Genomic DNA, 135,393 nt, shown 5'->3' on the forward strand with positions numbered 1-135,393 from the left:
AACAACGCGTACGGCGCGGCGCACAGTTCATTCATAAATTTCCTCTCAGCAACAACATATCGCCTTAGCAGCCAATCAGAGACAAGTGCGTGTAACGCAGTAAATACGTGATGTATCCTTACAATCGCTCGTCAAAGGTTTACTGCATTTTAGTATAGGGTAGCATCACCCAATGCATGCACCACTTGAACTTGAAGTTGAAGTAGCGAGATCAGCGCATACGATGATTTACGCATTTGTATCTGTTGTGTGAAACTTAGTGAAAACAACTCACCATTTCTCATCCTTTCAAAACTCCAAATACAATAGGAAATTATTTTTACAGAGTTTAAAGATGGAATTTTCCGATTATGTAAAGTTTTCCACAAAAAAAGAACATTAAGCATGTTTTTTAATGTCATGAACTTGTTGAAGTTCAGGAGTTACGACCGTAGCGACTCGATCGACGGGACGCCATTTTTTCGTCTGCTTGAAATTCACGAAATCTCGATTTGGATTTATCCACGAGACTCCACGAGACTTACCTGGATGATGTCATCATTTTATAGGGAATTTTGTGACCTTTGCACTCATACCAAACACGACGGGTTTGTTTTGGGAAAGCCCTAATTTTTCAGTTTTCTGAAGTCTATTTTTAGGTAAGATTTTCATGGTTTTGGCGTAAAAGTTGTTGAAATGGAGCAAAAGGAGGTCATTACACCTATATTACACCCATATAATATGAAATTTTAGAGTATTTTAAAGATGTTTGTGGTCATTCTGCTGCAGAAATCCATCGCGCATAGATGCGCAAAGGGAATTACTGTGATGACCCGTATTTGCAATTGTCCGTGAAAATACGACAACACGGGAGAAGTGGTGAGGTGGCGGTGCACGTGCTGTTCCTGATCGGGCTGGCCTTGGGTGGGAGATGTAAGCGATATCGGGTCATGTCGTATGTGGTAAAATGCAAAATGCACACTTAATTAAAGTGATATTATTTTTGTTACTACTTTTAATCAACTCTATGATACTTTAAGAATTTATATAATTTTTTTTCAATTTTTTTTCACTTCCTTTGTATTTTTTTTTTCAATACTAAAGTTGAGTAGTGCAGTGTCAGATGAGGTTGACAAGTAAACTAATGGCACTGGCAGAACATGTTCACATGTGTTGCATGGGTCATAATTAGATTTATGATTACATATATTCATTTGTTTATTTTTTTTTTATTTATTCCTTTATTCATTCATTCCTAAATTTACTTGTTTATTTACTTACAATATTTATTTATTTATTTCTTGGAGGCAATATCATCGTCTCTAAAATAATGCTGTATTTATAGTACGCAAAAAATGATTCACAAAAAAACCCAGTAAACTTCACATGACTTTAAATAGGCCATATTTTAAGTTATAGAGCTGATTCTGGCACCATTGTCTTTCTTTTTTAATGCCCTTTACATTGATACCAGATTTGTAAGTGTTACTTGTAAAAATATTCAAGTGCTAGACAAATAAATCCAGGGTACCATAAACAAAAAATGACAGACAAATTCCGCTACCCTACCCTGTGTAAAGATAGTCACTTGTGCTGAGCATGAAATTGGTCACTTATCGCTCACTGTTCAAAATGTGACATCTACACCAATTACAGTCCCCGAAACTGTCTACTTTTTAGCCGACCTCAATTCCGAAACATTTAGTGATAGTTAAAAATGCGATCCCCAACCCTTTGGTTACCTTTGGACGAATTTTTGAAATCTCCGCTGAGTCTCCGTGTCTGAAATTCCCGGTACAAACATCGAAAATGTCGCAATTCTCAGTTCTCGGTGATGATACTATATCCGCATCGCTGTTTTCATACATGAATATGCATATCTCTGACCCTGTAAGGTCAAAAGCGTGGCGTTGATTTCAACCAATCCGATCCACCGTTTAATAAGCAGCTTGATACTGACGTCATATCTGAGGTGACCAGGAGGCAGGAGCTACCATTTTGGTAAACTGAACTCGACTAAATGCGTTCTTTTGGTTCACATAAATCGAACAAAATTTTCAATAACGGGTAATAGTATGATTTCAATTTTTTATTAATGAAGTTACTTGTAGTTTTGAGGAATGACAAAGTTGTTTTTGGAAACTTAGATGTTTGTTTCAACTGATGATGTAGGATCGCAAGGTGAGTGAATTCGTGAAGAGATTTGCTTGTTTGAGTGATAGTAGGATACGGGATGTAGGCTAGTCCTCTGTGTTTGACCGGCTCCGACGTCTCAATTCACAACGTCTCAATTCGTACCTGCTTACCAGACTTGCTGTATGGAACCAGATATACCGCTACCCTTCACAACTTCAAATAGGTATAACTCCCCCATACTTTGAGCTATAGAGCTGTTTTTGGTACCATTGTCTAAGTTTCTTAATTCTCTTTACAGTGATACCAAATTTGTAGATGTTCCTAGAATAAACCTAAAAAGTGTTGCTCGCTAGTTGAAGTCTTGCTGGCAAGACTAAAATATAGCATGATTATTTTACCTTCCTTCTGCTAGATTCAGTGGATCCAGATATCCCATAGGCCTTTCTTATGTTCTCCAGCGCATCATTTGACGAAGCCATAGTTTTTATAGCCTCAAAAATAAAGAAAAAAGTGTTTAAAACGTTAAGCTGTCATCCCTGTTACATGGTCTGGCTGCGAAACAATTAATACACAGAGCGCATGTGACCGTAGTTATGTAGACTAAATTTCCAGTCGTTCTGGTAGTAATTGTCTCTCCCGACAATGGCAGTGAATGCATTTCCAACTTGTAAACGACTGCGACAAGTCTAACCATTTCCATTTAGAGATGTTAGCCTTGTGTTTTAAAATGGTAAATAGCCAAACCGAGACAAGATCTACGAAAAATATGCATCAAATCATTTTAAACTTTGTATGATTAGCTGTTAAATAAGCCAGACGGCCTATTGGCTGTCGGAACTAATTCAAAAGGTAAAGTAGCAACTTGGATGTAAATAAAATTGTTCCCAAGTGCACAGGCTGAGTATTTTAAATCACTCTTTTGTGACAAATGCAGAATTCGGCAGCTTTACCTTTACCATTACGTTGCACAGAGTATCATCCACAGAGGAGTAAGATAGACAGAGCGCGTACCACCAGTCAAAGTTCCCGTGTATTGTATGCTACCAGTTCTCGCATATTCATGAGGGCCGATTGTTCGATCGTGCGGTGTCTAACAATCACGCCAGCGCCGCGCTATGCGTGCCGCCAGATATCGCGATAGAGCGTTAGCCGTTCGTGCGTTTTCGCGACACGCAATAGACCATGAAAATACGCTGTAATTGCGTAGCAGTCTCGCCTGTCGCATTTCATGGAACAATCGGCCCTCATTATCGGATGAGGCGGAGACTTTGACTGGTGGTACGCGCTCTGTCTATCTTACTCCTCTGTGGTATCATCATGTTCATATAATAAATTTCCTTTGACAGCGTAACCATCGCGTGTACGTGCGCGACGTCGAGCGTGTGCAATGTGCAGTGGACCTTGTGCGAGATAATAAGCACTGGACGGCTAGCAGTATCAGTACGCTTTTAAATTTGTAAAACTTTAAGGAAATCTGAATATTTATATTACTTTATTTATAAATTATGCGGATTACGCGCTATACATGATTACATGTAATATGAATATAGCTAGTCCGAGGTGCTCTGATGATAACACTCCGATCGCCATGCAATCTATGTTTACATGGTGTAGAACTAGGCCAGGGACAACGGAACCACTACGTGAACGAGCTAGTATAAATAGCATGTGTGATTGGCCGATAGCTGGGCATGCCATAAACAACATTTTTGGTCATAAACAAGTCATGCTAGAACCAATGGAGTATGGACGCTCGTGAGTAGGATATGCACATATTCTTGCAAGTTATTTACGCAAACAAGCACTAATAAACTAATGATCATGATATACGCGATCGATGTGCACGCACATCCAGACACGGCGGACTAAGCAAGTAAACGTTTTCTAACAATTAGCGATGGAAAAACTTTAAAAAAGGATGAAGGTAGTTTTTAGTCTAAAATCAGACATAGGCCTTAAGTTGTTCGAAAAGTTCTAACTTTAGTATGAACAACCGATGGCTTGTGATACGAAAGTTAGAACATGGATGTATCTCATAATACGTCACATACTTGTTTGCGCACATGTACAAATACAATGATGTACTCAGTTGCCATGCAGGGCACAGTCAATGTCATGCATATGAATAAAAACTTCTTTCTGAAGTTTCTTATTGTCTCAAAAATATGAGGATATTGTTCTTGACATACTGTGCTATACTCCAAATCAGTTCATCATTATTTTACTTACTAAAAACATCATTTTGTGTACATTTTTCTGGAGTAATTGTCAGACATCAATATCATGAGGCAGCCGCCATATTGTAATTAAATACATACTTGCAACACTGCCAAATTGATGATGTGCAACCAAATTGTGCTATCAATAATGTTTCACTATCTTTTACATGTTTTCTTGGGTAATTGATTGTAAATATTAAAATAAAATAGCATGGGTATTTTCCAATTGATTGATTTTACAAAAAGTTATTTTATTATTATAAGTTTTTTCTGTAAAAAAAAACGGACAGGGTTAATTCACCAGTCCTTCAACTGCTACGCATGGTCATTTTGTTCCGCCATGTTAATTTTTTTGAGATCGGGCCGAGCTGTTCAATAATTAAGCAGGTGACGTATGGTACCTTGCAAGCTTGAGGCTCCATGAAGCAAGCGAGAACAAAGTCCAGGGTGACCGGTGATGGAGTCAGTCATCAAGACAACTTTGATCAAGCAAGATCACAGAATTACAGGACCTATATTGTTTTTTAAATGGTCAGAATTTGTAAACGAAAAGAAATATAATGCCCTAATTTCTTGAGGATATGCCACATGTGATTATCTTCAAACTGGCATGAAATTTCCTATGAAAAGAGTGCGTGCGTGTTTTATGCAAAGCGACCTCACATCCTTATTTGGATGTAAAACAGCCATTTTAAGAAAACGACAACTCCAATTTTTATGCAACTTTCAAAAATGTAATTCTAGACATCAATTACATACAAATCAACACCAACAGAATCAGGCATATATGATTGTTGATGAAAATATTGATTTTCAGACACCTCCTCCCCCAGACCCCTGTCCAAATACTTGTTTTGGTCACCACCTTCTCATTTTTTGGCCAATTTAGATGAAAATGGTGTCAAAATGCTCAGGAGATCATACTGCATCAAATAAGCTGGTTCCCTAAGAAATATGAAACAATGATCACCCTAATTTATAGGCTGTTTTTAACCTACCGGTACCCCTAAGTACATACCGGGGGTACCTGATGTAACAGTTGGATTTATCAGATATACTTGTATACTTAAGGGTACTACACCCCTGGCCAATTTTGTGCCTATTTTTGCATTTTTCTCAAAAATTATAGCGCATTGGCCATTGGGGTCAAGTAAGATATGTATAGTATAGGGGCAAGGACTACAACTACTGCACTGGAAATTTTATTTCAGCACATACAATAGTTGTGGAGTTACAGTCAAAAATGAGGGAAAACCAATATTTGATCAATAAATTAATAACTACTTGCTTTGAGTTGCTGAATTTTGAGTACAGTAGTTGTAGTCCTTGCCCTATAATATACATATCTTACTTGTCACCAATGTGCTATAATTTTTGAGAAAAATGCAAAATAGGCAAAAAAATTGGCCAGGGGTGTAGTACCCCTTAAAATTATAATACTTTAGGCCAACAATTTAGCTGTAGTGAGGTCCAAAAGTTTCTATAATTCCAGGATAGATATTTCATTTTCAATGAAAATAATTTCAATATCCTACTCTAAAGGTTTGTGATCATCCCTAAAATGGCCATGACCGATCTTTCTCTTCAAGGGATCCACAGATTCCGCTGGATTAACCAAGGGTTGCTACATTCATCAAGGTTGGCTACCCAGGCGAATCCACAGGGTACAGTGGGCAGAACACATTAATGCATGAATAGAGCGGCTTTATGCCTAGATACTTATCTAAAATATCACCTTTGCAAAAAATATATTAGACACAAAGATATTGGTGAAGTTTATCAAATCTGGGTCGAAACTTTTGATTTGCAATGTCATTAATGATCAAGAAGGCATCTCATTTTGTGGGCTATCGTAATATTCTTGCTTCTTGAGTTTAATAGGTTTTATTTGTAGGTATTCTGCTACTTAATTTTAATGTATGTAAATATTTCATTATGTTAATTACATTTGTAGATGGCTACTTTTGAAGATATGGCCCAGAGGATAAAGCACATGAGTCCAGAAGAAATTGCTGTTGTGTTCAGCCAGCTTCAACGTGGCCAGTTGGTTTTGCAAGATGGAAACTCACAAGAGCAGGATGAAAGGATGGCAGATGGTCCACCAAGGGATGGAAGAGAAGTGGACAGGTACCATCGAGAACAAGATCCTCGACCACATATGCCGCAACAAGAATTTCCAGACCAACCTGCTCAAATGCAGCAAGACTTCATGGACGATCATCTGCAGTTAGCTCAATCGGTAAGGCGCTAGATTTTGGAGAGTGAGTGCTTGATGGTACAAGTTCAGGTCTCCCACAGTGTCTATTTCTGTTCTCATACAAAAACTGAGGTAGCTTGGGTTTGCACCAGTAGAGCTGCATCCCTGCTAGGAGTGAAATTGTACAAAATAATGCACGTGTACTGAGATTTTGATGCGTCTAATGCACAAGCCCTGCTGAGTGACCTACTTTACATGTCTTCATGTCCTGTGTTGGTTTGATGGGTGAGCATGGGGTGTTGCAGGTTGGGTTATAGCTGGTGAGGGGAGATCAATTCACATGTCTGACTGGTAGAGGTCACTGAGTAGATTTTCATCTTATATTCAGGGACGGATTTAAGCAGTGGCCCGGTGGCCCGGGGCCAGTGGATTTTGCTGGAAGTTTACTGGCCCGGCGGGCCACTATATTTTTGAGCCTGATATGACACTTACGAGACAAGATATCAGTGATGGTCATATTTACAGTTGTCTGCTCTTCCTGTCACTTGAAAATTATATCTTTATTCAATTGGTTTTTTTTTGTATAATATTTATATTCTTATTCTTGCGTTGCTAGCAAGTTGGAAATATACGGCCGCTTTTTACGATGATAGTAGGCCTATGTACTACTTAGCTCTTCTATGCGCTACATAATTATATCTGATGATGATAGCGATACCGCAAATACCGCCTAGTTTGAAACTTTCGGAACTAATAAAGGCAGGACTAAGTACTACTGACTGAACTTGTGTTAGTGACTATACTCTCTACATTGAGTATATTCAGTACAAAATAAATTAAAATGTTAAGGTTTGCTTGACTTTAAGGGCTCGGACAGTGATGTTTCCACATATTTTTTGTGGGACCTGAGAGCGCATCAGACATATCGAATTGCATTTTGAAAATGAGGAATATCAAATAATTTTGATTTTTTGATATTTGCGATATGATACACATTGTATGATGACAAATGATTATAAATTGATATAGATTTTTCCCCAAAAGCACCAACAAAGGTTGGGTGGGTTTTTTTTGCAGTAACATATTGAAAAAGCTGGGCCAGTAAATTTATTGCAGGGCCACTAGATTTGCCATTTCACTGAAAACTGAAACCTAAGTCTGTCCCTGCTTACATTGTTTTTAAATATCTAGATTGCGTATATAATTGCATATATTAAGATATAATACTATTACAGTGGGAATTCTAATTGAATGAACACAGCTTTCAACAGCTGTATTCGATCCAACCGCGATCATATTTTGCATTTTTCAAACTACAACCGTACAACGTGAACGCACAACCTTGGATACAATACTAACCAATCATGAGTGCGTTGGCAAGGTTGGATTCATTTCAGCGTTACCTACACACAGTCGCGCGCTGGCGTACATCATGCAGTGTACACAAAAAAAAGTTGTCACGCTATGTCAGGCTGTGTTCATTCAATTGGAATTTTCACTGTAGTATATCTTTATATGTATGCAATATGCAAATCTATATGTAATGGGTTGGAGGAGTCACGCCTCTTGGTGACAGGGTCTTGATGCTTCTGTCTCTTCCAGGCTAACCACTGGGTCTCTTTTCTTGTTTTCTTTTGTATGTATTTGGTAATTTTACTTTGCTGTATGATGTATTTTAGTCAAATTTGTAAAATTGAATAAATTAAAGTAAACATCTTTATGACTGCACTATAAATCTGTGGCTTTTGTTGCTGATTTTGCAGGGAGAGCATGATCTGATGGCCAGTCATGACTTACAGATAGAGCAAGAGCTTCTGCTGAGACGATTGCAAATGCAGAGAGAAATTGAATTACAAGTGCAGCAAGAGATGGTGATGCGTGGTGTGAGTGGAGATCTGTTGAGGGAGAGATTATTGCAGTCACGTCTAAGTAAAGCATTAGAGTCTTCCACCTCAGATGAACAGGCAAACATATTTGCTGCAAGAATGATGGGAGCATCTGGAGACAGGATGATGGGATCTCCTAGAGACAGGATGATGGGGTCCCCTGGAGACAGGATGATGGCTGGTCCTAGTGGTAAGTCATGCCCTTTCAAGTCAAACACAGTATCTGCAGTAAATAAGGCAAAAAAATAAATTGTTGTGTTGCCCTCAAGTGGGAAAAATGGGAAAGTTTGGTAGATTTTCTTTCTTTCTTTTTTTTTTTTTTTTAAATCCCCACTAATATTAAATAATGCTTCTTCCATTAGGGGCATGGTCAATTTTTAAATATATCTGTAAAAATCGTCATTCAAAAAAACAATTTTCAGGATTTAGGGTAAGTCGCTGAGGGCAACACAACAATTTTTTTTGGGGGGGGGCCTAATAGTGATACTGTATTTTACTTCATAGTCAAGTAATATTGAATCAGTTGCCACCCAAAGTAAAAAAAAACCAATACGAACATCAAGTTCTTCATATTGACATTGAATGTTAATTTCAATCACAGTAATAATGGGTACACCCACAAACATTTTTATATGAAACAAAAAAATGTATGTCCTTTTGTTTAGAAAACAATTGCTTCAAAGATTTCTATTTTAAATATTCACTTAATTACTAATCATTCAAGGGACTCTTTTTTCAATTACAGATCCAACTGACATGGAACAATTACCTCACATTCCTTTAGAACCAGTAATACCACCGCACCTGCTGGAAGATGTATCTGTGATCAAACAAAAACTACAACAAGGAGATACTCAAATGAATGCCAAAGCCCTGGATGTCTTAGCACAGCTTGGAAGACAGCTTAGGGAGCAGCAACAAAATAGGGAATTCCCCAGCCAACCTGAACGTCAGCTGTATGATACGGATCAGGCAGTGTCTGTTACAATGCCATTGGTTTCTGAAGGTCAACTCTATGAAACTGCACAAATACCTGCTCCAGTAACATTGCCTCTGGTATCTGAGGGTCATATGGTAAGCATGAGTGAGCATGGTGTACCAGAAACTTCTGTTGGACTTGTGAACATTTCCGACAATATAACACCTTCATCAGAGTTGTCTAAATGCCTTGTACCAGAATCCAGCATGACCTCATCATCCTTATCAATGATGCCAATGCCGCAAACTGTGTTCTCTGATCAGGGAGACCACCAACCTGCAGTCCTGCAAGCTGATGGTGCCCTTTCACACCTGGATAGACATGTTGGTCCAGATGTAAATTTGATACAGCCGATGATACCAAATGAGCAAGGATTTCCCATGATGGGAAGAGTAGGCAGTGAGGCAATGGGCCAAGAAAGTGATGTAAGTTGTAGTTTCAATCATCTGGGAATCGTAAATGAAAGAATGAATAAAATCTAGTCAACCAGATTATTCCACATACCTTGGGAGAAAGCCTAGGCTCATACACCTATTCCGAATCATATGCCATAGGCTTTGTGTTGTGATCATTTCGATCAGTGGTTCATAATAAAGAAAGCATGATCCAGTTGACATAGCAATGGTCATATTTTAACATAAGCGAATAAGACATGGCCTTAATCACCAAGAGGGAGTAGATATCAAATCAAATTGACATTTACATGGACGATTAAGGTCAATTTGATGGACAGCAGAAGAAGTATTGCACTGCTTTGTTCTCATATGTTTTATATCACTAAAACATGGAGAAAGTTTAATGAATTTGTTTGTGATCCATATAGTTATCCAATCTATTGTGCAAAGTACTAGCATGAGCATTCATTCTAGTTTATATGAATCATAGTGAGAATCATAGTGAAATGCATATTCCCCAGTCCACCTGTCATTTGGTTTAATGGTTGAAATGTTATTTGTAATAATTAATTTTATTCATTCTTTTTTCAGGATCTGGTCCCGCACACCTATGGTTTCCATCTTCAAGACACTGCTGGTCTAACTGAGAGACACATTTTTGACTACTTCAGTCAGTTTGGACTTATATTGAATATAGTAGATAAAATCCGCTATGCATTCATTGAAATAGATAAGCTTACAGCTCCGCAGGCACAGAGACTAGTTGGTTTCCACATGATTGAAGGAATCAGGATATGTGTCCAGTCACCGGTCAGGTCTAGTACGGAGGTAAACATTGAAATAAAGCGTAAATCTTCATGATCATTTGTGTGTAAAATTATTGTTCTCAGAAGGATACACACATTCCAATTCTCACGATCGGAAGGTCGCAGGTTCGAATCCCGGCCAGGCCATACCAAAGGCTTTAAAAATGGTGCCTACTGCCTTCTTGCCAGGCGTTCGGCATTGAAAGAATGGAGTAGGGAAAGTTAAACACATGGCTACCAGTGGACTAACCCCCTGCTGTAGCTTTGCTGCTTGCAGACATGTGGCCTAGGGTTATGAAACGGAGATAGGCCCGACCAATGGGCCGAAAGGCTTGGGAAGGATTTAACTTTTTAAACTTTTAAATGAATGATAATATTATGACATGCATGCTACCATATTTCTATTGACAAATTCAGACATAATTTACCGATCCTTGCTATGTCAGTAAAAAAGTTGAGAAAAAGATATATTTTACACACAGCAAATAGGCATTCTGGTATTAGGGATGGGTGGTAATTGATTGATTACATACAGCAGTAGTGGGCAAGGGCAACCACTTTTCAATTTTTGACTATGACAAACATAGACAACACCCTTTGTCATGAGTATGACTGACCAAATAGATTTCTTGATTTGTTTCAATACTGTGCCGGTATATGACGTACCCATAGTGGAACCTATAACCAACAACTGCATTGTTCATCAAAACTTACTTAATGCTTATTGTTAATTGTTTTATTTGTGTACATGTAGGATGAAGAAAGTGCATCACAAGAGGAAGAAAGTGCCACACAAATAGCACATATGCCTGCAAGACCACAGTCCCCACCTCCAAATGAACAATCTGAATGTCTTCTCACAGACCTTCACAGAGATTCGCCACAAAAAAGGAAAAGCTCCAGATCTCCACAGAGAAGATCTCGGTCCCCAAGGTCCCATTCTCCAAACAGAAGGTCAAAATCTCCAAGGAGAAGAAGGGCACTATCCCCTCGGAAACGATCTCGATCCTCAAGAAGACGATCTCGATCCCCAAGAAGAAGATCTAGGTCACCTAGAAGAAGATCCAGATCTCCAAGCAGGAAGTCCAAATCTCCACATAGATCACATTGTTCAAAAAGGAGACGAAGTCGCACACCTGCTGATAGAAAGACTAATGAACAGGAAAAGGCAAATTTAACTGAAGACAAAAATAAGACAGAATCAGTTGAAACCAAAGCAAACCAGAGTGCAGCGTTCAAGGCTCTCACATCACGGCCAATCATACAGCCTAAAGAGAAGCCTAAACAGATTCCAATAAACATCCAAGTAACTTCAGATGACCTTGATCCAAATAAATGGAAATGTCATGTATGTAATATAGTGTGTAAAGCTCAGTGGAGCTGGGATCTGCATTTAAAAGGAAGCCAGCATAAGGAGAAAGTAAAGGCTGATTCTCTCAAGCAGAAAGATGGAAGCCAAACAGGGTAAGTTGGTTAACCCTTGGGCATTACTACCCAAATCATCTACAAAGAGGGCTATAGCATGTATTGAGCCAATCAGAGATATGTTAAGAATAGTCAGCAGAGCAGAAGGGGATTAAGCTTGAAATTGTTCAGAGATCTAAAAGCTCTATGGGGTTTAAAATGCTTACTAGTTGCAAAATTTAATATTTTGAATAAGTGATAGCTAGCTCCAATATTTTCCAAAATGATTTTTAGGCACTATGAGTGATTTGCTAATTGGAAAATCTAAAAAAAGGCATCAAAAATTAGATTTGTGCATTTTACATTTCTGCAAGTGATAAAGCTAAATTTACACAAGATTGCCGAGTGATTGTGATGCATCAGTTCTGAAAAGTGATGGGCATCACTCATCACTTTTGCATTTTATACTAATCATGGCCATTGTGATTGAAATATTTGAAATAGAACAAAATACATTTTAGAAGTAGGACATTAAATTGATGTTGATGATTCATCAACTCAAATTTCTCGGCCATACACTGCGTCTTGAAGACGACGAGCCTGTGAAAAAATATGCCCTTTATATTCCACCACATGGGAAGAGGAAACCGGGACGGCCACGCACACTGTACTTACAGTATGTCCAGCACCTCCTGGGAGGTACTGAGGGGATGCTGCAGCCAAACAAAATTGTTTCACTTGCCCAAGATCGCAATAGTAGGAGAAAGTTTGTAGTCGCCTGCTCCACAGCCAACTGATGATGATGATGATGATTATTGTTTTGAAAGTTGATGATCAAGAAGACTAAATTAATGAACAAAATAACAGATTGAGTTTGTAGGTAATGATTGGGTGATATATTCATGTGACAAACAACATCCACAAGCAAGTCACAAATTTGATGTCGTTTTTGCAAAAGTGATGGGTATCGATTGATTGGCTTGACGCTCTGAAAAGGAAAGTAAACACAGAGCATGAGTGTGATTCACTTTCAGCATAATAAAAAATGATAGAGTATAAATGCAGCTGGAGACCAAAAGCAACCTAATAAGCAATCAAATTTGCAATTTTTGTCAACATTAGAAGTTCCTGTCTGTACAGACACCAACACGTATGGAGCTTTACATCTTTTTAGCACTGCTGTTTTCTTCCTTATTGTAATTATTTTCATGAATATACATGCTGAGGTAATGTCAAATGATGATAGTTGGTCACATGTGTCATACTGGGAAGTATGGTTTATTTGACCATAATCCTCAGTATGGATAATTACTGTAGGGGCGTGGTGGCGCAGCTGTCTAAGACATAAGACTCGCAACTGCAAGATATCTCGGAAGTCGCTGGTTCAAATCCCTATGGAGCTAACCTGTTGAGCACTTAAGCAAGGCTCTTTGCCCATATTGCTTCTCCCCACCCAGGTGTACAAATGGGTACCTGCTTTATTCAATGCCGAAAAGGTAACAGACTTGCTGTGGAGGAGGTGTAGAATCCCCCTCGCAGCAGCTTACATGGAATAGTCTGGTCCAGTTGCTTCAAAAGAGAGATGGGCACTCTGGCCTGTGAATACAGGTTCTCCCTTTTTTAGTTACTACTACCTGTTTCAGCTAAAATGTTTGCAAAATAGGACTGATTTGTTTAAGGAGTAGTAGAATTGATTGATTTGCAGATGCACATTAACATTCTAACCTTACTCTTTCAGATCTGAAGATAAGCAGTACTGTGATGACTGTATGCGTATCTTCAGTGGGGAATTACACCAGTGCTCCAATAAACCCAAGGTGAGTGTTCTGATGCAAGAAATCATCCATTTGAAAGAAGTGTGCGAATAAAGAATTGTTCACCTCACCTCACTTAGCCTACTGTAGAGTTCTTCAAGAAACTTGGCCACTTTTCCTGCCACATGCTTTTGTTGTCCATATGTTGTTCCATCATGTCATATTTTGTGTTCCTCTGCATTTTCCAGTTCTTAGATGCCAATTCGCTGTCGTAGTGCACGTTAGTAACCATTGGTTACTGCTCCAAGCCTGGGCTCATACACCTGTTCTAAATTTGGATATGCCATAGGCTTTGTGTTGTGATCATTTCGATCAGTGATTTGTAACAAATTAAGCGTGATCCAGTTGACCTAGCAATGGTCATAGCAAGTTATTTTTTTCTGTTTGTCCACCTGTTGTTTTATCTTCTTGCCACCTGACCAGCCCACCTCCATTTTGCCTCACAGGTCTTTCTTTTACTTCAGTTTTGTCAATTATGTCACTGTCATGTAATTGGGCTAGTCTAGTTGAAATTCATATATGCCCTCTATCAATGTATTTTGGGCCAATAGCCTGTAATAAAATACTCTTTTGAGGAATGAAATTGAAGATATGACCTTAATTTCCCACACAGGGGGTGTTGATTTAAAATGGAGTCACCCATTAAGGTAACATCTTTCAACTTCAACTTTATTTTCCACAATCAAACAAACAGACAAATACTTATTAGATGCATTATTACAAAGAGACATTAAACGGAATGATTATGGAGGGAATGAACGAAAGGCTAGAATTTTAAGACAGAAAAAAGAAAAGCAAAATGAGAGACTATCACACACAAAAACACATAAATCTTAAAGCTTGCTCCAAGAATTTAATGTATGATGAGAAAAGAAGCAATTTGTATTTTTTTCGGAAGTTTTTCATTGATTTAGCTTTTTTGACATTTTCATTTAGGGAGTTCCACAGGATTGGGCCTGTGGTTCTGAGTGCTTGATTTGTTGCATTTTAAATTCACACTCCCTGTGTGGAAGATTAAGGTCATTTTCTCCATTGGGTATATGGTTATCAACTGTAATACCCCATTATCATGGTATAAAATTACATCTTTCTCTCTATCTTAGGTTTCTACTCCCACCCCCAAGAAATGGCATTGTGAAGCATGTGATATCACCTGCAAAGATCAGAAGAGTTACAATGCCCATCTGAAAACCATGGAGCATGAAGTCAGTGTTAAGTATAATGAAGTGGTAGCTGAGCGGCAGGCAAAGGAAGCAGCGAAACAGGTGAGGTCATCTTATTTTCAGGTTTGGTTGAAGATAGGTAGGTTTTCTGGAAACTTGTTTTACATTGATAGTAATGTTGATAGCAAATAAAAGCAGCTAAACAGGTGGGATCAATAGAAAACATCTTATTTTCAGGTTTGGTTGAAGATCGGTAGGTTTCTGGAAACTTGTTTTACATCGATGTTAATGTTGACAGCAAAGGAAGCAGCTAAACAGGTGGGATCAATAGAAAACATCTTATTTTCAGGTTTGGTTGAAGATAGGTAGGTTTCTGGAAGCTTGTTTTACATCGATGTTAATGTTGATGTGGTTGTTTACTGGCAGGCAAGGCGTCCGGAGCTGATGAACGGGTGAGATATGATTTCGGGATTCAATCAAGTTGTTGAAGGGTATTGCATATTTTATGCTATTAAAATAATTAAAATTATTTTAATAGCATTACAAAATGTGGAAGAAGAGTAAGTAAGTACTGTATAGATAAGCAAATGTTAACAAGGTTTATCATCAGCAGTGTATATTTACACATTTTCAAATCATATTTTTACTAAGCCTATTGAATCCTGATCAGCCTCATATGTGTATTACATATATAATTAAGCAATGAGAAATACCTTTGTCCTAGAATAACTTGTTGAGAATCTTATGGTGTATGATACTATTGTGCTGGAATATCAGGTACATCCAAGGAAGCACTTCTTTTAAAATAATATACTGCTTGGATAAAACATGCTTATCTCTACACATTAGTAATATACCAATGGAAACTCTCCACAAGTTCACAAGATACTGACTTGACCCATGATCCTAAACTGGGTCTTTGAAGCACACTTCTTAAATATGTATGTAGCTGAGGCTCACATTTCACTGTAAATATTGCCCAATATTTATCTTCCCCGATATGTTCTATAGAACAATAACATAATGGGAAAAGTAAACCTCCCAAGATATCATCCGGCATTGCCCATTATTATGTTTTGATGAATCCAAGTGTGTGAAAATATTGGATCCAAAACATAACAATGATAAAATTGGAAGCTTTACGCCCAATATTTATTGGTCTCGCTATGAGTTTTAAAATATGGGCTCAGTTGATCCATTTTTATATCAAACTTAGTACAAAATTGTACTTTTTCAGTTTGATGGAAAATAATGCTAAAATGAATAAATATGTGATACATGTATTTTCTCAAGTGTTTCATATATTGGACAAACATTGGAGACAAGCTTCAATATGACATTTGGTTTGTTCTGATTGAGTGGCAAAAACAGCTTATAGGTACTTTGAAACCCCAGGTATTTTCTACTGATTTCTGCAATGTGTAGTCCCTTATAGAGTAGGCAGATAGTGACAGCTCCTGAAGGTGAAGCTGTAAGCTCTATGAGCAAAATTGCAAAATAATTACTCAACACTTGACCTGAAGTTGTGGACTTAAGCTGTAGCTTTAAAACCCAGTACATATGAAGGTCATTACAAGTATTATGAGGATTCAAGAACTAAGCTGACACATTGCCACCGCCGGGAATTGGAACTGGGTATCTCAAAGCAATCCAAGTATTGCACCACACTCTTCTCTTCTTTAAGTTCAGAGTAATGGTGCAGTATGGGATGCCAACTGTGAGTCATCAAAAGAATCATAGTGCATTTCACTTCTCCGTGATGTAATTTGAATATCAATTCTTAGAGGAAAGAGTTACTCTACAACATCATCCCCACATGACAAAGGTAGGCACTAACAATTGGACCAGTGCATAGTTGTTTCTCATTATTCTATGGCACTTGGCAAGACTTATCACTCGGTTCCAATCAGGGTAATAAGCCTGATTATTGGCAACACTTACCTATCCTGTTGAGAGCAGCGTGGCACACTGGTTAAGGTCTTTGCATTTTGATGTGTGAGGTCGGGTTCAATTCCTTGCAGGGCCCCCAAAAAACATTTTATCCGCTCTCCCTGTGGCTCATCTGGTAAAGGCGGGGCAGATGACCCATGATAAAAGACCTCGTTACAGTTGGTTCCGATCAGGGTAACATGCCCGATTGTTGGCTACACTTGACTGTCCCGTAAAAATTGCCTCGACCAGCTATCTACGGCAACCTCCTTCATTCACCAGGTCACTTGTGCCTGGCCGAAGATTCATCAGCATTATCTCCTAGATTTCAGCTGTTAATGCCTAGATATGCTTGACATAAAAAAAAATGGCCCAACCAGCTATATATGGCGACCCCTTCACCTGGTCATGTGTGCCTGGCTGAAGTTTTGTCAGCGATATCTCCTAGATTTTAATTGTTAATGCCTGACATGATATGCTTGACATTAAAAAAAAAAGATGAGCATTCAAACATGAACAAGGTAGCACTAGCCTCTGCCAAATGGGGGGGTTTGAGAAAGGACCCACAGACTTTACTAAATGAGAAGATAATTTGGAAGGTCTAAGTGGTGAAACCTGTTGTCTTGGACCCTCAAATGCAGTTTAATGCTAGCCCTGGACACATATAACATTTATAGCTCCTTTCTTCAGAGTTCTTGCAGTGATATTGTTTAGTGCAGACATTGAAATTGTTCAAATCCATGAGCACTAAAGCCATTGATGCAGATATATTTACTCACCTTTCGAATAAAAAAGTGTATACATATACAGCGCCTTTCATGTGTGTTTAAGCACTTTTCATTTCTTCAATTGCCGTTAGAATATGCCAGCTACTATACAATGCCCAAGGCATGCTCATACCTCTGGGATGTGCTCAATGGACAATATTCATACCAACTTCCCGTTTCATACCTGGCTAGAGAGAGGCAAGTGAGGTAAAGTGTGTTGCCCAAGGGCACAGCCTGCATGGCACCGCTGTGACTCAAACTTGCAATCCTCCGATTGCGAGGCAGAGCCCTGCCCTGCTGTGCCACCGTGCAAATATCATTGGAATATATTGGGCCATGGTAATCCTATTCATATTTCAGCTGATCTTGAGGAACTGGTACAATTATAATGAAACAATTAGACGAGACTTACCTGTAAGTCGATGTTTGATTGTGATTCTATACTGCTCCTCTGGAGTTGATATTAGGATTCCTAATATCAACTCCAGAGGAGCAGTATAGAATCACAATCAAACATCGACTTACAGGTAAGTCTCGTCTAATTGTTTTATTCTATACTGCCCTCTGGGAGTTGATACGGAATTCCATGGGACTTTAAAGCAACTGGTACTGGACCATGATCAGTGTTCAAGACAATCAATGCTAATTTATCTGTCGCTCAATGCAAATTTGCTCCTTCTTTTCTTGTCTTGAGCACTGTTATGACCAATCACATCTCCACACCTACCATTTTTCTATACTCAAGAAACATTGCAAAAATTGAAACATATGTACATAATCAATGATTTTCAAACAATTCATTTCTTAAACTTTCAAACACTCTACATCATAGCGCACTAATGCAAATCTTGTACAGTGTGCAGTTCACTGTAATCCAAAGTAACTGTTCAAATTACAGCATCATTAAAAGATGCAAAAGTTTCTTCAGTCAAACAACTCTACATGAGTTTAGCAAAGGGAACTGTAAACAAGCTCATGTAGTTCTTGAACATATTCATAGTCTGGAAATTGACTATCTAACACAGTCACTTAAAACAGTATAACTCTTTCACCACCCGAATTCATGCCGTTGAAGGTAATCAAAATTTTAGTCACTTGTGCGTGTCAAGCACTTTTTCACCCATAGTAGGTTTGCATGAAATCTTCTTGCGATAGAATCTGGCAAATGTGCCAGCATTAGTCCATCCTGCTGTCTGTAAAATTTGCTGTAGTGGTACTCCTGCCGTAGAAGCAGCATTTGATACAGATGCTGATCTAATGCTGTGTGGCTTGTAAACAGTGGTGTCTATCCCTGCTTTTGCCATTGTTGTCTTTACCCAGTGACCTACTGTGGCTGACCCTACTTTCTTGTGAGGTTTCATATAGCTTATGAGCAACTGTGATTCATCTCCCCTCAATGGCTCTGTTCTGTTGAGATATTCTTTTAATGCTGTACAAACACAGAGAGCCCTATTAACGGGGTAAGCTGCTAATTCTACAGGACTGGGTGTATATCCTGGCCGACTCTGTTTGAGATCAGAGGACCCAAGTTGGAAAACTATCCTTGACTTGGTCTTTGACATTCGAGAAATATTCAGACATACAAGGGTCTGAGCTCTGGCGGCTGTCAATATACCTATCAATGTAACAACTTTCAAAGTAAGCATCTTGAGTGATAGCTTCCTCACAGGGGATAGAGTGTTAAGCAACTTTAACACCACAGAGACATCCCATGTGTCCTGATATCTAGGTGTTGGAGGCCTTAGGTTAAATACTCCCTTGAGGAACCTGATCACATATGGGTGAGAACCAATAGTGCAGTGACCTTTGTAGATAATGAATTGAGACAAAGCACTGCGTGCAGTATTGATAGCACTATAGCTGAGACCCTTGTCATAGTATAACATTGCCAAAAAATCCACCACAGCATCTATAGGTGGTTTAACACAATTGACTTGCCTCTGACTACAAAAAGAATGCAATTGTCGGATATACACCGAGTACTGCTTGTGGGTATTTGGCTTCCACGAGCTAAGCATGATTTTTGTAGCTCGCTCTGAAAGTTTTGCTTTTCTGTAAGCTTTCCCGAGCACAGTCCGGCTATCAGGCGAAGTTTCTTCCGTAACGGATGCAGATTGTCCTTGTTGTGAGCTAATGTCAAGAGATTGTCCTTCAGCGGCAGGAGGACAGGGTGTTTTATCAACATGTCTAGAAACACTGGAAACCACGGTTGTGTTTTCCACATTGGTACTACTACAATGGCTCTCCCCTCGTCTTGCTGAAGCTTCTTCAGCACTGCTCCAATCAGGCTGAAAGGAGGAAAGACATAAGCGTAAATATTAGTCCAAGATAGTGAGAAAGCATCTATAAATTCTGCATGGGGGTCCCTTTGCCATGCAACATACCTGACACATTTCTTGTTCAGTCGAGATGCGAAAAGGTCAATCTCTGGAGAGCCGAAAATACTAGTTATCTTGAGGAAAACCTTGTCATTCAAAGACCATTCTGATCTATCATTGAAATGTCTACTCTCATAATCAGCGGCAGTATTCTTAATACCTGGAATATGCGTTGCTGTTACGCTTATATTCACAGATAAACACCACTGCCATACTTGTTGAGCTAATTTGTTTAACTCTGGTTGCTTGCCGCCCATATGCCTAATGTAAGAGATGGCTGTGGTGTTATCCATCAATAGACACACATGATTGTCAGTCAAATGCTCTTTGAATGATTGCATGACTAAAAGGCACCAAGCAACTCGAGGTAATTTATGTGCAAGTTTTGTTCTGATTCATCCCATCTACCTGACACTCGCCTGTCACCTAAGGTGCCCCCCCAGCCTTCAAGCGAGGCATCTGTGGTAACTGAAACAGTGGGAGTATGCTGCTTGATAGATTTGCTTTGAGATCGAACATTATCTATCCACCAAGTCAACTCAGATTTCATTGCTTCTGAAATTGCCATCTTTGCATCAAAATTACCTTGCTTTTGTCTAAGTGCGGTATCTTTTGCATACTCTAATTCCCTGTAGTGTAAAGGGCCCTCAAAAACGGCTGGGAAACAAGCTACACACGTACCAATTACCTTGGCTACACTGCGAATTGTGTCATATGATCTTCCTCTCATTTCTGAGCATAACTTTACAATGTTATCCACCTTGTCTTGTGGCAAAGTGACTAGCATCGAGTCTGAGTCAATTTGAAACCCAAGATGCTGTATTGTTTTTGAGGGAGTGAGCACTGATTTGTCCCAGTTTATGACAAAGCCAAGTCCTATCAAAAGACTGACAGTGGCTTTCAAAGACACCTTTAATTCCTCCGGTGTGTCAGCTAACAGCAGGGCGTCATCCAAAAACCCAGTAATTTTGTGACCAGCTTGCCTGAGTGTGGCATATACTGGTTTCATGAGTTTGGTGTACTTGCGCGGTGCACAAGCAAGTCCATTGGGCAAGCAAGTAAATTGGTACAAAGTACCATGCCACATGAATCTTAAATATTTGCGATAGTGCTCCAATACTGATACACCATAATAAGCATCTTTTAAATCTATCGATGCCATGTAACAACCTTCCGTTACCAAATTTTTGGCAGTCTCAAAAGTCTCCATTTTGAAATGGTGATATTTCACATGAAAATTGAATTTCTTGAGATTCAAGATGAGTCTTGATTTACCATTCTTCTTTGGAACTACAAAAATAGGAGACACAAACTCCCCTTCTTCATGTTGAGCTCTTTCAATAACGTTTTTGTCCAGTAAATCTGCTACAGCAGTATCAATCATCACTGTTTTTTCACGATTGAACGAAGGTGCCGGTAGGCCTGTGTTAGAATTTGGAGCACCATCATCATCAAACTCTATTGTACATCCTGCAACTGACTGTAAAATTTCAGGATCTGAGGTTATCTCTTGCCACTTTTGGAAATATTCCCTTAACCTGCCAGCTGTAAAATTTGACTCAGAATCAATACAGTCACTGTTTACCTCAAGATCTAATAATAGTAAACTTAAGCTTACCTCACCTTTGGTGATGGTAGATGGTGCCGTCTTCGGCTTGCCTCTCATACTCATGCCTCTAGCATGGGACTGGTAACCATAATTTCTTGTCATAGCATAGCCACCACCTGCACCTTGACCACCACGTCGATACGGATGCATTCTATGGTTTCTCATCATGCCACCACGGTGACGCATGGCGAAACCCCGCTGTGGATACGGAATAGCTTTCTTCATCTTCAATGCATTGCTCGTGCCTATGTCCTTTATAAGTTTCTCAACATGCGAATCTCCGCCATATAACCACTGGTTATGCGGCACGTCTGGCGAGAAAAGAGGGGCGTATTTCCAAGCAACATCTGCTTTTTGCAGCTCCCTTCTTCGTAGGCAAAGATTGTGAAAACCATGCCCTAGTAGGGCTAAGCTTCCCATTCCAAGGCTCATCAGCTGCTCGCGAAACTGACGAAAGTTTTCTGTTTCATCATCATCGTTCGCGGTAGTGTCCTCCCTTTTTTGCAGGAGATCAACCATCTTCACGATGTTACATGAGGCCTTTGCCATCGCCGTTTGCACTACCTGTACACGCTTGTCGAAAGCCTTGGTGTTAGGTTTTAAGAGTCTCCAAACAATGTTGTCAACATCCACTGTTGTGAGTGCTTGACAGTTCTCTGGCCGATGGATCGAGGCCGCCTTCTGCTTAAATTTATCATACTCGAGGCCTTTAGTGAACAAACTGTTCACCCCTTTCGCTAACTTGTCCGGTATCGCATCACATATGTCATGCTTTTCGGCATCATACTCGGCCAAATACTTGTCATACACTGCCAATTCTTCTTCTTGCAGTGCTTCGTGAATAGACACTTCCGTGTTATCAACTTGTTTTGATGACGATGCAGTGTCAGTCATGCCGGAGTAAACAACATCCGGGCTATCGTTGCATGCTGAATGGGGCGCATCACCGAAATAATCGTCATCATCATATCCCTCCGCGGGACCGTAATCTGCCCATTCCGGGCCTTCCTCACCGAAATAGTTCGGGTAAAATGCTGGTTGTTGCGGCATTTGTTTCATGATTTTTATTTCTTCCGTAAGCTTCATCATATTAGAAGCCAGAACATTCACACTTTGTTCAAGATTGGGCGGGTTTCTACCCGAAAGTGCGGCCGAAGCACGCTGCACGGTCGACGTGCTTGGCTGGCTGACCTTGGCATTGCCAGTGGCCTTACGCTGTGTAGTATCGCCATTGGCGCTAGGACTCAGATTTTTCTTTCTAGCCTTCGAATTTTCGTCGGCTTTTTTCTCATTTTTATTGTTCTGTTTCCGGGTCTCATCGAGACCCTTAGGTTCCTGGTCTCCTTTTGCCATTCTGGCTCAAGGGATTACACCCGGCTCAATCTGAAAACCGGTTAATTTTGCAAATCTTGCAAATTTTTTCTCCCGATTTTCACGGGTTGTCTGATCAATAAATTGACGGAACGCTTCTGATCTGCGCATGCGCGGAATCGCATCCCATGGAATTCCGTATCAACTCCCAGAGGGCAGTATAGAATTGCCTGTACACTGGGTCCTTGGCTGACAATCAGGTATCCATAAGCATCCTTGATCTTTTTAGGATATTGAACCAGTCATGGCTTGTGTGTAGCATCCCACCAAGATCCATAAAGGCACTGAATATACTGCAAGAACTGTGTGTGCTCTTGTCCAGGCTAAATCTTCCCATTTGGTGGATCAAGAAGTGCATATTTCTTCACAGGCTCTAAGAAATGAATAGCACATCATATATGGACCTACTCTTTGCACAACTAGACATTCTTGGTAGGAGACCATGGTTTACCAATCTCATTGTAGATCCAGTCTCTAATTTGATCTTTTGTATGCAAGAAAGTGTGTTTATGCAGAAGTATAATCAGGTGTGACCACCAATTAGAGATGTCAATTTGCAGCAAATTTCCTGATTTCAGCAACTTTTGCTTAATGTATCCTGTACAAAATTATAGGAAAAATAAAATTTCAGGAAATTTGTAGCCATGCTAGGATTTGTGGCAACACTGACAGGTAGAATGCTGTTTTTGGCATTCAAGCTAACACATGGCATGCCTTTCTCCATCCAGGTGTCAATTGGATCATACACTACATGTAGCTAGTTATTGAGTCATGCCAAGGAAGATTCCTGTTGGAATGATGTGTTATCTAGCCAATCCATTTCACCTGTTGCAGTTGATTCTTGAGACTTATTGTGTAGAGTTTACATATAAAAACTATGGAGAAGCTGAGGTCTGTTTACACTCATGGAATCATATGAGTGTGTGACGATAGAGGTACAGATAATGTTGACAGGAGAGAGAGAGCACTGTCTTATTTGTACAGCTAGTCTACAGTACTTGGCTAAACTACTCTGTGTTTGCTTTTGAGTCAAGACTATCTAGTTACACATGTACCTGTGGTAAACTTGTTCCTATGAGTCATAAAGTGCCTTCATGACACTAGTAAAAGATGGCTCCCCAAAAGCACAGTTATAGGAACTCTAGTTACAATACATATACTGTGCATTTGAAGTAACTGCAATCATCAAGAAAGACTTTACTGAGCTGTGACCTGTCTGGTCATTTGAGGAGGAAGATTAGCAACATCTGGAAGTTCTCTCATGATTGGCAGCAGATGCAGAGAGCAGTTGACAGACAATAAGATTTTACATGTTTGCTGCATTACATGAAGAATTGTCAAGCTTTGTCATGTGGTTCCTATTTCAACAGGTCTGAAGTGGGAATTCAGAAGCAGAAGTATATGAACTTGTGACTGCCAAGCACTACTGTCTCCTGATTTGCTGACAGATATGTGTTGTGATTGGATGTTGAAGCATGTGATGCAGTTGGCTGAATGTGCAAACCTCAAAGTAGTATCATGCGCACCTCATGGCAGTGATGCACACTATGGGTATGAAAAGGGAAACTTGTACATCCCTGGTGTCTACCTGCTTTTCACCCACTGGTATCATCTGAACTGCCACAGGGGTCTATTTAGCCACTGGCCCTGGCCAGTAGTTTTCTTGTCGGGCCAGAAGATTTTCGGTCTGGATGGCCCAGTGAGCCAATTGGGAGTTCGGCATTTTTATAACATGTTACAATATTAGAAACACAATGAAGTAGAATCTGGGCCAGTAGATTTGCCCTTGGGCCAGCCTCAAACCTTCCCAGCTGGCCTTCAGGCCAGCAGATATTGCTCCTTATGTCTACCCCTGCTGCCATGTGTTGTATGTGAGTTTTATGCCATGGATACTCCAGATATACACGGTGGAGATCATAGACATTACATGTGTATACCTAAGGTATTGTGAAATAGTAAGTTCCTTACCATTTAGTAAGCAATACAAAGTAGTATCCGTGTAATTCTCCGTGGCAGAGGAGTAGCATAGGTACGCACAAAATGCATATCAATTATACAGGATGCTTAACACCTCTGTTAAGTAATTGCGTATGATATGAATGTGTTGTCACATTTTTTAACAACCCAATGTAGGCTACACTGCTGATTGCTCAGCCATCTCATGATAAAGGTTTTTTAATCTTGTGATGCTTAACACCTGTTAAGTAATTGCGTATGATATGAATGTGTTGTCACATTTTTAACAACCCAATGTAGGCTACACTGCTGATTGCTCAGCCATCTCATGATAAAGGTTTTTAATCTTGTGATGCTTAACACCTGTTAAGTAATTGCGTATGATATGAATGTGTTGTCACATTTTTTAACAACCCAATGTAGGCTACACTGCTGATTGCTCAGCCATCTCATGATAAAGGTTTTTTAATCTTGTGATGCTTAACACCTGTTAAGTAATTGCGTATGATATGAATGTGTTGTCACATTTTTTAACAACCCAATGTAGGCTACACTGCTGATTGCTCAGCCATCTCATGATAAAGGTTTTTTAATCTTGTGATGCTTAACACCTGTTAAGAAATTGCGTATGATATGAATGTGTTGTCACATTTTTTAACAACCCAATGTAGGCTACACTGCTGATTGCTCAGCCATCTCATGATAAAGGTTTTTTAATCTTGTGATGCTTAACACCTGTTAAGTAATTATGTATGATATGAATGTGTTGTCACATTTTTTAACAACCCAATGTAGGCTACACTGCTGATTGCTCAGCCATCTCATGATAAAGGTTTTTTAATCTTGTGATGCTTAACACCTGTTAAGTAATTGCGTATGATATGAATGTGTTGTCACATTTTTTAACAACCCCATGTAGGCTACACTGCTGATTGCTCAGCCATCTCATGATAAAGGTTTTTTAATCTTGTGATGTCATGCATGAACACCAAGCTTGGAGTATCAGCCTTTGCTCCTTAGAGTCATAATGACAAGATATCTATGATCTCTGAAGAATGAAACCCATTATATAGTAGCAAGCTAATTGAAGTCACATGATGTGTACTTCATGGCATGACATTGGTTTCCATGGAGGCACAATGTACTTTCAACTTGGAGGTACCAGATGAAGTATGTGCATGTTTGTTCTTCATCCAAATGTGGTTGCCATGGCCCATGAATTTGTTGTTCATGTGGCACATCAATTTTCTGTCCCACCTTTGGTGTTCGATGCAGGAATTTGGAAATGAGCCACAAAATCTGCACATTTGCATTTCATGCTTGTATAAATTGCAAGAAGTACCTTCATTACTTCATATCTTCCTAGTGATAAGCCAGTATTGCATGTGTATTGGTCCCCAAATGGGTAGTGGAGAGGGTCTTGACATTTTACTTTAAAGTGATAAAAGTGAGCAGATTTAATATATTTTGCAGCCCTGCAGTTGATGATACTAGTTAATTATAGATAAGATCAATTCTGCTAGTTTGTGGGTTTTTGTTTGCTTCAATGATGGAAACAAAATTTATATCAGAAAGGATAATACATGAGTTACATGCATGTGATTTTATCTATGCTATTAACTAGTTTCTTAGCAGAATTGGCATTGTAAGAATTTTTTTAGAAAAATTTTACTGCAAAACATGTTCATGACTTGGACCCCTTCAAATATCTTTCTTGTAGGATTGGATCCATGAGCCCTTGTTGGAGATCAACAATACTCTGATTACAGTGCAACTCTTATTACTGCAAAATAGAGATTCGGTAAACTAAATAAAATGATTTGGAAACCTTTTTGGACAAACCTGCATCACTCACTAGGCACCTTCAAACTGTCACCCCATGTACACAGAATCTTTATTTCATTTTGTGTATAAACAGCTTCTAATGATTACCTTGGTCAACTTGTTTTTTCAAAATCTACTTCTAATCACAATTTCACTGTGTAAATAAACTCTTTTGTTTATCCAATAAGAAAATCACAAATTTGCAATTTCGAGTCATCCAGTCTTTGCTAAATTTGTAACATCTCAAGTCCAAATTTTTAATTCTTTAATGTTTTACTTTTTTACCATTTGACAAAGAACTGTAAATCATTCTCTTTGCCCACAAAAATACTTCCAAAGCCTCTCCACATAGGCACTACCAACTGAATTATTGGCATCTAAGAATTATTTTGATTGGTTACAAGTGGAGCTATATCATGTATTGAGCCAATCAGAGATATGGTAAAAATTTTCAGTTGGGCTAACTTGGATTAAGCTTCAAATTGCTAAGATATCTAAAAACTCTATTTTGATTGGTTATTCAGATGATTATAGCATGTAATAAACCAATCAGAGTCACTGTAAGAACAGCAATAATCCCCATTTGGTTATTAGGGTGCTGTATACTTCCCTGCTTAAGTGAATGATGAGTGTTTTCTCCCTGTGAGTTCAAACCTATTTGCTGTGTAGCAAGGTAGGCACTAACCCCCGTTTTGGGGTCAAGCACTACCAATTTTAATCATTTGGACCCAAAATATTTCACTTCACATGCAGTAATGAGTCAGTGGAAGTCTTCCTGGACTCCCAGGGGTGTATTGCACTTAGCTTTAATCCCTTTGTAACTCAAGTAACTGTTTGTAAGCTACGAAAACCCTTTTACTAGACATAACTTTACCAATCGTCCCTGTAGTAAATCCCTATTACTTATGAAGGGTACCGATTGTAAGTCATTTGAGTGAAATGGATTTTATGATGCATCATAAGTTACGATGGATTTACAAAGCTTTTAAAGTTCAGTAAATGGCCCCCAGGGCTCGGAGGCTAATTCTACTCTAGCTGCATATTTATTGCTGGGAGCCAATCATTTGTTTTACTGTATAGAATTGACTTGGTTTGGGACTTCATTCTCACTAGGTTGCAACTACTTCAGATGCAGTAGAGATATCCTTGGGATGTGATATATGTGACCGGAGCTTCACAGATCAGACCAGATATGACATGCACAAGATGAGTCTGGTTCATCAACTTGCTGTGGAGAGATGGAAGGAGAGCAGGAAGAAGGATGACAAAATAGGAGGAGAGATCTCAAAGGAGAAGGTGGAGTATGTCAAAGACTCAAACAAAGGGTAAGTATAATGGCTTTGATTTGGTGAGAATCAGAATTGATTGATTAACTGTTATGATTCTCTTAAAATGGGTAAAGAATATTACCCACCCACCTACCTACCCGCACACACTTGTAACCATTGGCAACCATGAACAATGTTACACCTCTTGTTTGATGATTGGTTTGTCTTGTTCAAGCCATTTGCTTACATGGTTACACTGTGGTGTCACATGGGTAAACTACCTTGTATTGTTATTGTTTTTTTGCTGCCTTTGATGGAGGCTAGATTACAAGAAATCATCTCTTCCCCAAGTTTAAAAACACCCTACAGAGCTGCCAACTCTCCCTCTTTTCGCAGGAGACTCCCTACTTTTAAACCTTCAGAACCTTTAATTTTTGGTCATCTCCTGAAAAGGAAATGGTTTCATCCATTAAGATGTACACATTTTGACAAATCTCCCTGATTGTAACAGGAAATCTCCCTTTTTTCAAGATTCAAATGTTGGCAGCTCTGACCCTATCTGATTAGCATATTTTGAGCAGATACTGCTGTTACTTTGGGGGAGGGAGGACTCATTCAAAATATGTTCCTCCGGAATCAAATTGTAGTATCTGATATGTTTTTTCACAGACTGATTCAAAACCTGTTACCCAAGTAATACGGCATTATCTGTTTTGTAACATGTTTGTAGACACCTGAGTTTTTGCAGCTTTTTGTCCCAGCTTGGGGGTGTTCTTCTACTACCCAGCTGGTGTTGGAATTGTTTTACCCTAAATTGCTATACATTGGCCATTTAGGCCATCATCTTCCTTTAACCTCTTACAAGTGGCTGCTGAAACATCTGAAGAATCATGACTGATGCACTTGAGAAAGTGACTAATCATAACCAGCTGAGATTCTCCATAGTATTACTGTAGACCTCTGTGCTGCAGTATAACTCATGATTGGAAAATCATGATGTGCTTTGGTTGGAGTCCAGATGGCTATGATTTTTCTATTTCTCAATGTATTAAATCAGTCCACCTTGCCCAATGGCCCTTCCTGACATAAAATAGGTAGGTGTACAAAAACTTGCGATATCCCATACCATGGTAACCCCCTGTCATCGGGTATTGAATACTATGATCACACATGTATACATTGGTGTGATCTCCTTTACACAAGTGTAATTTCAATCTTGGAATTGTCTGCTTATAGTAGGAATTCCAATTGAATGAACGCAGCTTTCAACAGCTGTACTCGATCCAACCGTGATTGTGTATCGCATTTATTTCAGACTACAATGCGAACGCACGACCTTGGATACAATGCTAACCAATCACGAGTGCGTTGGCAGGATTGGATTCACTTCCGTGTTACTCACACACAGTCGCACACGCTGGCGTACATCGCACAGTGTACGCAAATGTTCGTAACGCTATTGAAAGCGGCGTTCATTCAGTTGGAATTCCTACTATAATTATCTGAGTTTTCTGGTACTCAAGGATTATGGTATGATCCCAAGTTATTCATACTCTCCAGTTGGTCAAGGAATGGAACAAAATTCATCCTTAATCCAGACATTTTTGTTCTTTTGTGAACTTGAGGAGAGATACATTTTGGTCATCCATGTTAGTCAAGGCCTTAAATTTTAGTTTGTGCTAACAGGATTTGGTGTTATCAGATCAAATGTATGAAGGTATTGTGATAGATAAGGGAAGGGAGTGGTTGATTGATAGCGTAGATGACAAAAATATATGACATCTTTCATATAAATGTATAAAGGGCACTATAGTGCTGATAAGAAACACCAATACAGCTTTGTGATAGCCACAATCATGTGTACATGATTTGTTAAGACACAAGAGTTCAAATGATCGGACCTCATGGATATGCATGAATTCTCAGCATACAAAGCATGGCGACTTTGCCTGTTGGTGAATGGTCTGTATTGTTTCGTGTATGGTTGATAGGATTGAGGGAGCAGCTTGAACACTCCACCATTCATATAGCCTTATTGCCCTTTGTCTATGTCACCACATATGTGACCGTCCACGGCGAATGAGCCGTAAATTCCTCCCGGTCAATTTTGTTTTATTTCGTGTTTAAAAATAAACATCATAAACTTAAAAATGGTATATCATTTGACTTCAAACGATATCCAGAAGCGGAGTTATGGTTTGTTAAACTTTGCTCCTTCAACAAAATTATAGCTTTTTACGTTTTTACATGTGTCTCTTTTTCCACATTGTAGGCAATAAATATCAAACAGTCATAATTGGCGGTCATTTCAAATCATCCCCAAGTCAACAAGGTTTAAGAAAGTTCTCTCATTGTTAATTGTTGGTTATGCATACCTGTACAAAATACAATGCCTGGTAACCCACCACTTGAACAGGATTTAGCAATATAAGCAAACAAAGACCAGAGCTATTAAAAGTTCTATAGCCATCTAAGGTAGAAGCTTATTATCCACTTCAACAATAGGATTATTGATTAGTTTTGACTATCGAAATGAGACGGATGTCGGGCCAGCTTAAGTTACCGATGAATATGACCTTCGTACACATTTTACACCGTAACTCAGAATACAATTTAGGGAATTTACGGCTCATTTGTGCTGCCGGGTCACATATATTAATATTGGATGTGCACACATATTGCAGGGGAACTGCCAACCAACTGTTTGGTATAACATCAAAACTCATCAGGTTGTGAATACAAAGTTTGTTTTTCAAAACCAATTAAATACTGTTTTTCACTGACCTGACAGTTTCGAGTGTCTTGGGTGATACTCTTCTTCAGAGTGAGCTATGTTCACACACCTCCGGCGATTTTTGGCCTGTAGAGGGCGCACTACACACAGAGATTGGGTCATAGATGTGACTTAGAAAATGGGCCCTCTCGTCTCTGTTCATGACTTGCTGGGATTTCTTCCTTATCCAGGTTGTGTTAACAGATTTTGTGTTATGAGGTTCCACTGTATGTTATTGACTGAATTATTCTTATGTAATATGTATGTAAACACTATATGACACAAATATGTTATTTCCATCTTAATATGTATTCTGTAAAGTAGTAAAAATGAATTGAAATATGCAGTTTAACTGTATAAAAACATGTAAAAGCTAAAAAATGTAAAGAAATAGGGAATCTTTTGATTCAAATCCTATGATGATATTTAAGGGCAAAATAAGAGAAGACACATCCGTCCATGCCCGAATAATGAAGTCAGAAAACGGCCATGTTCTCTTCCATTACTCTAGGCTTAAGTCATACTTTACATTAATCAAAACATTCTGATTCTGTTTTTCAGACATAATTCAAAGATACCAGATGTGCATAATGGTTCCACAGGACAACCTGGGTATTCAGGCATTGCTAATCCTCAAGGACCAGCTGGAATGCCTCCAATACCATCTCCACAAGCTCATCTTGGAATGAAGGGACCACCACCACTCCCACCAAGACTTCCTGTCCCTCCTGTACCTCTTGTACCTCCAATACCTCCATCTGGTGGATTTGTTGGACCTCCACCCGTTCCATCTATGGGGTTTGGAGGACCTCCACCTCAACCACCTATGGGCTTTGGAGGACCTCCACCTCAACCACCTATGGGCTTTGGAGGACCTCCACCTCCACCACCTATGGGCTTTGGAGGCCCTCCACCTCCGCCACCTATGGGCTTTGGTGGACCTCCACCTATGAGGTTTGGAGGACTTGTTCCTTCAAGGTTTGATGGTCCACCACCAGCACTTGGGTTCCCTCCCTTTCCACCTCCATCTATGGCAATTAGAGGAACTCCACCTGTTCCTCCAAGAGGTCCACCCCCTCTGATGGCTCTTCCGGGCCCACCTCCAAGCTCAGAAGTTTCTAAGAATTCCTCTTCAGAAGTCAAAAATCCTGAACCCACGTCTCCAAATAAATCGCAACCCCCTCCACCAGGCGTTGATGGTCCTCAGTCTGACCCTAGTGAATATCAAGATGTCATATTGGGTGATGGTTCAGCATATGATATCTCTGAAAATCAAGGTAATTTTTTTTTTCAAATAACTGGTGTTTATTACATAAAGACTTCACAAAAACTCAGCTGTTATAAGTACATTATAGCTTCAAAATGATTGTTTGTATTTTCAATATTTTAATAGAGAGAAAGATGGTATATTTATGTACATATTGTTATTTGTTTCATTTAAGGCAGCTGCATACTCTCAGACATGCATGTAGTAAAATGCCATAACTTTGTAATTATTCATGCAATAATATGAAAGTATACATTTTTATAAGGCAAGACATCAATGAATCTTAATATAAACAACAATTATGAAGAAAAAGTTTTGGCAATTTTTTTTGGTACACCATAACAAAAAAAACACTCTTTCCAAAATGTTTTGTTTTGTTTTTTCTTAATCTTGAAGCTCCATTCCAGAAATGTATTTTCTTATTATTTTTTATATTGGCCATATTTTTGAAGATATTGACCATATAAGGCATAAAAACGAACTTTTAAAAATTCACAAATGCCTATTTGCACAAAATGATGCCTAAAATCGGAAATAGACCCAAAATATAAAAAAATGAGAAAATGTTTTCTTGAGTCGATCATGCTTTTTACGATGAGCATAATTGCCTACCTATTATAGATGCTGTATTTGTATTGTGTACCTAAATCATCATTTTGCTGAGAAAATGAACTTTGAAATAATGGCAATTGCGTGTTACACGTTTACCACAATTGCTAAACGTTTACCGGATCATGTGTGCGTTTAACGGTACATGCGTTTAACGTTCCCATGCCTAACACACATACTGACAAACAGTGAAAATGACAACTACCAAACAATTGTTTGGTATGATGTCCCATATTTTATGTCACCTCGTATGAAAGTAGCTATCTGTAGAAACCATGCTGTTTCTAAATAAAAATATTGATAAAATCTTGATTTTGTTCACCATTTTTATATCTTTTTTTTATCACAGATGGTGACTTTACTGCTGTATATGACTACTACTATGATAATAATGAATATAAGCCACAGAGTCAGCAACAACAATGGCAGCCAGGACAAGAGCCAGGCAGCAAGATGATGGGGGGACCACCCGCTAAAAAGGTATGTCTCTTTTGTTATTGTTTTTTACTTTACACTGTTGCTCTGTGCACAGTCATGTTTGGGTCCTGATAGCTCAAGCATGATGCTCAGGCTAAGCTATATGAGTTTGTTGGTTCATATGGAAATACAAGAGAGGAACAGATTTGAAGATAAAGACCAAGGAAAAGAAGACCACCACAACAAATCAAGTGAACAACTTTACTGTTAGGCTTTGGGGCATAAGGAAATTCTTATCCAGTCTCAATGGAGAGTACTCTCTTTTGGTCTTTTGGTGCATGAGGTCCCGGGTTCAATTCCTGGTGGTCACAAATTGCTTGGGTATTGACTTGGAAAAAAAGTCTGAATTTGATTTGGCAACATCTGTCTGTAGATTAAATATAGACTTCCACTCTGCCCATGGTTTATTTACAATTGGGTCAACAAATTATGAGAGTACTTCGTCCTTCAAGGAGATGTTAAGCTGTTGGTCTTGCGTATAAAGAGCCATACCTATAAATGCAAAGAGTAAAGGGTTTACCCTGGCTGTTCCTAATCCATCTGGGTTTGTTTTGCTTTTTGGGTACCCTTGTGCATGAACAACAAAATCAACTGAAATTAATACATGTTGGGTGATATGCAAAGTCAGTTTGGATTGGCATGATTATTGGTCCCATCTTTGCTAGTGTGTACATATTTTGATTGTTTTTATAAGATTTTGCCACTACTGCACAACTGCACACTTTAACGTTACATACTTTTATACTTTATATTTCAATGGAGCATAAAATATTAGATTTTATGACAAGCTAGGTTAATGATAATCTTAATTTGGATTTTGTTGATCAAATATTGTGTTTGTTCCTTTTTCAGGTCAGAAGGAATAGCGATGGGGTAGCTTCACAATCTGCCAATCAGGTTGGTATTCACTTACTGTTGACATTTTCTTTGATTTTCAGCCCAATTTGAGCTATTTTACCCTAATTTTACACTGTTTTTCATCTTTTTTGAGCATTTTCAGCTTTCTTCAGTAAAGGGCGGTTTCATGTCTGCAAATAATATCATGTAGTCAATGGCATGTGCTGAAATCCCTAGAGATTCTTTGATACCAATATTTATTCACTTTTCCAGAAATCACATAGCAGCACCCTAAAGTTGATTGGTGTGGCCTTATTTAGCAGAGAGCAATTAGAGGCATATTTCAGCAAGTTTGGGCCTGTGGAAAAATTCAGTCATCGTGAGGATGGTGGGAAGACAAAGAGTGGGTTCGGATCCATCAGGTACAAGTCACAAGCAGATGCTGAGAAAGCCTTCCAATGTGGTGATGTGTTTGGAAAGGTTAAAGACAGACGCAGACATTATATTGGTGATAAATTTATCACCGTTCAACAGATTGTCAGTACGGGAGAGAAAAATAACGATGACAAACAACTCAAACAGGTAACACTATTCAACAAGTATACTAGATTCTTATTGTTGCCGACCCCAGAGACTTTGAGCCTACTATAAAGTACCAGTGCAGTACCAATCCAGTACCAGTGTGTGTAATGTAAGTACTCTAGAGTAGGCACAGGTACTCTTGAGTACCAATGAAGTAGCATGGCAGCAGTGTACCTATGGGGGCAGTAGCATAGGAATCTGGTAGTGATATGTTTTGTATCGTCATTGGGCAGGAAAAACTTCCTTATGTGTCATTGGCCCTTGAACATGTTTAAAGCAGAACCTCCTATGTAACCTGTGGTTAGTTTTGTTTTAAACATGTTCAGGGGCCACAAGCACATAGGAGGTGTTTCCTGCCCAACGATGGTATGTGTGTGACATGCGTGCATTCAAGCATTTTTTACAGGCAGTCATGGACTTTGGAAGTGAGGCGTAAAAAGGCAAGAATACAGTTTGACTGTTTTTGTAAGAAGAATATGTAGCATTTTTTTTCTTTAGTAGAATAAAAACATTACAATACCATGCAGCGAGTTCTTGTGTAAGAATTTGTGAAAATCAAAGTTGATTGTCATAAATATTCAAAGACAGCACAGAAAATAATTTCTATGCAGGAATCAGGATTTTGTAGGAACAGATCATATTTGGCTGTTTTAGTTCAATTTTGATGGAAAGTTAAATTAATAAGAAACATTTTGTTTTATTTCAGAAAGGTGAAGATAAAGAAAAAGAAAAGTCGGCGTCACCTGAACAACAGGTGAGAATACAGTTTTGACTGTTTTTCTAAAAAGAATATGCATCATCTTTATTCTTGAATTTTTCACTGTAATAGAAGACAAAGATAAAACTAAGATAGACTAGTTTGCGTCTGACGTCACTGTCAGTCAAATTCCCTACGATCCTTGATTGATTAATAGCGCGTAAAAGGAAGGTCGATTTTTCTGGTGCCGATCGGAGAAAAAGGGATAGTAGAAAATGGCGAAAAATTACATACTTTTACGCAACTTTTCTGGGCATTGTTGACAAGGTACCTCTGGGAAAGAAAGTTTCCTACTATTAAGACCTAACATTTGAGATGGTTTGTATAATTATTTGAATTATGGTGCAAAATTAACAATAAGGTGCCGGTTTTACCGTCGGGAAAGAAAGTTTCCTACTATAAAGACCTAACATTTGAGATGGTTTGTATAATTATTTGAATTATGGTGCAAAATTAACAATAAGGCACCGGTTTTACCGTCGGGAAAGAAAGTTTCCTACTATGAAGACCTAACATTTGAGATGGTTTGTATATGAATTATGGTGCAAAATTAACAATACGGCGTCTGGTTTTACCGCCATGTTCAGCAACTCATCATCATGACACTTCTAAACAAACCACATGCATGATCGAGTTTGTTTGACAGATGTCAGGTGCAAACTAATTTTTTATCTGTGTCTTCAATTATAACACATATTCTCCCAGGCCCTAAACAGGGTTGCCAAACCCGCGATTTGGTAGCCCAATTGGGCGACTTTTGAAGATTTTCCCCGCGACTTTTGACAATTTCCTGTCCCATAGAAACCAATGGTTAAGAAAAAAATTGGGCGACTTTTCAACATTGGCTCCCGCGACTTCTGATAATTTCCTTCCCCATAGAAACCAATGGTAAAGAGAAAAATTGGGTGACTTTTCGAATATTTGACCCTCGATTCGGGCTGAAATCTTTTGGCAACCCTGGCCCTAAATATGAGGGATACACTGTTAGTGCTGTCATATAAATGTTTTTTGTCGACATGTCAGAAAAATTTATCTGACATAAAAGGTTGCCTATGACTCGGTCGAAAATGTCAATGAAGTTGAATAAACAATCGTATATATATATAGAGTAAATACCACAGTAAACACATATTCTATGCATTATCTTTAATGCATGATATAAGGCCCAAAAAATTGTTTGATTGGTGTAACATTAAACAAAATTGGGTAGGTCGGCCAGGGGTACTCTATAAATACAAGTATACTTGAGCCCCATATGCTATATATTATGAGCCCCAGGGCCCCAAATGTTAAAAATAAGGGGCAACAGATTGACAAGGCTAGCTCTAAAGCTACAATGGCACTAGGGCTCATATGTGGCACATGTATAAGTCCTAAATTGTAGATGTGCCTTTTGCCCATTTTGGCCCTAGATGTTCAAGGCTAGGGGCCCCAGAGGCCCAAATGTTTAAACAAAGGGCCGGCCATTTCTCAGCAAATAAAGTAGCTACAGGGTTCAGATTTGGTACACTAATAGATCTTTTAACAATATAATGCTTAAAAGCATTATATTGTTATATGTATATATGAGCCCCATGTGTCACACAACATGGGCCCCAGGGCCCCAAACGCTAAAAAAAATAGGGCCGGTCGTTACTCGGTAAATAAAGCAGCTACAATGCCCAGCTTGAGTCTACTGATAGAACTAGAGAATTATACTTAAACATATGTACATGAGCTTCATAAGTCAAAAATTATGGGCCCCAGGGCCCCACATGTTAAAACAAAGGGCCGGCCGTTTCTCATCAATTAAAGCAGCTTTAGGGCTCAGAATTTGTACACAGATTGCACCTGAGAATTACATTGTTATATGTACATATGAGTTAAGGCTGTTCCAGTTAAATTACATACCCATTGGCTGTTGGATGATTTTTCCAATTTAAGACACTGTGTGTTAGCAGTGTGCATGATCGAGTTTGTTTGAAAATGACAATGAAGTTGAATAAACAATCGTATATATAGAGTAAATACCACAGTAAACACATATTCTATGCATTATCTTTAATGCATGATATAAGGCCCAAAAAATTGTTTGATTGGTCTAACATTAAACAAAAGTGGGTAGGTCGGTCGGCAATGTTTTTCATTATTATTGGGTTTTTTTACACACACTGTAAATTGCATATGATAAAGGCCTTAGAACTTTTTTTTTCTTTTTTGAAATATTTTTTTTGACAAAAAAAAAATAGAAAAAAAGACCTATTTTTAGGGTCGTACAGGTTACGCCAATCAATCAATTTTTTTAGGCCCATATAAAATTAACAGATGTGGAAATAAGAGTATAAACTGACCAATAGATCCAGTTGTAGTCCTACTAATTCATGGGATATTGGATGGCCTAGGGGAAAGTTAGCCCATATTAGCAAGACTATCCTTGCCTTCAAGGTGAAACAAACCTACTCATGTTACCCTCCAGCCATGGGCTGGCCTGGTATCAGATCTTACCCAGGGAAAGATGACATTCCAATATATGCCTTTAAAGGGAGTCTCCGGCAATCACAACATTATGCCTTATATGTAAGATAAATAATTATCAAGCACGAAAAACATGGTTTTATTTAAAACAAACTCATAGTGACCATAAAAACAAATAAAAACATCCGTCTCTCAGCACGCGATATTCAAAATTCCCAGGTGCCGAAATTGTCGAGTGCAATGACGTCTCAGTAATACAATAAAGATCGACGACAATGGAGCACAAATAACCATTACGTCGTTGCACTTAGACAATTTCGGCTCGGGAATTTTGAATATCGTATGTTGAGAGCCGACTGTTTTTATTCGTTTTATGGTCAATATGAGTTTGTTTTAAATAAAACCATGTGATTCATGTTTGATAATTATTTTTCTAACATATAAGGCATAATGATATGATTGCCGGAGACCCCCTTTAAGTACAAGCTAGTGACATCATGGTTATTTTTAAAGATTTTTTTGTTAATTTTACCATTATTTCGTTAGTACCATATGTCATAAACAATGTCGATAAATATTGCAATCCAAATTTCATGTCAACATTGGCAACTTTTTCTGATGTTGTCAATAATTGCATGGCGATGACAGCACCATGCACTGTACTTGAAGAAGAAGCTGCTGTTATTGGAAGTAATCCTGTTGTTTGTTTCTAACTTTAGATGTTCATCTGGGGCTTAAATCAGACTTTACATGAACAAGACATGTTCAAACACTTCAGGCAGTTTGGAGAAGTAATACGTTGCAGCATTGTCTACAAGAGAAACTTCGGATTTGTAAGATTCAAGACTTCATTGGATTACACGACTGCATTCAATGCTGGACGGGTTGTAGATGGGGTATCCTTCCATCAAGTGAAAGGTGTGGAGATTAAGTGTATAAGATCTGCTGCAGATAAAGAGAAAAATAAGGTAAAGCATGTTCGGCATTAATGTGGTGTTTCACAGGAATCAATTCTAGGCCTAGTAGTAGATGGCATATCCTTCCATGAGAGGAAAGGGTGGAGGTCAAGTGCAGAAGAGATCTTTTGCAAATAAAAGTTTCGCATGCTCAGCATAAATGTTGCTTACCACAGGGTTAAAGTCTAGGCTCGTAGTAGTAGATGGGGTTTCCTTCCATAAAGCATAAATGTGGCGTAGAAGTAAAGATAAGGTAAAGAAATGTGGCGTACCGCAGGGATCAATTCTAGGCTCATGGTCGTAGATGGGGTTTCCTTTCATAAAGAAAAAGTGTGAAGATAAAGTGTAGGAAATCTGTTGCAAATAAAGGTAAAAATAAGGTAAAACAATGTGGCGTACTGCAGGGATCAATTCTAGGCTCATGGTAGTAGATGGGGTGTCCTTCCATAAAGAAAAAGTGTGAAGATAAAGTGTAGGAAATCTGTTGCAAATAAAGATAAAAATAAGGTAGGTAAAACAATGTGGCGTACTACAGGGATCAATTCTAGGCTCATGGTAGTAGATGGGGTTTCCTTTCATAAAGAAAAAGTATGAAGGTAAAGTGTAGGAAATCTGCTGCAAATAAAAGTAAAATTGAAGGCCTGAAATGTGGGATATGAATATTTTCTTATGTCATCAATGTTTGCTTAATTCTGAAATTGCTCTGCTTTTTTCTTGATCCCCAGGGGAAGATATACATGGTGGGTTATTCAGACTCATTACGGACCCAAAATGTCCGGGAGTATTTCCTGAAATATGGCAAGCTTGTCCATGTTGAATTGCTCAGTGGTAAAGGTGCTGGTTATGTGCAATTTGAAGATCCTGCCGCAGCTCTGAAAGTCTTAAATAGTGGAGTGATTAGGGGCCATCAAACAATTCACCATATTAGTGGTGAGAAGGTTTTCTGTCAGAGGGCCACTTGCGGAGAAGCAAAACGGACCAATGAAAACCTCCCTGTTTCAGTAAGTGCTTATTATATTTTCCTGCAATTTCTGGAAAGGAAACAAAGGAACTTAATGATTGGTTTATCCATTGAATATTGAATGCAGACGACAAGTTCCAAATATTCTTTAAAAATTTCAGAATTAAATATTTGAATAACCATATTTGGAATCAGCATGAAAAATGCATTAAAATGTGTACAAACAAGTCCTACAGTGGTTCTTGAGATAGCTCTTGATATTTTCAGAGAATATCTCAAAACTTGAGACTTGATGTTGAAGCCTGTGGTCAGTATGCAAACCATTAATTCAATTATGATTTAATCAGAACACTATTAAGTTAAGTGTGTTGTTTATTTTCTTGAGAGAGGAACTTCTATTTAATACCTTTTAAGGGAAGGGATATGAATGTTTGGACAGTATTTATTGTGGGACATTAGAGCACATCAGACATATCGAATTGCATTCTGAATACGAAGAATGTCCTGATATCAAATAATTTTGATTTTTGAAATTAGCAATGTAATACACATTTTATGGCAAATCATTAAAATTTATATTTTGATATTTTACAGTACTCAAAGTAAACTTTATAAATCTGATGATTTATACTTAAAGTGTATGTAGGTGGGATGAAAAGCCGACGATCAATTGAAAATGTTGACCTTTCATATTGAAGATATGGATTTTTTCCCAAAACACAAAAAAATTAGGTCCTTTAGGGAAAAAATCCATATCTTCAATATAAAAGGTCAAAATTTTCAATTGATCGTCGGCTTTTCCTCCCAGCTACATACACTTTAAGAATATATCATTAGATTTATAAAATTTACTTCGAGGACTGTTATATATCAAAATTTGACAAATTTCAAATTTTAATAATTTGTCATAAAATTTGTATTATATCGTGAATTTCAAAAAATGAAAATTATTTGATATCAGAAAGACATGCTTCGTATTCAGAATGCTATTCGATACGTCTGAGGTGCTCTCATGTCCCACAAAAAATACTGTCAAAACGCCATAAACGCTCATTCTAGATCCCTTAATGTAGTGATAGAATTGTATAAAGTTAAAGCTGGGTCACCCCTTTGACAGCCTCAGCTCCCACTTTTTCCAATCAAACTTAAGATTCTGTAAAATGTTTTGTGTTTGCTTGGATATTCCTGACCGTAGCGCAATATTTTCAGGAGAATTATAAATTGATTTTCATTGATTCATTTTGGTCTCGCCTGATAAGGCAGGGGATTGTGTAATGACTTTTTTGTATGGCTGTATAACAGTGCTCCAAAAACAAAATGTGTGGGGCCTACTGGAAACATAACATTTTTGCCTACTGAAATATCTTTGTCAAATCTGGTTCTTACTTTCAGAATTTGAAACGATTGAGTCTTGAGGGACTGTGGAGTGACATGACAGAAGCTGATGTGTGGGATTATTTTGAAAGTTACGGTGAAGTGGTTGACGTTAAAGTCATACCAAACTCAGGTTTCGGACATGTTGAATTCAGAACCACTGAAGAAGCACAGCAAGCTATGTTTAGGGGGGACAAGGTGTGTGATGGGATCTCTAAACATTACATTAGAGGGAAGAACTTCACTGCTCAACTATATGGAGATGTATGGCTACCTCAGAAACAGGTAAGAGACGCAAGAATATCTTGATTATCTGTCATATACATATAGAGGAGACAATGTGTGTGATGGGATCTCTAAACATTACATTAGAGGGAAGAACTTCACTGCGTAACTATATGGAGATGTATGGTTACCTCAGAAACAGGTAAGACACAAGAATATCTTGATTATCCGTCATATACATATAGAGGGAAAATGTGTGTGATGGGATCTCTAAACATTACATTAGAGGGAAAAGCTTCACTGCTTACCTATTCTTTGGTTCACCACAAGATCGGTAGTGACGTTTCGTTGGTCACAACATCAAATCATGCACACAAACCTTACTAGACCAGGACAAAAAAAGTAAAATAAGCATACAAAGTTGGGCACTTTTAAGAACTTATGTGTGTGTTATCGACACAGCATATTATCTGAGACGAGCTTTAGGTATATTCGTCTCAGGTATTATACCAAGAAAGGAAACAAGAACACACTTTTAAGTAAGCCAGACTCATGATGAAATAATCAGGTTGTATTTTATGCAAACTGGTGACAAGCAAACTTGTTTGGATTCGCACAGTCTAATCTGTGTGTATTCATCATTTCTTCTGTTTAATATGAAACATATACATGCCACTGTCAGTAAATAAATTAAATATTAAATGGGCAAATTTTCATTGACCACTGTGGCTCAAGACATACCTTATAAATCATGTTGACTTTTTTTTTGTTGTTATTTTTTTGTACAGGAGTCTGAACCCAATTACTGCAGGTTTAAAGTTATTAATACAACCGACTTGTCAACAAAACACCTAAAGATTTACTTTGCTCAGTTTGGAAAAGTCATTGACTTAATGCAAAGCAAGTGGTTTTCATATGTTGAGTTTGACAGTATGAGTCACTCTACACAAGAAAAGTTTTTGCAACCACACATTATTGATGGAATTGAGGTCCTTGTTGAAAGAGCTAGACCTAAGGTAAATACAGTTGAATGTTGATCTTTGTATGTTGTGTCTTTCTTTCTTTCTTTCATAGCGAGTGTGTATGTATGTATGTATGTAGAAGAATTCAAATATCACAGATATAGTTTAGTAGGTCCTGTGGTTCTTGAGTTATATTGTAAAGAGGGCTGAAACGACAACACTTTTGTATAACGTACATAACTCAGTAACTCAAAAAGAAACTTATAATTTTTCACAAGGTCATATCTTAAAATCCTCTCCATAAAAATGAACAAAAATTGCACACAGGATTACTTCAATACTCTACTCTAAACACATGTCAGCAACCAAGCACTTGTCCAACTGACACAACAACAAAATGCACTGACATGGAACACCTTCCTGGACCAAAATTCACAGCCCAACAGATTTCTTTTGTTGGTTCCCAATTATTCGCCTGTACATGAACAAAAATTACACACAGGATAACTTCAATACTCTATTCTAAACACATGTCAGTAACCAAGCAGTTGTCCAATTGACACAACAGTAAAATTCACTGACACGGAACAGCTTCCGGGACCACATTCACAGGCCAATTATAACTGGAACCCAACAAAAGAAATCAGTTGGGCTGTGAATTTTGGTCCAGAAAGGTGTTCCATGTCAGTGTATTTTGCTGTTGTGTCAGTTGGACAACTGCTTGGTTACTGACATGTGTTTAGAATAGAGTATTGAAGTTATCCTGTGTGTAATTTTTGTTCATGTACAGGCGAATAATTGGGAACCAACAAAAGAAATCTGTTGGGCTGTGAATTTTGGTCCAGGAAGGTGTCCCATGTCAGTGCATTTAGTTGGACAACTGCTTGGGTTACTGACATGTGTTTAGAGTAGAGTATTGAAGTAATCCTGTGTGCATTTTTTGTTCATTTTTATGGAGAGAATTTTAAGATATGACCTTGTGAAAAATTATAAGTTTCATTTTGAGGCCAGTTTACAATAAATTAATATAGCATATAATAATACTACTCAAGTTATACTTTTTTCCTTTTTTATTTGTGTGCTTCTATAGCTGTCACTGTTGATTGCTTTATTTTACTATTCCTTACAGAAAGCATCAGTCAAATCTACAACCAGCTACAATGATCCCATAGTAGAACCAGTGGTAAGTAATTATACTTTGATCAGTTCATAACATTTTAATATAAAAATCTTTTATTTTGAGAATTTCCGTGTGACACCCCGCCAGAAGTGATTAGGCAAATTGAAATAAGCAAAAATGTCCACTGCATAACCAAAAGTTTAATCTAATGGGTACCACTGCAAATACATGCCCTGATAGACAAATAAACACAGCCAAATTAAAACCATATTATAACATTTTCAAACAAAATAGATTAGCATTTCTTTGCCATAAAATGTTAGCTTTTACTGTCAGATATATCCCCTTTTATTTTTGAGCCGAACAACTAAGGCAAAGCAAAGAAAATTGGAATTTACTACCAGCGCACATGTCGCCAATACGTCCCACTCCTTCGGTCATGTTATGGTACGACCCTTTGTTGTGTATATCACTGTGCTGCACGCCGTGTACGTACTGTGTGTTATGAACATCTTGTATGCGTTCGACTAATAATTCCATCGTAATAATAAAACGCCGGTTCCATCGTTTTATTCAAAATCTCAGATTTTGACAAAACTACAACACCTCTAGAGTCTTGATTTTTGCAGGGTATATTGGTTTAATGAAGTACAATATAATCGTGTAAAAAAGTATTTTAAAAAATCAGTGAGGCGTCCTCCTCAGCAAATGTTATAATATGGCTTTAAATAGTCGCCACTAGTTCCATCCCCATTTAATCAGAGTCTAATGAGATTATGGCGAAATATTTTATATAATAATTTTCTATACACTTTCCTTCAAAGGTTGATACCAAATTTGATGTCAAAAGTTTAATCATCGTGAGCATAGGAAACGATTTATGACATTTTGACACCATAAATGATGAATGTACATACATTGCTTACCCATTAAAAACTACCTTTTTGCACAATTTTTCAGTGCACCCTTCCCTGGTGAGTGACAAGACTTGCTTGAATGTTTACTTTTTAGTTCCAAAACTTTATGTTTTACTTTTTTGCCTCCCCGCAGGGTCCAGTTATTCCGAATGCGCGATTCTACATTGGCAATGTGCAGTGGTTGAGAGTGCATGATCTACGTGGCTATTTCAGCAAGTTTGGGCCAGTGGTTGACACACAAGCTAAACTAAATCAGTACGGTTTTGTTGAATACAGCAAACTTGGTGTCAGTGAAGAGAAGAAAGTACTAGGGCGGCACGTAATTCAAGGAATTGAGATTCTGGTAGAGAGAGCAAGGCAAATGGTAATGAATATGTCAGATTATAAAAATATAAAAAACTTTTGCTACAGAATTTATGTGCACTATAAAAATTGGAAAGAGTTATTGTGGAGTCGCTAAAAGTCATGTAATTGTAAAAATCGGCACAAATCACGGAAGTCATGGAATGTGTAGCATGACTAGAAATTACAGAAATAAATGTCAAAATGTTGAACAAATATTTTTTCTTTAAACAGCTAAAATAGCTCACCTTTGGGTAGCTTTCTGTCTGCAATTTGTTAGACTTTCTTCAGCCACTATAAATACATACATGAGATATGGAAAAGTGGTGGAAATCTTTTCCCAAGAAAGTGGAATTCAAGTATAAGTTAGAAAGCAAGGTTGGCTTGAAAAGGAGGTGGATTATGAATTAAATTTGTGTAGCTGTCTGTCTGGAATTTTGTGATTGTGATTGGAAAGTCATTGCATTTAAAACTGAATGTCTGTGGGAACATTACTTGTTGTATAATAGGCAATAGTCTAATTTGGGCATGGTTTTTGTCACACTCTTTCCAGACCCATTTGCAGTGGCGGTGCCACGGGGGAGGGGGAGTGGCAAATGCCCCCCAGACAGTACTCTTGCCCCCCCTGTTGCCCCCCAATAAAAACTAAAAATTACGAAAATTTACACTTTTTGAGGCAATTTTGATATAAAATTGGATCCATTGAGCCCATATTTATTGGTCGAGCTATGACTTTTAAAATATTGGGACGAGGCGAAGTTGAGTCCAATATTTTAAACTCATAGCGAGACCAATAAATATTGGGCGTAAAGCATCAATTTTATCATTATTATGTGTTGGATCCGATATTTTCACACACTTGGATTCATCAAAACATAATAATAATGCCCAAAATTGGTTGATTTTGCCCCCCCCCCCCTGAAATTCACTTTGCCCCCCATGCCCTCCCCCAACCCCACCGAAAAAAAATTATGCCGCCACCATTGCCCATTTGTGGTATTCTGTAAGGGGTCATCATGTCCTTTCTGTGGCTCTGAAAAGACCAATCAGCAGTCAACTCAAATATCTCTCACTCTCTTAATCCTGACAAAAGCTAGACCCGTTTATACCTGTGTGAAGGCCCACTTGTTGAACCAATCATTTGTAAATTGAATAGTGAATACCACAGTAAATGCCCTTTGAGCAGTTATTATATATAGAGTCCCTGCATGCTGTGATCAATTGGCTCCAAGCAAAGGATTTGAACCAGTGCCCTTCACCGTAATCATGGCGCAGTGCAGTCCATTCAATCGACTGTTGTCATCAACCTATTTGATTGTAGTGCATTTGTTATGTGTGTGAGACGAACTGTCACGATAGAGTGCAATCATGCTTTTGTTGAATACATTTGAGTAGTCCGCCATATTTACGGTATGATACATCATATGCACAACCTCTATATTGTCATTTACTTTATTATTTATTTTACTTTCAGGACAATGACTCCAAGACACCAAAGGTAATTCTAATATATGACACGATCAAGGGAAATGAGTCGGATGTCGCTAATGTTGATTTTGAGATATTGACAAAGAAAGTGTTAAAATTCTTTTGTTTTATATTGTTTTCAGCGATTGATAAATTGAGGTAACTTGGCAAAGAAAAGTCATATCAACACAGGGTTTTCAGTTTCTAAAAGCACTAAATGTCCTCTTTAGAAACATATGTTTATCTCATTTTTGACCAGGGTCGACATGTTACTCATTTCCCTTGATCATGTCACATATTGGTTGATTGATTGATTGATGGATCAAGCGAGTTGCATGAGAGTGTTAAATTGAATGATTGGTGATTGAACTTGCAAGTGAACAACTGTGCAAGTGAGAGAGAATGAAATTGAGAGAGTGAAATTCAGAAAATAATTGAATTTTATACTTCTCCTCACAAGTCTTAGTCATTCAACATCTTGAGTTCCGTTATTATTACACTTTTATCTCATACTTTAAAAGAAAGCAGTAAAAAAGGTAGAGAACCTGAGTGTATATCTTGAAACCAATGAGGTTTATAGAATCGGTATCAACTCTGCCATATTTTTGTGTCGCTGAAGGAGATCACTTAATTTACATCAGAATATTTGGCTGTGCATTTGACAAACTTTGATGCAAAGTGCATGGTTGTTTATTTGGTTCTGCATACAATGTGTTGTGCCAAAAACGTACACTAAGCGCTCCATGCACAAAGTTTTGAAAACGCTCCAGCTAAAGATAAAAAACTATCGTTCGATTGTGGGCCCTTGCCGATGAATGGTAGAGGTGCAATAATTGACCTCCATGAGGGAGAAACCAAGATGGCGGATTTTCCATAGCGTTATGTGTGGTGCAATTTTGAGTCTGTAATCTGTTAGTATAATATCAGGGTAATAAGCCTGATTGTTGGGTACACTTGCCTGTCATGTAAAAATGTCCCAATTAGTTATCTACAGCAACCCCTTCACCAGGTCACTTGTTGTTTCATCAGTGTTATCTCCTAGATTTTAACTGTTAATGCCTAGATATGTTTGACATAAAAAAATTTTGCTTGAAACATTGCTTTTCCAGCTGGATGCAACATGTTGTGCAACAGCAATTGAGGTAACAGAGGAATAAATATATAATATCACACATTGTGTAGATTTTAATACAAATGCCCAATATATTATTATTTTAACCAGCTGCTTGAACCAAGTCCATGGAGGTATTATCTGGGTGATGTAGAAGACCTCACAGAGGATGAACTCAGGAATTACTTTCTTCAGTTTGGACCTATAGCAGCTCTTCAAGTCATTAGGAGTTTGGATAGCAAGTGTTTTGCATTTCTCACATTTGAGAGATTTAGTGAAGATCAAGAGGTGAAGTTCCTTAGAGAGCATCCTATTCATGGCAAGAATGTCAAAGTCTTTAGAGCTAAACAGGTAAGAGCAACTATAATGAAAGACAGAGATAAAAAGACTTTATCGCGTCTGATGTCACTGTCAATTACGATCCTTGATTGGTTTACACAGGTTAATTGAGCGTAAAAGAAAGGCCGATATATCTGGTGCCGGTCGAAGAAAAGGAATAGCAGAAAATGGCGAAAAATTATGTACTTTTACAAGACAAAAAGCAACTTTTCTAGCCATTGTTGACATGGTGCCTTCACGAAAGAAAGTTTCCTACTTTAAAGACCTAACTTTTGAGATGGTTTGTATGTTTCGCCCGGTTATACCGCTGCGTTCAGCAAGTCATCATCACGATACTTGTAAATAAACTGTGCTTGAGTTTGATTGACAGATGACGTCAGACACGATAAAATCTTTATCTCTGTCTTTCATTATAGGTATTAGTTTTTGTAATTTTAGCGGATCTGAGCAGTGTTGCTGTTTGTTGTCAGTCAGTTACACATTAAAGTTGTATAGGTCACTATATTTTCGCAGGCTTTTTAATTTGCTGTAAATTAACTGTAGAAAAGCGTGAATATATAAACTTTCCTGCTATACGGTAGCCAGTATGTTAATTGTGATCACAAATACAGTGTGCTGTACATGCATGCATTCAAAAACAACCTTATGGCACATTTGAAAACATGATATGTGTGCTATAGTCCATATACCTTCTTCGAGTAAAGTAAAATTAAATTTTGAGATTTTCTCAAAAAGTGTTAACTTGTGCAGGAATCTATATGCTAGTTGCCAGCTTCAAGTAAAATCGCCTGTGTAAAATCATGCGTGTCAAGGTGGAGGCATTGCGCCGATGTTTTGCGCTTAGAACCGCGTAACCTGAGAGCTGCAGAATTCTAGTTTGTGATGTTATATTCGTTATTTACTTATCCTTACAGGATAAAAGCATGACTCCATCTAAAGACCAGGATTGCCTAGAAATGTCAGTCAATTCGGAGGTATGTAAAACTAAGTTATTTTGCACATTGGGTAAAAGCATTTGACACAAAAGATCTGAAACAGTTCTTTACATACTTAGATGATAACACATTCTAGTTGATTTTTCACTGAAACATAATAAACTTAATATGATTCAATTGCTTCTCATTGTCTGATCTTAATGGAATAATTTAAAGCATTGAAATCTAAGAAATGATAAGTGCAAGAATATTAAACAAAAAAATAAATTCTCTACAATAGATGCATTTGTTTTATCACATTGCATTTCAATAGATAAATGCTATTTGTGTCTGTGTGTGTCATGTGTTGTACTATTATTATTATAGTAATTGAAATATGTAATGAGCAGCCATATCCCCATGAGTTCTACCTGCTGATTGGTTACAGAAAGTTTATTATGATCTATTGAGCCAATCAGCAACTTGGTAAGAATGGTGGTAGGACTGAAGAGGATTGAGTTTAAATATCTAGAAGCTGTATTTTAATTGGTCACTCTGATGCGTATAGCATGTAATTAACCAATCATGGGCTCTGTAAGGAAGGTAGTGGGGATCAAGGAAGGGACACAGTGGGGATATCATTGATTATTCTTGATTTTCTTTGTGCAGGATCGCTACAAGTTTCATGTCAGCAGGATAAGAGATCTCACCAAAAATCAATTAGGAAATTATTTCGGTCAATATGGGCAAGTCATTGATGTCTTTGTACGTGGAAAGGAAGGCGAAAGAAAACCATACGGCTTTGTGCAATTTGATTGGCTAACTAGCCACAATGAAAAGGAGATGATTGGGGACCATAACATTGAAGGGTGCGATGTCAAAGTGAGCAGAACAAAGTCATCCATGGTAGGTGTTGTGAAGGGTATCACAAATTGAACGATCAAAGATGAAATTCACCTATAGGTCTGTATATTACTTGTTGCTAGATATTAACTGGCTGCACAAGTAATTTATTTCCAGGGGGGCAAAACATTTTCGATTTATGGTAAAAAATACTGGGTTTTCCGGAAGTTATTTTGTTCTGACTATATATAGAAGCAACCAGGTTTCAGGTGATGGAGAACTTGGACCTTGTCACTGCCCCACACCCCTCCTTGGAACTGCCACTGTCGATGTGTTTAGGTGGATCATTTAGGGATCATTGTTGTTCATCACCTTTTAACAACAATGTGGCTGTTTTTTTGTTTTTGTTTGTTTTATTTCTTCTTTAACCTGGAACACAATTAATCATCTGTTATTAAGGTTTTAAAAATACTACATACATTCAAATACACGATAATATTGCAATTTTGATAAATACAATGCTTACAAAATAAATCCAATTACAATGTAACTTTACAACATGTTTAAAATACTATTAATATTACATACATAGGCAAAGCATATAGAATATATAAAGGATCATATAAACATTAAAACTACTTAAAAGATAAAACACTACAAAAATCAACCTATGAACCAGCATAGCTATCGTCAGCATGCAGACGTGCCAGCCGTCAGTTGTTAAACGGTGATGAACAATGGTGAAACATGATTGAATCCCTTTCAACAATGAATTCCAAGCTAAATATTGTATAATTCACATGCTTATTTCATGAGGAATGTCATTATTTTAATCATTGCCACTCAGCCTTACATAAACTTCGGTTATTTATATTTTCTCTGTTGATATCAGCAATAAAACTACAGAATAAAACTGCAATGTTTAGCCGCTACCTGCAAAATACTGAATTCAACTTGTGAGCTTGCATATGCACACAGGTTCCAGGCATGACGAATTTTACGCGCTCTCACGTAACGCGTAGTCGCACTTGCATTCGCAAGTTGTACAAAGGTATAGGAAGAGTTGTTGTGTAACAAGTAACAGACTTGTAGTATTGGGACCCGTCATGAGTACGGAGTGCGGTACGGTCCGAGCCATGAGTACGGGTGCGGGTACGGGTACCCATTGGGACCATGGGTACGGGTACGGGTACGGGTCCCGGGCCAGTACGGGTACGGGGACGGGAACCAGGTCATGGGTACGGGTACGGGTGCGGGTCCGAACCCAAAATAGGGTGCTTGGTATGCAGTGCAGGTCCGGAGCCATGAGTCGGGTGCGGGTGCAGGCACGGAAATTGGGACTCGAGTGCGGGTGCACGGGTCACAGGTCCCAGTATGGGTAATGGTACAGTGGCCATGGGTGCGGGTACAGATATTGGGACTAGAAACATTGTATGGGTCTCATTATGGGTACATGGGTATAAACAAAGCTATTGTTATTGATTATTGACATTAATTTATACCTTGCTGTAAATACACTTTTTGATGTCATTTATACCACAACAAATGAATTAAATTACATTTCGCACCAACAGAATTAGAGAAATTAATTTTGTCATTAATAAGCATATACAACCTTTTCATGAGTTGCTGAGACATTTCTATTTGCTAAGAAGTACTTCAATTTACAGAAAATTGTAGAACTGGTTTTGTGGAATTAATCAAGTACAAAAAGAGATTGGTGATGGTCTTAGTGAATCTAGCTTAAATATTTTTGGATGCAAAAATCATGTAAACTATGGTCTGTGTATTGACACACAGACTGTACAATACTAATATCAACATTCATTTAGCAGTGATATAGCATTCAAGTTATTATTCACCTCAAAACATCAACTGGATTTCAAATTTGATCCAAGCACACATCCACCAGATTATCCATTAGCTTAATATAATTATTATCATTAATTATGCACATCTGGATAATTATTAATATTTTGCCTATAAGCTCCAATAAATCATAAATTTCTGTAAACATGGTATGGCAAAGGAACTCTGTATCATTTGATTGATGCACACCAAGTACATGGAAAATGTAGTTTTTATGTGTGCACTTGTGCTAGGGGAGTGTATTTGGATGGGGAATATTAAAATGATGAATAAAATAATGCTATAATAATGATATCAAAACATGATAACTTGAAATTCACCACAAACAACAATTTCTTGAAATGTTTTACTTCCAGTTTGCTATTTTTTCTGTATCAGTCAGAGTGTGAATGCTACATGTAGAATACATGTATGAGTGGCATACAGTGTGCACAGGCTGGAGGCTGTCACAATCATGACAATGTATCTACCCTGTGTGTAGCATACATGTACATGAAGTGTGTAGCCAGGATTAGATTTACCTTTTTCAGGGCCCTGACCAGGCTACAATTTAGGGCACTTGCTATCTGGATCCATGCATGTGTTACTCCCCACCCAACCCCATCCATGTAACCTATTGTATTGATTAGAGGACTCAGTGCATGAGTGGAGTTAACAGGCCTGTGAGAAGTGAGAGTAGATCTACTCTCACTTTCTTACATGCATGTAGGCAGGCACTGTATGGTATGGTACCCGTACCCATGGTACCCGTGTCCACCCGTGTCCATGGGTACGGGTACGGGTCCCAGGTCATGAGTACGGGTACGGGTACGGGTCCCGGGTCATGAGTACGGGATGGTACAGGTCCCAGGCCATGAGTGCGGGTACGTGCACGGGTCCCAGTCCATGAGTACGGGTGCAGTGCACGGGTCCGAAGCCAAAATAGGGCATGAGTACGGTGCAGTGCACGGGTACGGAGTCATGGGTACGGGTGCGGGTATCAGGTACGGAAATTGGGACTCGAGTAACGGGTAATGGGTATGCAGTCACGGGTATGGGTACTACAAGTCTGACAAGTAATATGCCATTTTAACTTGTAAGTAATTAACACAAAACAAAGAAATGCAACCATTTTACTGTAAAGCCATGGACATAACATGATAATGAAATAAATGTTACCATTGTTCTCTGTTCATGTTCCTAATTTGGATAATAAATGGTTTTTTTTTTTATTGATATGCAAAACATTTAATTTAATTAATTTTAGTATGTCCTTGCTCAGTTAAAAACAATAGTGCATATTGTCGGTCACAACACATAGTGGTGTACGTGAAGGACAAAATATATTTCCAAGAAAAACGTGTTTGAAGGATATGTTACTAATAACAGAGTTGATACTCTTCCACCATTATCTCTCAGTGGCCCGATTCCATTTGAAATGGAAGTTTAAGGTTCAAACTATTAAACTGTATCTTTAATAGTTTAACTATTATATAGCTGGCTCTAAACTTCACTATGTGAAACAGAAAATTTGAAAAAATCACTCTGCGCCACTATGTGTTGTGACCAACAATATACAGTCCACAACTTACAAGTTCCCCTCTAATACTTTTTGTCTCGCCTGATAAGGCAGGAGACTATATAATCACTTTTCCGTATGTATGTGTGTAGGGGTGTATTTGTGTGTGTATGTGACAATTTGATTAAAGTTTTGGTTAAAGTTTTGATTAAATGCTCTCAGATGAACAGTTCAGATCCTATTGCAATGAAACTTGGGCCATATGTATGAAGTTCTTTATGTTATGGTGTTATGTCACATAATTTCAAGGTCACCATAGGTCATTTGAGGTCAAATGTTTTCTTGAAATTGGATTAAGTTGCTCTCAGGCTATGTATTTCGCCATGCTTTGACGTATCGAGCTGTAATTTTGAACAGTGATAGGGGCAAGTGTGTCGAGCTGCTCAGTGATGGGGGGAAAGTGCGAGAGGGCAGGATGGGCAGTACAGGGGGAGGAGGAAGGGGGTAAGGCAGAAGAAAACAAGAAAAATACCCTGTGAACAATTTATCTGGAGATCCGTATGGGGTACAGTGACATAACTTGGTGGGGAGTAGCGCGACCAGAGGTTCTCAACCTGATTAGATTTTCAGGTCATTTGGGGTCACCCAGGGGTCATCTGAGGTCAAATTACTGAAAACTGCCATATGGCATGATATTTGGTGGGTACAGTCAACATTTAGAGCCAAATTTTTGGGGTCATCAGGGGTCATCTGAGGTCAAATTACTAAAAACTGTCGTATGGGCATGAAACTTAGTGGGTACAGTCAACATTTAGAGTCAATTTTTGGAAGGCCATTTCGGGGTCATCCGAGGTCACCCAGGGGTCATCTGAGGTCAAATGACTAAAAACTGTTGTATGGGCATGAAACTGGGTGGGTACAGTTAATATTTAGAGCTCAAGTTTTAGAAGGTCATTTTGGGGTCATCTGAGGTCACCCAGGGGGTTACCTGAGGTCAAATTAATGAAAACTGTCGTATGGGCATGAAATTTGGTGGGTACAGTCAATATTTAGAGCCAAATTTTTGGAAGGTCATTTCGGGGTCATCTGAGGTCAAATTACTATAAACTGTCTTATGGGCATGAAACTTGGTGGGTACAGTTAATATTTAGAGCCAAAGTTTTAGAAGGTCATTTTGGGGTCATCCAGGGTCACCTAGGGGTCATCTGAGGTCAAATTACTAGATATTGTCGTATGGGCATGAAACTTGGTGGGTACAGTCAACATTTAGAGTCTAATTTTTGGAAGGTCATATCAGGGTCATCCATGGTCACCCAGGGGTCATCTAAGGTCAAATTACTAAAATCTGTTGTATGGGAATACAACTTGGTGGGTACAGTCAACAGTTAGAGTCCAATTTTGGAAGGTCATTTCGGGGTCATCCGAGGTCATCCAGGAGTCATCTTAGGTTAAATTACTTTGTGGGTACAGTCAACATTTAGAGCCAAATGTTTGGAAGGCCATTTCGGGGTCACCATAGCTTGCAGGTTCATTTACTTCTACCAAAAGTAATCGCGAAAGCAGGCAGTTGCGAAAGAAGGCGAGACTCGTGGTTCGAGAACCGCCTTGTTAAGATAAGTCGAAAAATGTTTTACGAAATATAAAAATGTAAAAAGATATGTATAGCCCTGTTTGTTTTACCCATGTGGACCAATTTATAGCGTCACACATCATTGTGTTCAGTCACAATGGTTAATTTTATAAGAAAAGAGGTTGTTTTAAAAGTTGCACCTGAGTCCATAGCAGTCAGGTTTTCTTTAACAAACACATGAATAGGCCTGGCCACTGTATTATTTGAGAATTGAGTCCTGTGGACTCAGATGCCACTTTCTACACTGTTTAAAACGGTCTCTTTTTTTTACATAATGAACCATTGTGACTGAACGCAATGACGTGTGATGCTATAATTTGGTCCATATGTGTAAAACAAATAAGGCTACTTATATCTTTTTACATGTTTGCATTTCGTCAAATTCATTTTGAAAAGTATTTAGGGGGAACTTATAAGTTGTGGATCCTATAATTGACCATAGAACAAAGTCTACATTTGTATTTATTCTCATTCTAACAGGTCAATGTCAAGGGTAGCTACCGTTATCACATCAAAGGTATTAAACACCTCCAAATGAAGGACCTACGTGATTATTTCTGCCAGTTTGGTCGGATTGTTGATGTAAAGACATGTCAATCAGTGGGCTTAACACGTCCATATGGATTTGTGGAATTTGATTGTTTGAACAAAGATGTTCAAATGAAGTTGGCAGGGATGCATAAAATCAAAAATGTGATGGTTAGAGTAGAATTAGCAAAATCTAAGGTAAGATGATTAGTCAAGAATAGTTTATTCAGCAAATATTTAATTGATTTACAGGGGGCACAAAAATAACTGATATGCCAGGACCGTTAGCAATTTAGTTAAAAAGTCGGGTTGTACTCTTCCATTTCTCCAAAAATGCTATATTTCTGACAAAGTTCTGAGACTTGTAACAACAACAAAAAAAATCACAATATAATACAAATTTTATGACAAATTATTAAAAATTAATATATATATATTTTTTATTTTGATATTTAACAGGTTTTGTGGTTTTAGTTGAATGATTTGTAGTTACATAGGAGCACTTTTTAAAGATATATTTGGAATCTGGTTGGCTTTCATTTAATACATTAAAGCTGGCTTAGGACACAATGTTGACTTACACTTCCAGAACCAGAGGAAACACTACAATTTTCCTGAAGTTATGAATCAATTTTTCAATGCAAATTTTCACTGCAGATGTGGTTTATTTTTTAAGAAAAAATTGTTTTAAAAAAGAGCAAATTTCTTTCTATCTTCTATCTTCCTACAGGGCACGCAAAGAGATGCCGGCAAATTACAGGTAAATAACTGCACCTCGGGTCATTTTTTCTAGATTCTATTGTAAAGGTGGCCATTTTTGCACTAAATTTGTTTTCACACTTTTCATTCCAAACAGCAACCTGTATGTGTGAATGGGAGCATAGAAAGTGTGCATGGTATTTTGAACTATGTTTGAGCTCATGTGTATATGTATGGCATGGATGTGGGGGTGTGTGTGTATATGCAGGTGTGGGTGGCAGTGTTTTGTGATGTTGGGTGTGGTATTTGCTCAGGTATCATGGTATGTGTGCTGGGCATGCTGTTGTATGTGCATGCATGGCAGTGTGTGCATGTGCTCATGCTTCTTTCACTCGTGTGCCTTTGTTTCCACTCACACCTGCATGCTGCAGTGTATGTGTTAATTTGTGAATTTTTTTCTATATTTTACCATGCCTTATTTAAATTTATTTTGTTGTTTATATATTTTGTATTTGTAATTTTGTAATATTTTAATGTCTTTTACTCTGTAAAATTGCTCAATTTGCCCTTAGGGCCACAATGTTTTTTATAATAAAATGAACTTTGTTGTGATCCACAGCCTCATCACATATGATTTAAGGAGATCTACTTTTTTGCTAACTGTGGTCAAAATCTAATCACATTTTGGTTACTTTTCTATATCATTACCTTTTTCACAGCAACTCACAGGGAAACGTACGGGTTTTCATCTTCAAGGGGTGCAAAATCTCTTAGCCGTGGACATCCATGATTATTTTAGCACTGTTGGACGGCTTGTAGATATAAATATGAGAGATACAGTTTGCTTTGTTGAATATGCGGATCTGACTGATAAGGAGGAGATGGAAGTTCTAGGAACACATTCAGTCAAAGGGATAACTGTTAGAGTGCAAAGAAGGGTAGGTTCAAAAATATTGTACTCAATGCTTGCAACTCAAATTTGCACTATACGTAACGCTAACATAAATCGGCCATCTTGATTTGTTGCCTATTGAGGCTACTGAATGGGCTATTCCAGTTAAAATCCACATTACCCCTGTGGAAGATTTTGGAAATATCTTCCACAAGGGGAGTATGTTTTTCAAATGTAATTAGCCATACTCCCCCTGTATAATGACTTTACCTATATCTTCCACAACTGGAGTGAGTTTTTGTCTCGCCTGAATGTTCAGGGAGAGACTTAGTAATCACTATGGTGTGTGTGTGTCCGTGTGTGTGTGTGTGCGTGTGTGCGTGCGTGCGTGTGTGTGTGCGTGCGTGTGTGTGTTCGGAAAAAGCTTGTGAACGCGTTATCTTGAGAACCGTAAGTGCTATGATGATGAAACTTTATAGGGGGTAGCATGACCAGAGGGTGTCGACCTGATTAGATTTTGAGCGCAAAATATGGTAATTAAGTACCTAATTTGCATAATTTATGCGTAATAAGCAAAATACCTTGTGAACAGATTATCTGGAGATCCGTATGGGGAACAGTGACGTAACTTGGTGGGGAGTAGCGTGGCCAGATGTTCTCGACCTGATTAGATTTTCAGCGCAAAATATGCTAATTAAGTACCTAATTTGCATAATTTATGCGTATTTGATGCGTATCAAGCAAAAAAAACCTTGTGAACAGCTTATCTGGAGATCCGTATGGGGTACAGTGACGTAACTTGGTGGGGAGTAGCGTGGCCAGATGTTTTCGACCTGATTAGATTTTCAGCGCAAAATATGCTAATTAAGTACCTAATTTGCATAATTTATGCGTATTTGATGCGTATCAAGCAAAAAAAACCTTGTGAACAGCTTATCTGGAGATCCGTATGGGGTACAGTGACGTAACTTGGTGGGGAGTAAGCGTGGCCAGATGTTCTCGACCTGATTAGATTTTCAGCGCAAAATATGCTAATTAAGTACCTAATTTGCATAATTTATGCGTATTTGATGCGTATCAAGCAAAAACCCTTGTGAACAGCTTATCTGGAGATCCGTATGGGGTACAGTGACATAACTTGGTGAGGAGAAGCGGGGCCAGAGGTTCTCGACCTGATTAGATTTTGAGCGTAAAATATGGTAATTAAGTACCTAATTTGCATAATATATGCGTAATAAGCAAAATACCTTGTGAACAGATTATCTGGAGATCCGTATGGGGTACAGTGACGTAACTTGGTGGGGAGTTGCGTGGCCAGAGGTACTCGACCTGATTAGATTTTCATGAGGTCAAAGGTCACATACAAGGTCAAAGGTCAACTGAGGTCACCAAATCTTTTAATAATTAATTTTCAACTGTGCATCACATATCCCAATAACAGCTTGATCGGTCATGTAATTAAGGAAATATGACGACTTTAAGATAGTCGCTTTCTTTGTAAAGTATAGCAAAGTAGCACTTTCAATGAGTGATAACTCGTAAAGGAAGCATCTTTCTGTTTTGATTTATTTGATGAAATAGTTCTTTGGTATTGCCAAATTTGATTTTTCAGCGCAACATACTTTTTTCCAATTTCGTGAGGTCAACGGTCACATACAAGGTCAAAGGTCAACTGAGGTCACCAAATCTTTTAATAATTAATTTTCAACTGTGCATCACATATCCCAATAACAGCTTGATCGGTCATGTAATTAAGGAAATATGACGACTTTAAGATAGTCGCTTTCCATGTAAAGTATAGCAAAGTAGCACTTTCAATGAGTGATAACTCGTAAAGGAAGCATCTTTCTGTTTTGATTTATTACTTTGATGAAATAGTTCTTTGGTTTTGCCAAATTTTGGAAGGTCATTACGGGTCATCCGAGGTCACTCAGGGGTCATCTGAGGTCAAGTTATTAAAAACTCGTATGGGCATGAAACTTGGTGGGTACAGTCATCATTTAAAGCCAAATTTTGGAAGGTCATTTTGGGGTCACCAGGGGTCATCTGAGGTCAAATTAGTAAAACTGTCGTATGGACATGAAACTTGGTGGGTACAGTCAACATTTAAAGCCAAATTTTGGAAGGTCATTTTGGGGTCACCAGGGGTCATCTGAGGTCAAATTAGTAAAACTGTCGTATGGACATGAAACTTGGTGGGTACAGTCAACATTTCAAGCCAAATTTTGGAAGGTCATTTCGGGTCATCTGAGGTCAAATTAGTAAAAACTGTTGGATGGACATGGAACTTGGTGGGTACAGTCAACATTTAAAGCCAAATATTTGGAAGGTAATTTCGGAGGCACCAGGGGTCATCTGAGGACAAATTAGTAAAAACTCGTATGGGCATGAAACTTGATGGGTACAGTCAACATTTAAAGCCAAATTTTTGGAAGGTCATTTCGAGGCCACCAGGGGTCATCTGAGGTCAAATTAGTAAAAACTGTCGTATGGGCATGAAACTTAGCACGAGGGGTACAGTCAACATTTAGAGCCAAAATTTTAGAAGGTCATTTCAGGGCCACCAGGGTCATCTGAGGTCATATTAGTAAAAACTGTTGCATGGGCATGAAACTTGGTGGCTACAGTTACCATCGGCCAGATAATCGTGCCCAGCCGATAACCGCCAAATTCATTTACCTCTCTACCAACAGTTATCGCAAAAGCAGGCGGTCACAAAAGCAGGCGAGACTCGTGGTTCGAGAACCGCCTTGTTCAAATGGAAGTTACCCAAATGTCTATTCTAGTTGAAGCTCATACTCCCTCTGTGGAAGATGTTCCCAAAATCTTCCGCAGGGGTGGTGTGGATTTTAAATGGAATAGCCCAATGTACCTCATAGTCAAGAGCTGAAAATTGAGTCATAACCTCATGAATAGACACATTGTGTTTAATCCAATCACAGATAACTAATTTTAAAAATACGGAGTGCAATATTGGAGGTTATTGAAAAAGTATAATGACAGCATCTTGAGACGTGAGTGTGCGTTACAATAGTGTGACAGGTTATGCATCTAAACAGTATACATGAGTGCTGGCCGTTGTATTTGGACATCGCATGATTGTGCACTACTGTGATTGGTCGCTAGCAGTATTTCCTTGATCAGTTATTCAATTTTTGAAAAATTGTGAAAAATTACAGTTATGAATGAAGTTAATGACTTTGTTGCACCCCTCAGGATATTCCTCGGTTCCAAAACAAAATGTATAGATTTTTCACAATTCCCTCAAAGCAACTGATGGTCAGTCATTGCGTGATTCCATTTAAAATCCACACTACTCCTGTGAAGATTTGGAAATATCTTTCACGAGGGGTGTATGAATTTCAAATGGAATGAAAACATTAGGCAATTCCATTTGAATTTCATACACCCTCTAAGAAAGATTCAACACAAACCTTCCACAGAGGGAGGGTGGGTGAGTTATAAATGGATCTGCTAATGTGCTTATTCCATTTGAAATTCATACTCCCACCGTGGAAGATATTTCCAAAATCTTCCACAGGGGTAGTGTGCATTAAATGGAATACCGTAAAACCCCGTCTACATGCACATAGTCATGATAGTGTGCTTCTGATGAAAGCTACATTAATCCAGTCGCCATTATGGAGTTTGAGCAAATAAATTACGGATCCAAGCATATACAAACAAGTATTATTTTAAGACCGATCAGTTGTATTGGTATATTAACGCTTACTTGAATTAATTAAGCTTTTATAAAAACACTATATATGCTTGTAGACGGGTTTTACGGTAGTCCATTAACCTCAATTTGCACCTTCAAGTTTGAGTGTTACAAACATTTGCGTATGCAGCACTTAGCGCATGTTTTTTGACACAATGCATTACACACACAACACATACATAACACACTTTTGCATACCATGATAATCCAGAGATACATTAACCCTAACCCACCAGAGGCTTTTTGGCAACAGGAATGGAAAGAAGGAAGGTGGGATTCGAACCCGGGACCCCTCGCATGCCACTGGGTCAGCGACACGGGTCTTGGGCTTCCCTGGCCAGCGAAACCGTGCCTACATATCACTTAGGGCGATTGTGTCATCACACCACGTGGAATGCATGCACGAACAGTGCATATTTCAAGTAGTATTTTGTAGTACTCAGGCGTGTTAGGGTTAAGTAGCCTCCATGAGCAACACCCAAACATGGCAAAGTCTCCCTTGGTTTGCTTTCAAATCCACCAACATTTAGTAAATCAAAAGCGCACAACATACATACAATTCTTTGCTGGACTTGTGAAAAAAATAGAGGAGTTGATTTCTGTCACCAATTTTTTATTTTTGTATTTTCAGGGTCAAATGCAACCATCAAGCTCTGAATCCACTGCTCATTCAGAATTCACAGAACCCATAAAGGATTTACTCAAGGTGAGATAACATATTTTCTTGGTCTATCAGAATATCTCAACACTTTTCAATTCTCAGTTTGTACTATGCAGCATTATGTTTACTGTGTGTTTTTGCAACTGGATTAGATGATACACTTCATAGCAAAGCATATCCCTGTGGGCACTACTATCTTTCTTATAATGCCCTGGTTGGTTAATTCCATGATAGAATGATCTGAGTAACCATCAAAATAGAAATTTTTTTATTCAATTTTAAGCTTATCCCCTTCAGCCCTACTGTCTATTCTTACCATATCTCAGATTGGCTTAATACATAAAATAGTCCTCTTTGTAACCAATCAAAAATGATGCTTGGATGATGATGATGGTACAGCATGGAGATATGTATCAGAGCTCAAGTTTGACACCATTGGTAATTCAAAGGCAGAGTTGGAGACCATTGTAAGTGCAGTAGTATGTAATAGCTGCCATGTGCAATATTTCAATCAATGACGTGTGAAGAACCCCCCAACTACATAATTACCAGTCTTCAAGAAATTACTGAAGTCATCTCTTCCCAAAAAGTTAACTGTTTTTATTGCTCACTTTGTCTCTTCTAAAGCATCTTGGTACTCGCGTGCAGGTCGCATCAAGTGCGTCTTGCAGATACGCCTATCATCCATGTCGCGCTTGCATGACAACGAATGCCTCAAGTGCATTCCGAGAGAAACCAAATACCCCCAATTTTCCGAGAGAAACCAAATACCCCCAATTTTTGTTCCATGCCTGTATGAAGATGGCGGTCAAGTCCCGGTTCTCCTTTCTCTAATTCTGTTTTGGTCACCGAAACCTCTGGTCTTTCAAGGGGCTAGTACAAGCAGGCCCATATTTGCGATAGCTGCCAGGTGTCATATTCTTAGATGCATATAATATAGAATGCGGAAATCAACATTGCTTCTGCTGGTTACTGTGTGAACACCTGGAACTAGGTGATCTTGCACAGGTTGAAGTGGGTGGCAAAGTGACTAAATGGGTACTAAATTTAACAGGTCCCAGCTTTCTTTCTATCACCTCTTTAAAGGATTTCCAATCTGGAGCAGCACAGATGTCAGGCGGTAACTCACAGAAAGTACATGACAAAGGCACTAAAGTGGATTCTATTGTAATGAGTAACATCCCAAAACCAGTAACAGAAGATGATGTACATAAATATTTCCAAAAGTTCGGAGACTTAGATGAAGTGAAAGTGATGAAAACCAAGAAACTAGGCTTTGGATTTGTCCAGTTTAAGAGTATGAAAGCTGTTGAGTTGGCACTGAGTAGTGGGACTAAAGCAGACATACAACGAGGATTGGTACTCATCCAAATAAATACCTACACGATTGATTGTGAGCGAGAGATTGCGGAAGCAGACGGTGAGGAGGAGGTATGTTATTTGCTGTATATATTTATCCCAGCACAAGTTTTAGAGGTGCCACTTTTCCGACTGTAAGTCGGACACACATTTTTAGTATTATATTGCTCACTAATTCCAACTTTTAGCTCCAAGGTTGGTTAAAGTAACATGGTTTGTGGGTTTGATCCCACATTATGGCAAACCTGCAGCCTCACCCACATACATCCTTCAAATCATACTGATAAAGAGAACCAAGTGGTTCAAAAGTTACATTAAGCTGCTGTCCTTGTGCAATAGAGGAAAACCCCAGGGTCTGCTATCAGTACAAACCCCAACCCATCCCAACTTGTAGGTTCCAAGATTGTGTGTTGGTAACTAAACATAATGTGCATGCAAGCCCATGTGACAATACTCAACAATTAGAGGTATGCACAAGAAGAAAAAGCAGCCTACTGAACTGTCAGGAATAAAGCTCTTAGCCCTCTGAGAATAATGCATCTTGCAGCATTTTTGATTGGATAATTATGCAATATATTCATTTGAATGACCAATTACAATACAGCTTCCAAATATTTTTGCTCAATTCTCTTCAGCTGTACACAGTGAGCTGTACAACTGATTCTTACCAGTGATGTAGCCAGCTTTCCCTTAGAAATGTACCAAGGGCCTAAAGATTTTAACAGTTTCTGAAATTAAGTGTCCTCCAAAGGCGTCCTAACCCACACCCAGAATTGAATATCCAAGGCGTCCTGACCCACACCCAGAATTGAATATCCAAGGCATCCTGACCCACACCCAGAATTGAATATCCAAGGCGTCCTGACCTACACCCAGAATTGAATATCCAAGGCATCCTGACCCACACCCAGAATTGAATATCCAAGGCGTCCTGACCCACACCCAGAATTGAATATCCAAGGCGTCCTGACCTACACCCAGAATTGAATATCCAAGGCGTCCTGACCCACACCCAGAATTGAATATCCAAGGCGTCCTGACCCACACCCAGAATGAATATCCAAGGCATCCTGACCCACACCCAGAATTGAATATCCAAGGCGTCCTGACCCACACCCAGAATTGAATATCCAAGGCGTCCTGACCCACACCCAGAATTGAATATCCAAGGCGTCCTGACCCACACCCAGAATTGAATATCCAAGGCGTCCTGACCCACACCCAGAATTGAATATCCAAGGCATCCTGACCCACACCCAGAATTGAATATCCAAGGCGTCCTGACCTACACCCAGAATTGAATATCCAAGGCATCCTGACCCACACCCAGAATTGAATATCCAAGGCGTCCTAACCTACACCCAGAATTGAATATCCAAGGCGTCCTGACCCACACCCAGAATTGAATATCCAAGGCGTCCTGACCTACACCCAGAATTGAATATCCAAGGCGTCCTGACCCACACCCAGAATTGAATATCCAATTGAATATCCAAGGCATCCTGACCCACACCCAGAATTGAATATCCAAGGCCCTGACCCACACCCAGAATTGAATATCCAAGGCGCCCTGACCCACACCCAGAATTGAATATCCAAGGCGTCCTGACCCACACCCAGAATTGAATATCCAAGGCGTCCTGACCCACACCCAGAATTGAATATCCAAGGCATCCTGACCCACACCCAGAATTGAATATCCAAGGCGTCCTGACCCACACCCAGAATTGAATATCCAAGGCATCCTGACCCACACCCAGAATTGAATATCCAAGGCATCCTGACCCACACCCAGAATTGAATATCCAAGGCGTCCTGACCCACACCCAGAATTGAATATCCAAGGCATCCTGACCCACACCCAGAATTGAATATCCAAGGCATCCTGACCCACACCCAGAATTGAATATCCAAGGCATCCTGACCCACACCCAGAATTGAATATCCAAAGCATCCTGACCCACACCCAGAATTAATTATCCAATGCGTCCTGACCCACACCCAGAATTGAATATCCAAGGCATCCTGACCCACACCCAGAATTGAATATCCAAGGCGTACACCCAGAATTGAATATCCAAGGCGTCCTGACCCACACCCAGAATTGAATATCCAAGGCCCTGACCCACACCCAGAATTGAATATCCAAGGCGTCCTGACCCACACCCAGAATGAATATCCAACCCTGACCCACCCAGAATTGAATATCCAAGGCGTCCTGACCCACACCCAGAATTGAATATCCAAGGAGTCCTGACCCACACCCAGAATTGAATATCCAAGGCCCTGACCCACACCCAGAATTGAATATCCAAGGCGTCCTGACCCACACCCAGAATTGAATATCCAAGGCATCCTGACCCACACCCAGAATTGAATATCCAAGGCGTCCCGACCTACACCCAGAATTGAATATCCAAGGCGTCCTGACCCACACCCAGAATTGAATATCCAAGGCGTCCTGACCCACACCCAGAATGAATATCCAAGGCATCCTGACCCACACCCAGAATTGAATATCCAAGGCGTCCTGACCCACACCCAGAATTGAATATCCAAGGAGTCCTGCTGACCCACATCCAGAGTTGCTTTACTTGCAACAGTTAGTGCATACAGTCTGTCCACATAGAAGTACAAAGTAATTATACCTCGGAACGGGAGGTATGAGAATAATTATTTCAGTGCAATGCGTGTGTATATGCTTCTTTGGCGCGCCAACTGCTGCGCACCACGCTGACCACGCTCTTTACGAGTCACATTTTTTTAACACGCAGTACGTTTGATGCAAAGCATCGACCACCGATGCCACAGATTTGGTTTGTACTTCTATGTGGACAAACTGTAGCGTACAAACATTTACTAATATAATGCTAAAGTGAACCAAATTGAAGTAATGTCTGTGTTAAACAGACAATATATCGAAGCATTCTTTTAATGTGGCAAAATGTACTGATTGGTGTTGATGTACCGTTGGGACCACCCTTTTGGTATTGATAGGGTTAAGTATTTGCTGGTATTTTATGTATTTATATTCATCATAGATGAAACATAGAGCTTGACTATTTTTGGTTTTTTGTTCTTTGCCATTTTACAGGAGGATGATTCAACTTGTAAAACTCTGTACGTCTATGGGATCCCAAAAGAGATACGGTCAAAAGAAGTCCTCTCTTCATACTTTGCCAAATTTGGCAAAATATTATCATCAGAATGGTTCTTCAGTACAAAATTAAACCAAATAGTTAGTGATCAATTTGTGATAGCTTTTGAAGATGGAAAATCAATTGAGAGAGTGATAAATTCTGGAGTGGTAGAAACGACTATCAACACTAGCAAGCAATTTGATGAGAAAGAAGAGATAGCCAGACTTGTGATAGGATCCTATCCTGTCTACTGTAAACGTAACAAGGTGAGTCAGAGATAATAAAGAATGAGATAAGACACTCCGTACAATTAACGTACAGTGCTGATGTTGAGGACAGTGGATAATTTATTATTTATTAACAGTCACATTTTTGTACCAATCAGCCTACCCACTGCTGTCATTAATTCTTGTGAAAAATAATTCTTGTGAAAAAAAGCGAAATTAGCTCCGCCTGTAGCTCCACACTCACACCAGTTTAATTGTAAACATATGTAAATCCATGTAAAAATTAGAATGCATAATTGAAATTAGTCTTTGTACAAGTTTTTGGGCGCGATTGTCACAGCATACAAAAACACCATAAAAATGCATGTTTTCAATCTTTATTAATTAGAGGTTAATAACTGTGCATCGGTTATTTGGAGGGCATAATGAAAAATCTAAACATTTTGCCTTTGCAACCGAGGAATATCCAGCGGGGCGTAGTCCGAGGTCCAAAGCAAAATGTTTAGATTTTTCACAATGCCCGACATATTACCGATGCAAAGTTATTAACCTCATTCATAACCGTCACTTTAATCTCTTCACCTTACAAAATAACACAAAATTTTGCTCAAAAGTTTATAAAAATAGATTATTTTTACATCTTCCCTTTCCAAAAATCGATCAGGCTAAAACAGGCCGACCAATAACAAAAGTGCATATCACAATCTGTGCAAATATGGAAGCACGCAATCCAAATACGGCAGCCAGCACGCGCGCAGTTTGTTCGACACAACAACACGCAAACGCCGGTCAATTGTGTGCGCCATTGGAACAATTACGCATTTTGCAATCAATTGTGAGATATTAATGACCTCGATTTGCGTTCGCGTTTTCACAAATAGCTAAATGTAATTGGACTGCACACATCGCGTTTATTTTGTAAGGTTATGAATATGTATCATCGAATTGTAACTTTACCTGCAATTTGGCCATATGGCCACAATAAATAAAATACTACTAATAATATAATAATAATAATAGAAGGGCTCAACTCCACCATTTTGGCCAAATTGAGTTTTACCCAGCATTGTATTGATAACAGACAGTACTTCCTTATGTGTGGAAGAAGAGCACACGTTCACACTCTATACAGTTATTTCAAGGGTACTCAACCATGATATTCATGGAAGAAGGGCCCAACTCCATGGAGTTGGGCCTTTCTTCAACAATACTTTTATTAGGCCACCACACAGCCCACACTCAGTAATGGGATCTATGCAATAAGTAATGGAAAAAGACATAGAAATGAAGATGAATGGAAGAAGAATGAGAAAATAAGTTGAAAGCTGAGGATAAAGAATACATTAAAGGGCCATTCAAATCATCAACATTCAGATTTTGGTACCTTTTGTCATTTTCATAGATGTGCTAATATAGCCTGCCAGTGGTTCAGCTGAAAGCTGTGTATTTAAGACAACTTTGTCAAGGTGGTACTACACACCCCTGATAAATTTTGTAACTAATTTTGCATTTTTCTCAAAAAATAACTACACACTGCCACTGGTAACAAAAGTTATGTACATTAAAGGGGCAAGGAATCCAATTACTTCAATGAAATTTCAGAGATTCAAGACAAGTGGTTCATTATATATATTAAGAAATGAGGTACATTCTAGCTGTACCTCTTTTCTTATCATAAATAATGTACCGCTTGTCTTGAGTCACTGAAATTCCAGTTTAGTAACTGAATTCCTTGCCCCTATAATATACATAACTTTTGTTACCAGTGTGTTATTATTTTTTGAGAAAAATGCACAAATAGTCACACATTTTTACAAGGGGTGTAGTACCCCCTTAATACTGCTGTTTTCCTCAAAAAAAGACAATTATTAATAACTTATATTTACTGTAGATAAATGTTTCATATATTACAGGGTGCTGACATATATAAGGCTGACAAATTCTACACATTGTTCATCAGGAAAGTTAGTATCCAGATCACAGAAGAAGATCTTGCCACATATTTTGGCAAATTTGGTACTGTAGAACTGGTCATGCTAGGTCGCACAAATTCCACTTCAAGCGAAAACATTGGAGTGGGGGTTGTGAAGTTTTTAACACAGACTTCTCTTGATGAAGCAGTGAAAAATCAGAAAGAAAATGGAATTGCGGAGCATCTGGTGAAATATACGATAGTGGAGTGTGAGGCTGTGAGCTCCAACGAGATCAATGTATGTGTCATATATAGATAAATATGATGCGAACAAACAAAATCAGTCAGAAGTCGAAAATATTGATTTTGAGATATAGCCATACAAAGGAAATATTTCCTTTTGTTTTGGAAACTCTTTTAATTGCTCATATCTTTGGAACTGGTTGTTCAATTTCAATGGGGTTTTCTGCAAAATCCAGATTTGTAAATGATCCTATGAGAAACTGAAATTAAATATTTCCGAGTTCTGACTGATTTTGCTTGATCGCATCACATATATAGATATTGTGAACATTGTTTGTCCCTGGAAATAGAGCCATATTAAAAAGGATGTATTAAAAATTGTTTAAACACTTGCTGGAAATAAATTTGAAAGTGTGGGCGATATGTTAAAAAAAGAAGAAGAAAAAAAAGCGCAGTGATGATTTATAGTGCGCTCACGCACAGGCACAACGCCTAGACGTTGATCCACAAGCCTCAGCACACTTTACAGGTTGTCGCTGACCACTACGGCCCCACATCATTCCATAAACCATTTAACAACAAATTCTGAATTCAAGCAGTTTTGTTGTCCAAATTTACGCATTTTTATTTTTTTATCATCCTGTTTTGGGCGTTTCAAGGCTGAGTTCAAATGCTTTTTCAGGCAGTTTTCAAAAAAGCCATTCTCATGCCAGATATATACTATTGTTGCACTTCTTGGAATTTAGGCCTTAACAAATTCTATCAACATAAATAACAGATAATCCAAATAAAATGCCTTGTTTCATTCTCAACTTATCTCGTAGAGATCATATTGGTCTGGTTCACTTAGATTCCATCAAACTTATGAAAATCCATGATAGAGGAGGACTTCATCATTTATGACTGATATGGTCATCTGATCCACTTTCCCGGCAAAAAAGTTTGAATGGTTTCCTCACAGACTACTACAGACCATATATCAACAGTCAAAGTCCCCGTGTATTGTATAGTGTGATTTCTCGCATATTCATGAGGGCCGATTGTTCGATCGCGCCGTGTCTAACAATCACGCCAGCGCTGCGTGCCTTTGCGTATACGCGATAGAGCGTTGCGTGCTTCCGCGATTATGTGATAGACCATGAAAATACACGGTAATTGCGTAGCAGTCTAGCCTGTCGCATTTCATGGAACAATCGGCCCTCATTATCGGATGATGCGGAGACTTGGTGATACGCTCTCTGTAGTACTCTGTGGGTTTCCTGTGTTTCTTAGTCTCTTTTGCAGACTTCAGAAGTGGGTTGTAAACATGACTTAAGAGGTATGTGTCCCCTCTCTTTTTGAGGTGTTGGTGCCCCTTCTCTAGACCTTTTGTCGTCCTCCTGCCCAAGGATCTTCGATTCATCCCAGTCTATAACATGCTTAGCCCTTGCAACATGATATGATAGGCTGATTTTGTCTGTTCTATTTCTGATGTCTTGCTAAACCACTCAAAATTTGTTTGTGGAGCAGATGACTATATCAGTCATACTGGATGAAGTTTGTGAGTAAAAATTCACTTGGTTTTGTCAAACAAAAATCCAAAATGCTTATTGTTAGTAGCTTAAAAGGTATTATTTGTGTTGCTTTTAGCTAGATGTTTATTATTCTACTGAGTTTACTGATCAATGCATCAGTAGCCAAGCAAGGATGAGGCCATGAAATTCGTTCAATTACTAGTACATTACTACTTGTGCAATACTCATTTTAAAATAATGTTGTCATTTGTATTTTATCCAGTTTTCAAAGCTTATCCCACGTTATGCACCCAAAACTGTGGTGAAACGGGCACGCTGCCTCCTGAAATCCTTGTGCTGTCACTGTCATTTATGCTACAAGGACATGAATAACCATGAGGTTTGGACAAAACATTTGCAGGTGAGTAACCTGGACACTCTTGTTATATCAGGCCCCTGACAGTAAATTTCGCTGATCCCCATGTTCTTTTCCATCCCAGCACGATCTAACCAGCGATTGTTCTGGTTCCACGCCAGCTCCCCCGGTACACGCATGGAGGCCGCCATCTTGGAAAAAGGGGGTTGACTTGACGGTCGCCAGCACCCCCGAACGCGCCCAGCACCATGACTACGCATAACAATGCGTGTTCCCGACTGTCAATCATGGGGGGTCAATCACCTCGAGCTTGACAACGATATCTGAATAGATTATCGGCAAGTCTTACGTGTAGGCGCGAAATTAAGGTTAATTTTTGTGATTGAAACAGTATTTTTCTTGTATAAATATTGGCCTGGATAGCGGGATTGTTGGTTGATTTGATGTATGGAATAAATTAAGTTCATGAATGCGCTAAAATTTTACTAAAAGTATTAAAACAGCTGTTCAACATTTGATAAAAAATACACTGTAGCAGGCTTGGAAAAGTCTAACCTTGGATGCAGCAAGCCATGATTTTTAGGGGGAAATTTATTACTTGAACGCGGAGCATAGGCGCGATGCAGCCGGTAGAAGTTGCTGTAGTGTTCCAGACCTACATGTACGTGATGGCAGGGCAATGGCGGCTTCCATAGTTTTATTACTTTTATCATAGAGTGACACTTCCCAATCTGTTCTTCCCTGGTTATATCCTCCCACTTGACACCATTAGAATGCAGATGTTAGATTTGATGTATTTGGCAGAGTAATAGTACTTATAATTGAAGACAGGGATAAAAAGACTGGTTTGCGTCTGACGTCACTGTCAATCAAATTCCCTATGATCCTTGATTGGTGAATAGTGCGTAAAAGGGAGGTTGATTTATCTGGTGCCGATCGGAGAAAAGGAATAGCAGAAAATGCGAAAAATTACGCACTTTTACATGGCAAAAAGCAAGTTTTCTAGGCATTGTTGACATGGTGCCTTCGCAAAAGAAAGTTTCCTACTAGAAAGACCTAACTTTTGAGATGGTTTTTATGTTTGAAGGTGCAAAATTAACAATAATAAGGTGCCCAGTGTTACTGCCGCGTTCAGCAACTCATATCATCACGACACTTGTAACAAACCGTGCTCAAGTTTGATTGACAGATGACGTCAGACGCAAACTTAGTCTTTATATCTCTGTCTCCATTATAATTAGTACTAAGAGGTGATTAATCTAGGCTTTGGAGCCATTTCAACAACACTCCTCATTTAGTGGAAAAGGTCATTGAACTTTGCACAGTCGGTCAAGTTCAAAGTTATTCAAATTTACTCACAACCCACACCATCGTCATCCTCTGGCCGTAAGGATTCCAAAAAAGTATACTTTGACCTATCAATGATGTATGGTTGTGGAGTTATGGGCAAAAGTGTACTATTGTGATGTCATATGTCTAAATGTGGCTCCACAGGGGGCAAAAATGAAAATTGATCTGAATTTGGTGAAAATAGTCTCAAATTATTCATCTTCATCCCACAAAATATCTGTTGAAATGGCTCCATGGCAAATTTATCATGATTTGCACAATGGTTACTGACAATCTATTGGACTATTTTGATATCGGATGAAATCTATCACTTTGGCCTTTAAGGGGCTGCGCACTAGCAAAGAGTTAAGGAATCTAAGTATAAGAGCATATTTAGTGTAAAAATGACAATTTTGAAGAAAATAAAAAGGGACATTTTTTGTGACAACATAATTGTGTATAGCCCACCCCTGGTTGCTGAAGGGGGAGGCACCTAGCCTGTAGTGTTTTGTAGCATCCGGGTGTGCTGCAGACATGTTCAGGGTGATCCGTGAGGTGCTATGGGCCAGGGCAGGTTTGCTGGTTGTCAGTTATAGCATGAGTTTCAATTCCCGACGGTGGCGATTTGCTGGGATATTGACTTGGGAAAAAAAATTCGGACTAACACTTTCCCCATGGTTCATTTAGAATTGGGTAAATGAATCATGAAAGTACTCCGTCCTTTAGAGGGGACGTTAAGCTGTCGGTCCCGTGTTCAGCGAGCCATACCTGTACATGTATTTTGCAGTCAGTTTCGAAAAGAGTAGGGTGTTAACCCCTGACTGTTCCCAACCCGTCCCGGTGTTCAAATGGACCCCAATGGAAATAAGCTTCAATAGAGGCTTTCTTGGGTTATCCAGGGTTGTCAGAACCCGGACAAATCAAATCAAATCAAATCAAAAAGTCTCCTAGTGAATATGCCCTATGTATTGCCCACCCCTGGCTGCTGAAGGGGGAGGCACCTAGTCTGTAGTGTTTTGTAGCATTCAGGTGTGCTGTAGCATAATGAGGGGAACAGTGAGGTGCTATGGCCCAAGGCAGATTTGCTGGTTGTCAGTTATAGCATGGGTGGATGACTAACAGGCCCATTTCATCTCACCAAGTGAATATGCTCATGTGTTGCCCACACTGCTCGGGGAAGGGTGAGGCACTCCGCCTGTAGTAATTTGTAGTATTCTGGGCTGTCTGGGTTAATAAGCTTTATCCACTTTGAAATTAACCCTAACTGAACCAGATCTCACTAAATCTCACTATTATAACCACTGCTTGTGCATGCATCCCACGTGACATGATGGTGCAATCAGCCTAAGTCATATATACCCAGGGAATCGCTGCCCAGGGCAGTGTAACCTCTGTGGCTACAGGTCAGTGATCTTCTGTGTGGCATGCGAGGGTCCGAGGTTCCAATTCCGGGGGTACCAAGTGACTTCTTTCTTCATCTTCTCTCCTTTTTTGTTTCCTCTTTCCCTTCTGATAGCAAGAAACCTTGTGTTCAGTTAGGGTTAAGCTTCAAAATCCTTTAGAATATCTGTATTATATGGTACTATGCAGTACTCAAAGGTTCTCAAATGTTATTGTATTTTTGTGATGGATTTCTTTACAGTTGAATCGACACCTTTATCGGGATGCGAAGATCCAAGAGTCACATGTTTGTGAATTGTGTAAGATCTGCTTTCGCAGTGGTGATCAGTTATCCAAGCACTTGACTTCTATGAGACATGAAGAGATTGCTAGGCTTCAGGAATTCATAGGAGGTACAGGGGAGGAAAAGCTGGAAACGGATGTGAAAAAAGATGAAGATGGCAAAGTCATTGTAAGTCATTTCAATTCAGTTTTGATTCTATTTGAGGTATGGTAGTCTTGGTTCAAGTCTGTCATATTACATAATTATTAATAGTTTTTATGATTGAGTAATTTGATTAAATTGATTGATTGATTGATTGATTGATTGATTGATTGATTGATTGATTGATTGATTGATCATAATACATTGTGAAACTTCTATTGATAGGTTCCATACTTACTCAAACCACCTTATAGATTTGTAGCGCACTATGCTATCCCACAAAACCTCGAGTACACTTTACAAATTTTTACTTATTATTGTTGCCTCAATCGTTCCATAAACCATTTAGCAACATAAAATGACTTAGTAGCTAAGAAAGACACTCCTATATTACTATAGTTTGTCTTGTCTCAAATTGGGAGTAACACAATGTTGGGTTTCGCATTTCGCTTTGAATCAATTTACAACATGATTATTTGTAACACAGTTGCATACTGTAAAACACTTTAATTTTGTGGGTTCTTAATTTCGCGAATCCAGGATTCTGTCACATTTCAGTAAATACAGTAAACATAAGCAGTGTTCCATGTGAAGTTTCCGAATTCGGAGCCTAATTGTATTCTGAGAAGCTTAAATGAAAATTAGCCTCATTGCTGGGTATTTTCACCTTACCTTCCCTTAGTAGAATGTTGGGATATAAAATATGGCAATTTTTTGCAGGAAATAACATGCAAACTATAATAAAATTAAAAAATACTAAAGTACTTTTGACCACGCTATGCAATCCCTGGGGCAGGGCACAGGGCGGCCATTTTACTTGCAATTCCTTGACCAACCTCGTTCAAGAAGAGGAACCTATTTTTGTTTTAAACTTTATTTTGTCATGTTACAAATCACTAAACAACACTCTAAAATATATTTTAAAATATTTAGATTGATTTTAATAAAAAAAATATGAGAGAGAAACAAAACTTGAATAAATCATTGATCACTATTTTGTAAGCAGTGTATGGATCAATAAAAATAGACACATATTTCCCATTTTTCTAGCGAGTTTTATGTGAAAGTTTGATGCTTTGCTTTGTGGAATTTAAAATGATTTTGATGATGTTTCAAGGTCAATAGATCTTACTAATTATGAAAAGTATGTCACATAGTCAGAAAAATGAATTTTGAGGTGAATTTTGTATTGAAGTTGTCAGAGTTGAGTTGTCAGATGCGGCACCCAGTTCATGAGTTATGAAAAGTTTCAAGGGGGTATCTCAATGTGATAAATTTTGCGAGGATTTAATTTCACAAATCAAATGCCTTCGCTAAATTAAATACTGTGCGAAATTAAGTGGATTGACAGTGTTGTGCAGTTTTTTGTCTCGCCTGAACTTTGTTCAGGATGGGACTTAGTAATCACTATTTCTGTCTGTCCGTGGGTGGGGGTGGGGGTGTGTGTGGGGGGTGTGGATGTATGTGTGTCCGTCCGGAGCTGTATCTGGGGAACCGTAAGACTTACGGCGACGCTACTTGGTGGGATGAAGGGTATCCAAGTTTGCTCCGTAACCGTATGTTTTCGGTGAAAAATATGCAAATTAACGTAGCTAATTTGCATAATTTATGCGAAAATCAGCGCAAATTGATAGCGGAGTTTGTGGACAGACTATCTCAAGATCCGTTGGGCGCATGGTAACGAAACCTGGTGACAGGAATGATACACACCTGCTGATCACCTGATTAGTTTTTCGGCGAAAAGTATGCGCATTTAGTTGTTAATTTGTATAATTTATGCGGAACGATTCTACAAATATGGTTGGTAATCTGAAGAAATCCGCCTTGTGGAGCTGTATCTGGGGATCCGTAAGATCCCTAAGCCCTATGATGATGAAACGTGGTAGGGGGTAGCATGACCAGAGGATCTCGACCTGATTCAATTTTCAGCGCAAAATATGGTAATTAAGTAACTAATTTGCATAATTTATGCATAAAATGCAAAAACCTATTTTCTCGGAGACTAGGGGTCGCACGTTCTTCAAACTTGGTGGGTGGGTGCATCTTCACCCCAGACAGAACAAGTTTGTATTGGTTAGTGCGTCAAGGTCACCCGAGGTCATCCAGGGGTCATCTGAGGTCAAATCACTAAAACTGTCGTATGGGCATGAAACTTGGTGGGTACAGTCAACATTTAGAGTCAAATGTTAGGAAGATTATTTCGAGGTCATCCGAGGTCACCGAGGGCATGAAACTTGGTGGGTACAGTCAACATTTAGAGTCAAATGTTCGGAAGATTATTTCGGGGTCATCCGAAGTCACCCAGGGGTCATCTGAGGTCAAATCACTAAAAACTGTCGTATGGGCATGAAACTTGGTGGGTACAGTCAACATTTAGAGTCAAATGTTAGGAAGATTATTTCGGGTCATCCAAGGTCACCCAGGGGTCATCTGAGGTCAAATCACTAAAAACTGTCATATGGGCATGAAACTTGGTGGGTACAGTCAACATTTAGAGTCAAATGTTAGGAAGATTATTTCGGGTCATCCGAGGTCACCCAGGGGTCATCTAAGGTTGAATTATTAAAAACATTGTCGTATGGGCATGAAACTTGGCGGGTACAGTCAACATTTAGAGTCAAATGTTCGGCAGCCCATTGCGAGGTCATCCAAGGTCACCCAGGGGTCATCTGAGGTCAAATCACTAAAAACTGTCGTATGGGCATGAAACTTGGTGGGTACAGTCAACATTTAGAGTCAAATGTTCGGAAGATTATTTCGGGGTCATCCAAGGTCACCCAGGGGTTATCTGAGGTCAAATCACTAAAAACTGTCATATGGGTATGAAACTTGGTGGGTACAGTCAACATTTAGAGTCAAAGTTTCGGAAGGTAATTTTGGGGTCATCCAAGGTCACACAGGGGTTATCTGAGGTCACATTACTAAAAACTGTCATATGGGTGTGAAACTTGGTGGGTACAGTCAACATTCAGAGCCAAATTTTGGAAGGTCATTTCGGGGTCACCCAGGGGTCATCTAAGGTCAAATTACTAAAAACTGTCATATGGGCATGAAACTTGGTGGGTACAGTCAACATTTAGAGTCAAAGTTTCGGAAGGTAATTTCGGGGTCATCCAAGGTCACCCAGGGGTCATCTGAGGTCAAATTACTAAAAACTATCGTACGGGCATGACACTTAGTGGTTACAGTCAACATTAAGAGTCAAATTTTGGAAGGGCATTTCGGGGTCACCCAGGGGTCATCTGAGGTCAAATTACTAAAAACTGTTGAATGGGCACGAAACTTGGTGGGTACAGTCAACATTTAGAGTAAAATTTTCGGAAGGTTATTTCGGGGTCATCCGAGGTCACCCAAGGGTCATCTGAGGTCAAATTACTAAAAACTGTCATATGGGCATGAAACTTGGTGGGTACAGTCAACATTTAGAGTCAAAGTTTCGGAAGGTAATTTCGGGGTCATCCAAGGTCACATTACTAAAAACTGTCATATGGGCGTGAAACTTGGTGGGTACAGTCAACATTTAGAGCCACATTTTCGGAAGGTCATTTCGGGGTCACCCAGGGGTCAATCTAAGGTTAAATTACTAGAAACTGTCATATGGGCATGAAACTTGGTGGGTACAGTCAACATTTAGTTTCGGAAAGTAATTTCTGGGTCATCCAAGGTCACCCAGGGGTCATCTGAGGTCAAATTACTAAAAACTGTCGTATGGGCATGACACTTAGTGGTTACAGTCAACATTAAAGAGTCAAATTTTTGGAAGGGCATTTCGGGGTCACCCAGGGATCACCTGAGGTCAAATTACTAAAAACTGTCGCATGGGCATGAAACTTGGTGGGTACAGTCAACATTTAGAGCCAAATTTTTGAAAGGTCATTTTGGGGTCATCCAAGGTCACCCAGGGGTCATCTGAGGTCAAATTACTTAAAACTGTCATATGGGCATGAAACTTGGTGGGTACAGTCAATATTTAGAGTCAATTTTTTTGGAAAGTCATTTTGGGGTCATCCAAGGTCACCCAGGGGTCATCTGATGTCAAATTACTAAAACCTGTCGTATGGGCATGACACTTAGTGGTTACAGTCAACATTAAGAGTCAAAAAGTGAAAGGTCATTTTGGGATCATTCAAGATCATCCATGGGCATGACACTTGGTGGTTACAGTCAACATTTAAAGTCAAATTTTTGGAAAGTCATTTCAGGGACATCTGAGGTCACCCATGGGTCATCTGTTGTCAAATTTCTAAAAACTGTCACAGGTGCATGAAACTTGGTGGGTACAGTCATCATTTAGAGCCAAATTTTTGGACAGTTATTGCAAGGTCATCGGAGTTCACTCAGAGGTCATCTGAGGTCAAATGACTAAAAACTGTTGTATGGGCATGAAACTTGATAGGTACAGTCAACATTTAGAGCCCAATTTTTGGAAGGTCATTTTGGGGTCAGTAGGGGTCATCCGAGGTCAAATTAGTAAAAATTGTCGGATGGGCATGAGACTTGGTGGGTACAGTCACCATCAGCCAGGTAATTTTGTTCAGAATTCCAATATTGGTCCAATCAAGCTCAAATTGAACAGGCAAATCGCCATGGGTTGTTGCAGGTTCATTTACTTCTACCAAAAGTAATCGCAAAAGCAGGCGGTCGCGAAAGCAGGCGAGACTCGTGGTTCGAGAACCGCCTTGTTATATTGGCTGATTGTTTAGCAGACAAAAGTAAGAAGAAAAAATAACTTTGATTTTGTCTTATCATTTCACAGGTGCTACCAACTACAAAAACAGTCAGATGCCATGTTTGCAAGTGTGATTTGACATCGGAAAATTGTTTTAGAAGCCACTCACTTGGCAGAAGCCATAAGGAAAATTTGGACAAAAGGATTACGATGGGCTTCACAGAGGGGTCCGGAAAAATTATGCGCCTTGTGTAAAATAGTTTTGCCGGATGACAAAATGTACCAAGCGCACCTGAAGGGTTGGTTGCATAGGTCAAATTCTGGTGAAGACTTATCAGACGGGTTTAAATGTGACTTGTGCAATGAATACTTCTTCAGTAAGAAACTCTTGAAATGGCATATGGGGAAAGTGCATGACAAGAAAATGAAAGATTTGACCAGTGGTGAGACACCTACTGCTGCAGGAGCTAAATCAACTGAAGAAAAGGTACTATTATCTGTTTCAACTCCAGTGACACTTCCTGCATATTTTCCTGGGTATATGTTCACTGCAGGGGCATGAAAACTAGTACTACAAACCTGTTATATTGATTATTCAAAGTAAAATACTACCCGTACTGATGCAAGTATAGTCCCACCTTCGAGTAAAGTCCCACCCCAAAATTTTCGATCATTCAAGGTTGATTTTAAAAAATAATAATAATAAATTTGAGTATAGTCCCACCCCCTCAATTTTGAAAAATGTTCACCCAAAAACGGGTTGGGACTATACTCTACTCGAGTCGGTACGGTAATACCTATTTCAATGTATCATGTTCAGGGATATTTATTTTTTCGGCTTTGGAGTGTCCCTGGACCTAGACCTAAATGCTAGGATCATTCATGGTTGATTTAAAAAAAAAATATTGTAGGCCTATGTGTTTTGAATAAATTTGTACTCATGTCATACTCTATTAACCCTAACACTGACCCAGGTTTTTTGCTATCAGAAGTCACAGAAGATCCGAAAAAGTCAAGATGCAGAAGAATTTTTGACTTGGCACCCCCGGGATTCGAACCTTTGACCCCCCGCATGCCAACCACACGATAGCGGACCAGGAGCTACACGGGTTATTGCTGCCCGGCGCAGAATTTTTCATTGTGGTATTCTGTGGTATTTTTCGGGTGTAAGGGTTAATGATTTCAAAATGCATTGAATTTTTTATGCATTTTGAAATCATTAATAGAGTATGACATGAGTACAAATTTATTCAAAACACATAGGCCTACAGTTGTTTTTTTAAAGCACCCATGAATGATCCTAGCATTTAGCTTTAGGTCCAGGGACACTCCAAAGCCGAAAAAATAAATAACTTAAAAAAAAAAATTAAATTAAATTTGAGTATAGTCCCACCCCACCCCCAATTTTGAAAAATGTTCACCCAAAAACAGGGTGGGACTATACTCTACTCGAGTCAGTACGGTTTTACCTATTTCAATGTATCAGGTTCAGGGAAGTTAATGAGGTGTCACTGGAGCTGGAATAAATAATAGGCAGTTAATAATGGTGATTTTGTGTGACAGGATACCTAGTACAGATAACTGTAATACCAGGCCTGAGTAAAGATATTGTTAAATGGGACCACTGTCCATGTGGCATAAGGATGGATAATATACAAAATATTACATGCCTATGAGTGTGATAGTATACAAATATTACATGCCTATGAGTGTGATAGTACAAAATATATCATGAGGTCAAATTTTGACTTACGCCTCGTGAAATAGATCAGTCAAAATTTGACCAAATGATATATTTTTACTATTACACGAATATTGGCATGTAATATTTGTTTTATATCATGATATCACATGGTTTCTTTTCATGCCATGTGATAGTTTTTACGACAAAAGTCACTGTAATCATGATATAAAGTGCTATGTATGCAATCCAGTGGTTGCTTATTTGAATCCCGCTTCAGCCAAATTTATGTTACTCCCATTCTTCACAATTCCTTTGATTCAAAGTTTTTAGATTTTTGACATCTTTGATCTCAATTTTGCATGATACTCTATAAGCAGTTGATTGTTACCTAGACAGTTATGTAAAAGAGAACTGAGAAGCATTATGACTCCTGGGAATGAGATGAGAAAATCCTTCGGGAAAAGCAGTGGGCATATTCCATCATTCCCATGAAGCTATTATCCAAGATGTCAAAAGTAGGAGTATCATTGGGCTATTCTAGTTGAACTCCATACACCCCCTATGGAAGACATGACCTTAATCTTAAATTGCGTAGATTTCAAATGGAGTCACCCATTCAGGTAACCCCAGTTGGAATTCACACCCCTGTGTGTGGAAGATTAAGGTCATGTCTTCCATAGGGGGTATATGGATTTGAACTGGAATAGTCCATTTTGGATTGCCATGCAAAAATATTGATGTTGTTTTCTGTAGTTAGATACTGTACCTGTGAACAAAGAATTTGGAATGTTGCATATTTTTAAGATTTGTTAAATGGGCTTTTCCTTTTAAAATCTGCCATACACCTGCAAGATTTAAAGGGGTACTACACCCCTCAATAAATTTGTGATTATTTTTGCATTTTTCTCAAAAACTAAATACACACTGGTAACAAAAGTTATGTATATTATAGGGGCAAGGAATCCAATTACTACACTGGAATTTCAGTGACCCAAGACATGCGGTTCGATACTTGTGATAAAAAATGAGGTACCGCTAGGATGTACCTCATTTCCTATCATATTTACTGAACCGCTTGTCTTGAGTCACTGAAATTTCAGTATAGTAATTGGATTCCTTGCCCCAATAATATACATAACTTTTGTTACCAGTGTGTTATTATTTTTGAGAAAATGCAAAAATAGTCACAATTTACCACAGGGTATAGTACCCCTTAAGTCAAGTCATCCATAGAGGATGACTTGCCTGGCTTTGTAGAGAGTGTTGTTAACCAGAACCAGAGGATGTATGTTTTCAAATGGAATTAGCTTGAGTTAATTATTTTGAAACCCATACTCCCTCTGTACAACAGCTTTACCTATATCTTCCACAACTGGAGTGAGTACATATATTTGAAATGAAAATGACCCAAATGTTTATTCAGGTGGAGTGTGGATTTCAAGTGGAATAGTTCAATTTGTAAAGTTGTAACATAACAGAATTTTAAAAACTACCATTGATTTTGAACAAATGCTGTATCTGGTGAAAAATGGAATATCACAAAATCATAGGATTATTATTTGTTTTTAAACAGATGGGTAGCACAGAAGTAAAGACAACTGTTACTCTTTAAAGGGGCATTTCGTGATCCACAGCCTCATCCCCCCACTTTTCTCAAAAAAAAGTTGAGATTTTTATGTCACTGGAAACCTCTCGCTACATAATGTTTATGTACAAAATATTTCTTGCAGATTAATTCGTTTAGCAAAGATATCGTGAAATTTGAATTTCGTTCTGGTGCACCAGAACGAAATTACAACGCATTGTCTATGGAGCAGTGTAATACACATAATCATGCATAACTCATGACGCATAAAATCGGAAGCAACTGAAATTTTGGGAATAGGTTTTTTTCGTGGATATCTAATGAAAAATGACATAAATAGAGGATGCTAGGATCACGAAATACTCCTTTAAGGCAGAAGTCAAAGTAATTGCTGTAGTCAGCTTTCCTCAAATTTCAGTACACAACAGAAAGTTTTATATTCTTGTTATTCTCATTTCAGAGGCAGCAAATAATTGAGCAGTTTCAGTGGAATATTCCTGACATTTTGAAGAAGAATCCAAAATGGTCTGGAGAGGTCAAAGGTAAGGACTATAGGCTGATGAGTGATAATATGTATGTGGCTTATTAAAAAAGTCGCAGAATGTCATTGCTTGATATAGAATGCCATTGATGCAGCTCGGTCAAGAGACTCAGAATTGGGTCCATGCGTAATACTATCATGGTATTGGTTGATGGCAGCAGTAAGTAAGTTATATGCCATAATGTGCCATGTTGTATGCAGGATACATTTAATCAGCATTTTGGAGGGAGGTGTAGCGAGCTGTAGGCAGCAGCATTGACATCACTCCATGGAAAATTTCAAGTTTTTATCTCCAATGGGTTGCTATGGTTCCATATCCCTGATCCATCCTATTCAATTGGCATCCCTGTAATTTAGTAGTCTCTGACCTCTATTGGCCAAATGGTATTTATAAATAAGTAAAAGATTTGGAAAGATTTGGAAACATTTGACATAACCATGTATACACCACTCATTGATTGTCTGTGGTTCCTCACTCATCATCTCATATGTAATGTTTTGCACCTTACTGATTTTGAACTACTTGGCTTGTTCTAATATTTGTGATTTTGAGGTTTCATACATAGACCTATGCATAAGAATATTTGCACATGCTTTCACAGTAGCTGTGTTGAGCGACAAAAAAGGGCAAAATGGCAAAATGTGAGATGCTTTATTTTCAGACATCACTAGTCAAAATTGATCATTCAGTTGTTTAACCCCGTGAGAACTACATGCCGATTGGCCAAAAAGAAGTTTTCATTATCAATTGAACCAATCAGTAACATTGTTAGAATAATTTCACCACACACAAAAATTGGGGTGAATTATTTGCATAGCTCCATCCTGATTGGTGATTAAAGTGAAGATATCATGTAATCGACCAATCAGAGGCAATGTTAGATCGTCAGGTAGTGCGCCGGGAGTTAAATGAAACAAACCATTATTTCTTTTATATTCTCTATATTTTTATGCATGATTTGATCCATGAATCTTAAAAAGTCCCTGCTTTTGATGTGACTAGTCATTAAATATGCTGCAGAATTCTACCATCTTGAATCTAGTTATATTGGATGCATGTGTTTTGTTTTTAACTTGATACATATCTTTCTGTATTACTTTATCTATGTCATCAGGTACTGAGTTTGTCAAGCCTGGATTTAACTGCAAAATTTGTTGTAAGTTTTGTGAGTGGGATAGACAGAAAGAAGGCCCCTTGTCAACATCAAGAAGCAACCACTGCTCTACTGAGGAACATAGACGTAGAGTGATGGGACCTGCAGGTGAGTACAGGCCTTCTTATTAGGTTTTTAAAAAAAATCTGTCTCATGTTCCCCGTGCGCATTTGACTTATGCTGCACATTTGCTTGAGCAAAATTGCAGAAGTTGAATTTTATTTTGTGGTTTTTTTTTTAATTTTTTTTTTTACATTTTAACGAAATTTGGCCAAAAATTGGCTGTAAAATCAATGTTCAATTTTATTTTGATATTATAGAATACCCAAAATTGGTGTTTTCAATTTATAAAAAGGAAAATAAAAAAGGCATACCGCATTAGATTTGAAACTCCCATGGGACATGAGACAAATCTATTTTTTCCGCATTAGCTTAGTCATTGTATATTAAAAAGGGCATTGCACTACTACAGTGCTCCTGATTGATTGAATAATACAAGTAATAAAAATAGAGCTTTAGATTTCTGCAATTGTGAGCTTATTCCCCTTTAGCCTTACTAACCATTCTTACCACATCTTTGATTGGCTCAATACATGATATACCACTCTTTGTTGTAGCCAATTGAAATAGTAGTTAGAGGCAGATAATTTGGCTGGTAGTCCTACGTGTCACTCTAGGGATCGGCAGGAAATACAAAATACCAATATTTCAAGACCTCAAGAAATGTAAGAAGCCAGATCAGTGGTGCATATAGCTGGAATATCTGTCCTTTATTTGATGCAGTCTAGCTCCTAATGGAGATTAAATCAACACAGCATTTCTTCCATTCATCATCATCCTTTGTATGCAGAGCAGGTGACCACAAGATGTCTCCATGACATAACAATGTTCCTCTGCTTAACATAGTGAATGGAGACCTGGATGTCCATCCATCTTCTAACTAAAATACCACCAAATGCGTGCCTTCAGTGATTTTTGTATTGTTTATTCTATATTTTTGTTTATTTGTTAATTCTTTGGCAATTGTGGCTGTCTGTTAATGGAGACCTGGACGTCCATGCACGGCTATAACATACAGCCAATATGCACCTTTAGTGATTTTTGTATTGTTTATTCTATATTTTATGTTTTTGTTTATTTGTTACTTTGGTCATTGTGGCTGTCTGTTAATGGAGACCTGGACGTCCATGCACAGCTTAATTAACATACAGCCAATATGCGCCTTCAGTGATTTTTGTATTTTTTATTCTATATTTTGTGTTTTTGTTTATTTGTTAATTCTTTGGCAATTGGGGCTGTCTGTTAATGGAGACCTGGACGTCCATGCACTGCTTAATTAACATACAGCCAATATTGGCCTTCAGTGATTTTTGTATTGTTTATTCTATATTTTATGTTTTTGTTTATTTGTTACTTTGGCAATTGTGGCTGTCTGTTAAGGAGGCTGTGTACTCTCAGACATGCATGTAGTAAAAGTGCAATAACTTTGTAATTATTCGCAAGACATATAAAAGTATACATTTTTATGAAGGCAAGACATCAATAAATCTTAATATAAATACAGATTTGGGGTAAAAACAACAATTATGAAGAAAATCACAAAAAGTGAGTTTTGGGCAATATTTGTTAGGTACATCATAACAAAAAAACACTCTTTCCAAAATATTTTATTTTGTTTTTAGCTCAATCTTGAGGCTCCATTCCAAAAACGTTTTTTTTTATTTTTTGATATTGGCCTTATTTTTTGAGATATTGACCATATAAGGCATCAAATTGAACTTTTAAAATTCACAAGCGCCTATTTGCACAAAATGATGCCTAAAATCGGAAATAGACCAAAATATAAAAAAATGAGAAAACCGTTTCTTGAGTCGATCATGCTTTTTACGATGATCATATTTGCTTACCTATAGATGCTGTATTTATTGAGTTATCGTGTACCTAAATCGTCATTTTACCGAGAAAATGAACATTGAAATAATGGCCATTGAAGTTTAAAGTGGTCACATTTTGCACTTTCATCGAATCTCGCAGGAGAATGCGGCAGTTTTATTTTTCTACCTTACATTACATAAACATCGGGTAAATCCACGGCCCCTTGAGAAGTTTGAGCGAAATCCATTCATAACTTGATATTTAAATCGGGGAAAGAACTTGAAAAAACCCACATTTTATCAGCTAAAAGCGGAGCCATTTGACCACTAGGTTTTTTGCTTCCGTGGTGCAGATAAGCGTCGCGTATGCGTAGCGTATTTGTGCGTTAACAAATTGCGAGATACGCAACGCGATAAGTTGTTGCTTGCGCGTATACCCTGCTGGTACAGCAAATATTTTCTTTCCTTTTCAATTTCAAACACGAGTGGAATAGTGAAATAAAATCCTTAAAATATTGCAGTTAGAGTTTACAAATCTGGATTTTCATTCCTTGTATTTATAAAAAACATAACAAAGTACAAACATATCAAAAAACTCAATTTTGCGAAAGAAACAATGTCTAGAGTACACAGCTGCCTTAATGGAGACCTGGACGTCCATGCACGGCTTAATTAACATACAGCCAATATGCGCCTTCAGTGATTTTTGTATTGTTTATTCTATATTTTATGTTTTTGTTTATTTGTTAATTCTTTGGCAATTGTGCCTTCAGTGATTTTTTTTGTATTGTTTATTTTATATTGTATATTTTTGTTTATTTGTTTATTTTTTGGCAAGTGTGGTTGTCTGTTCTGCTAACATAGTGCCTTCATTGCTTATTCTATATTTTGTGTTTTTGTCTATTTTTGGTAGGTACATCAGGAACAGTAGCAGGCATATTTTGTGAGATTTGTAAGCAGTTCTTTGGTTTTGATGAGTCTCAGTTTGCTGAAATCATTGCTGATCACTGTGTATCATTAAAACACCATCTGCATATAAAGGTAAGCTACATTCTTAAAGGCAGTGTTTCTAGGGTTATCTTTCTTATTAAAAAGGGCTTATATTGAAACTAAGAATGTTTTGAATAACACATATCTATCAAATATGAATAATTTAAACTTTGTCTTTTAGGTCTTTGGGGAAAATGTTTATCTTCCATACGACAGGTCAACATTTTCAAATGATGAACAGCTTTAGCTCCCAGCTACATATGCTTTAAGTACATATCATTAGATTTATAAAGTTCACTTTGAGGCCTTTTAATTGTCAAATATATCAATATATTGTATTTAATTGAATTACTATCTGTTTTACATTGTAGCTTTATCACTTGAAGAACAATTTGGAACTTCCAACATGGTTGCAAAAACCTCCATTTGAGCCCGAGACCACACAAGAGTCTTCCAAGAATGAAGTTTCCCATCAAGCATCAGCCACACCCAAATTCAGCATAGATAACCGACAACCAAACAGTGCAGCAATTCCTAGTCTCTTTGATATAGTAATTGACCCTCCTAAAATTGGTACATATGATAGTGAAAGGAGTCATCCTAAGGATTATAGTGAAAGGAGTCATCCTAAGGAAACATCCGAGATGAGTGAATGGTACCGATCACAGATGACAGATGAGCAACAAAGGAGTAAAGATCAGTATGGAAATGACTATGCGTCAAGCAAGAGTACCCCTGATGGAATGGGGTACTCCAGTTTTGGTAGTGCAAATATCAAAGGATATGATACTATGGTGACTGATGGTAGATCCTCTAAGGGGTATGACCAAAGGGGGCACTCTACTGATGCTGATTATCAACAAGATACATCAGCACATGGTAGTAGCACCTACAAAGATTATAATGCTGGAGACAGTAGTTACTCATATCCAGGAGGATATAAAGAATATCAAATGTCAAGTAAACAGGGCAGTTTATACCATGGGTATGGGGATATGGCATCAAGGACTGGGGGACAAGGAACAAGTACACAGGACAGTTTATACCATGGGTATGGGGATATGGCATCAAGGACTGGGGGACAAGGAACAAGTACACAGGACAGTGCGTACCAGGGGTATGGGGACATGGCATCAAGGACTGGGGCACATGGTTCAAGTACACAGGACAATGCATACCAGGGGTATGGGGATATGGCATCAAGGACTGGGGGACAAGGAACAAGTACACAGGACAGTGCGTACCAGGGGTATGGGGACATGGCATCAAGGACTGGGGCACATGGGTCAAGTACACAGGACAATGCATACCAGGGGTATGGGGATATGGCATCAAGGACTGGGGGACAAGGAACAAGTACACAGGACAGTACGTACCAGGGGTATGGGGATATGGCATCAAGGACTGGGGGACAAGGACCAAGTACACAGGACAGTGCGTACCAGGGGTATGGGGACATGGCATTAAGGACTGGGGGACATGGGTCAAGTACACAGGACAGTGCATACCAGGGGTATGGGGATATGGCAACGAGGACTGGGAGAAAAGGGGCAAATACACAGGACAGTACACACCAGAGGTATGGGGATATGGCATCAAGGACTCGGGGACAAGGATCAAGTACACAAGACAGTGCATACCAGGGGTATGGGGGACAAAGTACACAGGATAGGGCATACCAGGGATATGGGGATATGGGTCGAAGTGGACCCTCAAGTAGTCAAGGGAGAAATACTGAAGGTAATACATTCCAGGGTTATGGGGTAATAAGACCAATGAGTGTGGGAAGGAATATGAGTACTGGTAATGAAGGAGGACCGTCTGCAGATACCGTAGACGTAGTGGATATGGATATTGAATAGAGTTAGGGATAAAATCAAAACTCGACTTGCTGTTGACTGCCAGTGCCGTCCAGTTTCTATTGTTCTAAACAATTGAAACCGGACAGAACCTTTGGTCAACCGCTGGTCGAGTTTTGATATCATCCCTTAGTGAATGTATTGTAATATTAGACATTGAAATTGCAGTTTGACCATGATCGATACCTCATGGGCTTGACTTGGGATATAGTGGTAGATTAGGTACAAGTTTGATGTACTGTTAAGGTGGAAAAGTTGTGAATTTTATTTTGGTCATTTTCATAATAATTATGTAAATTGATAGGGTTGACAGAGAGAGGAAAGCAAATTGAAATATTAATGAATACCTGTGCTATTATTGGATTAGTTATGTAGGTAAGATCCAGGACCTTAATGGTAGGTGCAAATTACAAATGAGGATGATGGCAGGCTCTCTCTCTCTCTCTCTGCTTAAAGGTCCATTCAGTGATTTGCTCATTCAGACGATCGTAAAAATCATCAAAATTCAGATTTTGGTACCTTTGTCATTGTCATACTGAGATGTGCTAACTTGTGAGTAGTTCAGCCGAAAGCTGTGTATTTAAGACAAAATAAGACATTTTACACGTATCTGTAATTTAGATACTGACAGTATCTAAATTACCTACATGTATTTGAATGGGGCTTCAACTTTGTCAGTACTACTGTTTTCTTTGTTTTTTGCAAAATTTGTCATTTCAAAAATACCAAATGACAATTTGAATGACTTATCCTTCACTTTTAAGCAATTTATAAACAATTGTAATTTTTTTACACTTATGCTGGGATCACTGAATGGGTCTTTAATGCAATTTAGGGAACAAATTTGATTTCTTCCCTGTATCCTAACCCAATCCTTTCTATACAGAATCTACCCACTAAGTCAATTTGTTCAACAAACCAAATATTGATGAACTTCTATAAACGCAACTATATCCAATTGGCTTTCTCAAGGCGGTGATGTCAGTGCGTGCCTCCAGCGGGGGCAGTATTAAATCCTGTGCGTTAATTCAATAAATTTACACGCACAATCAAAGGTGGTGCATATGTTAAGCATGAAATAATTACGACAAAGTACTGCCGTTACTTCCTTGAGGACGCCAAATTGACTATATTTTAGTTTTATAGTTGACCCTCCCTCTGTAATGAAACTGAAAGTGGGTCAAAATAACATGTAAGGGCAAAAGAGAAACGTAATTGACATTTCTAACACTGTGCCTAAGCACTGACATCTGAATTGAACACTGAAAAGAGTATCACTGTAATGATCACTGAAATAATCTCTGAAGCACCACTGAAAAGTTAGTCACTTCATTGGGATAAGTGAGTTTTGGCATGATTAGTATCCAAGGTCATTCAACTAATCACACTGAAACTCGCTAATCTCACTGACATCCGCACTCCTTAAATGATCATAAGGAGTGCGATTTATCACATTCTTTAATCTGTAAGCTTACATCACATTTAAGCATAATCATACTCCTCATTCACAAAATAGCACTCCTCCAAAGTTTGAGGAGTGCTATTTATCACACTCCTCAGAGCCTGGTTATACTCTTTTCAGTGTTCAATCAGATTTCTATCCTTTTCCGTTCATAAGATTGCATCAATCTTTTGGTTTGTTCCCTTAGTTTCGTTTTGGTAAACAATGTAATATTTAAATCAAAACAAATTTGCCATAGAACGAACCAACATGTATAGCACTTCTCACTGTGAGTTAGGTAGTGACGTCAAAAAGCATCTTTGCTCACGCGGGAGCATTTTGATTATGCTGCCTTTACATACAAAAATATTATGCTGTAATTCCAAGAACTTAGCACGCAATTCAAGTCTGTGCCCCCTAAAACATGCAGTGAAGTCCCTACCAAACTCGGGTGATAATAACTATTAACATAGCTATAAGGCTATAGCTGCTATACAAATAATAACATTAAACTGCACATTATGAATACAATATTAGACACAGGGAGTACCATGCTAATTTTATGTTATTTATGTGAACAATTATATTAATAAATTGTTGAGCTAGAGGAGAAGCTCTTTATGAACATGTTGTCTCCGTTTTTTTTTATATAACATTTTTGTAAAAATAGATAAGTATTTATTTTCCATAAAATGTTAGCTTTTACTGTCAGATATGTCACCTTGGTCTGGAGCGGACATTTTTAAAATTAATTTAGAAGAGCAGCAATGACATCACTTGCATTACATTCCAGATGTTAAATCTACATCATATACAAAATTTAGGGCCATTTGTCTATAACTGGTATGTAGAATGAACATGTAGAAATATAATCAAGTAGTTGCCCTACCTGCTCTTTTCCGAAAAAATAAAAAGTCCTATACCTCAATGATAATATTTATAATGAATCCCCTTTTAATTTTTTTGCAGAGTCTTTATTGACTAAAGCACTTTACAAGGCAGGATAGGCCTATAACAGGTCCGAACTGTCTCTGAATCAAAATTTGATGTTAGACTGGTCCATATTAATGTGACACTTAAAACAGACTTCTTGCCCCCCCCCCTCCCACTAAGTCCAGTCTGTTATTATAAGTAGGTATGTCACAGTGGCTGCACAATAATTCTGCTACACTGTGCATGCAAGCATAACAGTGAATTGAAAACGGCGCGCTTCAAATTTGGCCAATTTTAGAAAACATCCATGTCGATAAATGAATTTCCTCATAATGCTTCATTTATCCAAATTGTTTAAATTTTTAATATGGTGTGTGAAGCCTTTCCGAGGCTAACATCGGGTCCTCTAAAATTAAAAATTGTTTTAAGGGATCTAGAATGAGCGTTTATTGCGTTTCGACAGTATTTTTTTAGGGACATGAGAGCACCTCAGACCTATCGAATTGCATTCTGAATACGAAGCATGTCTTTCTGATATCAAATAATTTTCATTTTTGAAAATCACAATATAATACAAATTTTATGACAAATTATAAAAATTTAATATTTTTCAAATTTTTGATATAACAGTCCTCGAAGTAAATTATATAAATCTAATGATATATTCTCAAAGTGTATGTAGCTGGGAGGAAAAGCCGACGGTCGATTGAAAATGTTGACCTTTCATATTGAAGATATGGATTTTTTCCCAAAAAGACCTATTTTTGTTGTTGGTGTTTTGGGAAAAAAATCCATATCTCCAATACGAAAGGTCAAAAGTGTCAATTGATCGTCGGCTTTTCATCCCACCTACATACACTTTAAGTATAAATCATCAGATTTGTAAAGTTTACTTCGAGTACTGTTAAATGTCAAAAATATCAATTTTTAATGATTTGCCATAAAATGTGTATTAAATTGCGAATTTCAAAAAATCAAAATTATTTCATATCAGAAGGACATTCTTCGTATTCAGAATGCAATTCGATATGTCTGATGTGCTCTAATGTCCCAAAATAAATACTGTCCAAACGTTCATACCCCAGCCCTTAAGTGCTACTGCCTGTTTTATGGATTTTTGAAGATCGCTCATAAATCAGTAAATGTAGGCCTATTGAAGTAAAGGGACCTACCACCATTTAGCTGAAATACTAATCTTTCTTTGCATGTAAATTATTTCTGTCGACAACAAATGAAGCACTTCCCTAAAACTAGTTGAAACAAAACATTAATCAATGATATTTTTAGGGAGTAATTTTCCAAACCACAATAGCTCTAAGACATTGTGTGTGTCCAAGGCCATACTATATTTGTATACGCGGTACAGTAAAATAGCTGTTCATTTTACCGATTGTCCTCCCATGTTAATCCAGATGACAAAATGTTAATTTAACGTCTCATTGCAACTGAATTTTTATTTTTACTTTTCGGACTTGGCTTTGAGTAATGGTGACACATACCATGTTTACAGTAAAAATGAAAATTATATTCAAAATGTCAAACGTTTTATTTTTTTGTATTGTTTTAAAATGATTAACTGCAGTTCATTTATTCAACCTCATAACAGGATCATACTTAAAAAATTTATGATGAATGAACAGACGTTCATTAAATATTGAAAAACAAAACAAAATTACTCATGCCTAATTTGCATTATAATATCATAAATACATAATTAGCTGTAATTACCTAATTTGCATAATTAATTACTTTTTGTGTATTTTTTGTTATCAATTGAAAGAACTTTGTATACATATGTGTGCAAAAAAACCCGCGTCTTTATATCATGTACGGTTTTCTATTGGCATCAATTTTGCATATTAATTAGCTGAACTTAGTCATTTTTTGAGATTTAATTTGTCTGCAGATTGGCCGAAATTGCTAAAATAGCATATTTAGTTAATTTATTATAATTATTCAATGAAAGATTTTTAAATTTTGTTTTCTGTAACGAAGTCAGGAAAGATAGGCATTTAACATGTGATATTTAAATTAACGCTGCTTTTTCAAGCAAGCGTCCAAATAAACCTTCAAAATCTCGAAATGTGCCAATTTTGACATTACAGCCATTTGTGACAGGATTCCATTCCATCTACGAGCATCTTTAAATTGACACCACATCACAATGCATTGACCGATTTCAATTCTGTTTTTTGATTTTTGATGCTTTAATAAAGCTCAATAATGTAGGAACATTAAATAACGTGTTTTTGCTGCGATTATTTTTGAGGTGATATGCCTATTATAAGGTGACATGAAATTCCACACTGATATATTGTTGAGCAGGCGAATCTTCTGACTCTTCTTCCGATTCTCCTTCTGATTCTTTCGTCACAACATCTTTTAAAATGCTACTAGTGCCAGACGTGCGCTTGCACCAATATTGATATAAAATTGGATCGGTTGAGCCCATATTTATTGGTCGAGCTATGAGTTTTTAAATATTGGACGAGACGTAGTCGAGTCCAATATTTTACAACTCATAGCGAGACCAATAAATAGTGGGCGTAAAGCATCCAATTTTATCATTATTATGTGTTGGATCCAATATTTTCACACACTTGGATCCATCAAAACATAATAATAACCAAACTTGGCCACAAGAAGCACTGACCCAAGCTCCTAAGTTGTACACAGTTAGGGGTGAAAGGTCATGTAGGGGTTATTAGAGGTCATTATATGGAAATCTTTAAAATGCTACTAGTGTCAATCAATCAATCATCTTTATTTCATTCAAAATACAACAATACAATAACAGCAAAACATACACATTTTAATGAGGAGATAATCAGAAGGCCAAAAAGGCCTGAACAAACACCCCCTTAACCTAATAACCTAAGTTTCATAATTGATCTAATTAAAAAAAATACATACAAACACCTCCCACCACCCTCTTTCATACCATTCATGTTGCTAAAGCAGAAAAAAATGATGAATAAAGAACATGCAGAATATAAGTGTAAGACAAATTTTCATGACAAGATTTCATAACATATGCTCACTTATATCGCACAAGAAAGCTGACAGTTTGTGAAATATAGTATAGGCCTAAATGCTAAGAGATTCGTTAATTCGTTAAAGGGCATTTCGTGATCCACAGCCTCATCCCCCCTCACTTTTCTCAAAAAAGTTGAGATTTTTATATCACTGGAATACTCTGGCTCAGGGGCGGACTGGTGGTTTTAGGCGGCCGTGGCAAATTTATTAAGACCGGCCCTATTACTCAAATAGAGCGCAGCAAGCGAAGCGAGCGTAGCGACTAGCGCATGGGGTCCAGGGGCCCGCGTAAGGGCCCCTGGTAGGGATCAGGGGCAAAGCCCTGGTGGAGTCAGGGGCGAAGCCCCGGACAACTAAGGGTTTTAGCTATTCTAGGGGGTCAGGAAGCCCGGATTTGACAACGATTTCTGAAGCCAAATTCCATTTGTACAGACTTGAAATATTCTTTATCCATTGTCACTCACTTGCAATAATCAAGATCAAACCAACATTTATTCAATTTATAAGTAGTGTGCATGTTTTATGTTTTGACTCATTTGCACACATATAGAATTAGGCCTACATCTTTGCAGAACTGTGTTATCATATCGTGAGTATATTCAATCATTAAAAGGCAAAAGGCAACTATTGCGATTTGGTAGTTCACAGCATCTAGCGAATGGTAGTGAGCTTTGGCAAAAATTGCATTGATCATTTCATAGCGAGCGTGATAAAACTCCACACCTTTTGGCGACATTATAAGTTTATTGTACAAATGCGTGTGAAGCGCACAGACATTTTTGGTGTATTGAAGCTAAACTGGTGATGATGCAGTGGAAATAAATTCGCGCGAAGCGCTGAAAAAATTGACACTTTTTAGGCTAAAATGGCCAAATATGAGATTGATTTGGTCAGAAACTCACATAGGCCTACAGGTGTCATCATGGGGGCTTGTATGGACCATCCTTTTAAAATACTGGGGGATTTGATCCCCCATCCCCAGGATCTACGCCTATGAGTTGAAACATCAAAAGGGAAAGAAATTGGTTTGAGTATTGAACTGAGTAATGTGGCTGTAAGTACTATGTAATGTAATCCTTACATTACAAGGAGCACCCCAGCCCAGAGGTTTTCGAATGATGGTCTAGCCGTGCTAGTTTTGATAGCTGATGGTGGTCCAAAGGGCCAAAGGCCTGGAGGGGGGCACTCACTAAAAATGAGTGAAGCGATGTGCGTGCAGTGCGGCCACAACCCACATTAACCCCCATTTTTCAACTTCCTCTCACTCAATGACCACTTTTTTATTTTTTATTTTACTGAATTACTGAACTCCGAGTCCTCACTCAATGACCCCTATTTTTTCTTTTCCTGTCACAAAAAGACCTCCCATTTTGACGACTTTTGAAAAACAATTATCAAAAATTTGTCAACTTTTATATTTTGACCCAAATTTTGTCCCAGTCTAACTGAAAGAACCCCCTTTTGAGGCCTCCTTACTGAATGACCCCCTTGGTTATATGGCGTCGAAGCTCTCACCAAAAGACCCCTATCATGCCTATAGCATGTATAGTTTCAAACTGGTGTCCCATTTCCGCACATCCCCGTCACTTCGAAAGTCGAGTGCCTGTAGGCCTATCAGCCCTATTTCTACAGGCCTTATGCCCTATCACTATGCAGACAAACAGCGGGCACACTGTGTAGGCCCTTATATTACTCATCCCCTCAATGATCCCCCTCCTTTCTTCTCTTTTCCTTTCTTTCTCCTATGTCTGCCTATATACCAAATGCTCATATCGGCCCTATAGCCTCATTCCGCAGCCGCAATGACATACCAATATTCCATTGACAGCCAGCCCAATATTTTGCTGTTGGCTTAAAATTTAAAATTTTTACTGTATCGCATCTAGAGTATTGGCCTTTTGCTGTGTATACGGTCTAGAGAGGCGATTCAAAAGGCCATTTGTAGGTGATGCCGCGACAGTGTACTAGTGACCGGCCTATAATAGCTTAGTGTTATGGCCTATACCTTAAGCCCTAGGGCCTATGTCTTAGGCCTTACGCCTTCGGCTCTCGGACCTATACCTCGGGCCCTAGGGCCTATATGTCTTAAGATACTCCTTCCCCATGCTCTCCCCTTTTCTTCTATTTTCCCTTTCTTTCTCCTCTTTTTCCTTTTCTCTCTTTCTCTTTTTCCCCCCTTCTCCTTTCTTTTCCTTTGTTTTTTCTTTTTCTCTCCTTTTTGAGCAACCGGCCCTGAGCGGCCCAGAACCAAGCGGCCCATGTGGCGATCGCCAAAACGCCACAGTGGCCAGTCCGCCCCTGCTCTGGCTACATAATGTTTATGTACAAAATATTTTTTGCAGATTAATTCGTTTAGCAAAGATATCATGAAATTTGAATTTCGTTCTGGTGCACCAGAACGAAATTACAACGTATTGTCTATGGAGCAGTAGGCCTAATACACATAATCATGCATAACTCAGTCGCAAACGCAAATGATCGGAATCAGCTGAGATTTTGGGAATATGCTTTTTTTGTGGATATGTACTAAAAAATGTCATAAAAAGAGGATGCTAGGATCACGAAATACTCCTTTAAGCGAAGTAGGTATTACATTTCCATAAGGTTTGTTTCCACCATACGGTTAATCGGTGATTGCGCATTGCGTTTGAGCTGCACTAGTCAAAAATATGCTAATGAGCTCATGTGCAAATAATACGACACAAAACTACAGCACATGAGGACACCGTACCCTATCCCCGTACCAAGTTTGAAGCTGATTGGCCACTGCTTTGGAGCTGCAGAGTGGACTAATGAATTTGCTTCCGCCCTGACAGCCAAACAAAGAAACAAACAACCAGGCAGACAACCATCATCACCATTGGATAATATTAAAACATAAGCTCACGTATAAAATTTAAACTCAATTTTATCTACCAATAATTTGTATAGACCTCAGCAGGCTACGGTACGTGCTCATGATGATCTCTAGTAAGTTTTGCTTAGGCCTAATAAACATTTAATCAGGATTTTATAACCGTCAGAAACTGTCGGATGAGCACAAAAGTTAAAATGACTTAAAGGTGAATTTTTTGAAATAAGGCCCATATGGAAAGGTTTCTATACAAAAACGATTATCTTATAAACATGTGCTCAGTTTCCACTTCGATACACCTGAGCACACATTTTCGTCCAAGAGCTCTCAAGCAAGCAGTGATTATTGTCTCCGCAGAGTCTTTGATTGCACTACAGTTGAGTGCATAACAATGTAAGAGCTGTGGAGTTTCTAGCTGATTGGTTAAGTTGTCGAAACTTCATGCTCCCTTCAACCAATCAGATATTTTTATATCAAACTAAAGCTATCACGTCCCTCTAAGTCTAAAAACACTTTTCGTCACACACAATTCAATGTTATAGCAATTAATTAGCAAGGCGAATGTGGAAATCTGTTGAAAACTACCTGTCCAAGCACATTTTTTGACCAAAATGTAGGTTTTAAAATTCAAAACCTTAAGTGTTCCTTTCAATATTTTTCAAATTTGATGTCATCAAATGAATGAATTATGACTTTGCTATAAAATAAATGGATGTCAGTGCGTCATGCCTTGCATTTGCAGGCCTACATACGGTAATTTATACCGGGCACTGCGAAACACGTAAATGACTGGCCTAAAAACTTGTTCAAAAAAAGAAGAAAAAAAGGGTTTACCTCATTGATTTCCCTAACTAAGTTCCAAAGGGATACTTTTGAAGTCATAAGAGTAAGAGACTGTAGGCCTACTATTTTAGTCTTATTTTGGTCTAAAATATTATGCCAATTGATCAGTTGTTGATAGAAAAGCTCTCTAGTGTGTAGTAATGTGGTTTGCTTTTTATCATTTATCATTGGGAATTATCAACTCCCAATCCCGGGCTCCCAATAACCTTTACTGTTAGAGCAAACGGACTTTAATTGGGAGGGTCCACTGATCTCTGTGTAGAGATCAGTGGGAGGGACGAAATTGCCGAGGACGGAATGGGCATAGACCGTGCGTCAGCATGTCGGCAATATCATACGACAGGCTGTAATTAACGTGACTAATTTGCAAAAAAAGACCATTCCGTACAAAAGCTGAAAATCTTTTTCCTTTATTCTTGATGTTTTAAACATCAATTAAAGAAAAAAACATTGTTTATATCATCACCATATTACCTAGCCCGAACGCGGATAAATCACTGGAAGTCGTAGTGACGGAGGTGTGAGTCGGGCGGGGTGTGAGCCGGGGCTACAAAGAATTTACATTTGTGGCCAAGTCGAGAACAAGGTAATTTCTGATTAAAGCCATATTATAACATTTGCTAAAGAGGACTTCCTCACTGATTTTTTAAAATTCATTTTTTACACGATTGTATTGTACTTTATTAAACCAATATACCCTGCAAAAATCAAGAGATTTTGAATGAAACGATGGAACCGGCGTCTTATTATTTATACGATGGAATCATAGTTGAACGCATACACGATGTTCATAACACACAGTACATACACAGCGTGCGGGACGGTGATCTACACAACAAAGGGTCGTACCATAACATGACCGAAGGAGTGGTACGTATTGGCGACATATGCGCTGGTAGTAAATTCCAGTTAGTTTTCTTTGCTTTGTTGTAGTTGTTTGGCTCAAAAATAAAAGAGGATATATCTGACAGTAAAAACTAACATTTTATGGTAAAGAAATGCTAATCTATTTTGTATGAAAATGTTATAATATGGCTTTATGTGTGGCTCTAGTGCCGTACTTTTACGCTGACTTTTGTCTTCGGTGAGGAGTACAATTTCGACCTCCTCGTTTGTTTACAAACAGAGAGGTATAGAAAAGGCCTGTCAACTGTTCCGCTTGTCCAAATACTCAAGTATAAAAAAGGATGCCTCATACCATGTATGAAGCATTTTATAAACTTTTGCACTGGGTTTATTACATGATATTTCTAGCAGAATTTTTTAATTCTTGAATTAAAAAAACAACTAATAATTAATTGATTCAGGTGGACCACCTACCAGAAGCCCGGAGGGCCAGTAGAAAACTGAAACCTAAGTCTGTCCCTGCCCACCACTCACTTGAAACCCCCACTTTTATTTTAATCAATCACAAACCTGTTTGAAACCCTAAAACAGCATTTTTTTCATGAGAAACACTAATTTTCAAAGAGGCGCCATTTTCAAGTTAGAACACTTTATAAAATATCCACTTTCCTATATACCATGTATGATTTATGAAGCATTTTTTAAACTTTTGTACTGGCTTTATTACATGATCTATGCATCTGACTTACACATAATACATGTGAAGCACAATTTAAAACTAATAATTCATTGATTTAGGTGGACCACCCACAAAATCATGATTATAGTATCAGTCCGCTGCTGTAAGCCTAAACATGGGGTTTTGTTCATGTTTTCCAGAAAAATTAAAACAGTTTAATGCCAATGTCAATGAGATGACTCTGTGCGGGGTATGTATAGCAGTTGTCAGGGCTGTCAACTCTCACGCATTGGCTGTGAGTCTCACGCATTGGGTCACTTTCTCACGGTCTCACGCCAAGGTAGTATAATCTCACGCCTAGGTAGTAAATCTCACGCAAAAAGCTGAAAAATGAGTAAAATCTCACGCAAAAAGCTGAAAAATGAGTAAAATCTCACGCATCGTCACAAATAATTTGTTGCTCCCACCCCACCCCCGTTGTTCACATTCTTAAGCGCCGTGGCTCAAATAATCATGGTACAAAATGAACATTGAGTCGGCAAATCCCGATCGTCTCTGTCTTACGTAAGCACAATTCAAAAAGTTGACAGCCCTGGTCTATGCATGGTTTTGAAAAGAATAATATTAATGTTCCACTAGCTGTGTCCACCATTCCGAACGTCATGCGAAATGATGTCGGAAATCATCTTGTAGGCTTATTCTTTTGCACCAATAGAGATAATAGTTAAGTAAATACCTTCAGAAGACAAAGCATGTGTTGAAGTTAGATGGTTAATGAAAAATAATAATATGTGGTCATTTTCACGGTAAAGGGTGTAACTTTTGATTTTTAGGGTCAAAATTTCAAACCACTTAAATATGTTTCTGTTTACTGTAATCATGCATAGAAGCAACTTAAATTCCAGTAAAATAGTGTTTCAAGGCTTAAACCTTTTGATTTCTGATAAAAAATTTGACATTTCCATAACATTTTGGTTAAAATCTAAGAAAAAATTTATTTTACGTAAGCTCAGAAAATTATGACATGAAAGCTGGAATACATGTGAAATATAATCCCATTCCAAAGTAAGTCAACAGAAGTTAAATTTTATACCATGTTTTGCTATGTTTGTAATTGCAATTTTGAAAATTTTTAACATCAAGGGTCATTTGCAATGGAAATTTCCCAACCTTAAACATATTTTTTAAGTTTTAATTGGGTTCCTAAAATAATTTAAATGTCTAACTTCATGTAGGGTACAAATACTACTTGATGAAAGGAACCTCCCAGCCAAGTTTCACAGAAATTGGAGTTATTTTTGGCTCTTAGCGTAGCTAGGTGAGCCTTACTCATTGCACTCAGTGAGGAATAAATTTTTGCTACATATTTTGGCCACTTGTGTTCTTGCTTTTTATGCTAAGGTTTCTTTTGTTTATGATATTTGGCTTTGAATTTACGTTCCAAGGTTTGCTTAGTTATTTAGCAATCGATTGCACTCCTTTAGAAGTGGATTTGGGGTGGGGAAAGTACTTATTTTGAAGTGAGAAAAGTCAAAAGTCGTCTTGAGAAACAAGTCATTTCTATCGTTTTGCTTGGTTCCCTGTATCGCTAGAGATTATTTTGGTCTGAGTAATTTAAGTTGTGAGATCATGGCGGGAATTGCGGATTGCACTATTTTTCTTTGGGAAAGTGACCTTTTATCATGAATTTTTGCGGTGATCTCACATGGATAGAAGCGTGATTGGATGATTCCTTTGTCCAGATTGTTTATTGAGTTCTCGGGAGTTTTGTTACCATGGGACAACACTTCAAAATATTTAGAGACCAGCGGCGTAGTAATTTAGTTAAATTAACGCTAAATAACCAGGGTTGCCAAAAACATTCAGCCCGAATCGCAGGTCAAATAATCGAAAAAGTCGCCCAATTTTTTTCTTTGCCCTTTGTATTCTATAGGGCAGGAAATTGTCCCGGGAAAATCTTCAAAAGTCGCCTAATTGGGTTACCAAATCGCGGGTTTGACAACCCTGAAAACAACGTCTCGGCAGCGAAGGTCACATGGCTATTCATTATCATTGTTTGTCTGCACGCTTTCTACAGTGTGGGTTGGGAATTCTGAAAATCTGTAAAAAGGTGGGAAATAAATTTTGCGGAATAAAGGGTGGGTTTCTAAAAAGCGTGGGAGCAATATATAAAGCGTGTGTGTAACGCTAACAATTGAAAAAAATATAATAAAGTAATTTGATGATCTGTTGAAAAACATTCATATTTTCTTTATAAATCTGGAAAGAAAATGTCAAAAATTAATTTGCTGATGGTTTCAATTCGTACGCCGTCACCCGTAGTAGAATCGACGCGCCGTGAGTTTTATGAATGAATAAAATTGTCAGTCTCTACACCAGCCGCTTTGGCCATTTCGCTCACACTAGAAGTGGAGCGATCTGAACCACAGCGGCTGTGTAGAGAGTAGAGATCAGGATCTCAGCCCTTTGCCAAATGCCCATGTGTTTATGATAAAAAAATCTAAAGTCGGATCTTTTCGAAAGATGATTGCAGTGATGCAGTTTTGCCAATATTATGTCGCAAATGTTTCAGATGAATAAGAAAATCATGAGTGTTTGATAGATGGGGATAAATTCTGCATCAATTCGGATTCTGAAATGGATTGATGGCGCGAGATAGTGATAAAATAGACCGGAAGTGACTGTATGAAATGGCGGTAGCGCCGATGTTCAGTCTTCGAATTTGATAAAGTAATGCTGTAAACAATCTAAAGTCGTATCTTTTGAAAGATGATTGCAGTGATGCAGTTTTGCCAATATTATGTCGCAAATGTTTCAGATGAATAAGAAAATCATGAGTGTTTCATAGATGAGGATAAATTCTGCATCAATTCGGATTCTGAAATGGATTGATGGCGCATGAAAGTGACTGTATGACACGGCGGTAGCGCCGATGTTCAGTCTTCGAATTTGATAAAGTAATGCTGTATAAAGCTTTGGTCACTCACAAACACTGCATAAGTATGGGGTTCAATTTTTGATCAAAAGGGTGTCTGTCTAAAGCGTGCGGGGAATATAAATGGTGGGGTTTGACCCCTGACAAAGCGTTCGAAATTTGTAGTTGCTACAACTGATCATCATACTATTTTATTCACTAGAATCTGTTTGTCGATCTGTGTCTGCCTCTTTTCTCAGACTAGTGTAGTAGTAGCTCGTTCACGTAGTGATTCCGTTGTCCCACTGGCCTACTAAAGCTAAACGTAGATTGCATGGCGATCGGAGTGTTATCGTCAGAGCACCTCAGACTAGCATAGTAGGGGAAGCATGTTCCTCAAACTTGGTGGGTGGATGCATCTTTAGTACAACAAGTCACACGTACATTATTTTCTCAATTCGAATTTTATCCTTTCTGGGTATGACTGATTTTGTTACCGTAAAATTTGTGTCAATTCCGATATCACATATTAGTACCGTACACTATAAATGTACCACATTTTGTAGGCTCCAATTGCTGATTACATAAATGAGAACAACTGGTAACCAGCGGCACTGTACAGTACCGGCCTGTTATTCAACAGGGTTGCCAAAACTTTTTAGCCCAAGTCGCGGGTATTAGCCGTGAAATGTCGCTCAAATAGCCAAAAAAATCGCCCAAAATTTTAAAAGTCGATTTAGGGGGTTCTACACCCCGTTTTATTTTGAAATTTTTGGAAAATGCTGAAATAAATTCTAAAAAACAACAAAAACTGGAAAAAAAAAAAAAAAAAAAGCGGAAGAAAAATTTATAGTCGATTTGAGGGGTTCTATACCCCCCTTCATTTTGGAATTTTTGGGAAAAGCTGAAATAAATTATAAAAAACTAACAAAAAATGAAAAAAGTAAAAAAAAAAAAAAATTAAAAGAGCGGTTCAGGGGGTCCGGTTCTACACCCCTTTCTTTCTATTTTTTAAATGCTGAAATAAATTATAAAAAAACTAACAAAAACTGATTTTTTGTTATAGGCCTAGGCCTACTATAAGGAAATTTTTTTGTGAATTTTTTTTAAAATATAGAAATAACTTATAAACTACCAAAATTGAAAAAAAAATGTTTAAACTACAAATTGAAATAATGAAAAACTAACAAACATTTTTAAAAATTTAAAAAAAAAAAAAACTACAAGGAAAATAAAATGTTGACTTTTGACGGGGTTCTGCACTATCTTTTTTAATTTTGGGGAAATGCTGAAACAAATTAAAAATTATTAAGCCAGGAAAACAATCACATTTATTAATAGACATGCCATTCATTGCAATATAGGGGGGATAGGCCTATACAAATTTGCCTTCAGCTGAGAGATAACAACATGTGCATGTAATATTTTTAATCAAATTCAAAACGGCCAGTACTTTTGTCATCATGCCGTTTCAAAAGAAAATGTGCGGTTGGTGTTTACACATTTTTATTTCAAAAGAACCGCCAACGGAAAAAAAAACTTATGTTGAAGTAGAAACTTAAACTTGGCACCCCGCTGACACTAAGAAGCTACTTCAAGTCGTCTTAAACCACTTGTGAGTATTCAGATGGGAATATTGTAAGGATAATCCTCCAGCTCAAGTGGTCTTTAGCAACAACAGGTGATGCGATTAACCAGCCCCCTCCCCGTGCGTGCCATTGTCATGGGAAGCACACTGACCACAGAGTGTTTTGTAACTTTTGCTTATTGAATTAGTTGTTTGGTGCTTTTGTTGAATGACCATTGAAAGAATTGGCAATCATGATACAAAAATAAGTTTTGAAGTCGGCTTTGTCACAAATCGCCCAACATTTAATACATTTCATGGGTGAGATTTTCAAAGTAGCCCAAATGTCGCGAAATCGCGGGAGCACTTTCTTTGTCGCGGGACGGAAGTTGAAAATCGCCCAATTGGGCGCCCAAATCGCGGGTTTGGCAACCCTGTTATTCAATTGCATTGTGTGTGGGTTACGTGTTAGTGTAAAATGCCTTCTGATGCGGTGATCCACCCAAAATCCCTGTACTAGGTGCATCTTGACCCCAGCATAAGTTTGTATTGGTTAGTGGGTCAAGGTCACCTGAGGTCATCCAGGGGTCATCTGAGGTCAAATTTGCAAAAACTGTTGTAGGGGCATGAAACTTGGTGGGTACAGTCAAGATTTGGAGTCAAATTTTAGGAAGGTCATCCGGGGTCACCCAGGGGTCATCTGAGGTCAAATTACTAAAAACTCGTATGAGCATGAAACTTGGTGGGTACAGTCAACATTTAAAGTCAAATTTTGGGAAGGTACTAAAAATTGTCGTATGGGCATGAAACTTGGTGGGTACAGTCAACCTTTGGAGTCAAATTTTGGGAAGGTCATTTTGAGGTCATCCAGGGTCACCTAGAGGTCATCTGAGGTCAAATTACTAAAAACTGTCAGTATGGGCATGAAACTTGGTGGGTACAGTCAACATTTGGAGTCAAATTTTGGGAAGGTCATTTTGGGGTCATCTGAGGTCAAATTACTTAAAACTGTCGTATGGACATGAAACTTGGTGGGTACAGTCAACATTTGGAATCAAATTTTGGGAAGGTCATTTTAGGTCACCCAGGGGTCATCTGAGGTCAGATTACTAAAAAACTGTTGTATGGACATGAAACTGGATACAGTCAACATTTGGAACCAAATTTTGTGGGGTTGCATGTTCCTCGAACTTGGTGGGTGCATCTTGACCCCAGGCAGACCAGGTTTGTATTGGTTAGTGGGTCAAGGTCACCTGAGGTCATCCAGGGTCATCTGAGGTCAAATTAGCAAAAACTGTCATATGGGCATGAAACTTGGTGGGTACAGTCAACATCTGGAGTCAAATTTTTGGAAGGTCATTTCAGGGTCAACCAGTGTCACCCAGGGGTCATCTGAGGTAAAATTGCTAAAAATGTTGTATGGGCATTGGTGGGTACGGCCAACATTTGGAGCCTAATTTTGTGGGGTCGCACAGAACAAGTTTGTATTGGTTAGTGGGTCACGGTCACCAGAGGTCATCCAGGGGTCATCTGAAGGCAAATTAGCAAAAACTGTCGTATGGGCATGAAACTTGGTGGGTACAGTCAACATTTAGAACCAAATTTTTGGAAGGTCATTTTGGGGTCATGCAGGGGTCATCTGAGGTCAAATTACTAAAAACTGTCATATGTGCATGAAACTTGGTGGGTACAGTCAACATTTGGAGCCAAATTTTTGGAAAGGCATTTTGGGCTCATCCGGGGTCACCCAGGGGTCATCTGAGGTCAAATAAATTCAAACTGTTGTATGGGCATGAAACAAGGTCGGAACAGTCAACATTTGGAGCCAAATTTTTGTTGGAAAGGCATTCTGGAGTTATCCAGGGTCACCCAGGGGGCATCTTGGAAGGTCATTTCGGGGTCATCTGAGGTCACCATTTAGAGCCAAATTTTTGGGAGGTCATTTCGGGGCCGTCTGAGGTCAATTTAGATGAATTCTAATAGTTGTCAAGGCTTCCTATAGTTGTTGAAAGCTTCAAATACTAAAAAAAGGGATTTTAAAATTTTGCAGAACAAATTATTCTTGCTGGTTCAGTAGTAATTTCCACAATAATGAAATTTTCAGATTTTGCAACTCTAATGCGGCAAAAAATAATAATGCGGCGGAGGAAGATTGACCCCGCATCGAATTTCAAGGACCGTATTGAATATTTGTGGGGATTTTTTTCAAACTGAAGGTTTAAAAAATTGATCGACCTACCCAACCTTTCCATAAAACTACCAACTTGTTGCGCATTCGACTCCAAGAACAATTGCTTTCCCACAAAAAGCGTGAAACCACAGCGCCATTGGTGCTCTTGTTTAGAATTGGCAATTCAAGCGATTTGTGTTTCGGAGGCTTCAGTTAACAACACAGGTGATCATAAAAGTAAAATATTTGGCTAACTACTACAAGTTGACATGAAAAAATAGGTAAAAAATATCACAATTACCAATTTTCATGCTTTGCTTCTAAGTATTGAATTTCAGTTGTGACAAAAATTAAATTATCACAGCAAGTCATTTTTTGTTTCGGAGGCTTCATGTTTACAATGGTTAAACATGGCAGAAGTAGTTTTTTTGAAAACAACACTGTTGGGATCATCTAAGCTGTTATTTTCTTGTGTGTATTGAATCAATGATTCTATGCGGCAGATATTGCAGATTTATAACATGATAATTTTTTCACCCATTTGTTAAGTATGGTGTTATTTGCATGTGAAGCCTCCGAAACGGGCTTTCTTGGATATCAGTATATTTTTCAAGCATTAACCATAATATCAATTTTTTATAAATTTATGACATTCTGCACATATCATGCAACAATTACAATGCAGATATCAATATGGAACATACCAATTTAGATATGCATAGATGATAATTAAGTTTACTGTTGTTTCGGAGGCTTCATTTGTTTCGGAGGCTTCAATTGTTAACGGAAAGTTTGTATTGGGTCCCATTTTCAAACGGTGATATATATCTCCATGATTTAAAAACAAGTGACTTGAGGATCTACTTTGCTACATTTTGATAAATAGATTGGATGAGCTCTTTTATTTATATTTGCCCAAGCTTGCTGAACAGTTTGTTTCGGAGGCTTCAAAAAGTTAACGGAAAATCGGCTCTTTGAAGTCAAGATTTTATAAAAATTTTAAAAGCTTGCAAATCAACTAATTTTTGTTACCCATTTCAAGTTAAGATATCAACTGTTATGAATCAAGAAGAAGTGAAGAAATAACCAAGAATTATGAACCAAAGCTATACCCACAAAGTTTGTTAACAATTGTTAACGGACAATGAAGCCTCCGACCCGACAAATATCGAAGTCCGGTTCTCAAAAATACAGGGCTGTTCACAATTAAATCTAATGTGGCAGTGTTTACTGAACATATGACCGTACTTTCAGGATAAGAAAAATTATCCATGAACTAACTGAAGAAAACACAGGGTTTTACAAAAATGTTACTGTTTTTTACAGTTTTTCAAAATGGCAATATTAGGTACATTTAAGCCTGCTAAAACTGAACGCAGTAACTCCGAAGATGATTATGCTACCCAAGGTAGCTGCTAACTAGATGACTTATGTGGCCAAAAATCATGGAATTCTGTGGCTTTATTAGAAAACTACGGATCAAAATGTTAAAAATCCAAAGTTACACCCTTTACCGTGAAAATGACCATGTATGAAAGTCAGAAGAAAATTATTTCGGAAACCATCTTGTAGGCCTGTTAATTTATGCATCATCATCCAAAAGACAGGAAGATTAATTTTTTTTTTTTAATGTATTTATATATCATCCGAAAGACGGGAAGAAAACAATGTTGGAAACCATCTTGTAGGCTTATTCTTTTGCACCAATAGAGCTAAATGGCTAACTAAATACCTTCAGCAGAAGACAAAGCATACATGTATTGAAGTTAGATGGGTAATGAAAAATATTAATGTGCATGACCCATCTGAAAGTCAGAAGAAAATTATTTCGGAAACCATCTTGTAGGCCTGTTAATTTATTTTTTTAATGTACATGCATCATCATCCAAAAGACAGGAAGATTAATTTTTTTTAAATGTATTTATGTATCATCCGAAAGACAGGAAGAAAACAATGTTGGAAACCATCTTGTAGGCTTATTCTTTTGCATCAATAGAGCTAAATAGTTAACTAAATACCTTCAGAAGACAAAGCATACATGTATTGAAGTTAGATGGTTAATGAAAAATATTAATGTGCATGACCCATCTGAAAGTCAAAAGAAAATTATTTCGGAAACCATCTTGTAGGCCTATTAATTCATTTTTTATTGTACATGTTTTCAGGCATATTTCAAAGATAGCAGATGTGCAGAAAGATATGGCATTTAGAGGACCGCAACCTGTTCCACCAAGAGGCCAACTCCCTCTGATATCTCCTCCAGGCCTACCCCCAAGCTCAGAAGTTTCCAAGGATGCCTCATCAGAAGTCAAAAATCCTGAACCCATCTCTACAAAGAAATTGCAACCCCCTCCACCAGGTGTTGATGATCCTCAATTTGACTCTTCAGAAGCTGGTGAATATCAAGATGTCATATTGGATGATGATTCTGACTATGATATCTCAGAAAATCAAGGTGAATAATTTTTTCAGATCAACTGATATTTACGTAAAGACTTCACAAAAAGTAACTAGGCCGTTATAAATATGCCTATAGCTTTACAACTATTAAGGGGGTACTACACCCCTCGATAAATTTTGGTCTATTTTTGCATTTTTCTCAAAAACTAATAACACAGTGGTAACAAAAGTTGTGTATATTATAGGGGCAAGGAATCCAATTACTACACTGGAATTTCAGTGACCCAAGACAAGCGGTTCGTTATTTATGATAAGAAAAGAGGTAACGCTAGAATGTACCTCATTTCCTGTCATATATACTTAACTGCTTGTCTTGAATCACTGAAATTTAAGTGTAGTAATTGGATCCCTTGCCACAATAATATACATAACTTTTTTTACCAGTGTGTTATTATTTTTTGAGAAAAATGCAAAAATAGTCACAATTTACCACAGGGTGTAGTACCCCTTAATTATATTTACAACATTTTAATGACAGAAAGATGGCTTATTTTTATATTAAAATTAAAGAAAAAACCCTGAATTTAAAAATTGCAATAACACTTAACAGCCATCAATGTTTTTTAAATGCAAGCATTGCGGCATGTAAAACTTGCCATATCTTTGCGCTGAATTTAGATCAGTACAATTGACTGAATATGAAAGTGGGCATTTGTCCCCTTCAATCTTACACTGACACCTGAATACTCGGTCAATTAAAACAAGGCTTTGAAAGTGAGGTATAGCCATGACTGAATTGCCATTTGCACAATCACCAGTCATTTATATCTTGAACACTAAAACTAGAATATAATACAGGCATTATAAAATGGTGCTGTCTGATCATTATTCAATTATAAATATCATAGATATCATATGGATATAACAGCAATGTTTATAAACAAAGGCAAGGACTGGGCTATATTTGAGATTATAACATATGATCACTTCACACAAGTTTTAGGACAAACATGACACACACACACATACTACACTACAAGATTCCTATTGCAGCCGTCTGCATAGGTACACCTTCGCTAAGGTACAAGTACTTGCCTGGTATTGTGCAGTACCAAGAGAGTACCAGTGTAGTACCAGTGCAATACCACTGCTAGTGGGTCCTGTGCAGTAGCAGCATTGGTACCATGTAGGTACATTGTGTGCGCCAGTCAGGTACCTTGGCGATGGTGTACCTGTGCAGGCAGCCGCAATAAGAATCTTGCTGTGTAGCAAACTGTGAACACTAACAACTACCAACCAACTGCTTGGTATGATGTCCCATATTCATATTCATGTCACCTCATATGAAAGAAGCTGCCATGTAGCAACCATGCTGTTACTAATGTAAAAATTGCATGAAATCTTGATTTTATTTATCATTTTTTTATCTTTTGTTTTTGTCACAGATGATGACTTGACAGGGCAAGAGCCAGGCAGAGAGATGATGGGTGGACCGCCAGCGAAAAAGGTATGTCTCTTTTATTTGAGTCTTGATGGGACCTGGCTCAAATATGATGCTCGCACAGACACGCTTGAGTTCTGTTGGGACCCGGCTCAAACAAGATGCTTGAGCAAAGTTATATGAGTTTGCTGGCCTATATGGAAATACAAGAAAGGAACAGATTTGAAGATGAAGATCAACGAGTAAAAGAAGACCACCCAATCAAATCAAGTGACACATTTTTACTGTCAGCCTTAAGGGCTGGGGTATGAACGTTTGGACAGTATTTATTTTGGGACATTAGAGCACATCAGACATATCGAATTGCATTCTGAATCGAAGAATGTCATTCTGATATCAAATAATTTTGATTTTTGAAATTCGCAATTTAAAGGCCCATTCAGTGATTTGCTCATCCGGACGATCGTAAAAATCATCAAAATTCAGATTTTGGTACCTTTGTAATTGGCATAGATGTGCTAACATAGCCTGCTAGTGGTTCGGTCGAAAGCCGTGTATTTTAAACAAAATAAAGCATTTACATGAATCTGGACTTTTGATACTGACAGTACAAAAGTCCGACTCGAGATCGAAAGAAGCTCACTCTCCACCATACCAACACGCGTCAGCGTATTGTTTCTACTACTTATTACATCAGTAGCTACTATTTTAAACAAAATACACAATTTTAACTGTTTTTCATATTTGAATTGACCGTTAGTTTGCCTCGGTGACGTTTAATTGCTTATTTTGTTTTCTACTACAAAAATTAAGCGTCTGTTACTCTGTTTTAAATCAATTTAGACTCTACTTCCCCGTGTTAGAAACACTGGACTAGGAAGTTTTCCAGTCGATTGGTGGCGCACTGTACGAAAATCTCGATTTTCTCGAGTCGATCTGAGTTGAAGTAGAAAACCTTTCTAAAACTTCTGTTTTTGACTAATTTGTCGATGTATTCAGGGAAAAGTGGTTTAATGAAATTCTGTAGACTTATTCTTTATTTCTAAGCAACTCTGACAAATTTCCATTTTTTAATGTTCCTGTGAAATCACTGAAAGGGCCTTTAATACACATTTTATGGCAAATCATTAAAAATTGATATTTTTTATATTTAACAGTACTTGAAGTAAACTTTATAAATCTGATGATTTATGTAGGTGGGATAAAAGCCGACGATCAATTGAAAATTTTGACCTTTCAGTATTGAAGATATGGATTTTTTTCCCAAAACACCAAACAAAAATAAGGTCTTTTTGGGAAAAAATCCATATCTTCAATATGAAAGGTCAAAATTTTCGATTGACCGTCGGCTTTTCCTCCCTGCTACATGCACTTTAAGAATATATCATTAGATTTATATATAATTTACTTCGAGGACTGTTATATATCAAAAATTTGAAAAATATCAAATTTTTATAATTTGTCATAAAATTTGTATTATATTGTGATTTTCAAAAAATGAAAATTATTTGATATCAGAAAGACATGCTTCGTATTCAGAATGCAATTCGATAGGTCTGAGGTGCTCTCATGTCCCACAAAAAATACTGTCGAAACGCAATAAACGCTCATTTTAGATCCCTTAATGACAAGAGAAAGGAAATTCTGAATCCAATCTCAATTTTTTTGGGGAGAGCATGGTGCAATGGTTGGAGTAATCATTTCTGGTGCATGAGGTCACAGGTTCAATTCCTAGTACTGGCAGCTTGCTGGTATTGACTTGGATGTCTGAATTTAATTGACAACATCTGTAGATTAAATGCATACTTCTGCTTTCCCCATGACTCATTTGAAATTGGTTAAACAAACCATGAGAGTGTCCCGTCCTTCAAGGAAATGTTAAGCCGTCGGACTTGTGTATAGAGTCATACCTATGAATGAAAAGAATAGGGAGTTTATCCCTGGCAGGCCATGAAATAAGTGGGTGAATACATAAAGGCATTTATAACTTGCTGTTGCATAAAGAATAGGGTGCAGGGAGCAAATTTGCCCTTGTAAAGCTATCACTTAACTCATGGTTCTTATATATATGCACATGAACCAGGAGCAATTTTCTAAAACAAAGTCTTACTGGTTTCAGTTTTGCACTTGATTCAGTAGTGCTGGTATGCTGATTGTATATGCAGAAAAGGATTTACTGTATAAAAAATTGCTTGCTGTTTCTTCAGAAATTACTCATGGTTCTTGCAAAATGCCATTGAATCAGGAGCAATGTTCAAAAACAAATTGCTCCTGGTTCCAGTCCACTCATTTTGAGGCTTGACCCCTGACTGCTCACAATCCGTTTGGGTTTTTTTGTGGGGAACATAAGCAGTGAAATCAAAATAAATGAAGTCCGTTTAGATTGATATGATTATTTGTCCGCTATTTGCTCATTTGTGCATACTTTGGTGGTTTTTCTATGGTTTTGCTACTTCTGCACAGCTGCCCACTTTTAACATTTCATATCAGTTCCAATACTTTATAATTTTGATTTTAATTTTTTGATCACATAATACTTTTGTTTGTTCCTTTTCAGCCCAGAAGGAATATTAAAGCGTTAACTACAACATATACCATTAAGGTTGGTATTAACTTACTGTTGACATGGAAATGGGAGCGCTACATTTATTCTAGCTTTTTGCACTCCATAGTTTGCACACATGTTTGTACAGTGTAAAGTTAAGTGAAAAAAGTGAAATTAATAAGAATAGTTCAAAATGTGAAATTAACACTAGTAGGAAAACTCACAATAGTAGATAAAAAAGAAAGTAATATGAAATATATATGATTATAATTTAGAGATTGCAATTTAACATCTTGTGCTCATTGAGTGGATTTAAAAAGGATTTCATTGTGGAAGATTGTAGGCCTAAGTTGTTATAGCAATTTGAATCCCAGTTGAGCATATATGTGATGTGTCATGTCAAAAGGAGACACTTTTGGGCAGGTTATCAATTTTGATATTTTTAAATATCTTAAATATAGAGGTATTTTGCTCTACAATGCCGTTTTCCCCAATGAAATCGGACATTCCTAAGCGAAGATATTGAGTTCGTAAGTTATGGTATTGTAAAATTGGAAATTGAGATATCAGCCTTTAAAAATATTATTGACTATGCCAAGTGTAGGAATTACCTAGAAAAATGTCTCAAAAAATACAAGATGCCAGTTACATTCCGGTCTGAAACTATCAGAGAATATTTTTAACATTAATAACATCACAAATTCAAGCATCAAACCCAGATTGTGAAAAACTCACCCCTGGGCAGATTTTTGGCTATTTCTCCATTTACGATTCTGCCCAAAAGTGTCTCCTTTTGACATGACACGTCACATATTTAGATGCTGCATCCTAGAGCCATATGAAAAGGATACAAAAGTCAAAACATTTATCCTGTTTGTCATGTAATAGATGCATTTGTAGGATTGTAGATTTAAATCAGGTTAGATTTTTGATTGACAAATCCAAAAATTACTCCCAGATTTTAGACTTTCGCCATCTTGGCTCATATCTTCTTCAGAATGACCACTGGAAATCCACTTTTCCCACGGGATTGGTCGCTACTTCTGGCAATTTTGGCATCTCTTGGTTGCTTAGTTCTTAAGAGTGGATCGTATTATGTGATCAAGAGAGTAACTGCCGATGTTCCATTTGACTGTTTTGCCCCCCCATGCCTTCCAATCCAAATAATAAGTCTTGTTTGCTGGTTTTCATCTTTCTTGAGTAGTTTAGGCTCTTTGCAGTTGATGACATGATTTTCTATTGTGATGTGGTCAGTTATAACAGATTTGATAAGCAAGGGATGCGAAAATAGTGGAATGAAAAGTGGATCCCCAGTGGTCATTCTGAAGAAGCCATCGGCCAAGATGACAAAAGTCTTAAAATCTGTGAGTAATTTTTGGATTTGTCAATCCAAAAATTTAACCTGAGTAATCCTATGTATATGGGTGGGCACAAAACCAATTAGAACAATTAGTAGCACTCAGGGTTCGAAATAGGGCCGGTCAGCCGGCCATTGGCCTGTAACTTTTTGGCCTGGCCGGTAACTTTTCTGACTGGCATCTAGTTGCCGGCTCGGCTGGCCTGTAACTTTTTGAGGCATCTTTCAAACACTGGTAGCACTGCATGTGGTCAATTTATGTGCATGTAATTTTGACGCTTTGCTTCTTTTGAACTATTTCTAATGAAGTGAGGTGTATTTATGTGCTGACATACACATCCTTTTGATGTGGATTTACACAAATTTATTTGGTTGCAAAGAATTTGTTCCATTTCTTCAACCTTTTTGTGTCCCATTTCTTCACAGAATCTTGATAGACTGTTTGCTTTTGGATCTCCCAGTAGTATGGAAGGTCTCCACAATTATTTTGATACCAAATTTGGTCATGTGAAATCTGCTGAAATAACACAAAGCAAAAGGTATGCTGTTGTCCATTTTGACAATAGTGCTGCAGCTTTGGCAGCATTCAATGGTGGCATTCAAGAAGATAACCAATCACAGCACAGCATAGAGGGCGCTATTGTGATGTGTGTATTGCGATCAGCAGAGGAGATTGAGGTCATGAAGGTAAGATATGATTGAAACCAAACAATGCTGTAGTGTGTCTCTTCTCAAGTGGAGAGTAATGCCATGTTGGATTTCGCATTCTTAGTCAGTGGGAGTGGTCTAGTTCGTAGAAACATTTCTGATTGGACAATCGCATGATTTCGGGTGCCGTCTATCAGGCCGTAGACGCACCCCACGTCATCATGCGTCTTGATAATGCGTAACACGCGTGTAGAGGTGCTTGAGTATGTATCGCGCTGGATGCGTGAGACTAGTGCGGAATCGCGAACGCGCTTAGCAATACGCGCAAAAGAATACGTGAAGTTGTAAACAAGTTTCGTTCATTTTATAATGAGGGGAGTTTTTATGACGGTAACTTAGTTTTTGCTTTAAAAATTTGTTTACAGTAATTAAAATAATATGTAACTGACTAAGAATGAGAATAAGCGATAGAATTTTGATTTTGCCTATCCTCTACCTATGATGAGGCGACAGGCAGGTCCAATATTTTTATCGTAGTGGATACCGCTGCGCCGGCATCCACTACTCAAAATATTGGACCTGCCTGTCGCCTATCACACGGTAGAGGATAGGCAAAATCAAAATTCCTATCGTTTATTCTCTAAGTAGCAGATTCAAATTGCACGCAATAACCTAATCCTGTGGAGTGTATACATATGCGAGAAGAGCAAGATGTCTGTACGCTGGTAACTCAACCTCGTAAACGCACTGATAAGAATCTGACACTGTGAAATCCAACATGGCGTTATTCTCAACTGGAGACGAAACGCACTATAGATGAATGAGTTATATGATGAGTTCTGATTCTGCTATGTTAAGGGGGTACTACACCCCTGGTAGTGTTCGAAACATGCCTCAAAAAGTTACAGGCCAGCCGGGCTTGACCTTAAAAAGTTACCAGCCAGCCGGGCCGGCAACCGTAAGATGCCAGTCAGAAAAGTTACCAGCCAGGCCAAACAGTTACAGGCCAATGGCCGGCTGACCAGCCCTATTTCAACGCTGACCCTGGCTTATTTTGTGCCTATTTTGCATTTTCTCAAATATTAAAAAGCGCATTGGTGACAAGTAAGATATGTATATTATAGGGCAAGGACTACAACTGCTGCACTGAAAATTCAGGAACTCAAGGCAAGTAGTTATTGATTTATTAATTAAATATTGGTTTTCCCTCATTTTTGACTGTAATTCCACAACTGTTGTCTGTGCTGAAATAAAATTTCCAGTGCAGTAGTAGTAGTCTTTGCCCCTATAATATACATATCTTACTTGTCATCAATGCTCTATAATTTTTTTTTTAATGCAAAAATAGACACAAAATTGGGCAGGGGTGTAGTACCCCCTTAATGTGTTACTCAAATTGTATACCTCAAGATAAGTATGTGTGGCGGCAATTGCATGCTAAATGCAAAATGTTTGTAACGTCCATTCTTTAACCCTAACACTAATATGTGCCTGCATGCATCCTACATGCATCTTACATGATGAGATGATGCAATCATCCTATATACACGCAAAGTTTTGTTAGTCGCACCAGCAAAACACCCGTGGCTACCAGTAACAGATGGCGTGCTTGAAACCTGAGGGGAAGGTAGTGTCGGGATAGATTTTTTTTCTTTTCCTATCCATTTTTAACTCAAAACTGTATCCTTTCATTTGAAACATATTTTGCACTGGAAAATCTATTTCGTGTTTTTTTTTCGGAATTGATACTGCATGGGTGTGAAAAAGAGCCAGGAAAAACAAATTTTGCATTTCGATGTACGGGCAGTGTTGTCACCACTTCTTACAACATGATGGGAGTCAAGCTTGAAGAGAATAGCAAATACCTTTCATCCAAAATAACCTGAGATGGAATGCCCAAGTCATCAATGCCAAAAACAAACCTTCAGAGTGCTGAACTTTTAAGAAGGAACATAACATCTCCTTGAAGGACGGGACACTCTCATGGTTTGTTTACCAAATTTTAAATGAACCACGGTGAAAGCAGAAGTCTGCAACTTCAACTACAAAAACTTTTCATCTCTTGTCCGCACAAACTTAGACTATGCATATGCAGTGTGGGATCCTTACACCGTTAAAAACATAAATGATCTTGAGGAAGTCCAAAATGCTGCATATAGATTTATTCCCAGTACTTATGGGAAGAACACAAACATAATCACACTGAACATATTTTTAGACAGGCTGCCATTTCAAGAATGCCGCTGAAGAAACATAATCTCCTGCTTTCCACAAGATTCTGAATGGTGTTATAAATGGGCATTGACTACACAATCACCCCAAAGACAGAATGGACCAGAAGAGGACACGAAAACCAGTACCAAATTTACCAAATTGACACTTTCATCAGTTAATTTTTTTCATTTTTTATGTAAAATATAATTTTGAAACAGGTTTTATAATTATTGTATTAAAGATTTTATGCATCCAGCATTGAAAAATTTAAATTTGCTCATGGTACCAATTTTTATTTACTTTGGCAGATATCATACACCAGTTCCCTGTTTGGTGTGGCCTCATTCAACAGAGCTGAATTAGAACTACAACCATGGCCAAAATGTGTTGGGACACTTATGGAAAAACGTACACTATATTATGACCTAATTTCCGTTATTATTAACGTGATAAAGTGGAGGTTTCTTTGTTGTCAAGCCTAAACCCTTTCCTAACACCCCAACCCTCCCCCTTCCCCACCAATCAATGTTGGGTGCCACAAGGCTCGTGTGACCAAAAAAGTCGGATTCCACATTGATCGGGCGGAGTGGGGGCTTATTTACATTACCCTATCAAACCGTCCCAACACTTATGGCCAGCATTGTAGCTTATTTCAGCAAATATGGAGCTGTGGAAAAATACATGGTTTATGAGAATGGTCAAAAATCCAGGTGTGGGGTTGGATCTATCACATAAAAGTCTTTGACAGATGCTGCCAATAATTTCATGTAGTCAGCGGCAAATATAGATGTATTTATATTGAAATCACTAGAGATCCTTTGCACTAATTTATACCAATATTTATTTACTTTTCCAGAAATCACAACGCAGCACCCTAAAGTTGATTATTGAAGCCTCATTTAGCAGAGATGAAGTAGAGGCACATTTCAGCAAATTTGGGCCTGTGGAAAAAATCAGTTACCGTGATAGTGGAATGGGAAAAAAGACGTTTGGATCCATCACGTACAAGTCATTGGCAGATGCTCAGATAGCCTTCCTATGTGGTGATTTGATTGGAAAGCTTCAAAAACAAAGACGCAGGCATTTTATTGGTGATATATATGTCAACGTTCAACACACTGACTGTACGCTTGATAAACAGGTAATATTTGACAGGTATTTGGTGCATGTGCATGCAACATGCATGCATGAAGTCAGGGACTTTGGCTACAAAAATAATGTTATGTCTCAAAGCCTATGGCAGTTTAAAAAACGAATGCGGAATGAGGTTTTTTTTGTAGGATTTTAAAACAAAATTTTGAATTAAAATGTCATTATCGAGTGTACACAGCATGAAATTGCGGTTTCTTTACACAATGAAAGTACAAATATCAATTGTTTTATACCTAAACAATTAATGCGAGTATTGAATTAAGTAACTTTTCTTCCAAATTTGTCTCAGAATTTCATGATTTTACGGTAAAAAAATTGAAAAAAAATATTGAAAAAAATAAACAATGAATTTGCCGTTTCAGCTGACATGGACACTCTAAAAAAACCGAACGCACACATGGGCTTTGAGACAAGAATACAGTTTGACTGACTGTTTTGTAAGAAGAATATGTAGCATTTTTATTCTTTAGTAGAATAATAGAGTTGAAATTACAGCGAGTTACAGGCCAGCCTTTGTTATGTGTAGATTAGAATAGAAATAAACAAACGTTCTTGAGTTACAGAGAATTGTTAACCAATGACCAAAGCATACAGGCTGTTGAAAACGAGTATCTAAGTATGCATAATATGTTGGTACTAAATATAATGCACAGAATAGAACTGACACTGGTCGAAGTGGCGGTTAAACTGTTGAAATGTTTCTTACAAAATCAGGATTTTTTTTTGGATCGAAATTAAATTTATTTTATACCGTGCTTCGTAAGTAATTTCATAGATTGATGAGGCATTCATAAATCATGTGTGTGAATATTTAAAAACTAATAGTTTCAGCTTAAAAAAGTTACGGGCAGCTGGGCCGGCCACTAGACTGCTAGTCAGGAAAGTTACCAGGCTGGCTAAAACTTACAAGTCAATGGTGTCAGAGTAACAAGCGTAGGTGAATATTCTTGGTTGAACACATATTAAATAATGTTCCAAAAGTCTTTTGTCCATTTATACAACCTTCTTGTGTCCTTTTTTTTTTCACAGAGTCGTTCTCGTAATAAATTGTTTGCTTTTGGATTTCAAAGTAGTATGCAATGGGCAGATCATCTCCACAAGTATTTTAATTCCAAGTTTGGTCATGTAAATTGTGCTACAATACCACAATACAAGAGTTACGCTATTGTTCATTTTGACAATAGTGCTGCAGCTTTGGCAGCTTTCAAAGGTGGTTCTCTGGTGGGTAGCCAATCACAGCACAGCATAGAGGGCGCTATTGTGACATGTGTATTACGATCAGAAGAGGAGATTAAGGCCATGAGGGTAAGATATGATGCAAATAAAGTGACTAGATTTAATTCTGCTTTGTTAATGTGTTACAGCGTCCACAGCAGGTAAATATGCCCTGCAATGAATCACATGGATTTGTAATGACACCATCAAGTACCACTTCACAAAAATAAGCTGAGCGACGGGCGATTGGTATTTCACCAATAAGGTAGCTCGCTTTTCCGAACGCAAGAAAAAGAGTCCTATCTGATTGGCTAGAAACCGATCACTATCGCTCAGTGATGTAGTACAAACTCAGACGTAGAGATGTGTACAGTTCCATTTAAATCAATATTCTATTAATTTGATGCAGATAATAAAGAAAGTTATATTATAGTGTATGCTTCATTGTATAATAGAATTGACAACCAATTGTGATTTAAATATATTCTATGCTAGAGAAACCAGTGCGTAGCTCCGAGTTACGCATGGTGGTGTGATATCCTTTTGATATGATCACATTATTTTCGGTCAATTTAAAAACATTTTGGTGAAATTGCAGTTAAATATATGTGTTGAAAGAATACAGCAATTTCAGCTGAGTGTATTGAACTACCAGTTAGTGTATTGAAAACAAAACCTGACCACAAATCTAATTTTCTTGGGATAGCAACGATAAAGTGGGTAATAAGCATGAGCAGATTGTAACAATGAGTCATTGTAGAAAAGCCACATTCGTAATGGAAAAGAAACATGTATTGTTATCGTAATTGGTGGTGTGCTTAGTCTGAGTCCCGGGGGGGGGGGGTGCCTCTGAGAATTTTAAAGTGGATCCATAAATATACCAATTTTTCAAGAAATTTGGACCCATTGATATACCAAAAGTCAAAATTTTCGGCCACATTTAACCCAAATTGTCTTAGTTTTTACAAATTTTCCCAAAATTTGGGGAAAATTTTGAAAATTTTGGCTAGATTAGGGGAAAATTGGGCTATTTTCCGAAAAAATTGAGAAAATTTTGAAAAAAGGACCCATTCATATACCAACATAGGCTTTGAAAAGGGGTCATTGATATACCAAAAGGCTGAAAATGCTACCCATATTTGTGGCACGTCCCCGTATGGTCATTTGTATTGAGTACCCCCCCGGGCCTGAGTCGATCGGATTGGCCTATGTCGAACAAACTTGAAGAGCATCCATCTTGTGATGGATTTTATTTGTACCATATTGAATGGAATATGTGTGGCAACAATGCATGATATAACAGTGGCATATAGCGGCGGTCATCATATTGCGGGATACCAGGTCTGGGGGGCACAAGCTGTTTTTTGGCAATTTTCCTGTGGAATTTTCTAAATTTTGCAATTGATTGAGGAACACGTCTCGAAAAGCTGTCTCAAAGCCATCGCACGTGTTCATTTTTCTTAGCTTGTCCATGTCAGATGGCAAATTCATTTTTATTTCTTTTTTTAACAGTTTTTCATTTAGTTATCGTAAATTTGCAGCAATCTGTCACCTGATTTTTCAGTCCAATTTTGACCACAAGATAGTCGCGACTATAGTCGTAGTTGTGACTATTTGCTGTCGACTAGGAGAAAGTGATAGTCGCCCAACTCTAGTAACAGTAATTCATGTTGTGAACATACTGGCTCTCTGCTATGTTTTTCCAGGCTAATAAAGATTGTTTATGGTGTTTAGTTTTGACCCCTTAATAACCTGTGAAGGGACCCCTTAATAACCTGTGACCCCAAATCTGTGAACACCATATGTGATGTCACAGTAGTGGATGCCATACCCAAGTGTTTCTAGAATCCCTAAAGAAGAAGATTAATTTCAATGTTATTTATTGCACATGCTAAGAAAGCCTGATTACCTTTTTGAAATAACTAAGTGGGAGGGTTTTTAATGAAATATTTTTTGTGTCAAAACGGAAGCATCCTTTCCTAGGTATAAAAGAATATATGAATATCAACTGTACATCATATGTAACAATTTGTGATACACAATGTTTCTGGTTTAGGAGGCAGAGTATTTTTTTATTTCAATTTGATATAGCCCATTTTTTTTAATTTAGTGAAAATGAAGACCGAAAATATAGACAAAGAAAATAAGAAGTGAAATAAGAAACATAACTTAAAGGATGACTCCGGCAATCACAACATTATGCCTTATGATAGAAAATTAATTATCAAGCACAAATCACATGCTTTTATTGGAAACAAACTCATACTGACCATAAAAAGGAATTAATACAGCAACCTCTCAACACACGATATTCAAAATTCCCGGGCGTCGAAATTGTCCAGTGCAGACGACAATTGAGCACAAATAACTATTACGTCATTGCACTTAGACAGTTACGGCGCGGGAATTTTGAATATCGCATGTTGAGAGCCGGCTGTTTTTATTCGTTTTTATGGTCAATATGAGTTTGTTTTAAATAAAACCATGTGATTTGTGCTTGATAATTATTTTTCTAACATACGTATAAGGCATAATGAGGGAATAAGTTCAATCTATTCAACCAGATTCACGTACCTTGGAGCAACCAACGTTGCGGCCAGTACCACTGACCTTCAGCTGGGTTGTGATGTTAAACACCTTGAGACCCGATGACGTCACCCTGTGATAAGGCATAATGTTGTGATTACCGGAGACATCCTTTAAGAATTACAGAATGTCTCTGACATAAGATGAATTTTTAACAACTTTTTAAACACAATTACATTTTTAACTGTTCTAATATATATAGGCAGCTCATTTCATAGACATGGAGCTGTGATTGCAAATGATCTGTCACCCCATATGCAGTTGGATTTTCTTTCTTGAAGAAGTTGCATGTTTCCAGATTGGAGACAAATTTCAAAATAACAAATGCAGACCTGCAATATTTTAACATTTTAGCTAATTTCAGTATAATTTGTTGCTCAAATTTACACATTTTCTTTTATTTTCAGGCCAATTTGTTTGAGCTATGTTACCCAAATTTCACACTGTTTTTCAGCTTTTTTTTAAGCATTTCCAGCTTCAAATAATTCCATGTAGTCAACGGCACATATGGATGTATTTTTATTGAAATCACCCGAGATCCTTTGATAACCAATATTTACTTTCTTTTCCAGAAAACACAAAGGAACACTCTAGAGTTGATTGGTGTGGACTTATTTAGCAGAGATGAATTAGAGGCATATTTCAGCAAGTTTGGGCCTGTGGAAAAATTCAGTTATCGTGAGGATAGTGGAATGGCACAAAGGGGGTTTGAGTTTGGATCCATCAAGTACAAGTCACACGCAGATGCTGAGAAAGCCTTCCAATGTGGTGATGTGTTTGCAAAGGTTACAAACAGACGCAGACATTATATTGGTGATAAATATGTCACAGTTCAACATATTGTCAGTATGGGAGAGAAAAATAATGATGACAAACAGGTAATATTCAACAACTATGTAGTGTATGTGGTGCAACGTGTGCAATGCGTGTGCGTATAAGCATTTGTTTATGGAAGTGTGGCAAGTAGGTGAAAGTAGGTGTCAAATTGTTTTTTGCCAAAACAATCCAAATAAGGATAGGATTGCACAATCTGGGATGTTTTGTCACCTATGTAATGCATCAAAATAGGTCAAGGTCAATAAGCCTCAATGGTACTTATTTTGCATGTTACTTTTGACATTTTCATTAATATCTCAAGAACGGTACATCCTAGATGGGTCAAACTATACATTTTTGAATCTTTATGACATTGGAATGGTTTTTAACACAATTTAAGTTTGAAATTTGACTCTCTGTAAAGTTTGATGATGCTTTTCCCGCCAAAATCTACTCCGTTCAATTGCTATCAGGCATTTTTGTGTAGCCCATGATGTCAGCTACCTATGGTATAATTGCAGCTTTGCCCCCTTCCCCAAGTGATGCCCCTCCCCCAGGGCTCACCCACTATAATTAAAGACAGAGATAAAAAGAATTTATCACGTCTGATGTCACCGTCAATTACGATCCTTGATTGGTTTACACAGGTTAATAGAGCGTAAAAGGAAGACCGATCTATCTGGTGCTGATCGGAGAAAACGAATAGCAGCAAATGGCGAAAAATTACGTACTTTTACAAGGCAAAAAGCAGCTTTTCTAGGCATTGTGGACATGGTGCCTTTGCGAAAGAAAGTTTTCTGCTATAAAGACCTAACTTTTGAGATGGTTTGCATGTTTAATGGTGCAAAATTAACAATACGGCGCCGGTTATACCGCCACGTTCAGCAAGTCATCATCACGACACTCAAATTTGATTGACAGATGACGTCATACTGCGATAAATTATTTTTATCTCTGTCTTTAATTATATATGTAGCACCTTTATTCTTTAGTTGAATAATAGAGAAAAATTACAGTAAGTTCTTGTGAAAGGATTCATGGAAATAAAAGTTGTCATAATTTAGTTTGTGATTTTTATGGAAAGTAAAATAAAGTAGAAACATTTCTTTGGTTTATTTCAGAAAAGTGAAGATGAAGGAAAAGAAAAGTTGGCGTCAGTTTCTGATGAACAGAAGGTGAGAATACGGTGTGACTGATTTTGTAAGATGATCTTTAAGAATCTTTATTCTTGAATAACAGTTTTAATATTAAAAGTACTCATTAAACCAATATTTACTTTTTTTTTGTCAGGAATTGCAAAAACGCACCATATGCTTAGTGGCTGGTGGTAGGCATTGTAGCAGAGAGGAATTAGAGGCTCATTTCAGCAAGTATGGGCCTGTGGACATACTCAACGTTTGTGAAAATAGGTTTTTGGGATCTGTCGTGTACAAGTCATCAGCAGATGCAGATAAAGCCTTCCAATCTGGTGATGTGTATGGAATAAAAAGTAAACAAGCGCAAACATTACATTGGTGACAGTGGTAAATATGTCATTGTGCAACAGGAACACAACATGGACAAAAAGGTAATAGTATTTAACAGGTCAAGGATGCCCCATATGAAATAGCTGTCAGGTGTCATGTGTGTACAATACAGAGTGCAGAATTTGTCAAAAAATGTGCAAGGCAGCAATTGAAGATAGAGCCTCAGAATGTCTATCTGCAATAGCTGTCAGGTGTCATGTGTGTACAATATAGAATGCAGAATTTGTCAAAAAATGTGCAAGGCAGCAATTGAAGATAGGGCCTCAGAATGTCTATCTGCAATAGCTGCCAGGTGTCATTTGTGTATAATATAGAATGCAGAATGCAGAATTTGTCAAAAAATGTGCAAGGCAGCAATTGAAGATAGGGCCTCAGAATGTCCATCTGCAATAGCTGTCAGGTGTCATGTGTGTACAATATAGAATGCAGAATTTATCACAAAATGTGCAAGGCAGCAATTGAAGATAGGGCCTCAGAATGTCTATCTGCAATAGCTGCCAGGTGTCATTTGTGTATAATATAGAATGCAGAATGCAGAATTTGTCAAAAAATGTGCAAGGCAGCAATTGAAGATAGGGCCTCAGAATGTCTATCTGCAATAGCTGCCAGGTGTCACTTTTAAGGGGGTACTACACCCCTTGATAAATTTGTGTCTATTTTTGCATTTTTCTCAAAAACTAATAAAACAGTGGTAACAAAAGTTATATATATTATAGGGGCAAGGAATCCACTGGAATTTCAGTGACCCATGACAAGCGGTTTGTTATTTATAATAAGAAATGAGGTACCGCTACGATGTACCTCGTTTCCTATCATATATACTAAACCGCTTGTCTTGAGTCACTGAAATTTCAGTGTAGTAATTGGATTCCTTGCCCCAATAATATACATAAATTTTGTTACCAGTGTGTTATTATTTTTTGAGAAAAATGCAAAAATAGTCACAAATTTACCACAGGGGTGTAGTACCCCCTTAAGTCCTCTTGAAATGACTACAATTTATAGTTATAATGACCGTAACATCAACTACAACTTTAGGTGGAATGTTATGTTGCATTTTGATGTGGCAGTCTTAGCCAAGCTCATTTGATATTGATTGATATCAATCATTTCCTCTCAGATGTAAATGATAAAAAAAACTGTGTCTTCTAAAAATTATGCAGAACTTGAAATTAGTCTCAGCACCAGTCTTTGGGCGTGATTGTCACATCATACAAAAAAAAAAGCACCCTAAAACGGATATTATTAGTCCTAATATCCAAAACTTTACCAAAATAGTAAAATTAGACTTTTATTACCAGTTAGAACTTACTAAAGGATTAGGATTTAGCTATATTTCATTTGACAAAACAAGCTAATTCCAGTGCTGTATTTTTTCTGGAATAAGTTGTAATCATTTGTGGTTTTTCTGGGCTATTTACTATTTGCATAATAAGCCTTTTATGCCTTATATCCAATTCACTGTGTATTGGATATGGGTTGTAAGGCAGGGTTGCTAAACCCACAATTTGGTAGCCAAATTGGACGACTTTTGAAGATTTTTCCCGCGACTTTTGACAATTTCCTGTCCCATAGAAACCAATGGTTAAAAAAAAATTGGGTGACTTTTCAACTTTAGCTCCCCCGACTTCCGATAGTTTCCTGCCCCATAGAATCCAATGGTTAAGAGAAAAATTGGGTGACTTTTTGATTATTTGACCCACGATTCTGCCTGAAATCTTTTGGCAACCCTGTTGTAAGGTACAGGTGGTAACAACACACTATTAGTTACAGGTAGCATGGCCAACCTTGAGATGGCTTTGCCTGGCTCTACCCAGATTAGAGCCGGGGGACTCTGCTGGACTGGAGTGTGGCCAATTTATGGTCTTAAAGTCATAATGTACGATCTTATAATATGAATTTGGTTAATTTTTTTCCAACCTGATTTTTTGGCATATTTGTAATGTTTACACATGTCACAACTTGCACCTAAATGGAATCAGCCAAATTTGTTGTGTTTGTAGGTAAACAGAGCAAAGTGCGACATAAAGTCATAATTCAAGAAATTATGACTTTATGTCCGCCCATAGAACTGCGTGTTAAACGGCCAAAATAACAAGCAGTGTTTCTTTCATGTTACCTCGTTATTTCAGCTCAAAATGGACAGAAACCATTCCCGATCATTATTACTAGCATTATTTCAGCATTTTGAGTATATAATGACAAATTTAAAATTTGAAGGAAATCGTACATTAAGGGATCTAAAATGAGCGTTTATTGCGTTTCGACAGTATTTTTTGTGGCACATGAGAGCACCTCAGACCTATCGAATTGTATTCTGAATACGAAGCATGTCTTTCTGATATCAAATAATTTTCATTTTTTGAAAATCACAATATAGTACAAATTTTATGACAAATTATAAAAATTTGATATTTTTCAATTTTGGATATATAACAGTCCTCGAAGTAAATTATATAAATCTAATGATATATTCTTAAAGTGTATGTAGCAGGGAGGAAAAGCCGACGGTCAATTGAAAATTTTGACCTTTCATATTGAAGCTATGGATTTTTTTCCCAAAAAGACCTAATTTTTTTTGGTTTTTTGGGGAAAAAAATCCATATCTTCAATTCGAAAGGTCAAAATTTTCAATTGATCGTCGGCTTTTCAACCCACCTACATATACTTTAAGTATAAATCATCAGATTTATAAAGTTTACTTCAAGTACTGTTAAATATCAAAAATATCAATTTTTAATGATTTGCCATAAAATGTGTATTAAATTGCAAATTTCAAAAATTCAAAATTATTTGATATCAGAATGACATTCTTCGTATTCAGAATGCAATTCGATATGTCTGATGTGCTCTAATGTCCCAAAATAAATACTGTCCAAACGTTCATACCCCAGCCCTTAAGCCTTTAATCTAAAGCCAAGAATTTTCTGCTTTACAAATGCTAAATTTAGCACATTTCTGACATAATAAAATTTTACAAGAATCTTACCAAGAATAAACTGATCGGGTATCATGTCATTTTTGCTTATTTAAAAAAAAAAATTCTCAGAAATGTGTTTTCCGCTTTACCTCCAATTCTGTGATTTTCATGGAATTTCGCATATGAGAATTCTTAGCTTTATCTTAATCTTTTTCATCATGGTTGTTGGTAAATCTAAAAAACACAAAAAATATCACTAACTCTTGATTATTGTATATTTACTGTTTATGGATGTTGTTTCATATATTGCAGGGCGCAGACATGTTATATAAGGCTGACAAATTCTTCACATTGTTCATCAGGAAAGTTAGTATCCAGATCACAAAAGAAGATCTGGCCACATATTTTAACAGATTTGGTAAAGTAGAAGAGGTAATGCTAGGCGAAAACATTGGAATAGGATTGGTGTTGTTTCAAACAGAGAGTTCTCTTGATGAAGCAATGAAAATCAGAAAGAAAATGGAATTGCAGAACATCTGGTGAATGATACGATAGTGGAGTGTGAGGCTGTGAGCTCCAACGAGATCAATGTACGTGTCTTTATTATATATATATTATATATCCAATTTTATTGTGTGTTTTTTTCATAGTACTATGGAGACTTGATAGTTCTATGTGGGCATTTTGATGTCCGCATAGAAAGCTTAAACCGCATAACGCATATAAAGGAAGGGTGAGGGTATAGGAGGTATGTGGACCCAAGGGCCACATAATTTTAAGTCCACACTGAGTGTATATAATATATATTAGAAGTTAGTTGTGGCTGCGTCGGTTTGAAAAGTGTATTTAGTAGATCCATTAAATAAGAGTTTTGGAACAAATCGTTTTAATTTTCTGGGAATTTAATCCACAGATTTATTCACAATATTTTGGCCCTAGGCCTTTATCAAGTGTGAGCTGCCATCCGCGTACCTGAAAACAACCAAAGAAAAGATTGTTGCATGAAGCGTGTGCGTGTGAAAAGCGTAAAGCACACATACCATGCAGGAATTATGCAAAAATGAAAACAGGTACGCAGATCGCAACTCCTGGACTACTGAGCGGCATGATGGATGAAATTAAGAGTCACATTTATTTATATTGAATACATTAAATTGTAGATTCATGCCATTGGGTTTAAGTGTCCCAAGTTGGAAAATGATGCGTTGTTCCATCAGCTTGCGGTTCTTTCTATCTGAAACTTGAGTAAGTGCTGTCACTTCGACATCATCCAAGGTGTGGTCACTGGTAGTGAAGTGCTCTGGGACTGGGCGGGCGATGTCAGGCAGAAGGATATCACGTCTATGCTCTGTAAATCTGTCGGCCAACCTACGTTCTGTCTCCCCAATATACAGACAGGTGGGATGGCGTTTGCAACCAATGCAATAAATCACATGGGTTGAAACGCAACTGAATGTTTTCTTGATGTGATACACTCCTCTGGGTCCTGTTACGCTGTTGTTGCTCCTCAGATGGCGGCAGGTGTTGCATCTGCGTCACTTGCAGGTTACTGTGCTGTGGTTTGCTACCGTCTCTTCATCTGTTTGTGGTAGTGAAGAGCGAACAAGGTGATCTTTAATGTTCTTGACGGTAGGACACAATGGGTTGTTCTTTGAAGATATCAGCGGTTGTAGGATGATCACTAATTATCTTCCAGTTGCGCATGATCACATTACTTACTGCAACAGTGGCTGGATGATATGTGAGTACAAGTGGGGGACGTTGGTGATTGTCGGCATGCTCTTTGGTGCAAAGGCTCTCTTCTCTGGTGATGGTATGAACCCGTTGTAATGCCGAAGAGTTGACATTGTCGGGGTAACCACGAGACCTGAAGAACTGGATCATGTCCAAACAATCCTTGGATGTAAATCTTCTGGAAATAGGGCCATAATAAAAAAATCTGGAAATGTATTTTAAAAAAACACTTGCTGATAATAAATAAAAGGCAAACCTGTCATGCATAATGCCATGAAATTCTTCCAATTGCGATATTGGAATGATAATGTTGTAATTTTTCTTGTTGTTGTTTTTATGCAGTTTCCTTTGATTAACGAAATTGGACGTAAAGCAGGGGTGAAAGCAGTACACGACATCCTGAGAGTCTTCTGCTATCACTGTCACTTATGTTACACAAACATTTGGAGCCCCAGTGGATGGACATCACAACATTTGCAGGTAATCGTACAATGTTGGCTCAATTTATTTGATATTTTTGCTGATTCAAATGTAGGTTACCTGATTGCCTTAAGGGGGTACTACACCCATTGATTTTTTTTTGCATTTTTTGCATTTTGTGAAGAAATTACAAAAAAAATTGGACAAAGTGGTATGCAAAATGAAGGGCAAATCTTCTCATTTTATTGGTGGCATCGGTATCAACGTAGCTTACATGCTTTTAAAAGTAGAAGCCAAAAGGTGGTACATCACTGATGATTTAAATTCACTTCATTTTGGAAAGCTTACTATCAACGGATTTCGTTAAAATTTTGGATATGTGTTGCTAACACGTTAGGGAAATAAAGTTGATATGTAAAATGGAATAAGTGGTTCCTGATTTCTTTTATGACTTCATGAACTTGGTGCTCCACAACTATCAAAAAAGGAACTGGTTAAAATGCTTCTATTTTCAATGTTGAGCTATATTTTGTATTTTTAACTTGCGACATTATTTCACTGAAACTTAATTAAGCCACAGGTAACAGGTTACCACAACCATACTACAGCAATGTTGAAAAAATTGTATTTCTTGTCACCTATACCACCATATTGGGTAGTTTTCCGTAAGCTTATCTTTTGTGATTTTGGTAACTATTTTATATTTATTTGTGAAATCCATCTCAACTAGGCATTCTAAATTGTACTCACCATTTACATCCCAAGGTATATTAGTATATCCACCTTGCACTTCTCGATATATATCCAGTTAAAGACAGAATATCAAAATTATTCCTCATTATGATATCACAAACTCTCACATGTGTATTCAAAATTGATGCTTAAATTTGACCTGAACCAATTGACCTATAACCTGACATACGGTGACCTAATAGCCTTTTCTTCTCCTAACAACACATTATAATATTATTGACTAATGACTATACATCCATTGTGTAAGTGTTTATATATTTTGCATGCACCACTAGATTTTCTATAGAGAGTATAACAAAGGATTTAATGTATTCTATTCATGTACCCTACTTGAACATGCTGAATAGAATAAATCATGGTTTGTTATGAAACACGCATCTGAGTAACTAGGATACAGTAAACAAAATATATATAGGGCTAAAATGACTTACTACAATTGTTTAAAAGCACTTTTTTTCTTCTTGGTTTCATATTTTTTTTATTTCACATGATCCGTGCATATATCGCCTAGCTATAAATGAAAAAATATTTATTTAGACCAATCAAACCAATATATGGGTGTAGTACGCCCTTAACTCTTAGACCTTCAAGTGGCTGTGTACTCTCAGAAATGTATAGTAAAAGTGCCATAATTTCTAAATTATTCATACGCGACATACACAATTATACATTTTGGCCAGAGTCAAGTAGTTTGCCGGACTCTGCAGGAAACTCTGGGCCATGGGTATTGCCTCAGTGGATTGGTTTGAGTCCTATCTAAATTGTCAACGTAAACCAAGTTGACTTGGATCCACTTGGCGTTTCATGTGGCGTGCCTCAAGGCAGTATCCTTGGTCCTCTTCTTTTTTTTCTTTGCTATGTGAATGACATGGCCAGCAGTGTCGACTGCAAACTTGTAACCTATGCTTATGACAGCACCCTCTTTGTCTCAGGCAAGGATCATGATTGTATTGCTGAAAGAACTTGAGTCATGCAGACACTGGTTAGTGGATAATAAGCTTTCTCTGCATTTGGGGAAAACAGAATGTATGTTATTTGGTACAAAAAGAAAGCTCAGGAAGGTAAAATCTTTCACAGTTAACCTGTGGTGATAAATCTTTAAAATCTACAAAAAGTGCTTAATATTTAGGTGTCACATTAGTTGAGTCCCTAATAGGCGAAAATATTGCCTGGGAAGGCATAAAAATCAGGTTCTAGATTGAAATTTTTCTGCAGGAGTGCTGGGTGTCTAAATCATAGAGCTCGTAAAATTTAAGTTTCAGCTTTCATCCTGTGCCATTATGATTATGCATGTGCTTCATGGTTTTCTTCACTGCCTCAATATTGTAAAGGAAGGCTTCAAACCATTCAGGACAAAGCAGTCAGGTTTGTTTTGGATTTAGGTCCACACGTACCCATGTTGGGCAAGAACAACGTAATGAACTTGGCTTGTTATCAGTCAAGGACCAGAGGAGGCTTAAAGGCATTCCTACAATGCACTATGATTGGGAAATTTGGTCAATATAACCTAATTTTAAAGGCAAAGTCCCCATTGCCACACACACAAAATGGTAATTTTAAAACTGCAGCCAACGAGCTAATAGTTGAGACTTATGACTGATATTTGATTTTCTTACAGGAAACATTCTTATTGTACCACTGCATTAATTTTATTCCTAAGTCTCGATGTTTTGAATGTTAAATAATAGGATGAAAACGCCAGATATTTGCACACAATCCCAATGCAAGGTATGATCAACTGTACCACATGTGTACAAAAGCCAGACATACAAGGTCAGAAACCCCATTGGGTTATGGGAATGTCTTTAAACATCCTCTGGTCAAGGACAGGGTGACCCAACTAAAACTGAACCAGGTACCGATATTTAAAATCTACCATGGTCTTTCACCAGATTATTTAAATTTAAATTTTACCTGTATTGCATCATTACATAACTACAGTACCAGGGGTAGCCCACACAATTTTGTTGTTCCTAGGTTTCAGGACCAAGCTAACAATACTTTTTTACAGTGGCATAAAACATTGGAATTCTTTGCCAAACTCCATCAAACAAATAACTGAATTTTCCAAATTCAAAAAGGCCACTAAAAATACCTGTCTGAGCAAGTGTTGATGTTTCTTTGTTGTTTCATAACTTAGGCCTTGTTTTCTGCTTGGCTTTTTTTTTTTGTCCAATAAAAAGTTTTTTGGTTTTATTATCTCTTTTTTCATGCTATTTATTTTGTGTGCTGCTTTGTTCCCTGTTTTGTCCTCTTTGTCATTCATTAAAGGACCCCAACAGGAATAAGCCTATTGGAGGCTTTTTGGGCTATCCTTGGTACTCTTTAGAATTTTAAGCATGGTCTCGCTTTTGTTGTTTTATATACTTTGGGGGGGCTTTGAGGGGGCAAAGTGAATTTCAGGGGGGCAAAATCAACAAATTTTGTGCAAAATTGCCGTAAAAAGTAGAAATTTTGGTTTTGGTTTTACTGGGGTTCTGACTGAGAGGAATTTCCCCATGCACCCCGGTGCTGCCACTGGTTATAAGCTTTATCAAATTTCATCAGCAGTTCATTATATGGTACTCAAAAGTTCTTGTAATTTTGTGATGATTTTCTTTACAGTCTAAAAACCATCTTTATCGGGATGCGAAGATCCTAGAACCACATATGTGTGAATTGTGTAAGATCTGCTTTCGTAGTGGTGATCGGTTATCCAAGCACTTGACTTCTATGAGACATGAAGAGATAGCTAGGCTTCAGGAATTCATAGAAGGAGAGGAGATGCCTAAAAAGGAAGTGAAACAAGTTGACGAAGATACTGTAAGTCAGTTCAGTAAGTTTTCTTATGAGGTATGGTAGTCTTGGTTCAAGACTGTCATATTGCATATCAACAGTTTTTATGATTTGATTGATTGATTGATCATAACATATTGTGTAACTCCTATTGTTACACTTTATAGATTGTTGCTTATTTCTATGGCCCAAATCATTCCATACCATTTAGTAACATACATTAACTTGTAGCTGAGAAGGGCACACCTTTAATATTATATAGTAAACCTTCACAACCAGTTACAACAGGACAATTAGCAATTAATTCTTGTAATTTTCAATTTTAAATTGACTTCATTTTTTGTGAGATCAAATTAATAACACTGCTGGGGCAGGAACTCGTACACTCATGCAGCAGAGTCTAGCCTTATTAATTGAGCTGCAATCAGTAAAAAAAATAGTTGGCACACTTGCTCAAAACAATTCAAATGCATGTCATACCAAAGTATGAAGGCAAGTGATACAGGTCTGTCAAGAATTTGAAGGAGGAACACTGCCTTGTATCCCACCCTTCCCCACTCATACTCTTTCAATGTTGGGTGGTCTCATAGATCTGATGACAACATGGTTTGTCCAACATTGAATTATGCGGTGGCAGATTCAAAGTGAGTTCAAGTGTGCTAACATTTTTTCCCTGATTGTATGTAGACTGCAAATATAATTGAAGTTTGCGTCTGACGTCCGGACAGAGGTGCGGCGTGATTAGTTGCTGACTTTTTGTTCTGGTTGACAGGACATCATACGCAAACTAGTCTTTTTAATTCGGTCTTCAATTATTGTGTGCTACACAGGGTCTATTGTCAGCATATCTTTGAGCAACAAACTGACCTTCAGGTGGGTTAGCTAAGCACTACATGCCGATCTAACATTTACCTCTTATTGGTCAATTTCATGATATCTTCACTTTAATCACCAATCAGAATGGAGGTTTGCAAATGACTCGCCCCAATTTTTTTGTGTGGTGAAATTATTCTAACAATGTTGCTGATTGGTCCAATTGATAATGATTGGTTGGTGTATGACACATTCATATTGTGAATAATGGAATGCATTATGTATTCATTATGCTAATGAAAGCATGAATATGTATTATGAAAAGTATATCTATCACTTCAATTCTTTTACTCAGATTTTGTTTATACTAAAAAATTGATTAGGATAAAAAAAACATGGCTTCATCACATGCCTTGCATTTTTGACTTGTATATACTTTTAGGCGAATTTTATTGTTCTTGTTTTGCCCTCTGTGCCTGGCCCAAATTGTGAAATTACGTTTTACTGTACAAATGAATAATGACCGCAAGTTTGGATTTTAAGATTTTTTCTTTTATGCTAAAATGGAAATCCATGCTTAAATTGGCAATTCTAAAATAAATAAATGTTTTTTACAGTTCAACCAGCTCCTCTCAGCATTTTGATTATAATTATCCCTGAGTAGCCTCCCTTTATACGAGGGGTGGTCAATAAGTTTGTAGAACAAGGTACGTTGGAAGAGTACTAGCCAAATTCATTCTATCTCACTCTTGAACATGGTCACTGCATACCTTAATGCACCCATCACAATTTTTCTTGAAACCTTCTATGTCATCAAGATGGATGTCTTCGGATTGCTCCATGTGCCACTCTTCAATGAAGGCTCAACAGCAAAGATCACCAGCATACCTGACATTATGAAGGCAAGACTTAAAACCCTAAAATGGGTTTCGCTAACTGGAGGCCATGCCTGGACCACAATATAGTTGCTTTAGTTAACTGGTCCCTCTGTCATGAATGGCAGCTTGACAAACTGAGAATAGGGACAAACTGAGGATAGGGTACAGGACACAATCTGAGAGCAGTCCCATTTTTTTAATGGTATAGTAATAGTATAGTATTTTGTTAAAACACATTGCAGCCAAGCGGCTGAAATAATTTCATGATTTTTACAATAATAATTAAATAATATAAAACATCAAAAGCATTTATAGAAACATTGTGAGAACATCAAATTACATAAGAATAATTGCACACAAGTAATATTAAAATATTATGAAAACATCAAATAAAATATTGCACATTACAAATACTTAAAAAGGGCAACAGAAATGAGATCATGGTAGGATTGCACAGAACAGCTGTAAAGAGGGTGAGGGTGGGCAAAATCGAAAAAGCAGATCAGCTGCTGATCAAATAGCTAACATGGAAAAAAATGAGCACTGGGCAAGCCAGCTGCTGAATAAGGCAAAAGCAAAAACAAAACACACTGAAACTTGGAAGCATAATGATGGTAACTGAAAAAAATGAGATTGCACTCAAAACACACAATAATTTGTTTAAAATGTCAGCCTTGTATGGCATGGGGCTTTCCTGGAACCTTTTTGTTTTGTACAATTACTTATTTCTGAGATTAAACCTAGCAATGGTGTCTTCAGTAGCAAAAGCCTTCTGTCTTTGCGGTCAAGTTAGCTCAAGCGATAAGGTGTTCGACTATGGTGGGAGAGGTTGCGGGTTCGAACCCTGGTGGTGCCTAGTATGCTCTCGTGGAAAAATTGAGTTAGCTTGAAATTCCCCTGGACAAGGAACTTACTGCTAATTGTCTCTTTGTAACCCGTACGAAACTCGGGGAGCCGATCCTGGGTGCGAAGGTTATTTGTGGAATGCCTAGGGTGTACGCTCTTGAAGCAGCAAAGTCCCTGGTTTGTTGTTAAATGGTTTATGGAATGATGTGGGGCCGTAGTGGTCAGCGCCAACCTGTAAAGTGTGCTGAGGCTTGTGGATCAACGTCTAGGCGTTGTGCCTGTGCAAAGCGCACTATAAATCACTGCGCTTTTTTTTTGCGCAATGAGGGATTTCATACAATCAGTCATCCACGGTTTGTCGTTGACATGTACATGTAACTGGACTGTCTTCACAGGGAAAGCGGATGTAATTCCCTCATTCACAATTTGATAGAAAGCATCTGCTTTGCATTGAATATCAGAATTGCTGTACACCTCAACACCAATTTTGTTCATCAATCCATCTTCCAAATCCAAATCTTCCAAAGATTTGAATCAGTGAAGGGTTGAATAATTCTTGTGGATTTCTTGATAATTGGCCTAGATGCCTTTGGTATTCAGCGGACATGGTTATGATCACTCTTGCCAATGGGTGAGATAAGAATGGGAGTGCCATATAGACTAGAAAAGTCTGTGATGAAAAAATCCAAGATGGCATTTTCCTTTGTTGGCTTATTGACCACTTGTGTCAGCCCAGTACTAAGACAATATGGTTTGATATTGGTACAGTTAAAGTCCCCCAAGATAGCTACACCAGCCTGGGATTTGTAAGTTTTTATGTAATCCACATGTTTGTTCAAATGTTAAATAAGCAAGTCTTGGTTTTCAGAGTCTGGTGGGATGTAGAGTGTCCTGACCGTATTTGTGATGCAAAAATTGAATATTTTGGCAGTAATGTTTTGAAGGAACAAGCTTTCAAATGAGTCCAAATTCATTGCCATGCGACAAAGTAGCATACCTAGTTCTACAAACTTTTTGACCACCCCTCGTACCTGGGTGAGGTGGGGCAAGTGTGGGAAAGTGCCTTGCCCAAGTGCACTGTACCATTGTGCCCTCAATTTACAACATAAATATTTGTAATATTAACAGTTACATATTTCCTTACCTAACCTGCAGGTTATAATGGCTGATTATACAGCAGGCATACAGGAGGTACCAATTAAAACAAAAAGAGTCAGATGCCTTGCTTGCAGGTGTGAGTTGATATCGGAAAGAAAATATAAAAACACACATTTACCAGTGGCCATCAAGAACGTCTGGATATAAGGATCACCATGGGCTTCAAAGGGATGGAAAAACTATGCACCTTGTGTAAAACAATTTTGCCGAACGACAAAATGTACCAAGAGCACCTGAAGAGTTGGTTGCATAAGTCAATGTTATTTGAAGACATGTCACAGATATTATCAGATGGGAATAAATGCAACTTAAAGACAAAAGTGCATGAAAAGAAAATGAAAGATTTGAGCAGTGGTGAGACACCTACTGCTGCAGGAGCTAAATCAACTGAAGATATGTCAACAGGAGGGGACAGTGCTTCACTACCATTCAATCCAGATCAAGACAAATGGCTGCAAGAAGGAAAAGAACAGAAAGAAAAGGTAATACTAGTTTTAGCTGCTAAGCTCACAAATGTGTGCACTTTGTGATAAAAGCATGGGAGTTTTCACACATGAAGTACATGGTCCACAGCTTATTTTAAGATGTGGAGGCATTTTGGATTTGACCCCTAGTGACATTAGAGGTCATGAAAGGTCACACAGGGTAAAAATGTGCAAATGATTCAATCTTGTCGACAGATACACAATATTATGTGACTGATCACAAGGATTTCAAAAATATATAGTTTGTGCTATCTACGCCCTATCATCATAGAGTTATTCTACAAAAACCTCATTTTTAGGTAA

The 135,393-nt window shown here is 38.0% G+C and overlaps 3 protein-coding genes across 3 annotated transcripts; 2 read left to right on the plus strand and 1 right to left on the minus strand.

Annotated features, from left to right (window-relative positions):
- Positions 1 to 2,850: 2,850 nt before the first annotated feature.
- Positions 2,851 to 77,841, plus strand: LOC140137260 (uncharacterized). Its single transcript, XM_072158907.1, has 34 exons — positions 2,851 to 2,964; positions 6,289 to 6,573; positions 8,295 to 8,607; positions 9,163 to 9,821; positions 10,383 to 10,619; positions 11,352 to 12,061; positions 13,740 to 13,818; positions 14,919 to 15,080; positions 27,926 to 28,137; positions 31,415 to 32,130; positions 33,079 to 33,209; positions 34,059 to 34,103; positions 34,317 to 34,625; positions 35,332 to 35,379; positions 38,556 to 38,804; positions 39,518 to 39,793; positions 41,146 to 41,412; positions 42,141 to 42,368; positions 43,444 to 43,497; positions 44,485 to 44,715; positions 46,168 to 46,191; positions 47,383 to 47,622; positions 48,525 to 48,584; positions 49,194 to 49,430; positions 54,845 to 55,090; positions 55,623 to 55,652; positions 56,311 to 56,529; positions 60,836 to 60,910; positions 61,952 to 62,296; positions 65,319 to 65,630; positions 67,505 to 67,801; positions 69,523 to 69,660; positions 72,587 to 72,796; positions 77,526 to 77,841. The coding sequence occupies exons 2-34, from the start codon at positions 6,289 to 6,291 to the stop codon at positions 77,691 to 77,693; spliced, it is 7,812 nt and encodes a 2,603-aa protein (XP_072015008.1). The 5' UTR covers positions 2,851 to 2,964; the 3' UTR covers positions 77,694 to 77,841.
- On the minus strand, positions 18,149 to 23,194 carry LOC140137912 (uncharacterized). Its single transcript, XM_072159718.1, has 2 exons — positions 21,671 to 23,194; positions 18,149 to 19,962 (listed from the first exon to the last, which is right to left on the minus strand). The coding sequence occupies exons 1-2, from the start codon at positions 23,012 to 23,014 to the stop codon at positions 18,766 to 18,768; spliced, it is 2,541 nt and encodes an 846-aa protein (XP_072015819.1). The 5' UTR covers positions 23,015 to 23,194; the 3' UTR covers positions 18,149 to 18,765.
- Positions 77,842 to 96,599: 18,758 nt separating the features above from the next.
- Positions 96,600 to 134,961, plus strand: LOC140137916 (uncharacterized). Its single transcript, XM_072159722.1, has 14 exons — positions 96,600 to 96,818; positions 106,574 to 106,863; positions 108,254 to 108,315; positions 110,807 to 110,851; positions 112,578 to 112,838; positions 115,870 to 116,154; positions 117,195 to 117,470; positions 120,539 to 120,844; positions 121,904 to 121,957; positions 122,073 to 122,349; positions 125,541 to 125,818; positions 127,305 to 127,442; positions 130,740 to 130,937; positions 134,603 to 134,961. Exons 2-10 carry the CDS (start codon positions 106,608 to 106,610, stop codon positions 122,298 to 122,300), a joined length of 1,773 nt encoding a protein of 590 aa, XP_072015823.1. The 5' UTR covers positions 96,600 to 96,818; positions 106,574 to 106,607; the 3' UTR covers positions 122,301 to 122,349; positions 125,541 to 125,818; positions 127,305 to 127,442; positions 130,740 to 130,937; positions 134,603 to 134,961.
- The last annotated feature ends 432 nt before the right edge of the window (positions 134,962 to 135,393 follow it).

Source organism: Amphiura filiformis, chromosome 17 (assembly GCF_039555335.1).
Source record: "Amphiura filiformis chromosome 17, Afil_fr2py, whole genome shotgun sequence".
NCBI lineage: Eukaryota > Metazoa > Echinodermata > Ophiuroidea > Amphilepidida > Amphiuridae > Amphiura > Amphiura filiformis.

Excerpts from the sequence above, each read along its gene's own strand:
- LOC140137916 (XM_072159722.1), top strand. The coding sequence starts at position 106,608 with ATGGCATTTAGAGGACCGCAACCTGTTCCACCAAGAGGCCAACTCCCT. Across the intron at positions 108,316-110,806 it reads GTGGACCGCCAGCGAAAAAG|CCCAGAAGGAATATTAAAGC; the intron begins GTATGTCTCTTT and ends GTTCCTTTTCAG. Across the intron at positions 121,958-122,072 it reads CAGTTTCTGATGAACAGAAG|GAATTGCAAAAACGCACCAT; the intron begins GTGAGAATACGG and ends TTTTTTTGTCAG.
- LOC140137912 (XM_072159718.1), bottom strand. The coding sequence starts at position 23,014 with ATGGCAAAAGGAGACCAGGAACCTAAGGGTCTCGATGAGACCCGGAAA. Across the intron at positions 19,963-21,670 it reads CTACCATCACCAAAGGTGAG|CCTGATTGGAGCAGTGCTGA; the intron begins GTAAGCTTAAGT and ends TCCTCCTTTCAG.
- LOC140137260 (XM_072158907.1), top strand. The coding sequence starts at position 6,289 with ATGGCTACTTTTGAAGATATGGCCCAGAGGATAAAGCACATGAGTCCA. Across the intron at positions 13,819-14,918 it reads AGTGCTCCAATAAACCCAAG|GTTTCTACTCCCACCCCCAA; the intron begins GTGAGTGTTCTG and ends TCTCTATCTTAG. Across the intron at positions 72,797-77,525 it reads ATGAAGATGGCAAAGTCATT|GTGCTACCAACTACAAAAAC; the intron begins GTAAGTCATTTC and ends ATCATTTCACAG.